The following is a 139,116-nucleotide window of genomic DNA, read 5'->3' on the forward strand; positions in this document are numbered from 1 at the left end:
GATTTCCAGCACATTGCCGTGCAATAAACCACACCAATATTCGGTGTCTTCCATCAAGACGCTCACGTGATTGATGCAGCGGTGCTGTTTTGATGTCTCCGGCAGGTGGCCTGCTCCCGAGGAACATTATTATCATCCTCATAAATACTGAATAAATGAAGGTATATATATATATATATATATATATATATATATATATATATATATATATATATATGATTAAGAACACATATATTCGACTTGACTCGCATTTTAACAAGTTAAAAATGTGAATCATTGAGTGAGTACCACTTTCTCTATTTCAATTTATCGATCCAAAACTAATATTGTGATGCTCATTGATGGTGAAACTAAGACTCAAAAATCTCATTAAGGCTCAAATCCACAAATAATTCTTTCCTACTCAAGTCTCTCGCTATATCATAATATTAGGTTGGATATTAATTATCATGATCCGACTTAATGGAATAATTGACCTATTATTAACAAACCTAAATTATCAATTTAGAATTTTTAAACTCAAGTTAATAGTGATATCTATCATATCCTATCCTTATAAAATCAATCTTAATATTTCTCTATTTTCACTAATCGAAATGTTTCAATGTATTATGAAAATAAAATAATGGTATGTTTTTAACCGGAAGAATACAGCGAAGGAGGTGCAAAAATCCTTGTAAGTTTACTTGGGACATGTGGAGGAGCAAAGATGACTGTCACCTGTGGATGTTATTGCAGCATAAGCGGAGTAGAGGTGTTGGGGAGAAGGTAGCCTTCGCCTGGTGTGTGAGGGAACAAAGGAGACAACATGAACTGGGTGCACACTTTTAATATATGAAGATGATGAGCACTGTTTTGGTAGTGAATCTGGGGGACTTGGCAGGCACAGAGGCTAAGCCAAACACTCACAAGTTAAACTTAGGTTTATGCGGAAGTGGGAGTTCCACTATGATCATTGGTTGGAGTGTTAAAAAAGCCTATCTACCTACTTGGATTTCAGCTTTAGTTGTTGCTGTCTCACTTCCTTTTTCCCAGGGAGAGGGTGGTGTGTTGGATGGTGGGGGGCTATTTCCTAAGTGTTTGGCATGATTAGTGTGAGTGGTGTGTTAGTGAAGGTCATCTCAGGCCACCACCTGTTGATGGATGAATGATGGGCATTGTTAAGAGGATTAGTGTGTCCACTGTCCAAAAGAGAAGTGAAATATAGGATGTGATGGTTGTGAGTGCTGCTTCGGCTTTGCTGTGGTTGGCAACTAATTTTTATTTTTATTTTGGTTTTGTTGTCACCATGTGCTGCTTGACTACTCCACATACAGTTCATGATTGCTTTCTTCTGTTCCAGATCCATTAACTTTCCAATCTTTGGTTATATGATGATATAATATTTAAGTGCTTTGATAGAGAATAGGGTAAAGACCTCTCTTATGCATTCCGATCATTCTAAAACTATTTGAGAGATTAAGCATTTTAAAAAATTTAAACTAATGTTCTAAGATTCTTCACGAGGAAGGAATTTTCATGAAAAAAATAAAATCTTAAAATTAAAGTTTGATGAAAAAGAATAAGATATAAGGAATACATAGAATAAAAAATAAGATACAAGGAAAGGATAAGTTTCTAGATAAAAGTAAAAGAAAATATATAAATTATTCGAAATTTATGTGACAGAATATACATAAGAATTATTATACATAAATAAAGATAACTCAAGAATCTTATAATTGATTAATTTATTATTTATTTATTGATCTCCAGATTTTATTTTTTTTGTATTTTCGAGTTCTCCTCTCCTTCCTAATACAAACATTAATACATTTGTTTGCATCTCAAGTGATAACCCTCTGTGTTTCCGGTTTTATGTATAGCCATGCAATATGAAATGGAGTTTAATTACCTTTGCAGGTGAGGACGTGTGCTCCTATCCACCAGTCGACGTTGGACATTCCAACATTTAGCGATCTCAAATGATCGGCAGAAGACGACTCAACTATGTGTCTACCTCAAGTGCTAGCCACCTTGATCAGAAGGAAAACTAAAGTACATGAAGAGAGATCGTACCTAATTAAAGTACATGAGGACAAGTTTTCTGAGATTAAAGAAGAGGAAGCGATGCCATGGCTCTCTAAACTTCGTTCCCTCCCACCTCCATAAGCCTGCCTATAAAAGGCCAGTAGCTGATCCATACGGGATCATCCAAAGCCTCTAGATAGCAGAGATCATATGGAGCAAACAAGGGTCATTTGCGTTGTAATGGCGGTTCTGGTTGTGTCTACAGCCACTGCTGCAGCAGGAACAAGACTGGGAAAAAACAGTAAGAACAAGGACAAGCATCTGCAAGTAGCCGCCGGCGGTGTTGTTGCAGAAGAGAACGATGAGATGCGAGGTCTACTTCCCAAGCAGCGAACGGCTCCCTCAGGCCCAAATGGGATGCAGTCGCCGTATGTTCCTCGAGCTGGACAGATCCAGCGCCTTGATCCTGCCGAACACGATCTTCCTGAGCCACCACCGTCACCCCAGCGGCTGGACTGAAGAAGACAGACAATGCTGAAGAGGAAAACAAACGAGCTGCATGCATCATGTAATTTACTTCTGTCGCCTTTATTCCTATGAATAAATGTAGTACTCAATTGATGGTGTCAACTCTGTCTCCGTCGTTTATCCTTTAGAACTCATCTTCTTCTACTTCATAGTTAATTCTGCAATGTGTTCATCAAAAGTGGCCAATAAGTCCTTGATGATAACAGCAGAAAGTTGTGGGGGATGATTCACAGAACAGTACCTGCGGGAGACAGTTGCATGGGTGGAGAACCCTAATAGTCTGTAGATTACACCACTGATAACAGGGCTTCAGCTCATGTTCTTCGTTGGTATGGTCAAGGTTGCAGGTCCTGATAGGCTCCTCGCTGCAGTATAAATTACTGATCCACCATTGTCATTATAATACAAGAGGATCAAAGAATCAGACGGATCGGGAAGGACCTGTCCTCATCCATCCACCACGAAGACCTGCATTCATGAATGTACCTCTGGAGACCTCAATCATCAAGTTTTAACCCTTCTCTCGATCATCCCAGATGAAGATTAGATTCAAAAACTGCCAATATAGAATTCTATAGGATATGTTAATAACCATTCACTGAATTATTATTCTCACTAACATTATTAATGTTGAGGACAAATAATTGTTGGAGTTACTGAATCTCATTCTCAACCCATGAACAATATGAATCCAAAGCTTTCTTCAATTCTATAGGGGTTTGTTTTGTGATCCCCACAAAACCTATTCCAATTCTAGTTCTCTGGGCTCAAAATTTTCAAACAAGTTTATCGAGAAAGAATTTGATTTGGTTATGCAACTTATGGTTGATAGAAGGGATTTGCAACCCCGACACTGTGATTCATAGCCACATGCTCCAATGCTTTTTGTCAATTGAAATTTCAACATATAGTGACATATATGAGCTTTAGATTTTTGCATGGATATATATATAACCACAAGTCGGATTTAAAACTCTAAAACATGGAAAATGGATCCGAAAAGGTTTAATGTTTCCCATTTGCTGTGATTATAGCATAAGAACAAAGCCCAGGTTCTTAAAATTGGATTCGGATCCTCTCCCATTTTAAGAACTACTGAAAACAGGAAGCTAATATAGGATACTACTGTGAATACACAACCTCCTATGAGAAGCTACTTCCAATGCATGACAATAGACATTGAAGAAATATCACATAAATCAGTCTTCATTCCAGAGTATTACCGACTAGAGTTCTCAAACGTGTTGATTAAGCAACAATATAGATATGTATACCTAATTATCATGTTATGCAGAAAGAACACAGAAGGAAACCACAGTTGTAGCTAAAGAAATGATTTGCATAACTATACTAAACAAAGAATAGAGCAAGAACTAAGTTAATGAAATTTTGATTTTTTAATATTGTACATATGCGATCGGCCTTGTAATCCAGTAATGATACCAAATTACCTTAAAGGGAGGACATTAGGACAATTCCTCAAAGAAATACATAAAACCACAAAATATGGTAAGAAACATAGCAGTCAGAATGCTTCTGACTGACAATCAATAGCTGAAACTATTTTGTTAAAACTGCACTCACCTTTCAGCGCATGGTTTGACGTTCAAGGGTAAGATGGAAATCAGGTTCTAGCAGGAACAAGGTTCGAGAAACTAACTGCTATTTCCAGCAATCTCATATTGGAATAAGAGTTAATGGTTAGATATGCCCAACAATGACTGTAACAGAAGATATGTGAATGGTCACCAACCCTGGCATCCTAGTCCAAGTCATCGAGAAAAAAAAGGATGACGAAATGGAGAATGGAAGCTCCATGAGACTTCATTTGGTGACAAGTCCATTGTTCGATGCCAAAGGTTCATCCACTGCCCCTAATAGATTCTGAATCAATTACCTGATTGTTGTTTGTTTATCTCCATCCCCAAATTTTCCTTAACTTTGGTTATAACCTGAAGAAGTTCAACAGGAGTTGCTGCTGGGTCCAATTCAAGGCAACCCTTCAGAGCATTATGAGCTTCTTCGCCTGTGAGCAAATAAGAAGGAACCTGATGTGAGAAACGAAACATTTCTTCTCTTGTGATCCTCTTAACCTCCAATGGATCCATATGTCGATGGAACACTGCTTTGAAACCAGCAACTTTCACCAATGGGATGACAGACACACCATGGTCATCTGTGTAATCATCAAGTACTTCCACCATTTCATACTTGTATATCACATCATCAGGCGTAAGCTCATTCCAGTCTGGAGACCAATTTCTATATAAGGCCCAAATATCACCTTTCTTAGGGACAATTCTAATGACTCCACGTGGACCCTTCTCCCATCTAACTCTATGTGAGAATATATTGACTGTGTCACTAATTTGATATCTACCCACCCTAAAATCCCCGCAGGTTTTGTCAAATCCAGAGGCTACCCAGTTAACTGGTCCCAATTCACTGTTGGACTTTGTATTAAGGAAACTCATGCGGATGTTAAAAGGATTCAAAGATAAAACTTTTTGAACCATGGCATAGAGTCGAGGCATACCATCTTCACTGTCATATGTAGCCCATACCTGGTCACCTTCAAAAGTCATCTCCAAGCGATCCTTGTCAAAGTCATAGAAATCAGGATCAGGTACATCAATGGATACATGTTTAACGACTTTCTTAGCTGTATTGACATCAAGGCCATGGGCTGAAGATTCCCTAATGCTGGAATCATGTTTGCCTGTATTTGCATCTATTGCAGATGCTTCTTGTCCATTTTGCCGCCTTAATTTCTCTTTTTCTTCCAACTTGTTTGCCTGAGCTAAGTTCCATTCTTCTAGCTTTATACCAATCGCTGCCTTAGCCTTCTCCGTAAGCATTTTCCAGATATTGACTTGTGAATACTCCCTGATGTAGTTGTTCTGTCTTGCTGTCATTCTAGTTCTAAGAAGATCCTCAACAGCACCATTAGACCTTTCAACTTCAGGATTAATGGTGTCTTCGATGCTTGTAGACATATTCTCTGTCTCATCTGTTCTATAACAATCACCGCTTTGGTCACCATTGTTCCTCCTCTTTGCTGGCCTGCCAGCCTTAGAAATACACTGGTCCTGATCATAACTTGTTAGGGTGTGGCCATCATTGTAATTTCTAGAACCATCATCTGCACTCTTGTATACATGATAATCCGTCCGGAAGGACTCTTCCCTTCGAGCTGCTGCTTGTGCCTCATGCTTTCTTCTCTTTTTTCCAAATTTCTTATGGATTAAGTTTGCAGGCTGAAAAGCAGAATCTGTTGTACTAGACGTCCCAGATGATCCAGTGAAAGAGCTCCATTGGAACTTATGATGGTTATAAAAGTCAAGATTTCCCCCATGCTGTAATTCTGTATGACCTGTTCCAGAAAAAGTGGAGGTACTGAACCCAGAACTATAACCATTCTTTATTGTGTACTTATAGTTTGAATTATGTTCGTGCTGCCTGGCTGACCATGAAATAGAAGAATTTGCTGCATTACCTGGAATTCCTATCTCGATAGCCATGAAGGCCTGATGACAGTTGGGACATAAAAGATTGTGATTAAGGTAAGTCCTAAGGTATTCATACTGCATCCTGCAGCAGTTGCAAGATGTCCAAAACGTGTTCAAATTTATTGGATGAGGTTGAGGAGGGGCAGCAGATGGAGCAGAACCAGTTTTTCTCTTTCGAGCTCTTTTGCCAGATGTTGTGTTGGAAGATGAGTAGAAACCATTGACAGTATTATGAACAGAACAATCTCTATGTGGTTGTGAAGCTCTGTTTTCTAAACCATCGACATTTCTCATCTGGTCATATGCCATTTTCCTATTCTTATCAGAAAATACATTCCAAGCCTCAGAGATGAGTTTGAAAGCACCTTCTGCTCCTACGGATTTGTTCTTGTCAGGGTGCAGCTGGAGGGCTAACTGCCTATAATGTTTCTTCAGTGTCTCTTCATCTGCAGTGGCATCCACGGAGAGAATTGCATACCAGTCACTCTCCCCATTAATCTTCTTTCCTGCCGCAAGATAAACATCCAGTGTTGTGATCATTTGGCTTATGCCTTCAAGCGACGGGAAGAGATTTTGAGCCTTCAGAGCCAACTTTTTGGCACCCTTCACGTCCTTATTGTTGAATTTCCTTTCGGCAGTTTCTTTGGCCTTAAGGGCCTCCTCCCTATCACAATCCATTCACTGCTCTTTTCTCTTCTGGTCTGCAAATGGTCTTGTATATGAACTTAGAACAGACAAAGAAAATTTCTTCCAACACTTCTACGAACAGCAACACAGAGATCCAGTTCATCCACCAAATGGCCAGATATCCTCAGCTGAAAACAACAAAACCAAACAACGAACTTTGTCACACTGAAGCGAAATCTGACTCAAAGCAAGACGAACAATTAGTCATTCAGCTTCAACAAACTATTGCATCAACTCTGTAATGCAAACTGTAATGTGAAATGAAAGCACATCAAATCAGCATAAGCATTCTTCTGTGGCAAAAAATACTAGAGAATGTAACAAAGACAAGCACATCGGAGCCCAAAAACCAGCCTTTTTCCTTAAAGAATAGGGAAACAGAAGAAAAATCCATATCTTCTAACTCTCAGAAGCTAAAGACTAAAAACTTTCCCAAGATCTTGAGGCTTCCCGCGAAAAAAAGTAGAAGGCAACTAAATACTAAAAAACAGAAAGATCTGCAGGGCTTATACCGATCATGGACTGACGAACAGTGCAAACAAATTTCCAAATTTTCTTGATGAGTTCGAAACCTAGAAACCCTAACCCTATATCTCCGCCATCAGACAGGAGCTGACAGTAAAAAAAGCTGAAAAAGAAATCAACCGGAGAACAAGGAAGGAAGAGATCACCAGTTTCAGGAAATCCGCAAAAATGACTGAATTATTAGATCCGAAATGGCCACCATGAGAGGCTCTCAATCGCCCAAATTTCCCCCCCAAATTCTTCGAAAATTTTAGGAGCGGAGTTGAGCTCCTGTAGTCAAACCCTCTTCCGACCCAAACCAATAAATCAGAAATACCAAAATGTATATATATATATATATATATATATATATATATATATATATATATATATATATATTGTTAACCCTCACCATTTATTATTCCATTCTCCACACTCTAACAAGGGTGTGTTTTTGACCCAAGGTGTGATTTGTCATTTTGGTTAATTGCAGCATTGAAATTTCTGTAACTAAGGAAAAGAAATTGAAATGCAATTTTAATGATGACCTAAATATAAATCAGAGGGAGCATAGGTGGAGCATTTTTAGGCTAACAATGGATTACCCACCTAAGGCTTTGGATTATGGAGACTTCTTCTTACCCTCACTGATCTGGAGAACTCACAGGAACCACTCAAAACATGAGGATTCCTCACCGGTTGCTGTTTCTGAGCCCTAAACATCATTTTCCAGCGTCAGAAACTATTTCACGGAATCAGTAACATCATTGGAGCTTATCTTTTTGTCAAATGGGGCAAGACATGACCATGCCAGGTCCAAGATGGAGTCCATCTTGTCGCTGAGAGAGGAGAGGAGTACTGCTCTGGGGTGTCACATCAGCTTCACATTGTTGCTGAGAGAGGAGAGGACTACTGCTCTGGGGTGTGTCACATCATCTTTTTGTTTGCAGCACTCAGTAGACAACACTAAATACCAGGAGACTTTCAACCATGTCCAGTCTGCTCACTCGAAACTCTTCTCCTTGAAACATGGCATTGGGAGTACAGACCACTTTTCATCCCAACATGAGTGGAGCTTCTCCAACCCAATGCAAGCTTCTAACACTGCTTTAGTTGCTTTTGGATCATAAAGTTTCTGATTGAAGTGATCTTTTTCTGGATGCCGAGTCTCAGGTAGGTAATCACAATACTAAGCTCAGGTAGCAGTAGCTTCAAGTTCATGCTTGCAAGTCTCTATTCTGCTAGCAATGCAGATTACTATTTCATTTGTAATGAAAGACCATCTGCGTAATAAGGATACAATAGACGAGCCAGATTCGACAATCACAAATGATGCGTGCAACTGAAACATCATCCAGTTACTTGTTGACCTGAGCGTCGTTTCCTGAAACAGACATCATCATCAATGGAAAGACAAACAATGCAACAGGATTTGGATGAGGTTTGACTTCTCCTTGCGTTAGGACACTAAGAAGTGACGCTTCACTATTGAGTTGGATTATATCATCTTTGCTTGTTCAGAAGATAAATGAATGAAAGCCACAAGGACTCCATCTCAAGCTTTTCATGAGCACACGCTTCACTTGCAGCTCTAAACCTGAGATAACAACTACACACGCATGCACACACAAAAGAGAAGGTCAAATTTCAAGATAAAAGAAGAAAATGTCAAGTTAAGCTTGAAGATATAACTTCCTATAATCCAATACCTCTGTACCAATAACAGCCGCAGGTTGACAAGAAACAATAACCTCAATGTCCTCCGTTGATTCTCTTATGCTTCATCTCCATAAGCTATCCTTTAGGTAGACCCATCTTTTAATAAGCAGCATCTCCCACAGCAAGGGTGTCAAATAATCTCAGCAATTCCAGCAAGTAAAACCTTACCCTGCCAATATCCAAGTTAGAACAATCATGAAATCACAACACGTCTCTTAGTTGGCATAAAAAAGAAGACTGGCCACTGCTTTTCTGAGACAGAGAGGCTATACAAATAGCAAATTATTAGGTCACAAGATCATCATGTAGCCTAGTCTTTAAACTTTGTATCATTTCAACATCTATGAGAATTCAAGAAGATAAGGCTGCCTGCCATCAATTTTGGCAGCACCAACAGATGAAAGCAACAGTTTCGCCAAGGTCTTGAATGTCAGTGGTAATCAATGCCACACAAGCGAGCATGTAAAAATCAGATACAATTTATCTTTTCTTAAATCCATATTTTTTACGTTCATAGAAGAGATCGGTCTTGGCACTTCCCAAATTAACAATCTTGGGGCAGCCATCGCGGTCCTTTTCCTGTTGCGTACATTCTTTGCAGTAGTAGGCATCAGATATCCCAACTCCCCCACAGATTACACACCTTCCCTGGAAGGATCCATAGTTGCACTCATCGCAGACACGAACTAGAGTACATGGGCGAACATATGAATCACAGATGACACACTTCCCATCACATTTCTCACACAGGCGCCCAATGGCTATCCCTGGCTGCTTCCGGCACATGATGAGATCAGGATGGTGCTTGGCCATGATGCTCTAATCAACCAAAGTTCCTGGACAAACATAAAAGATTATGAAAATTGAAAAGTGCATCAAAGTGATCACTTCTAGAAGTCCATTGTCTACTTCTAGTTGACAAAATAGAAAAGATTAATTGATGCCAAAGGAAACATCAACATATAGCTAAGATACATGGGAAACATGATTAATTTTCTTATTTATGATTCCAAGAGCATAAAGCTGATCAAGATGAAAATATGGTGCTTTTGCTACAATGTGCACTTGCATGCAAGCTAATTTCCACTAAAATTTTAGGGTAAATATATGGTCAAGAGAATTGTCCACCAAACAATATGATGTTGAAGTCATATTTTGAACAGAAACCAAACATAAAAATTCAACAGCTATGAGTAGGAATAAATCTTAATTTTGCTAAAGAAATTTGAAACCTTGACAAAGGTTGCACTAAATGAGAAATGAGAGAACTACTGGAACACCTAATAAATTGCACAGATCTGAAAGACGATAAAAGATTCATGCCAGTGACCTCAAAGAAATCGAGACCCCTGCCATAAAATCAGAATGAAAATTTGCAAGCAACAATACCTACCTTATCAGTTGCCATTTAAGATCCTGCAACCATCCCAATTCCTCTTAGACATGAACCAGACAAGAAGAGAAAGTTGTTGATTTCCTTTGGGGAAAACACTCATCTTACAGACAGAATAAACGAAAGAACATGTCAACAAAATATTTGGAATGAAGAACCTCTTACCTTTGACCCTAACCAAATAGCCCTCAACAAAATCCTCTCAACATGACCTTCTTTCTCTCATAATGTTAGGGACTCAACCCAACTGACCAAACCCCAAACTGGCACAGTTGAATGATATAATCACCATTCTCTTTTTCTACATAAAGTTTTACTCATCTCAATGGCTCTTCATTTATTAGTCTGACAATAACTGGCTTATAATGTGCATATTCTCTGCACCACATATAGAGTATCTATCACTTTAATCTACACCTCCTTCAAAGTTTATGTTAGTGTTGCTTTGCATCCCATGGTCATTAGCATTCACATGTAAAGTTAATTGCCCGTTATACACTTATACTAGATATGAGTATTGGCTCTGCTGAACATGAAGACTACACTATGTATCCATGCTACATCTTCGTTAAGGTAACCAACAAACCAGAGTTTTTAATTTACGTGCAGATGAAAACAGGGTGACAAAAATTGATACAATTAATGCTACATAGAATTTATTTTGCAATTAAGATGAATTTATCTTGAATTTATTAAATGTGGTAAAGTGGACAACACCTTTGCAGTATAAGTTTTATAATCCTTCATAAGCAAGAACATGGTAAATTCATATGTTCCGGAAAGGCTACAACTCCTCTAAAAGGTGACGATTCAAGTAGTTATGACCTCCTAAGCTCCAAAAGGTGACTAGTCTAAAGGTTCCAGAAGCTCTAGGTGCCTAGTCGGCAGTGGCAGCCCGTATGCCTAGGTGGCATGGTTGCTGCTGAGACAATATTGGATAAAATCAAAATTTCGTCATAACTATTATCATGGTATCGAGGTCTGTTTATATAAGCATGAGGATAATCCTATTTAAAAAACTGTGGCTTTTATAACATCCCCTCTCCCTCGTGCTCCATACTTAATTCTAGTTTTATCTCCGTTGATATGCAGCTCATAGTAATTTCGTAACCCATCTTGCCCACCTGACATATATGGTCAGGTGAGACATTTTTCAGCTTGATGTCGTCTTGTCTGATTTAATCGAAATCTTAGGAACAATCTTCTTTAAATATTTGTACAATTTCAAAGACTGACACCGATGTTTTTCCTAAGAATAATCCATTTGTTTCTATCCATCGAAACAAAACAAGAACGGCAGACAAGAACGAAAAGCGTATAACTCCACGATGAAATCCATGAAAAGAGAATATAAAGCATATCTAAAAACCGATTTTTTTGGGGGGAGAAAAAGAAACTATGGCGTAACCCTAATCCAGAGATAATTCACTGATACTATTCGCAGAGCGGAAGATCCAACCTTAAAACCACATTTCTAGATTCGATGTTGCACAACCCTATGCTAGAACTTGAAAAGGTACCGATCATAAGACCAGTCATAAAATCTGAGACATTATAAAACACGAGGAAAAAACATTAGAGAGTGATCAGAAAACCTACTATGATAAGAATAATATGTACCTCGATGGCGGAAACCCTCAGGAGAAACTCCAGCAAAATCGGCTCCGCAAAGCTCTGGATCTTTCTCGATTGATGAAAACCCTATTTGTGGTCCGCTACGCTTCCGAAAGCGCGTATTCTACTTCACCCGACGGACGTGGCTTTCTTCGTTACAGTTTATTTCTTGCGGGCCGCTAAAGACAGCGGCGCGGCAGTTGCAAACATAGTTTATGTTATACTTCCCCGCGGCACAGAGCACCATCTTCCCGCTCTGTTTGGTATTAAGGTGGAATTTGATTAAGAAATTGAAAAGCGCAACATATATATACATATATATATATATACATATATATATGTATATATATATATATACATGTATATATATGTATATATACATATATATACATATATATATATATATACATAGATATATATATGTATATATATATATATATATATATTTGAAATTATAACTGTATGAGGAAATGGGTGTCATCAGAAGTTAGTGAATTTTGTATTTATACTTTTAATTTTGAAGTTATAGCACGTAATTGCATTGCACAACATAAAGATACATATACTATCATTTGATGTTCTTTGAAACTATGATAGATATTAATAACCGTTTCAGAACTCCTTTAGACATCTTATAAGATGTTGTACACTAATTACACTGAAATCTGCAACGAGGCAGGCTTGTGCGTTCCAATTTTGCCCCTCGACCAATAGCCAAATGATAGCACAACAACTATATAATAAAATGATTAGATTTCATACTAAAATATGAAATGCATGAACATATAAGCAATTAACAGACTCGAACTGGTGACATCAATGCGCGAAACTAATCATTTCAATCCTACAATTCATGGATACATCATATATATATATATATATATTCATTCTTTAAGGTTAAAGGGACCCGTCCACCATCACTACTCCACCCTAAATAGGAACTGGAAGTAGATGCTTTCGAACAAACGGCTCCCGGACCACAGAATTACACAGCTAAAAAGGACAAAATACGAAAGATTAATTTCAAGTACTGCAGCAGTATAGACATACTACGAAAGATCAATATACAGCAGTAGTGTTTCTTAGGAGACAATCCGACAGAAAATATACAGCAGCAGTGATCTACTTAGTAACTTCAACACACATCAGCAGACTCCGTCAAAACAGTATCAGCAGCAGGACCTCATTTGTAGAAATCAAAATCCGTCTCTGGCTTCTTTACATTAGTCCGGTAGCCCTTCTCAAAATCCTTGGGAAGAATGACATAGCGGTTCTTCCGGACAGCATGCATCCCTGCTTCTTGGCAGATAGCAGCAATCTGCAAAACAGATGCTTGTTGCTGTCAGGCAAGACAAGTGGAATCTTTCTAAATCAAGAAGTGAAAATACTGAGAAAATATATATAAAAAAAAAGCACCGAGTCCCAATAAACAAACTGTATCAAACACTTCCTCAAACATTTAACTCTACTTGAAAACTGCATGAACACTGAACGCTATTATTATGAAACAGTTAACTATTAGAATTCTGGAAACTTGGGTATTCAAGCCAGTTCCATTTACATTATGGTTACAGGCACCTGAAAGCTTTTCTAATTGACCTGCTAAACACAACCTTTCTTTTCTTGTTTGGAATGATGGCAGGGTGTTTATGGGAGCAAGTCTTGGGGGAACCAGCACCCAAGGTTTAGGGCTGGTATCCTACAATAAGATTTAATCTGACTCAAAATATGCAAGACAGACCTTGAGACCAAGTTAAATGATCTCATCAATCATTCAAGACTGAATGGGTTTTGACAGAAAACCAAAGAATAAATTCTTCACATTTCTCCTTTTACCAAAGCGTCCAAGGATATATATTCCATGATTCTGTACCAAGGAAGCACGCTACCTAGTAAATAACAAATTATCTGAATTAATCTCATGATACTTAAACTTTTTCCCCCCAAGTTTGCATGTCTGGTTTCCTTTGATTATAAGAGAGAAGAGAGAAAGAGAGATGAAGCAGATAAAGTCAGTCTTAAACTACACAGAATAGAGCAAAATAATGTTACACACAACAATGCTCAAGCAATAGTGACAAATCTTACCGAAGAAAACAAATTTCTCTATGATTTTTTTGTTTTTCTCAAAAGGATAAGTAGTGAAAGCGGACTTTGATCCCAAGACCTTACAATCGTTTTTACCGGTCAAGCTACCTAGCACGTTCAAAAAACTTATTGCTGGATGAGGTTTTGACTCTTAACCTTTGATATCTGGGTCCGTTATAGCAGACCCACTTATACCACTACCAGACCAGTGTTTTAAGCATCTAAATGTTGGATAAGATTTTGAACCCTCAACCTTTACTAAGTGGATAACCAATGTTTTAATGTTTTAAATGTAAAAATATACTAGATGTTTCAAAACCACAACCTTTGTTAATGTTTTAAATGTAAATAGTAATATTAATTTAATGTGTTTGCCGGGAGAACATCTTTTATGCAAATTGTATGCAAAAAGCCTATTCTGAAAGCGAAAAAATGAGCAAGAACATATTTAATTAGCATAATACAGCAATGAACAGAACATCTTTAATTCCCAAATGCAAATTAATGATAAAAAATATATATTGCTAACCTCAGCAGCACTAATTTTATCAGGTCGAGAAACATAATCTTCCAAGTCGACCTCATCACTAAGATTCATTTTAGCAGTGCAGACCTGAATGAAAACAATCCAAAAGCATTAAAGGCTCCTTATAATCAGGAAATCCTTTCAAATCAAGTTCAACTATAAAGAATGACACTTAAACCTGGCAAATGTGCTAGCTACAGCCTTCAATGCAAAATTTGCATGATCAATAAGCAGTTTAAGAAATAATGTATAGTTTATATCTAGACTAGTCATGAATTATGAAGAATAAGAAGATATGTGATCGTCAGGCTTTGATCAGCTTACTTGCTTACTTCTGGCAGGCCTTACCAAAATTTCTCTAATGATTAACTAACTTGGGACCAGAATTTTTCAGACATGACTTACCTCTAGAAGAGTGTAGATTGACACAAAGAAAATCACTTCCAATAATGATTAAAAAGAAATAACAAATTTCTAAGGAGTTTCACTTCCAATAATGTTTTTCATATCATGCTGCTTTAATTTTTAAAGAATCCAGAACAAATCTGTATTAAGCTTTAATCATTAGGAAAACAAGCAAGGAAAAACTATCTCGATCAATAAACATAATTGTAAAATGTCATTTAAAGCATATTGATGCCCAGTATACTTTATAATTGGATCAAAATTAGGGCAAGAAAAAATTTACTTGAAAAACTAATCTCTTTTGTCGCCTATCAGGCAATGGAAATTCAATTTTCCGATCAAGTCTTCCTGGACGGAGAAGTGCAGGATCTAGAGTATCAGCTCGATTGGTTGCCATTATGACCTTCACATTGACTGTTTGATCGAATCCATCCATCTGCAGTAGAATTTTAAACATCAAACCGCTGAAGGCACAAAAATGTAATTGGGCAAAGAAAATAAGTTAAACATGAAGGACTAACGCATGATCAAGAAATAAGCATGACAGGTAACTTGAATTGTTCCAAATGTATGCTTTTCTAGCACAATAGAAACACCACCCAAAATCTTTAGCAATTAAAGACTAACCTGCCAACGATATAAGGTCAAACTTAGAGTTTGATGATTTATCAGAAATGAAACATGATTTGAGATTTCAATAATGTTTATTTTGTTTAGCAATATGGTAGTACCATAGGGAGTACCCAAAAAAAAAAAGAGTGATAGTATCAATGGTTAGAGGAGGATTAGTGAGATGAAATAGAGAGAAGAATACTCTGTTCACAGCATTAAAATTCAACTTGTAGTGTTATAATTTTTCTTGACTTAAAAAAAAAACCCTAACAATGATATCAATCATCTTTCTTCTTCAAATGGCTAAAACTTTCAACTGCTGTTACTAGTTAATTCCAGTAATATCATTCTGCTTGACTTAAAAAAAAATCCCTTACGGTGATATCAATCAACTTTCTTCAAAGTTCAAACAACTAACTTCTAGCCCAGAGAATTGATAAAAATTTACATCTTGCACCTGAAAAATTACCTGATTCAATAGTTCCATAAGTATTCGCTGAACTTCCCTGTCAGCTCCAGTTTGTGCATCAAAACGTGCTGTAGCAATAGCATCAACCTCATCAATGAATATAATTGCTGGAGCATTTTCTTTTGCGAGGCGGAAGACATCCCTAACCATTCTTGGACCCTAAACAAGTAAAGAGATATCTATCTCATGAAAACAGGCATAAGCAAACTCCAGCATAAAAAATCATAGAACAAGAAAAGTCAAAATCATTGTCGAGGTTTCTTTTGGAATTGCACGATGTACAGAACTAAAACATACCTCACCCAAATACTTCTGAACAAACTCAGACCCAACAACTCTAATAAAAGCAGCAGTTGTATGATGGGCTACAGCCTTGGCAAGCATGGTTTTACCCGTCCCTGGAGGGCCATACAAAAGCACACCTCTTGGAGGATCTATACCGATCTGCTTGTATAACTCATGATGTGTCAAAGGTAACTCAACAGCTTCCCGAATTTCCTGCTTCTGAGTATCATAGCCTCCAATATCCTGGATAAGAAAAGAGAAAATCACGAAGCAGAAAATAATATATTCTGGAAGTAGACAGGCAATGCTAATTGAACAAAACAATGGAATAACATTTATAGTTTACATGTATGCATGTGCATATATCACAATGATTTCCCATCAAACAAATCAAACCTTCAAGAGAGTAAACATCTTGTGACCTAAATAAACTCCCATACTATAAATTCAGGCTAAAATAGGGAAAAAATATTTTCAGAACCTATTCAAAAACTGCTGAACATAAGGCCTGATTCTATTCAGCGATCACGAAAGCGCATCATCAGAACCAAAGTAAATAATTAAACCCTAATATTCCCTCAAGTCCTATTAAGAAGCAACTAGCAAAGATGAACATTCAAGCTGAAAGGGGAAATAATATCTTCTCCAAACCCTAATCAAAAAGTGCTGAAAAAGGACCCTACTTCGATCAAGACGACAAAAGCTCATTCTCAGAACCAAAGCTAACGTTACCTCAACTCCTGACCTAATACACCCGACGAGAAGAATATCACGCTCAAAACCAAAGGTTTATCTAATCTTTTATCAAACCATAGTCAAGAATCGTCGAGCAACTTGTGACCTGATTCTTGCCCACGAAAATGAGAAGTTCCAAGAAACCCTACAGTGTCTCCAATCCAGCAAAGAAGAAGCGAGACGGCGTTCCGATTTCAAGAAAAAAGGAATCTTCGTGGTGCAGAAGTTAGGGGTGAAGGGACGAGTCTAGGGTTTCTTGATAACAGACGTTGTAGGTGACGTCGGGCTTCTCAGACTGGCTGAGGAGGGAGATGCTACTGTCGGCCTCGGGTGGGAGGACGTCGACGAGGGCGTTGGAGTGGCGGTGGAGGGCGACAGAGGCCGAGGGCTTGAGGAGCTCGCGGTTGATGGTGCTGAGGATCCGGACATAGTAGTTGGAGCCGGTGGTGGAGCCGACGATGGCGTTGTTCTGGTCGACCATCTCCATGAACTGTCCGATGACGAGCGGCACCGACTGGATCCGCTTCACCTCCTCCTGGGCGCGGAGGTGCTCGCGCTTCAGGTTCTTGAGCTCGTCCTTCACGTACTCCTCCTGGATCTCGATGAACTCCAGCTGCCGCTGCAGGGACTTGAGGCGCCCATAGAGGTCGTCATCCTCGTCGCCAGGGAGGGAGGATGAGGGACTCGCGGAGGCGGCGATGCTCGCTGGAGGGGCGGCCGGTGAGGGCTTCGCGTCCACAGCCATGGCCGCCATCAGAGACAGCTTCGACGAGAGGCTCTTCCGATGGAACCGAAACGAAAGAAAGGGCCCTCCGAGATAAGGATCGAGTTCGGCATCAATTAATAAAAGCGGGACCGAGTTAGTGACTCAACTCACTCGCCGAACCGATTCTCGTCGGCAACCCGGACAGTTAATCAACTACGCTCGTGCAAAGCACGTGATTTGATAGGAAACTTTGTCGCGATCCACGCAAGGCAGATGCACTCGACATTCTTATCGTAGATTAAGGCGGATTTCGGATTCGAGCGAGCAATTGCTCCAAAATCCGCATCGCACGATCATAATTCGTATGGTTAGCTTCTACTTGAAACATCTGAACACCGGTAGTCGAGAGAAGCCACGAGGAAGTCGATCAAAGAGAGCAGATTATTATGCCGATACAGAGAACTGAAACCAGATGGGTCTGCAATCTAATACATAATGACGGGACAGAGAGAAAGCAAACAGTCCTCCATTACAGAAACAAAACTAAGCACCACACAAGCCAAGCCAAGACTTGGTCCTAAGTTATCAGTCGGCTTTCTTGCTCTCTGGGCCTTTGGGTTCGGTTGGCTGCTCCGCCGCTACTCTGGCTCGCTTGTCCTCCGCCATTTTCGCGGAGATTTCATCCCTCTCCTTGAAGTAATTCTCGAATGCACTAGGAAGGAACTTTGGGACCAAGAAGACGAAGAGGTTGATGGAGAAGTACAACATATTAGCTATCGCCAGCGACCTGCCGAACCACATCCAAGCCACGTCCTGAAGACAAGATAAACAGTCGAACATATTCTATTAGCTTCGCTACCTTTAGGTGAGATCGCAGTAGAAAGGATAACAGATGTCTTACGTTGACCGACGCGGTGGCCTGAAGCCGCTTGTTGAACCAGACGTCGTAAACCCAGTCGACGAGCACAAAAACCCTCCTCACCGTGTACAGCAGCGTAACCACTGCTCGAACGGGCGGGGAGAAGATGGCCATACCGTTGATTATGTTCTCCGTCAAGATCTGGCAGGAGAGAAGGAAGAGGTGCGGCGTGGCCGACCTCACCGAATGGTCGTCCCCGCGGGCGAAACCCCCGAGCACGAACGCCAGCGGCAGGAACAGCCCCACCGTCGTCCCCACCACCACGTAGGCCCGGAACGCTCGGCTGCCCCGGAACAGCTCCCGCCCCCCGCCGCCGCTTGCCCCAGAGCCGATGGAGGGGAAGGCGAAGCGCGAGAGGGCGATGACGTAGAAGGTGGAGAAAGCGGGGAAGACGAGGTCGAGCAGGGGGACGAGGCCGCTGGCGGAGAAAACCATGATGAAGGCCACCAGCTGGAGCTCGATCACCCTCAGGGAGCCCATCACCCCGCCCATGACCGTGGGATCCTGGCGCTTGCTGGTGGTGACCAGCGGCGCAAGCGCCACATCGTGATCGGAGCGCTGTCCGACGGCAAGCGAGAGGCCGGACATCGTTGCTTTGGGTTCCTTCTCGGCTGGTGTTCCGATGATTGATGGGAGCAGGGAAGAGACGACATGTTCCCTTTCCCTGCATGCTTTGCATGGTCATGCATTGCCTCGCTGCTTGCCACGTTCGGAGGGCGATTAGGAGAGCGACGGCAGTTGCGACACATGGCAATGACATGGGATGAGGCAGCAGACTGCACTCCGACCGTGTCAACGTTATACCGAGGAAAGAGAGAGAACGTTGGATTGCGGTGTACGTGGGCGCATTTTAGCCGCAGTGCAGTTCATCGTTGTAAGTTGTTTTGCAGCAAATCCTGCCTCAGTGCAGCTTTTTTTCAGTGCCCGGCCCAATTGGGGAGGAAATTAAGCCCAATTTAGGGTCATGAGCAGCCCACGACAAGTCGATCACTGGTGCACTACAAAGAACATCGATCTCAATTAGGTTCCCTGAAGGGGGGAGCGATTCCCACATGGTCTGAAGCCCGATGTCCTTGTTCGTGATACGGATCGCATGATCGAGAGGTGGTACTCATGGGAGTTCTTATGCAGTAGAATTTGGTCTCTTCCAAGGGAAATTTGTGGCATTTTTGGATGGCAGCTACCTCCAGTTCTGATACGTTTTGCTCCAGGCAGCAGATGAGATTCTGTGGGTGAGATCATCTGAACCATATCGCATTCCTTATCAATGATTTCCTTTGCACTTCCAAGGGAGAAATCCAGAGAGGATTTCCGGGGTTTTTGCGAGGTATCATCATCTATTAAGAAGGTGTCGATTTCAATTATGCTTGTGGATGATTATTTTCTGAAAATAATGCTAGTTTTTCAATGTCTCAGTGTAGTTGGTTAAGATTCAAGAAATTGACATGGTTGTTGCTTGTGTGGTCTGTGACCTTCAGGATCAAAGAGAGATCGTTGCGTAGAACCCTTTTGGTGCTGTAAAAAGGGGACCTAAAATAACAAAACTAGAAGGCAGATGATCTTTTATTCATCATTTGCTATGATTGCACAATAATAAGGTTTGCGATAACAGCCAAAGATCAAAGAAATAAAGGACCTGAATTCTGAATATTTATGCCCAAGGGAAGAAGTTAAAGCTTTTAGTTGATCCAACTATAGGTCTGCAATAGAGATGGTACAACATGCGGATTCTAATGGAGCTATCAGATAGGGCAATTTCCAAAATCCATGTCAGTTGTGCCCTGACTTCAACTTGTCAACTTGCACCAGGATAACCCACTGTCAATTTGAAAAACAATCAAATTGTAAGATTAGTTTCCATTTTTGGGAATTCATCATATCTTGAATTTTGCAATTTGTTCTATTTTATGTTTAGGGTTCTCTTTTGCAGTCCATGAGTACTAGGAACTCTAGGGTTATATATGTGAGAAATCTTATTGTTTTCATCTATTCTCCATGGTCCATATCAAGGTTTAGCATACTGAAGCATACCACTCGGTACGAGTGATACATACCGATCTAACAGAAGATTGGTACAAGCGGTACATCAGTACACTCTAGTGTATCATGTGTTGGTACGCTCGATATAGCTCAGTACGTACCGTACTGACAGTTGGTTGGTACATTGGTATGGACTGGTAATGCAAACCATGGCCCATACCATAACTCATCCCATTCTTTACTTGTGCATGTAGCTTAGGTGTATTCCGTATTTATAATCCATAGACTTGGATTACTAATCCTAAGTTCATGAAAAAGTTTAGTTGTTCTTGACAGTCATACAAGAGCTGCAAGTAAAAGCCCAAGGAAAATGGACACAATGGACATAACACCCAACAAATAGTTTCAAATAGCATTGGAATGCAGATCTGTCTTGAGCTTATCATATTATTTAAGAACAACGAATCCATCTGTCCTATATTACCAAATCACTAAATGGAAAATTTCTCGGAAACTCCTTATTAATCTGGAGAACTGCTGCCAGAAGTAGTGAAGGAAGAAGCAACAGTTGTTGTAGTCCTACTTGCAGTCGAAGTGAAGCACTAATAGACACATTGTCGACCAGGGGACCACATATCATGTGATCACTAGTTTCACCTCCCTGTATGTTCATAAAACCGATAGAAGTAAGATTGGTTTCTGCCCTGAAACCCAGTGAGAACTTCTTACTGTATCCTGTGCCATTGCTTGGTAAAGTGAAGTTTTGGCTTGTTGGACCTGCTTGGACTCCCAAAATAAGTTCTCCAGTGCATGAATCAATAGGAACTCCCATGACAAACTCCAAACGGTATGAAGATCCTTCTTTTAGCAAAAGAATGGTTCGGATCGCTCCAATAGTGGAGACGATTTCCACCGCAGCATTACCTTCTGGGACCAGGTAATGCTTCGAGTCGACATACTTTACTGCCCCAAATACAGCCCATTCAAATAGAGGGGTATTCGTAAGATCTTCAGTTGGTTCTAGTAAAATTCCTTCAGATGAGTTCTTTATGAAAATTGGTCCGTCCTCAAAGCCCCCATTTACAAACTCATCGGCTGCAATTTCCATCACAAGAACCGAGTAAGGAAAATTTGAAGTGATACAGTTTCTGCCACAAAAAATAGATTACCAAAATAAATAGCCTTTTACATCATAGAATTAGGGTATCTTAATATTTTTCTTAGAAATGGGTCAAACTTGGTTCAAGATCAGGTAGCAAGGCTATTCATGAGTTTGATCTGAGCTCATGAGTTCATTTAGCTTGCCAATTTTGATGTGTTGCACCAATTCAATACCTCCAGGATAAAAACAGTGCTTAGATATAGCAGATGCCTCTGCACTCAATGGAGATAGGAAGAAATGGTAGATATGGGACATTGAGAACAAATTTATCGTGCCGAATAACAGTGGAGGTAGCTAGAAAACTAGTGTAGTTTCTTTGTGAGCTTTTAGTGTCATTTACGTTTGCTCAAATATATATATATATATATATATTTGAAATGTCTCCTTTTATGTGTGTTAAAATTGGTCTCTTTTTTTTATGCCAAGCTATGTGTCCTTTCATATCCAACCAGAAGAATCATGTATTTATAAGGATGCTTTACTATTAGACCCTTTTGAGTTTCACAAGTATTTGTACTTTCCTTCCAGCATTTAAAATTGTCTTAAAGAGACTTCTATTCTCTACAGATATATCTACTTAATTGCACCATAATAACTTGACATGATTAGCTCTCTTGGTTTCTGAAAGAATGTTACAGGTTGGTAGAAATCACATACCATATCCACCCATGGGATTGAACCTTTTAAGGATGGCTGTATCCACCACAGGTCCACAAGTGACATTGTGATCAGCCTCTACAGATTGGCTCCGAAGCTCCAGAACAACTGGGTCTCCCTCACCTGCCATACGCCCTAGACTGCAAGCATGACTCTCCCAGGATTTTCTCCCATATTTTCCTTCAACTAAGAACACTGAGGATTTATAAAACCAGCTGTCAACAAAAGACACATTGAGCACAGCAGCAGGAGCTTTGCAGCTTCCGTTGACTGAAGTTATCGAAAACGTAAGGATGTACTGCGCATAAATTGAGGTAAGTCTGATTGTTTGGCGTATGACTCCATTAAGACCCAGCTGAATAGCATGTCCATTATCAGGCAGCGATATGCTGGGGCCTGCAGTCACATAGTACACGGTGCCGTCGAAGGACCAGCCGGGGATAGTGTTGTTCTTGGATAGAGGCAGGAGGGGAGTGCTGGAGTTTGGCTTGATATTTGATGGAGGGAATTCAAAGTTTCCATTCTGCAGCAAAGCTGTTTGTGGAATGAAAATGGCAGCTTACCGTCCAAGCATTTGGTTAGTAACCATGAGAAGTTTAGGGAGGATTAGAACTGCACCTGCAGATGCTGCCGCCACCGCAGCTAATAGGATCAAGAAAATTTTTTCAAGCAGTCTCATTGTTGAGGATGAAGCAGTGGAGGTTACGATGGTTTTCACGAGATGAATCTGATTCAATAACGGGTTGCTGAGCTTTGCTGGTCTTCTTTCTTTCTTTGATCAGATTCAACCAAACAATGCTCCTCCAGTATTCCCCAATGAAACAACAACGGCTTTGACTGGAATGAAGAACTTGGTGTGTGCGCTTTGATCTTTGGGGTCGAGTCCTTTTTGCTGATGTCTAAAAGAGTACGTTGACATCGTTGGAGATACAGAAACTTGATCCATATCCTTCGTCATAGTCAACGTCTGAGACAAAACGAGGCAGCAATAATTGACCGTTGACTTTTTTTTTTTTTGGGGTGAGATACGTAACGTATCTCATCTCAGCATCTCTCGTTCCTATCTTAAAGGTCTTCTTACTGGAATCTTTTGGCAAGTTGAACTAATGAGGTCACCGGGTCGCTTAGTTCGATCACAAAACAACGCAAGCGTAGCTGTATCTCCAACTTGACTATATACAAACTGCTTAATTTTTCTGACTATGCGAGTCAACTATATGAATTTTTGTTTCTTTTCGTTCTTTTCAGGATAATATTTATGATTAAATTAAGAATTATTCATATCTTTTTTAATTTTTTTAGTAATTTTCAAAGATATCCTTTCATCTCTCTAAACCATAATGTCGATTGTTCCTATCTCGTTTAGTGTTTATATGCATCTATCTCATTATTATTCTCTAAAATCAATCTGGTGAACATTAATGTCCGAGAATGCTCACCTTAATCAACAGTATTCCCATTTGGAAGAACATAAAAACTTGGGAAGCACGAGTCTACAAGAGTGCATTTCTATGCTGTATCCACATGAAAGTTGAAGTGAAAGAAAAGCTAGCTTCAGAATTTTCTCTTTGGGTCTTTTGTATAACCCATGCAGAGATGTTCACTTGCTTCTCCCTCGTCTAATTCTGCTTTTCATATTATAATACTGCTAAGTTAATAAACTTGCATGAACAGACCTTTCATTGCTCAAGTTCAAAAATAATGCATCACCATATAAAAATGCATATATCCTGATACAGAAAATGAGGTATCTCACCCTCTTATCATTCTAGTTAGCTGATAAGAAATGGGGCTTCAATCGTTGTATGGAAGATGAACAGATTGCTTCCGACACCACCTGAATGCTAGGCCAACTGTTTTTGTCTTTCAAGCGCGCTACCGACTCACGATATACCAAAAATTTCACCGTTGTAAGCTAGGATAAGCTTCTGTCATCATCAAAAGAACAAGCGCAGTCCAACCGGTAAATGGTCGTGCACCTTTACCCTTGCCTTTATTCTTTTGATCATACTGCTCCCATAAGAACCCAGTCGCATAGTAGTTACGAACAATATTACTGTACAATGGAAGCAGCAAATTGTGGTAAGAAATCAACTTTTCTATAAGGACCTAATTTGATCGGGTTCAGCAACAAGAAATATTACCGTATCAAGTTTGACCTTAGCTCTTGATATAGTGTCTCAGCCGTAGTTCTGTATGGTCCATCCTCTGTAGAATATTGGCATCAAAGTAGCCGGTCATCATCAGATAAATAATGTAAGGTTACCTGTTCTTTGCTACCAAAACATTCCTATTTGTACCTTGTGAGTAGTGGTGGAGTGCTGAGAGAATCATGTAATTCATATTTATCCAAATCGGACCTCTCCAATAAGGTGGGTCATGCTCTGTGTTCCTTTTCATGTACAAGGAGCTACACAAAATAACAAATCTCAGCAACCAGTCCTTACATTCACAAGTCAATCATCTTAATAAAACAAGCTGCTTACCATGCACCTAAAACAAACACCACGAAATTTAAAACAGTCGCAGCTTGCATCAATTACATTCATAAAGAGAAATCTAGATGCTGTAAGTAGCAAAATTGAACCACAAAAGTAAATGAAGTTCTCACACTGACCTCAGAATCATGTTTGCTAAAGCAATTAGGTTCACCCGCTTTAAATGGCAGACCCTAAACCCATGAAACTTTATGCTTCTTGGTAACCTAGCTGACCATCACGCCACTTATACAGAACCTGGAACACTGGCGAAATGACAAACTTCGTGTCATACTATTCTATCGCCTAAAGGATGTTTCAATTGTTAACTAGATGGATCACCTGATGTCATCAGGAAGTCAATGGAACTTCTTCATTTTAAATAATATTTGGTTGGTTCACCAGGTGTCTAGGTAGTAGGTATTCACTTCATTTAAAAAAATTATTTGGTCCTTTTTTTTCCACTTCTTTGGTAGAAGGAGCTAATTACTGTTAGGATCTCACATGACTTCAAAATGAATATGGAAGTTATAAATTATCCTGGTACTTGTTCTTAAAGAAGCAAAAAATTGGAATATGCCGAGGAGACTAATTTGTTGTCATAAAAAGAACATCAAGGCATAAAGAGAAAAGTGTGTGATATTTAGTCATTCAGTTACCTCATTTTAGAGAGTGAACGCACTCCATAATCTGTCCACAAGGTTGAGCGGTTAGATATAAGCCTCAACTGCTTCTCAAGGATTGGTGATTCCTGAACAGACAATGTGGTCATAAACAAATTATTGGCCATTAAAACACTAATACAGAAAACAGGATAGATCTTCCAGAGGTACAATATCTTCTGAAAGCACTACAGGGTTGATCCATGACTAACAGATGGAATGATCCCCATCATGAATGGGAAAAGGCTGACATAACCAAGATGGGGAACTAGTTTCAGCTGGGGCTCCTCCAATGTTTCGCGAACAAGTTCCCTTTGCACAGTATCCAGAACTTTCACCTCATGCCACCTCAAACGAACCTACGCATTAGGATTTGCAGTTTCATGCAAAAGAAACTTCAATAAACAAAGAAAAACAAATGAACAATCATGTGTTGATCAAAAAATTAAAACTATTAAATCAAAGTAGATAGTAAAGCAGGACTAATGTTAGTAGAAGAGAAAACCGGCAACACATATCCGAAGAAGTAACAATCTAGGACAAAGTCACGATTTCGTTACGAATAATTATATTTGACAATAAAAGCAAACCAATGGGCTTGTATGTAAGTACATTATCATCAGAGATGAATCTTCATATTAAAAAACACTTGTTCAAGACTAAATTGAATGATGTGATAAACCTTGACATGTAGAGAATTAAAACAAAAGAGGATAATACATGATGCCTACGAATGGCCAAATAGGTCATAGCTGATCTTATAACCAAGACAACATGAAAAAAATAATCTAATGGTATCTTTTAAGTGTAACTTGTGTTTCAATAGAACATTTTTCAGGAGAAGATTGTCCGAGGACAATTACCATAGATATTTCATGAGAACATTCTTCATCAGACAAGCTACAGAAACAAACTCCAGAAGGAAAAGCCAAATAAACATGCGAAGAGAGAACTGGCACAACTCTTGGGCAGATGAAGCATTCTACATTTCAAGCAATGAAAGGGGATATTACATTTATTATTCCGGCAGATATTACTGCTGTTTTCTGTCTTAGTCGACTGATATACCCATTTAAAACTCAATCTTTTAGTTTTCAAGCTGTTTTCTGTCTTAGTCGACTGATATACCCATTTAAAACTCAATCTTTTAGTATTTTCTTGAAATATTTTTCTTTACATTTTCTATTCAATATATTTTTGCTCCAAAACACCAGGCAATGTCAGCATGGCTTGGTATTCCTACATGTATTATTCTGGCAGCCAATCGGCACAGCTAGTGTTAAACTTAAATCTTCGTATTAGTAAACAAAAAAATGATCAAGTAGACATTACAATAAACAATTTAGGCTTAAATCCAAAGAGTTCACAAGATAAATTAGCATACCTTCTCAGTATGATATCCAAAGTCAAAATATGCTCCAGAGGCATGATCCAAATGCATCTGATATAAAAAAGGTATTCAACAAACAGTAAAGCAAATTGAAATTTGATTGACATAATAATTTACTTTAGTGTGTGCACCTTCTCAGAAAGGGGATACTTAAACAGCATTTAGACATTGCAGAATAGTTAGTTTACCATGAAATCATATAAAATGTGGAGAAGACAATAATTCAAAATGGATTTATTTTTTTTTAATATTGTGAAGATTCTAGCAAGCCATTAAAATGCAGACAAGCAAAACTTAAGTTTCATAGTCTTCACCAACAAATATCAACGAAAAAAACAAATATTTGCTTATCAGACAGCCATTTGATCATAGATCCAGCATCAATCAGTTGAAAAGGCAGCAAAAAGAAGCAAGCAAATTCCTCCAGTCTAATTTTGATCATGGTCAATATGTCATACAGAAAGGGTTTAACAATAACATTGATTTAGGATAATATTGTTACAAATTTACAATTATATGATATTTTCTGGCATCAGGTGCATATATACCTTATTTATCCTAAATGACAAACAGAAAAATGTCCAGAGCTATTTTAAACTATAATGTAATGCTTACCAAAAATTAAGTAATCATTAGTAAACAAAGAGAGATTTAATTTACAGAATTATGAGATTCAAAATAATCTTCCAAGTAACTAGTAGATTCTTGTATAAGCAGAAAACAAGCACCTGATTAAGTTTCTCAAAGTCTGAAAGCTGCTTTGACATGTGGTGATAATCCTGCAAAGTTTCCAAGAATAATTTAGTCTAGAGTCTACACCAACATTAAATCCCAATCTAACACATCAAACAAAACCATCGCTGAAGCATTTTCCATCTTCAGAAGCTCTGCAATTGAATGCATGCAATCTGCAGCAAGTAGCATCCAGCATCTTAGATCCAAGTGTTGTTCTTCATCATTTGGATGTGATGCACGTGGATAATCATCCAATCCAGATGTCAGTGTCTGAAAAGTAAATAATGATATTGACAACTAATCATGCTAAAATTGCTGAAAGATAAGGACTATTCATGCCGCGTGCTACCCATACTAGGCATGGTGTGGTTCTGAGTCACGAACAAAACAAAATCTAGCACATTGTGACTGGCATTGGCAGAAGAACATGGTGCCTGAGCTAGAAAATATGTTGGGCGAATGGAACATGCCAATCACCACAACGAGCAAGCAGCATGTCCACCATAATGAAATCCTGTGTATTAGAGGAGATAACAATCCACGATTTTTAAATGTGATATAAAAGAAATTACTTGTTTAGCTGCTTTATGATGTGTAACCAATCACATATTTGCTTCCCACTCTTTACTATGATTCTAGATCTGTATCTCAACAAGAAACCTGATCCTCATGACCAAGTCTAGGATGCAATTTCCCCTTTCACTTAATTCATGGCATACATCCAATAACTTCTCTCTTCTACCATATAATGCATTGCTTCCAGGCACACATCCAACATCTGGACCAGCACGTGCCATGTAAGCAATACTGTAAAAGTGTTGTACAGAATGACATCTCTTTGCTGAACGAAAGCCCATTCATGAAAACCCTCCTGTTAGAATTCTGCAATCATTTATTGCAAATCCAATTATATATTTATCTATACTAGATGAGTCTCCAAGTTTCAAAAAATACCTTTGAATTGTATAGAAGTGGATAGGGACATAATGGTATGGTGTACAATGATCACCTTGCCAATGATGCCTTTTACTAGTGAATGTCTAGAGACTCCAGATCAAGGTTTAAAATATCAGTCTGGTACCAATATAGGTCGGCAGCTGGACAGGTAAGTTAGTACCACCTAGCCCAGAGGGAAAGAGGAAGAGAAGGGAGGAGAAAAGGAAAAGAGCAGTAGGAGAAGACAAAAAAGGAAGAGGAGGTGAAGGTCGAGTTAGAGGCATACCAGTAGAAGACAGATATGGCGGCAACCTATACGAGAAGGAGCCAGCGATAACAATGACACCACAGGGAGAAGAAGAGATGGAAGAGGGGGAAAAAAGACAGAACATGACAAAAGAGAGAACTCATGAAAGGAGAGAAAGAACGAAAAAAAAAAAAGACAACTGCAGAAAACTGCAAAAAAATAAAAACTATGCCGCCTGACACACTCGGTTTCAGCCATTGGATGATATGTCAAAGACGGCACTCATAACAGTCATGAAGCCCATTATAACCCTAATAGGCGAAAGATGATGGTCTAGGTACCAATCCTATCAAGGCATGTAGAACCTTTTCATTAATAGTGAACAATGAAGCCTGGTTGAGATAGGCATTAATAACTCAACATCTAATAAGCAAACAATGTTAGATGAGAAGTAAAAAAATATAATCAAACCTTTGGATTTAGTTCTTTGGTTGTTGTATTGTCTCTTCCATGCCAATAAAATGTACCAACATCCTTCCCTGAAAAATAATTATTAAGGAAACAATATGTCAGATATTAGAACTTCCATATTTCCATAGTGTTGGTTCCATAATGTCCATAATATTTGTTAAATGTTTTAAAGCGTGAACATGAAATGCAAAAGGAACAGTGGATATCATTGCATACTACACAAAAACTGCAGAACTAAATGCCAATTTATCACAATGATGGATCTCAATTAGCATACCAAAGACATCTATCAAACATAAGAAAATGAACTTCTGATAAGAGACTACTTATCACTAAACATATGATATGCTAAAAATTTTGAGAAAATAAGTTGCATAGCATACCACCACTAAAACCAACTATATACATACATCATACTGAATTACTGATTACAGCTATTCATGAATGAAAAGAAAGATATAAATCAAAGCATCCCATCATGAAATGTTTTCAGACAACACAAACAATTTACATTACCAAAGATGAAAGAGATTATGTAAGACATCCATGCACATCATAGTTCTCATGAAAACTGACTCACCAGATTGTGTAGTATTGAACCACTGGAACCATGCATTTAAGCGAATGTAGGCTCTACTAAGAAAATCAGTAATCTCGTTGGTTTCTTGAGATGAAAATTTTCCCATCCGTATGCCATTTAACAAGTCTGGAAAAAACAAAGTTCCACAATAAATCCAATCCTCCACATGCAGATTTGATTTCCAATATAAACAATGACAGACATATAAAATCTACTTCCTATATAGATATTCAACAACAATGACCATAGTTACAGAAGCTTTTTTTTTTTCTTTATCTAATTCAATTCAATAGAACTAAATTGTCTTAGAATTACAAAATTTCAAAATGTAAAAATGTTTACCACAGTCAGGTTCAAAGGCAAATCACCACAGTTAACTGCAATTGTAAAAAGGATGATCTGAGCATACAAATGAAGAAAGAAAAGCAATTTGTGATTCTTAATGCATATGTCAACAAGGATATGAGTTCCATTAAGTTCATGGAAGTATTAAACCACCGGCATAATAGGTATAATACACTAGTTTTATCATGTAGCGAATGAGAAGTCTCTTCATTTATTGGTGTGAACTGTTGACATGGAAGTTAGGTGGCAACGACTTAATGTTAGGTGACAATGGTGTGGCAATGTTTCATGATGAGCAAGGTACACAGCACATACCATTAATCAATTTGGCCATAAATTCATACCAGATGCTATATGCACATCTAGTAAAGATCTTTTACATGTTTTCAATTCCTATCATTGTTAGGCCCAACAACACAATGGCAAGTAAAGTTATCACACCTCGTAGAACAAGAAATAAAGTTGGTGGATTCCCATTTGTTGGATATTGAAGAACAAATTCCTCAGGGACCTTACTGCAAATATTAAAAGAGAGGAATAAATAATTGGAATTATATTCCATTTACTGCAAAGATAGTTGTACCAGTAAAGACCAGATTACCTCAAAGCTTCAGCTCCTAAAATCTGCTCACGAGGAATCCATCCATCAATATTGATGAGATCCAACCAATGTCCAATAATATCCATGGATAATTTAGCATCCCAACGCCTAAAATTGACATGATACATAATTTAAAGAAGAGATACATTACATCAGCAAATGCCTAACAAAGGAATCCAGATATTTGTGTAATAAATGTCTAATCAATCTACCAAAAAATTCTGCATAATGATTAGATTTGTGGCATACAACAAACCCGATGATCATCTGATGGAAGCCTTCATCCCACAAAAAACCTCTTGGAAAGAATGATCGGCTAGGAACAGCTGTGAAAAGTGCAGCTGGCCAATATGAAATAAACTTTTCACCATTCTCTTGCTGCTAAAGAGAACAAGTGTTACATGCCTATCGTGCCTTCCTCTCAAGGCTAAATAAGAACATAACTAGCAACTTTAAAGATCATGAAGACTAATTCAAGTAGCATAAATGTCAAAGCTTCTTCACACTACCAATTTCAGAGAATGTCAATCTGTATCAGATAAGCTCAGTGAAATCAGTAGTCAGTACAACATAACGATGGCTTGAAAAAACCAAATATTTAGACAACAGTAGATATTATGTCCATGTGCTTCCCATGATCTAATTAGCGACAGCTTTAGTGATGTAAAGCACGAAAGGAATATCATGTGTCTTGTAAATTTGGGAGATCATTTGATTTGTTTTACAAAACATAAACAAACAAAAGGAAACAAAAGATAGCCAGATCATATTGATGAAATGTAGTTGGTTTCAAACTTCAAATATGACACAAATACGCTTTTAACAATATGTTTCCAAAGATGTAGTCCCACTGGCAAACAATGAGCTAGGTTTCTACCTTAAGATCATTGGATTCTAATGGTTTACCAACGAAAAAAGGAATGTGGAACAAGAGAAAATATATGCAACCCACTGTTGAACCACAGATGAAAATTTAAGTCCAGTTAATTTCTCTAACTTACAGTGAAACCTTTGGGTAAGGCAATCCTTGATTGGCCATAGAAGTAACCGATCCCCCCCAGCAGATTTCCAATGGCTGCCCTACCAACGATCATTGATTCAGAATCAACCTGAATCATATCGAAATGTTAGAGCAAAACCGATGCAAGCCAAATGAAATACAAGCCAATCTCAAAATAAAGAGGTCAATAATAGAATGCACAATTCACTTTTCATATTAACAATGCACAAGGCCTATGCTTCCATCAAATATGGTGTGTACCACAACATATGTCTGCAATTGTATATGTGCAATTCTCAACCACGAAAATGATAATAATGTATGCAGCTGCTTATGCAGTCATACAACTGTATGTAAGCAATCCTCAAGCACAAAACTAATAATGGCATATGTTTAAGCATTTATTCTTTAAATATATCTTGTATATGCATGATCTTTTAATATTTGAATATGAGCCACATATGCTCCACATAGAGGGGGTGTAAAAGCTCAACAAGACATGCAAACTTGACACAGTGGATTTTGGCTTTGACCTAATATGGTTTGTGGCATAAATGGGTCTAATTGCTCAACCCATTTCAAACAAGGGTCACCACTTGCATCAATCGCTTAACCTGTATGAACCTAACTGACACAATAATGATGCATGTGACCCACATGACCTGATTAACTTATGATCACTAAATATTTTATTTGAAATTTAAGAAATCTTCTTCCAAGGAAAATTGTAGGTTAATAAAATAAATTGCCATTGACAAGAGTGTAAGTTTATCATCTAATCAACCAGGTATTCTGATTTAAGTTGGTTTGGGTCAAAGTAGTAAGACTAAGCCAGTCAGATCCAGGTCAGCTTCGGATTGTAAGGTCTTAACCCGTCAGGTCTAATATTATATTTCTTACTTGAGCCTTCATTTGGTAAAGCTCTTTAAATATATATGCATCAACTTGATTTTATTAAGTCCAAAAAAATCCACAAATACCACCCTAAATATCACATCAACATGCAGACCCTCTCTCCCTTTTCTCTTCCATGTTAAGGCAACCTAAAAAGGAAAAAGATAGTCATCCATCTTCCATGCCCCCTCTACTCCCTACATTCCATGTTAAGGTTACCCAACGAAGAGTAAGAAAAATGTAAGAGAGGAGAGGATAGAAGCCACTAACTAGAGAAGGAAAACTACACTATTCCACAAATACATCACTTTCTCGTAGAAAGGCAAGTTGGTTTCAAATATCACTATGGTCCTTATTCACCAAAACTTACTATTAAACTTTAAATGGAGACCACCACCGACTTGCCGACTCAACCATCTTTGCTACTGTTGCCACCCTATGATATGTGCAATTAGGCTTACGTTCAATTTGTTGTTAGCACAGAAATTAGCTGATAATAGACTGGCGAGAGGGAGAGGGTCTCCTCCCTTTCTTTTGTTTTCACTGTTGCCAAGCCCATGGCCAACAGCCCAACACCTCTCTGGCAGTGGCCCAAATCACAGGCTAGTAATGGAGGCTAACAAATGAAGTGGGGCAAGCCGTAGGCAAGAGAGAGACTGTGGTGAATGGAGAGACGAGACCAGCCAATCAGGATGACAAGATAACTGAACAAGCATAATATAGATTAAGCACTTATGACCCTTTAGTTGGTTTTGTTTGCACCACTACTGTGTACCGTTAAGTAATGTCCTTATCAAACCCAATCTGGCTAGAACCTAGGTCTACGACAAATAAACCCCTAGCCATTCAAGTTAAGGTTTACGAAGTGAATTTTTTCTGATTACTGCTTTAAACTTAGCCAAGAATGGGCAGGAAGCTATAAATTTGCAAAGCAACAACTTACTAAGCTACACATACTTAGAAGCGATACTAGTTGAGGTACTGTTTACTTGCTAACCAATATATCAAGGACTTGGTATATACTGAATATGTTCAACAATGTCATATAGTGCAACAAAGCAAACAAGAATACTTTAAAAAATGTGTGTGACATTAAAAATCAGAGCGAGATTAAGAAATCTAGCAAACCAAGAAAATGAATGAATACCATTGAAAACCTTTTACTTCAATGTTTCAATACTCCAAACAAATTTCTAGCAACAAATGAGTATCATGAATTCATAGAATGAAAAGCTTTTCAAATAAAAAAAGTTGTGTTTGCAACACCAAAATCATGTCCCAAGGATATACATAATCAATAGGCTAAGTAATTGTACCTCATCCTTTATATTGAAAATGCTGACATACTTGTCCTCAACTTCCCCTTGTTTCTCTTCTAGTCGAGTGGACAACATGGCTCCTGATATATGTTTTTTAAAAATAAGGGAAATTTTCAAATTAAATAAAAAATAAAAGTCAGATAAGCAGAAAAGGCTGCTTAAGTGGGGCATGGCATCAAATAGTTTCTTTCCATTTAGGAGATGGAATTTCTCATACAATTTCTTTTCATTTCCTTTCCAGTTCTATCTTTTGCACTCCCCCTTTCACTTCTGTCATTTTTGTATTTCTTTATCGCTGGTAGTAAATTTTGTTATGGGTCAAGGAAGTATAGCCATGTTCATTTCACTCGATCACAATAACACCATGAGATACCATCATTTTCAACTAAACTATCTTAAATTGATGGAATATTTTTTTCTTATTTAGTTGTCTAAATTTGTCATGGCTCAGAAAATTTACCTGATGAAGTTTACACCATATTGTCACGAACAGTCGTCGCGAACCCGCAACAACTTCGTTCAACGAACCGTTCGTCGCTTTTGCATATATGTACAGATGCTTGGCAGCATGTTTTGCCTTGGTTTTGTGTGTTTTTGCTTGTAAAAATGCATGTTCGAACAGGTTGCAGCGCTACAGTGCAACCGCTCGCTGCACCGGGCAAAACTATCCCAAAATGGCTCTGTTTTCGCATGCCACGGGCTGTTTTCTACAACCTGTTGCAGCACCCAAAATGTCAACCATCTTAGCACCCTGGAACCCCCCGAGTGCCACCAGGGGGATGGGGTTTCGGGGTAGTGTCGGGCATTGAACAATCTTCACAAGTTTGCACGTTAACTTGATGGGAACTTGCCTTCGCGCCCGACACCCGGTTAGCAGTTGTTTGTAGACTTGCAACTGTTCGTTCTACCTTCTAAAGTCCTTGCTTTTCTCCTTCCTCTCTTTTCTCTCATGCACGCAAGGTGCTCACTGAATTGCTTGTAAAGCTTCCCTTTTTGCGAGATGTCGAGACTTATGTGTCATTCCTTTTTTAACTAATCAACTTTCTCTTTTACAGGTCCTTCGGGACCTGAGTGACGTTGCAAATTGGCTGACCCTTTGCGGACGCATATCGAAAAGGCACGTCATGCCTTATCTTGAGTTGCCTAAGTTGTAAAGCACCATTGCGCCAACTTCTCGGATTTAGCTGGGATTGCCTAAGGATGCCTCACGGCTTAAACAATTCTAGCTAAGTTCGTGACAATATGACTCGACTAGTGATAAGTCATAATGTTTAGACCAAGGTATACAATTTCGTACGGTACCGGAGTTTCGACGTTCGCTTGGCATGGTACGACACTGTATACCGAGCGGTATACCGTTCGTTATACCGCTCGGTATATATATATATATATAAGGCGACGCGACGTCATCGAATATAAAAATATTTATATATGAATATTTATATATATTAATATTTTTTTTTCGTTCCGTCCGGTAACGGGCGGTCCGTGTACCGGTCAGCTAACGGACCGATACATACCGCCCGTACCGGAAGATATTATTCGAAATTACATACCTTGGTTTAGACACGACTACCATATATACTATCAAACTAAGCTAAACAAATCATAAACTAGTACCATCTAGGGAGAAACGTTTCACCTATTATTGTTTTAAGCTAAAGAAATAATAAACCAGTAGAATCTAGAAAGGACCATTGCACCTAAGATTGTTTCAAACATCTCGTGCAATGCTTGAGTGCTAATATATTTAGTAAACAGGTAGCATAACTACCTGTAAGGCTGTTGATGCGTTCATCGATGCTTGAACCTTCCACATTGGTTCCAGATACAAAAGCTATATCTATTTTGGCAGGAACAGTTGCGGAAATCTGGAAGAAAATGGCAGGAACCCATTACATTAGACCTTATAATTCAGAAGAACAGTAATTAACAAAAAACTTAAAGAAAATAAAAGGAGTTAATGTTCTTCAATAAAACAATGGAACTCCACAAACTTCCTCACAAGACGGTATTTCTAGTACACAAGTTGAACATGGCAAAAGACTTATGTATCAAAAGTGTCATACATGGATATCATAAATACAGTTTCAAATTCGATCCAATACCAGGTTTGACAAACTGCCAGACCAGCATAATACAAATATAGCATATGGTACACTAGCTTATAATACCCAATGTCAACAAGAAACAAATAATAAAAGAAAATGAAAGAATGGTCTAAACAGTATGTTCCATTAGTAGTGCTTGGTTGGACCGGTAAAAGCCGGTCAGAACATCTTGGTCCAATAAAATTTAAAACATTACAGAAATATGCTTCACAACTGTGAAGTATTGACATGGATAAAAAAACCAACAAGACATGGCACAACACACTGACATGATAGATCTTAAATAAAGTAGGTAACAACATAGTGTGAACACGGGAATTGATAATTACATATATGTATATGTGTTGCAAAAAACCTAATGTATTAAGATATTTTATGTACAATTTAAACCAATGCAAGCATTTTCAAGTGTCTGTGCTTCATGATTAACAAGGTTTATGGTGCAATCCAAAAATTATTAAAACCTGAACAACAATTATATTTGAAGAATCTTCAATTGCATCAGGTAACCGAAGTTGCCCAGTTCTCCTTGCCTAGAGTACATGCAACAAAGCAACAAAAACTTAAACTGTCAGTTTAGTATAACATACAGCATCTAAACAAGAAGAGGGAGGAAAGAAGGGGAAAAAATGAGCATCTGGATACCTGCCAACCACTGCAAAAGTGTTAAAACAGATCCAACTTACATGAAATGCAAGAGTGCCCTGAACAAGTTCCGACAAATTGTGCATATGAAGAGTTCTGAACCCAGAAAAGTGAGCATCCAAATTTTCCTGCAAAACAGAGGAAAATAATCATCTAATCATAATAAACTTCATGGCATAGAATCATCCAGCTTATACTCTATGGACATAGAATCATCATCCAACTATATTAGCTGAACACTCAATTATTCTCTTAGTGTTGCTAATATTGTATTTCATATATTTAGTACAACTCCTACTTGATCAAAAACCATTAGTTTTTATGTTGTCATCATAACACAAGTTTAAAATGAATATCAATTGAACTCTCATTACTTTAAATAACATCAACAAAAAACAATATACCCCATGAATTTATTCTGTATATGACTGGGAAATTTATTTCATCCATCGAAAATGTGAAAATGGATATATCATGAACTAGAAACTAAGAAAATGCAAAGAGCAAAAGTGTACCTGTCAAACTTCAAATTTCCCAACAAAATAAGGTACTAAACTCAATTACTAATACATAAAGGGCCAGAATAGCTGAAAGCACATCAGGAATATCTTCCTAAGTTAACTAAAAGACGATACCTGTGAATCTAAATGTAGTTCCCAACCACCTACATCATTGCGTTCTCCAAATGCCAAAAGAGTGGAATCACGGGATTCAAATTTCTGCCTTTGCACACCTAAGGAATTTCCTTCTTCGTCAGCAACATAAAAGAAAAGATGTGCAGTGCTATCTTCAGCATCATGTACCTTAGACCTGTGAATCAAACAAATGGACCATGTAAAAGGCAAGCCACAATCTACCAGGTTCTAGAAAGTAGAAACTGACACTTGTAGTAATAATAAATAGTCATGTAAATTAACAGCTAAAATCCATGTAAAGCTACTCCACATGATACCATAGTACAAATTAAAATATTTAATCCTAGTTCTGATGATGATGAAATTCACCTCTCAGTAAACATTAAACTGAAAATACAACTTACTTAGTGTTCTGCAAATCCAATCTAACAGCCCAGTCACCACCATAGCCACTGCCTTTCCTTTTTTCTTTCAAGAAACTAGTCATGAATGATAATCCATGATCGACGATTTCTTGACGTCCATAGTCCCTACCATTGTGATCTCTCCATCCGTATGTGCTTAGATCATCAGAATCCTGGCAAATATGACGAAGAAAGTACTGTCCGTCCTTTATGCCGATCCACATTAATCCAGCAATTAGTGATCGTGGAGTCCTGCAGATTACAACAGCAAATCACCACCGAACAAGTGCTTCCCATAAGTGATATACGTGTATATCAACAAAACATCTTTTGAGGAAGCTTGCAGTTTAGACAAATCTAAACATCAACAGACAGACTTTAACAAAGAATAGTTAATGTAAACTTCAGGTTGGACATCCACAATCGCAAATCAAAAGAAAATCGGAAAACATACTAAGTGGTCCATAGGTCTCTATCCTTGACCACAGTCAATATTTTAGTAAATACATGAAGAGCAAGATTTTTATTATTGATAACTAACTTAACATAGTCCAAACACAAACGTGATCAACCCCGTTTTATCGGTTCCACAAAAGTTTCAATCTCTCCAACAAGTATTGTAGTTAATCATCACATCGAATCCATAGATGGAGCGAACGATAACAAAAGAACCAAATCATCGCAAAATCCAGTACCTGGCTCGGATTCCAAGGTACACGTGAGGTCGGTAGGTGCCCCAGTACAAGCTCTCCTGGTGCTCTCCTTGAAACTGTAACCAAGCCATACAGCTAAAAATGGTATCCACCTTATATTAATCATAAGTAACTGTACAGGGCTTCCGAACTCTTTCTCGGATTGCAAGAAATACCTACCTGGGGAAGATCCATCATCCTGGGGGCCGGCAGCGGCGTGACGGCCCTCCTCAAACTCCGAACTGCCGCATCCTCCCTCAAGGAGCCCCATTGATAATTATTAACCAAGAAAAACACAAACAGCGAGGCCAAGAACCCTAACCCTAGCAGCGTCTTGAGGCTGACGTCCCTCAACCGGATCGGGCCGTGGTCGCGGCTCCGTCCCTTTCCGATTCCCTCGACAGGGCGGCGCGGGCCGCGGGCTGATTCGCCGGCGTCGGCCTCTCCAGGCGAGGACCTTCCCCGGCTACGCGCCGTCCGTCGACTGCCTCCGCTCATCGCGGCCTCGGTCGTCGGGAAGTGTACCGAAGCCTTCTTCTCGCTATATTTACCGAAACAGAGACCGGGAGGGCTTAGGGTTGTTGATTTCCACGCCGTTTCAAATGACGGCCGTTTGACCGTTACGACGGCCGTTATAAGATATCATTACGCGAAATGATATAAAAGGCCGTTATATGTCCTACGGCCGTTACAGTAACAAAACAGTGTTACTTCCAAATCACACCTCACACTCATTCAAAATCGAGATCACTGGATATTTATTCGAAGTGAAGTATGTCTCCACTTGAACAAAGCTTAGTTAATAACAGTCATTTTTAGGAATATTATTACTATTAAGGAACCAAAAAAAGGCCAAATTAATCTCCTTAATTTCTAAAATTAATTAATATAAACTACTCGATAATCGACTCCTAATTCGTCGAACCAAAATAAATTCGCCCTTATTTTTTATTTTTTATTTTTTTTCAGAAGCTGAAAATCCCTCAAAGTATGCATCAAAATGTATTCGACAAAAATCTTATCATATGCTAAATTCAAACTACTTCGAAATCGATGCTCGATAGAATAATCGAGAGACTCCTCGAGTATTATATTCCTTTTTATAATCGTAAAAATTATATTTCTGCTTTTATCACACATAATAATAATCTATTACATCAAGTTCATGAGATTATACCAGCAACATCAAATTCATGAGAATTATTATAAAGCTGAACAATATCAGGCAAGAACAATACAAGTAATATACAACCTCTAAACGATATATCAGTTTTCTCACCCTTCCCCACTGAGAACAAGGAATTCTTTCAGCTTCTCACAGAAAACTAGGTTCCTTATGCAGACGAGTTCTTTATTGATTGCTGGGATCAACAATAACTAACAGGAACACTGCTTCAGGAAAACAGGGTTCATTCACTGTGGCTTCCTCTTCCTTCTCTCTCTAAAGCTAAGGCTGTGTGCCAAGCTTGGCAGGCAACACTGCTGGGTCTTCACCATTTTATCTTTCTGGTCACTGTAATCTTTACTTGGAAGCCCATCTTTTGTGCAGGGAGAATTAGTGCCAGGCATTTCAGTAGCATCTTCAGCAGAGACTTGTGGAAGATGATGTTCTGCATCAAGCTTACAGATACCTGATCTTCCATTGATCTTTACCTTGCTATTGGAATCATCTTGTTTGATGCCGAGTTCTTCCTCGAGTCGGTTCTCCTGAAGAAGTTGAGCAAGTCTCTTCTTCTCAGCAGTTGGAGGAGGCTCAGATTTGGTCTGAGGAGAAGTGTCAGCAGAGAAGACGAGTGGCTCATTGTTACTCATCTCATAGTTAGGAGTACTGCCTCTGGAAGGAACAAAATCTGCAAACAAGAAAAATCCATCCAAATATTAGTTAGGAAGTAGAAACATAAATCAAAAGAACAAATCATGCTTTCTCTTCCTCATTTTGATGAGAATACCTCCATTAACACTGACAAAGTCATCTTCACAATCAGAATCTAACCATGCCTGTGAGTCAAAGAATGCCTCCTCTTTATTATCTGCAAGTCACAGGCCTTCAAGTGACTGACTACAATTCAGCAAAGGAACAAGCAACATTTTATGCAGATGAAAAACCAGACTACATTGGATTTCTTATTAACCATACTTATTCAGTATATTTGTTTTTCTTCCTTTTTTTTTTTTTCTCCCTTATGGTGCAGCATAGTATTTTCTTTCCTTTTATTGACTTTTTTTTTATTTGTATTTGTAACATTCCTCAGTTTAATCCTTATAAAAAATTGTCTGCTTCATAACTCTCCTCCATCTCAATTCATTTCCACCAAAAAAGCACAACATGATTCCCATAAAAAAATATATATATTTAGATGATAAAAGTAATCCTTCTCAGATAACCTACCAATACTAATGAATTGGTAGTAAATCTAGATGAGTTCCATCCAGCACAGTAATCCTTCTCAGTCTTTATTTAAATGAGTTCCATCCATGACTAGTAAATCTAAAGCACAAAATAACAGAAAACAAGATGCACCAGTACATGCATCAGATAATAAACAGGAGCTCATCAAAAAATCATTACATTAAATAAAAAGCTAGATCTAGATTGGAGACTAAGAAGCTTCATTGACCTGCCACATTTCTTGGGAAAGTAATGGCACACCTTTATAGGAGAAAAAGTATATAACTTTAATAGAGTATTCTTAAATTTAAAGATTTCAATTCATCCACAAGAACAGAAACAAGATACACATCCAACTTGTCAGTGATAAATAGAAGAAGAAAGTGGATTTCTTCTCAACTTTATTGTCAAACACACACACACACACACACACACATATATATATATATATATATATATATATTACAATGAACATTATGAACCACCAATTATTGCAATAGTATAAATCACATAAAAACAGTTACATTCTTGTCAAGCATCCAGAAAGCAAACTAGAAAGAAGGCCAGTGATGAACTCAAAAAGACAATGGAGCAACCAAAACAGGAAAACATCAGACACACAACAATAAGAAACCAAAGGATCATACCGATATCAGTGATCTTAGCATCACAACCATCATCCACGTTCTCTCCCTTGGACTCCAATTGCCCAGCTGAACCTTCCCCATTGAGAACATTTTCCTTCACTGAGGATGTAGCCAAGAACTTCCTGGCCTTGGACCCAATTCCCAACACCAGCCTCATGGTGGAATTTGGATGCCCAGGGGCTTGCAGAAAGATTTCAGAACCTTGAAACTTGTGAAGCCTATTGTCAGAGGAAGAGAGGGAGGAAGAGCATGGAAGCACCAACATCAATGTGCAAAGAAACAAAAGAAAGTGGGAAAGTGGAGAGGACTGATAGTGAAGTTATGGTGATTGGTGCCTTGACCACCAATTCTATTATGATTAGATGGGTCCAACTGAAGAATAGAGAGCTGGTGATGCCATTTGCATGTGCCCTGGAGGAAATGGATCCTTTTTCTACTGTTCAGCTCACATGTCTTCATACTTGTGATGCTTAAAAAAAAAATTCAGAAGATACTGAATTCCCAGTTGCCAGTGTTTGCATAGATGTTCATTTTGTTTGTCTTGAAGTGAGTGCAGATGGTTTAATTGAACAACAATGAGAGAGATTTATTATTTGGTGCTGATCTCAAAATTCAAGAGAAGAAAAATTCCATGTAGTTTCATATTTCAGCTCTGACATCAGTATTTTCTTTCTTTTTACTGTAAAAAGAAAATATCAGATATTACAATAAGATTATACCTTGGAGATATAGGTGAACAGGATTCTTCTTAAGTTCTATTGCATGAGGACTGTCCACACATATCTCCACACCTCCTTTTCCTCTCACACAATTATTGGAAAGGAAATTTTGATTCTTAGTACGATCTCTCAACGAAAGACCAAAATATATCACCCGGTCAAGTTTAGGTACCACGTTTCTCAAGGATCATTGGTGAGCTACACCATTAACAAGTCATGTTGCTGACAACTAAATTTACCTTCCACCTTTTCTGAAGAGAAGTGAAAAACCTTGGTATTAGTTTTCTTGCCTACCCTTTGATACTGTGGTGTCTCAGCTGCTTGATGTAGCACAATCATAGGGGTACCTTTCTATTGCAATGATAGTGGAGAACTCAGATGATTGATCTTTTAAATGGCTGTCATTTTGCCACATCAATCATACATGAAATCCTCAATGGCCAGAACATCTGTTGAGAATTTGGTCAGATTCATCAACATCAGATTGGTTGGTTGGTTTACATTCCTTCAAACCCAAATTTAGGGTCAAAAAGTGTCAATAAACAAGTCAAAGGCTTGCAGATGAACTATTAAAGAATGTGGATAAGAGAAAAACATCTCAGAGCAACACTTTGAAAATGATGATGGCTCATGTTGAATGGATGCAGATCACATGAAGTATTTAAGTAGGTAAACTATCTTTAATGCAACAACAGTTAATTCTCCGATATACATATTGATGTGTGTGTACATATATATTCTGAAAATATAATGTTTATACACATCTAAAAAAATAAAATCATGTCAGACTAATCTTTCACAAAAAGTCTGCAAGAAGAATATTTTCCTTTATTTGCTGATGTTCTTGATAGGCTCAGGGTATGGATCAATCCAGCACTCATCCTTAGCCACTGCTCTTTTCCATCTTCTTTGGAAAATCATTAGTTCAGCATAAGACTGGCGCCGTATCTAGCAAAAAATGTCGGCCAATGAATAATGCAGTTAAGAAGAGTGACAAGATTCATAGTAGAGACAACAAGTTCGTATTTAGGGGGAAATAGAAGTAAAAAGTTCAGGACTATATCAGAGAAAAAAGGGAAAGAATGTTAGGGATTTTGTACATATACAAGCTATCCAAAAACATTAAAACATGCTGAAATTTTAAAATCTTCGCAGAGAAATTTGCAATTGTGAGTCAAGGTTTTTAAATCAGTTTATGTCTCAAGAAAATAAAGACATATCAAGTAATGTAGCAACAAGCACATATCACATTATTATTACCAATAACAAAAGAGAAACAATTTCTCAGCAACTTGTTAGTTTTGAAGGATTGGAACATGTGAGAAAATTGATCATTTAGCACCCTACTGGAAAATCTCATGATGAAAACTTTCAAAACTGCAGCTTTGGTACTCTGGGCATTTTTGACTGCAATCCAAAGTCCAAATGGAAAATTATCTCGTCTCCAAAAAACAGCAGCTGTATTCAAATCATTACAAAAAGAATTTTTTTCAGATTTAATAACTATTATCAGCAAGATCTTAAGATGCATCAAGAGTTCATGAATGGTAGCTAGCCCAAAAATTCAGAGCAACAAAACAAACAACTTAATCTATAGAAAAAGCTGGGCACTGAATGAATAAATCAGAGATAGGAAACACTTACAGCGGATCTATCATTGTAGCTGGATGATCCAGAAGGCACCTGCAAAATTATGTGCAATTAGTTACTCTAGTAGTCAGAATGTGAACTAAAGGGATAAAAATCTACCATTGTTCCTAAGTAAGGCTGCTCTGACTCAGAGGGTGGGCTACTTGTTTCTGCATTTGGCTGAGAAAGACAATAATGCCGATTAGGTGCAAACTGAAATGTGGACTTACGAGAGCATGTGCGTGCTGCGAATTAGAGGATACTTTGGTTGCAAAATGAACATTAATAGACATTTTAGTCACACTGATCAAAGAACAAATTTCAAAAAGATCTTAAAGTCCATATATGACACATGCAACCTGCTTACCATGTCTCTAGCACTAAGGAAATGATCAGTGCATATGATTAAGAAAAAGAGACCAACATCTGAACTGTAAGAATTAATTAAATAAAGAGACTAATGTATGCATGTTTATATAGAAATCAATTATTCATGACTATCAAGTGGCAAGAAGGTAGCACCATAAGCCTTAATAGACAATATTTGCAAGTTAGGATGAACACCTAGTTTATGTTCTCCATGTCAAAAAATAGTCTGACAGACATGAAAAAACTACTGCATAATCAATTTAAATTGGATGGAGAGTGTGATATCAATATTAAACTTCATGCATGCTAAAACTTTCTCAAAAGTATGCACAACCAGAGAAAATGTATCACCATACCTTGTTCTCATCAGAACCCCCAAGTGTTGGGATTCCCATATGAACTATATATTCGCTATCAACCACCCCAATGTTCTTACTCCTATCACCCTGTATAATAATGTTAGATATTAAAAAAATTACAAAAGCTATCGCTATGGATGATGAGTACCTGAACACAGTATCCAAGTTTCATGTCTAATCCCCATGCATGAATCAAATCATTCTGCCAAAGGAGCACACTAAAATAAGGGCTCAATTTGATCATCTTGTGACATCAGGGATACTAGTATATTGATAGCATGTCATTGAAGCAGACCTGGATCATATTCCACACACAGCGCCATGAAGTTCTTGAGAACACAGGAGCCATCATTTCTACCCACCTGTAAAGATTTTCCGATTATCAATTATTGCAGACAGAAAACTTGAATCTGAATTTGAAAAGTATGACAAAAAGATAAAACAGTAAACTCAAGTATTATAGTTCATACAGGTAAACAAGAACAACAGGAACCAAAAAGCCAGAAGCATTTAATAAAAAAGTAGTGAAACAATGCACGTTTAGGAGAGTCCTATCCAATCAATTAGTAAAGGGTTAAAAATTCTCACCCTGTGCATGGAGGTGCAGTACTATTCTCATAACATCCTCCGCTACTTTTTACCTTGTAAACTCTTCTGTTAATGACAAGTAGAAATGTCTTTGATAGATTAGTAAATTTGCCCACCCCCCATCCCCGAAAAAGGTGTCAATGACAAAGGCACCATTTTATTCAAACTATGCATAAGTTAATCAGGGACATTTCAAGATGCTGCTAACAAAATTACACATACGAGACCTGTGTACATCTCCTTTCCTCCCACGTGCAGTTATTTGATGATGAACTTCTGATTTACTGGTGTCCAATGCAGGTTGTGATACCTCCAGCCCTTCCTTATCAATAATGGATATATAACTGCATAAGTTTAATAAATATTTTTTTAAAAGCTCATATTTAAGTGAAAAATTTGACAAAGACATTATGTCATTCAGCTTCGCAGAATATAAAAAAGGACAAAAATATTGTTTCTTTTTTGGCTTAAAAGATATAAAAAATAGATGAAAGTTCCGATGAACAATCTCATAAATTTGGTGGAAAGTTCATGAAATTATCGCTAATAAGCGACTAGCAAATTTAAGTAGTATTTACAAGAAATATGTACAACATTCTTATGAAAAGAAGTACTGAATTACAGAGTTAAAACCATAGTACAGCTACATGACAAATTAGATAGTTTAGCTCTTAATCATCTAGCAATTCTCAGTCCGCATTGTCACGGACAAACTTCTAAACAAGATGTTTGATGTAATGCTCATGTATGTCCGTGTCTTTTGACATGTTCATGCCTTGTACAGCATGTAGAGGGGCGACCGAAGGCTTAATAATCTCATTTTAGTTAGTTTGGTGGCCTCTTTAGGCTTGTAAATAAAGGTTGTGTCATGTGGACACGTGTGAGAGATTTTCGGTCTGTAATGGACCATTTTACCCTTTGTTGTGCAACTATTCAGAGCTTGTAAAATCTGTTTGTAATTTGCATTGTCTATGAAGTGTTTTTCAGAGATGTTTGCTTGTCGATCCCGATTGAGGTGTTCTCTCTATCCCATTCTCTCTTTTGTTGGTCCTAAGGGATAATGAGAGGCTTCGGGGAGGCTGACCTTTACGGACGGACACGCAAGGGTGCTGCACGACTTAGGCAAAATCAGCTAAGTCCGTGACAGATGGTATCAGAGCGGGACAAGCACTCATAGAAACATTTAGCATGCAAACGTGGGGGACCTAGCGGGGCTGCGTTGAGGGCAGTCAGCACACGTGCGACCGTTTAGGGGAAAACAGGCATGGAGATGTAGGGAAAAGGAGTCGCTCGGAGGAGCGGGCATCTGACATTGGCATTCAGAGGAATGGCCAACCCTTCGCGCAATATGCACCATGAGAACAAGCAAGCTTGGAAGAATGCGGAGCGCACAAAGGTTGGGATGGTTGAGTTTGAGCTACGGCTCAACATTGACAACTATACTTGATGGTGCTCAAAACAAGCGAGGCGCTTGGTAAAGGATGAGACCATGCAAGGTGGAATGAGTTGCTCAGCGATCGAAAGAGTTATGCAAAGCTCACAAAGGTGAGGGGAATTGCTAACTCAAAGAATTCGGTACTCATGCATGGGCTTGTATGCGGACGATGGAATATTCGTGGCCATCCCAAGGCGATCGAAACTCGGCGTCATGGAGCATTGAAACTTTCTCTTTGACATGTGAAGGATACGTCCGTAGAAGGCTGAAGTGTGCAACAAGTTCAGCATGTTGCTAGGCCTTGAGTGGTGCAGCGGGGGCTGTATTAACGTGGAGTCGCAATCTAGCAAGTGCGTTTGCAGGAGGCAGAACAATGCACAATTTATTCAGCAGATCGGAGTAGTCTAAGGGGATGGTGGTCTCCGAAACAAAGAGAGATGTTGCTCCAACGGGACAGTTATCCAGGAGGGATAAGTCTTGGCTCTCCAGAGGGAGAATCATGTGGGACGGACCTCACATGTTGAGGAGGAGTACCTCGACAAACAACAACTCCACGAAGCTCAATGGACTGAGCAAGCGGCGAGGAGTTGTCGCATGATCTCGCTCGAGAGAATGCATTGGTGGATGCATTGCGAGATCAAGTGGAGGAGTGACCCAAAACAACCTAAATGAAGGCACACTTGGAGTCGATATAGAGATCGGACTCAAGGGAGGGCTGACCCGTTGAATAGTGGGCGCGAGGGCCACCATCGACTCAATGCAAAAACGAGGAGCGGTGCAACTTGGGTGTAACTTGGCGAAGTACCCAAGCCGCATGAAGGGAGCCAGCATAGAAGTTGGAACATGGAGCGGAGGCACAGTGCTTTCCTTAGACAGAGGTCAAAGACATGAACTCTTGCAGAAGCAAGAGTAGAATCATGTTGTTCCATGAGTCCTTCATTCTGACGGAGTGGACTCATCTTGCATGGTGCCAAAGACCGAAGGAGCTTCTGGGCACATGCATCTTATCTCGGAGAAGCATTTGATGGAGGAACTAAGGCGACTCAATTTGCGGAGGCGAAATTGGGTTCAGAAGGCCTTAGCACGGGGCAAGAGGACTCAGAGGTGGGTACTCTTGAAGAATATACCATAGTGTTGTCATTCAAGTTGCCATGAAGGAAGCGGTGCGTAGCAGAGATTGTGCTGGTAAGGGCAGAGGCTCAGGATCCAGACAATGGTGCACAAACTACAGTGAAGTCGGTGGACTTCAGGAGCTACTAGGCGACGGACTGTCCTAGAGCGGTGCTTCATCTAGGTGTGACCCAAGAGTGGGTGGATGAAGGTCGATTGCCAAAAGAACGAACAAAATCGAAGGTGGAAGTGACCCTGCGATGTATTGGCAGAGGCCACACATGGAGGGACCACAATTCGAGTTTATTCCATAAGGATCAGAATGCAATAGAGATGTCACCAGGAGGCGACATGGTGCAGCAGATCGTGGTGGAACAGTTCGTGGCAAATGCGATACACACGGACTAGATCGTATGGAGGTATGATCGGGAGCTATTGGAAGCTCCACTTCGGTGAACAACACGACGGCAAGAAGGGCTATGGATTCAAGGAGTGAAGGCCATGGTACTGCAGAGGCGGGTCTTCCGTGTGTGCATCGAATTTTGCATCGGATGAAAATCTTGGTCATCAGTATATGGGGGTTGTGTTCCACCAAGGAAAAAGTTCGAATGCAAGTACTAGTGAGTTCCATGGGAGGGACTTGATCATGCAGAGGTATGATCGAAGCAACTGGAGAGATGGACTGCTCCAGAGCTTATATTCGCTTAAGGGAGCCCGGCAAGTCAAAGGACAAGGTTAAGTAAGCGAACGTTGCTATCAAGGAAGCTAAGGAGAACAGAATCGGTGCAAACCCTACAACGTGATGGCAGAGGCCATGCATGGGAGTTGCAGTATGTCTTTCTATCGACCAAACGGACTGCTTGGAGAACATAGAGGTGTTGAAGCAGGGGGTTGAAAGGGGCGAGGAAGCGACGACGAGTCCAGAGGGACTTAGCTACCTAAAATCAAGCATCAGTTAGAATGTAGGTGGCTCAGAGGAGTGCCACGGAGACATATCTACTGATTGTGAAGAAAAGGGATGCAGATACGAGGCGACGGATAGTAGGGCCATGGGCATGGCAGTGCCATGGTACCGCAGAGGCAGGACTTCCGTGAAAATCATTGATCCCTTGCTCTCATGGAGGGAGAGCGCTTGGTCGTGAAAGGGGCCGAGGAGGTGGAGCATGCAGAGGCAATCTCCAAGTACCGAGACAAGGCTGAAGGGCAGAGGCCAAGAAACTTCGTAAGACCAGTGTCAACAAGTTTCTCATCAAGATAGCCGAAAGTGAAGGACTTCGGGTCATGCAAGAGTGCACGACCAAGGAACGAAGCAAGCAGTACGTGGTACTGTACCTTCGCTACTCGGGGGAGTAGGCGGCAAGGTTGATGGAGAAGACGGTACAATCCCAGAGGCGACCTCATCTATTAGAGAATTACTCCAAGTTGGGGTGAAAACTTCCCACATTCCAGAAGTTCGATGGCATTGAGAAGGTGAATCACAGTAGCTAACTCAACGCAAGGAGTGCAAACACTTCAAGTGCTTCAGAAGTGTGAGCAAAGAGCAGGCGAAGGCCAGTAAACAACCTCGAGGAGGCGGGCGAAGTCAAGTAAGTTTTGTCTTCTCAACTCTTAAGAGAATGGGCGAAACCAAGTACCCTAATTCTCTTATCTATCCAGCAGAGGAGCTCTGCACAAGTTCAAAGACCCTTCGAAGATAATAAAAGACAATAGTTGTCAAATCCTCACCAACGGTGATCAGTGTTACTGAGAGTAGATTGTCCGCTTCATTTCCCAACGAAATGCCAATCGAAAGCGGAAGTGATGCGAACCTACTTGGATGTGACAACTAAGTGAAAGAAGAGTCAATGAGCAAATTTTGTGGAGGAAGGACCCAAAACTTTAGAAGTTTGCGAGACGATGCTCATTAAAGCTCCAACAAGCATCCACCCAGTTCAAGCAGCATGAGGAATTTTGAGAGACTAGCGCAGTAAGGATGGTCTTTTCCTTCATTTGGGGGATCCGCAGGAATCAACAAGGATAAACACAACTCAGCCAACCCCACACCAGAGTCAGAGTCATTGGTGAGTTGAAGCAGCATGGCGGATTAAAGTTTCGATTACTCAAAAACAGTAGCGGAGAGCAGCTGGGAGCCAAGAAGCGCATTGTAGCAGGAGCAGAAGATTGAAGACTCAACAAAGGCGAGGAGTTGCAGTGTCGACAAAGGCTTCAACGAGGACGTCGAAGGAATAAGTGGGGGAGAATGTCACGGACAAACTTCTAAACAAGATGTTTGATGTAATGCTCATGTATGTCCGTGTCTTTTGGCATGTTCATGCCTTGTACAGCATGTAGAGGGGCAACCGAAGGCTTAATAATCTCATTTTAGTTAGTTTGGTGGCCTCTTTAGGCTTGTAAATAAAGGTTGTGTCATGTGGATACGTGTGAGAGATTTTCGATCTGTAATGGATCATTTTACCCTTTGTTGTGTAACTATTCAGAGCTTGCAAAGTATGTTTGTAATTTGCATTGTCTATTAAGTGTTTTTCAGAGATGTTTGCTTGTGGATCCCGATTGAGGCGTTCTCTCTAACCCGTTCTCTCTTTTGTTGGTCCTAAGGGATAATGGGAGGCTTCGGGGAGGGTGACCTTTGCGGACGGACACGCAAGGGTTCCGCACGACTTAGGCAAAACCAGCTAAGTCCGTGATAGCATTGAGAAGTTGAATTAAAAAGGCAACTTAAGGTCCTTCGAACAAATATTGGTGATACATCAACAAGATAAATGCTCATACCGTTGAGGATGAAAATGTTCGACTCCAAGATCCTCATCCCAAAGAAATATATAATCATACTCTGCAACAATATCTGGATGTAAGAAGCGCTTGGCAAACCACCTGTTGCACATATGTTAGTCTAACATGGTCTAGATCATTGTACAGCTGCCTAAACAATAAAGACCTGATTAATACTTGCAAGCAACTGAATTCATCAGCAGTACCATTTAGTCTGATTGATTGCAGATACATGTATGGTGCTGTCACTCCATCGTAAGTCTCTCCATTCATCAACAACACCATCATAATGAAAAAGCATTACTGTAAATTTACTGGAAGAGAACTGACAAAAAAACCAAAAATCAGACAAAATAAGCTGTTGAGCTAGCAGTAGCTAGATAATAACATGAGTGAACAGTTCACCTCTACCTTCTCAACAATTTGATTCACAACTTCTTTTTGCTTTATTCCAACAGCCATGGCTAATAAACTACTGGATGATCGTTTAGTTTCCTGGTTCAGCACAGGTGCACATTCTTTTCAGTATAATGTATAATGCTATCCAGGGTCAAATTACAATTACTGAAAGTAGATTGACCATAAAATGACATACAATACAAGAATTACAACGTTGAAAACACAAAGAAAGTGCTAGAGTTTAACTCCGGAGAAACAAAGCACGGTTTAACATTGGAAACACAAAGAAAATGCTAGACATTTAACAAGAAATAAAAGGCTACTATCACCTCATCCAGATGTTTCTTCTCCTATTCATTCTGATAAAATTAGAAATCAATGAAAAGGAAAGTCAGCCTAATTAACTTTAAAATGTAGAGCCCTGAGGTTAGCAATACAATTAAATAGGAGGGTAAGTCCACGGAGTTGTTAACATTTTTTGATACTGTTCCAGTTAAAATAATACTGGTGCTCCTGAAATTGATTGATTTTGCTCCATAAATAACAGGTCACAAGGACATACTACTGATAGACCTCAATTCAAAACGAGAAGTAAAGATGTGGTAAAAATTAAATGCACTACTCAAGTTTCTTAAGCAGCATCAATATTAGCATATTGTATCCTTCGTTTGTCTTGAAATAAAGGCCAAACGACTACTATGCGATTCGTTTATGAAGTCCAACAACTAGCTTTAAGATTTAAGAAAATAGCAGTTGAAATTTGAACAAACTTACATTGGATGTGTGTCAATCAAGAGCTTACTTAAATAATATAAAGTCATGCCAACAATACAAACAGTATAAGATGAAGCACATTGTGGTGACTTCAAGCCATCAACTTCCAGCACACAGTTGCATGTGTAATTTATGACACCATCCTGCACTTTGGAGTTACAAATTCAGCAAAAGTGAACCCCATGAAAACTTCGAAAGCTCCAAAATTCAGTCAGCCACATGTGATCCACTCTGCCTTGTCCAACACATTAAAACTACAGAAGTCATTATATGATTTCGATTTCAATCAATTATGTTGATAGTTTTCAATAAAAATGCACAAAACCATCAAACACTTAACGTCTGTAAATTAACACCATGTTGAAGCTGACTGAGACTAGTTGCTAACCAAAGTACACAATCCATGTAAGTTGAATGTTTCAGTCCGTATTTAGTAACTATGGGACAAGTTCATTTACCTTTGTCTTTGAAGATTGTGATAAGCCGCAAATTGGCCGCATTTCTAGGTTTGATGTTCTTCTGATTATACCTTCCGGCAATGGTTCACTTCCAGATGGTTTGCATTGGATCTGTAGTTGTAACATGAAATACACAGTTAATCAACACAACTGCTAAAAGATAACCAAAAAGAATGGCATATGATAGATTTATAAAGCAAGCAATATGCGAAAAAAATATAACCTTGCAGGATATCATTTTTGCATCGTGCAGAGATGCTGTCGTTCTCCATCCTGATGATACTCTCTGCATATATATACAATGTATCCACATGTATTACTTTTATACATTAATGCTACAACAGTTCCAAGACAAACGGGTACCATGTGACTGTTGTTATTGGGAAAAAATGAGTAATAAAATCGAAAAAGAGATGAACATTAGAGGCTGCATGTGAAGAAGAAAATACAATTGTACCCAATTTATATCAAGACGGACACTTAACTGACAGGTAAACTACTGTAGTTACTAATAATACCAGGTAAAAGTGTGAAAAAAGAAACATACGTGCTTATAATGATTAATCAACGATGGACTTCCAACAAGTAGAGCTATGCAGAAAAAAGAAGCCACAAGAGATAATCTGCATATGTATGCTCTCTTAATTGCAGGATCTGTCAGCAGCGGTCTCTGTGAGAAAAGATTAGACAGCTTCAGGCTAAAGCAATCTTTTCTTACTTTTAAAATCTTTTGTTGCTAAAGCAATAAATAACGCAAAAAATATCAAATAAAACCCTATGCTTTTACTTCGCAATCAAATAATAGTCGTTTTCCACTAACCATTGGGTAAACATTATAAAAAACAAAGATCAGAGATCCACTGACAAACAAATAAAATAAAATAAAAATAAAATAAAATAAAACCTAAGCACATCCTCTTCAAATTGGAGTAATCATTTGCCAAATCCAAAAAGTTCGCCCTACATTGCCAGAGAAAATATATTACGGACACCAGGCTGAGAGATAAACATGATTTAACAGCTACCCCAGTCTCTCAAAATGCCAATGGAAATATTCTTGGAACGAAGAAGGCTACAAGAACAAAAAAACTTCAAACCACCGGAGACTTACGAAACTGGGAAGCTTCATCCTCGCCAACCAAGATCCAACAGATACCTGAACAACAAACAAAACCCTCCTACACAAGATGAAATGGAGAGACATTTAACCCCAACAACAACAGAATCGTTCGCTTAAACAGTAAAAGGGCTCGGAGAAGAAGAAAGCTTACAGTCAAGACCTTCCTCACGGAAATGGGAATCCCCGAGTAGGAAACGAAGGGGAACAGCTGCTCCTCGGACGTGCAAGGCGGTGGTGACGTTGGCCAATCGCTTGTTGTTTGCGGGTATCGAGGACGTACTCGTTGGACTGACCAGTTGTCCGATCAGAGGCCCGAGGGGTAAAGCCGGGCACCTAAGCAATTAATTCTCGCCAAATCCGGAATTTTGAAAAAGCGGGAGCTTCAATTACGGATATACCCTTTCTATCATCAGTCAAATTACTCGGTCTTCTCACCTCTGTTTCCGTCTTGCCCGCATCTTTTTCCCTGTGCGGCTCGAACTTGGACTGAATGTTTGCCGTGCCGAGAGACCGCTCCCCGAAAGTTACTCACTTGCCGCGTGGACGCCACATGGCATGTGAGAGGCCCCGATCGCACGTACATAACTCCCACGCAAACATGGCCCCAGCCACGTCAGTCAGGACGGGGACAAGACGAGAAGTCTAGGGAGGAATAGGACACGGGAGCATTTCCGATGATTTGGTCATTTCAAGAGCCCACATCACTTTGTACGCGTGAAAGCATTGAATGACACTGACTGCTCCAGCCCCATCATTGTGCCTTTGATCACAAAACATGTAGCCCGAAATGGATGGAAAAAGACATGGCCTTTCATGGCTTTCAGAACCGGTGCTGTGATAGGAAAGTTAGAAGAGCCCACACGCAAAGTGATCCGGCCGGCTATCATGTTTGTTTAAGGTGTTTTATGCAAACATGTCCCAGATTCCGTGAGTGCACAAGATTAAAAACCTACATCGACCGATTATCCTTCAAATATCAAGTAGGAACGCTAAACGCTGTCGCGACTGGGAAGAAAGAAAAAGAAACTGGCCACACGCTATCTATCTATCTGACTGCAAACTAAAGCTTGGACGGTGTAGAGCAGAACGAATCACAGAGATGATGAGTTATACCAAATACAGATGTCCAACAAATAAATAAAAAGGGAACGAATGAGATTGTCATGTAAACCTTGTACTGGTAAACACCTTAGCAACGTTGCCATACAACACCTGCCCAAAAGTATTCGAGTGAAGAAGTTGGGATAATTTCAAGTACAAAGCTGTGTGCTAAAACAATTGGGGAGAAAGAAAATGAAATTGGCCTCGCATATATGACACCCACAACTTTCGCTCGCCAACACTCTGCTCTGAAAGTATACCTCATCCCCAACCTGCAAACTAAAACTTGGAGATTGAGAATAACAGGGCCTTCTCTCCTCCTAACTCATCATCACGGTTGACCTCTGATTAAAACCCTTAGCTTCTACGCACGGTGGAGAATGTTTAAGAAACCACATTTCGGATCGGGTGAGCTGGCTTCGAAAATCATGTTCGATACAGAATCTGTACATCATGGGGAAGAGGTTCCATCACGATCAACCAAAGCCGAACCCTTCATTAGCTTCATGGATAGCTAGAAGTAGCCTCTCCTCCAGCTGTTCTTTGGAGGTATACTCAGGCAGGTCTAATTGGTTAAAGCTGCAACAAGTATAATGTGGAAACAAAATCATGTCATGTTAACAATGATCAGATAACTGATCACAGCACTACTGCTACATGGTAGAAGACCACACCTAAGATTGTCGCTGATTAAGTTCTTGAAAAACAAACAGCAGGAACAAGCAATTCGTCGAGGGAGATAATGATTACTCCATAACCAAAGGGGACTTAAAAGTTAAAACAAACCTGAACCACATCATTCGGATTGAACAAGACAGTTCACATCAGGGCAGTCTCAGCTGGTGAAAGGATGTTTCCCCAGTCTAGTTAATTTCAGTCCAACCACAGTCACTGATAAACTATCCCTGATCCACCATTTAGGAGTCGGCAAATTGCTACTACTACCTGCCAACTTATCCCAACTTTGACTCGAATGAAATGTGCACGGGTGAGAGACTTCCATAACTGGATTGGATACACACACCCACCCAACAAAATTGTAAAATGGTATTAATCGTTTTCTACTTGGTACAAAAATAAATGTCCCATATTTTAAATGAAGTCAGGAGATGATACTCATTAGTAGCTTTAAAAAAATCATGTAATTGGTTTTTTTAGACTGAAGAAAAGAAAATATTTAAGACCTAAAATTGCTTAAACTCTGGCTCAGTTTCAGTCTGCTTACTTTTTAAAGTTACTTTATACAGAAGATAGAAAAGGCTTACCAAGTATGAGCTGAAGGCAGATGGTGGGGGGTGCCGTATGCCTTGTGAATCTGAAACCTCTGTGAGCCTGAGATTCCTTGAAGAGCACTAAAACCTTCCAATGGGACCTGGTAGAAAATAAATAGCAAGATATAAATAAAAAGGTAAACAAGTTGAGAATATCTTAACTATCTAAATGTTTGTTAGACAGCTGCTAACCAAATATAAGATGAACTATATAAAATGAAAAAGCAGCTAAGCTATTAAAATAAAAAGAACCAAATGGGAAGGACAAAAGTAAGTTGACGAATCTCATGAACTGATGACATCACAGTATACAGATATTACCAATCACCTGGTACTTCTAACCATAGAAAATAATAATTTCAAATAATAAAATTAAATAATAATCACCTGGTACTTATAAATAATATTTATACTTAGACATATGCAAGGTCTAATCTATACGAGATTCTGATAAGAGTGCAATACATGTTCAACCTTGATATGCCAATAATATATATAGAAGCATGGCTCAAATTTTGGTTAAGAGGACCATACCAATAGTTAGCTAGATAGGTACGAGTCCCGATACATACAATATTAAGAGCAAAAGGATGAGGAGGAAGAAGGGGGGAGCAGGAGGAAGACGTGCCACCAACCAGAAAGGCTGGAAAAGCAGTACCATTACGCTTGGAAAGGTATGGCATAACCAATATACCATAGTAATTCAAACCATGGAACAATGTCAAAACTAAAATGGTGGAGAATCATATTCTCTTGTTTATCATTTTGAACCCTAAGAAGTTATAAATACCTATAATCTGATTAGATATACAAAAATACAGGCTTATGCTACAAGGAACGGCACATGGAGGAGGCTAATGCCCCATGAACTAGCAACAAGGGGACGTTGCAATGCCCCAGCTCTGGGGTTGGCTACCATGAGCCAGCAATTTAAGCAACTTACCCAAACAAGCTACCCTATGCATTTGTCCGCTATTGCTTTTAAGTGAATTGTTATTTCATAGAATGTATAGATAAGATGTTCAGGGAAAGAAAACCACCTTGGAGGTGCCTGTGACAAATTGCAAGAATCGAGCTTTATCCTCCTTGCTGAAGCCCTGAACGACTTCCCAGAACCATTGAATTACAGGGGACGCATTACTGTATCCAGAGTACTCAGTATTTGCCCTCAAGTCATCCACTGTCAGGAGTTAAACAAAGTCTATAAATGAGAAATAAAATAACAGATAGAATGTAATTATCATACAAGATGCTGGCTCGAACACTGCAAAAACATATCTATTAGCAACTCACAATCAATATCTGGAAGTCCACTGATTAATAATTCCAGCTCTTTATCATTGAAGATAGATATTAAATCCCTAGGTATCAATTCAGTAAAACCTTCCATAAATGCATTGATTTGAGGCCTAATCGCAGTTGTTAGCAAATGTTCTGCTACACGATCAACATATTCATGTTTGTTTTCTTCAGTGACCCTGATATTTCGCCCACCAGGAATCAACTCACAATCAGTCACCTACATAACCAAAATGTCAGAACACATATACTATATAGTACTAAATGAAAAATAATAAAGCATAATTTATTTGGGATACTAGGAGATTGTGAGACATGAGTTCAAATTGCAAAAAAGATGGAGTATAAGATAGATTGAAAGAAAATCCATTATCTAACCACAAGCCTAACAGATTTAGAAAAGTGCGAACACCTACAGCTTCTCAATGAGACAATGAACGCATTAACATATGCAAGCACACAATAAACACAGAATAAGCTGGAAGAATAAATATTCACAAGGGACATTATTACCAAGTCCTTTACAAGGCATCTTGAGCTATCTTTTGTTGCAAGCATGTGAATATAATTTAGGGATCATTACATAAAAAAGAAGCATATACAAGTCAAATTTCAAATTACATGTAATGGAAACAAAATCTAATAAGGAAAAGAATGAAGATAATGGATGATCACCTTTTAATTCACAGCAAGAAATCACATATTTTATCCATTGAACTTCTAATATGCACATCACTAGTTTATGTAATATGTATTCAAGATAAGATCCCAAGAACAATCAACCATTTCATGCATTTTGTTAATTGTCTAGTGACTTAATTTAGTAGTTTAAGCAGACAGGTTTCTGAAACGAACTGCTTAGAAAATATATATGCTACACCATCTTATATGTGTGCCTCTGTTAAGATCACGCAGGAAGAAACCACAAGCAAACACATACCTCTGCCCTTTCATACAATATCAGCTTTTCTTCATCAGCATCCATGCTGAAAGTAACGTCTAAAACATCACTTATATCATTCTGCAACAGAAAATTAACAGAGAGAAAAACAAGTATTGAAATACTCATGAAACAACAAATATGAGCAAAGATTTGCAGACAATAAAAGAATCAAGAGCTTCAAAATTCATATCAAGTATAGCATACCTCAAGCATCCACTTCAGGTTCTTATAGTAATCAGGATCAACAGCCTCAATGTCATGATAAGTAACCTTTACACCAAGGATGTGTTTGTAGAACGATCGGGTGAAATGGACATCCAGGAGCTGACTATCAAAGAGTGCTTTACCAACCTGGAGAAAATTTGGGAATGTTTATAAACCACAGACAAACAAAGTGGTATGGGAATATATGCTAAAAACGAAGAAACAACCCACCACTCGTCCAACAAACTTGAAATACGAAAGATGTTCTGTCTGGTACACAGAATTGGGATTTGGCTGGAATGTCGATTCATTGCCGACCGTTGTGAAAAGCAGAGCACCCTTATCGAAGATTACACGGGAAAGCAACTGATACCATTCCCGAGTGAGCCCACCAGCATCAATGCCTTCTTCTCCTTGAAAATGCACAGTCAGTTTTCCCTTCAAATCGTGTGGTGACCGCATTCGCAATTGATTATATGAGTCCTCCAGTATGTAGGCTCTTCTCACCGAAATTCTAACTGGACTGTGATGATGATCATGTTGATGTTTTATTTTTGAACGAAAATGAGCACGTTTGTTGTCAAAATCAATGAAGCGGGGAACTTTGAGCATGAGAGAAAATGACTTCTCAAGCAAACCAGGATTCTGCCGAATAAATGAATTTAACAACTTCCTGTGTTTCTCTAAAAACCTAACAGAAACAACATGCTTTTCATCAGTGCTTGAAGATGCCCCAGATGACTTCTGCCCACCAGTTGGTGTTGTAGTTTCTTCAATGTCAGTTGTTGTGGTAGCAAAATCTTGAACTGCTTCATATTGACCAGGACGAAGTTTCTCACATGTTACAAAGAATGATTCTATGTATGGCAAGATGTTCTGGGCGCCAGCAGGTAGTGGTGGCACTACACCTGTACTTGTGGATGCAAGATTTCCAGGAGAAGTCAAATCTGATGGGGTTTCTGAAGAAATCTCAATTTTGCTTATACAGTTGCTCAGCTCTAGCCACAATGGTTCCAGTGCAGCATTTATATCCCACACGTGAGAAAGAGCATCAGTATGGTCTTTCTCAGGGTCCTTTTCATGTAATGCAGCAACAAGAGAGCTCAAGGCCTGCAAAACTCGCAAGATCGCAGTCCCATTTGTAGAAGATGAGCTGAGAAGAGCTTTTTCAGCATCCTCATATGAGTTCAGTTCATTCATTGCACAGACACTCAAACTTCGCACTGAACTGACAAGCTCTGTAGTAAACAAACGGCAATATGTTGGAGCACTAGCTACCATCTTTTTTAATACCTCAGCCACAAGCATGTATGCATTATCTGACAATCTGCAAATTAAAAAAAGTTGTAAAAAACAAACAAGAATAGAGACAGCTTAACAAAAAGAGAAGTAAAATCCTTGGGCAGGGGAAAGATAAAGGTTGGTGTAGCAAAAAATTTGGATGTTATTCCATAAATTTGTATGTCATGTCAGAGAAGCATACGTGAAACCTGGCAGCACACAGTGCAAAAAAAGAACATAGCAGATAAGGTATATAAGGAGTAAAATAAGGGTGCTGGGAACAAAGACAAAGATAGATGCCATAATGGCCTGCTGGCAACCACAGCAGATCCCCAAAGCATACAATTTGGTGGACAAATAGTCCTCAGTACTCCAGATAGCACATCAGCAGAAGTTGACTGGATAACAAAATATTTTACCACTGAGAGAAACTTCTTGTTAAGAATATAAATCAGAACATGTCTCATCTGCAGGCTTAGATGAAATGAATTGACTAAAGATATAGTACGGTATCAAAGCAAAAGGTTCTGTCTTCAAAACTTATCCATGCAACACACACACGCATAAAAACCAATCAATTCAAATTCCGCATATGTTGGGTCTGGACCAGTCTGCCACCTACACTTGAGTGTAGTGTCAAGAATATAAATTGTACAATATCTCACATATGAGCTTAAGCTTTTAGATGAAATGAAATTATCAAAAATTTAAGGCTTTTTTACAGCATAGTTAATGCAAGAACTTCATAAAATGGCCAATATTCATAAGAGTCAAGCCACAATTATGTTGGTTAAATTTTGGTTAGTGAAAACATCAGATTGTCAAAAAATAAAACAAAACTTGCTAGAAAAAAAGAAAAAAAAATAAGACTGAAAAGCTGATGATGAAACATATGGAATACCATCCAAGCAGGTACCTACACTTGATCAAAGTAAGATCTTAAACTGGCAAAAATTAAACAGAAAATTAAAATCTTAAAAAAGAGAAACAATTAATAACTACTTGAAGACCAATATACAGTGAAAGACAAAATAGTTTAGTAGTCCAAATCTTTGCTCTGATCTGTTTTAAAATCCACATAGGGCACCCATTCATGCAACACATTATTAAAGATCACAAAATATAAGAGACAAGATTGGAGGAAAAGGCATGGACATAAAAGACTATCCTAAAACATGAGAAAACTAGATGTTCGAAGAAACAGTAACCAGAGAAGGAATTATCAATAAGTCATCATATCTTTCATAAACATAAGACCATTATTTCCTGTCTAGATCATAAGACTGCCAGAAGAGCCTTACAGGAGCACACGAAAAAAAGAATAGCTACATATGATCTTTTAGTTCACTGTTGTCCACCTTGTAGACTAGGACTGACATATTTAGGGGGACACCAATTGGTGGTCTTTTGTCTAGGAAGGATAAACATGTAAATTCAATTGTCCAGCTACAGGGTACCAATAATTAGACCCTTTCTGTCATCAAATAACAAAGACAGTGAAATTCATTGCTCAAAATAGTTTGGAATATCACATACAGATCCAGCCATGGTTTGTCTCCATCATTAACTCAGAAGACTACCTAGTTAAGACTTAAGACAGACTCCAATCTAACCAAATTACACTGCATATTCATATATTTGAAGGAACACCCACAATCACCATCAGCAAACTACAGGCAAACTCTGACGCACAAAAGAACAAAATATGGACTCAACTCAACCAAACACTTGTGAAGTTTAAGAGCAATTTAAGAAAAAGCATACAAGTAAATCAATGGCCCAATCACTCTTTATTAACTCATATAAGTGGACATTAATTACCGTTTCTTTAGAAAGCACCTTCCAGCTAAAAGCATGTTGTGAGAAAAAAACAGGCTTTTTAAAGTATGGCCACAGTAATTAATCGTTAAATGCATCATTTAAAAGTGAATAAAACAAGAAGAAAAAGGGAAGGACTAAGTCATACCCTTCACGTGCAAGCAATGAGCATAGAAGTTGCAGTTCTCCTTCTGGGATGCTCAATAAAATGTCACTTATATTGTTCATGATGTTTGCACCTGATGTAGAAGGCCTTTTGGAATCCTTGTCTGTAGTAGATTTGACATCCGCTTCAGCAGAAGACCGGACAGCATCAGCAGTAACATGTGTGTCTTGCATGGTGTTTTCAGGACCAGATGATTGCTCAAGAGAAGCTCCAGGTTTGATGGATAGATCAGTGTCATTTTCACCATTTACAATAATGACTTCAACAAGGTTTAGCAACTGAAAAGATAAAGGTACAGTCATAGGTGTGGATTTTTGAAACAGCAATAAGTTCGCAGCAGTTGTTAGTTGTACCTGTTCGAGATGTGCAACACTTCTCATGTACAATGGCTGACTCAAGAGACTTAAAAGCAACACAATGGCAAATGCTCGTCTCTCATCTTCAGGTTTATCTTCTTCCATGAGAACACCTTTTCCACGTGCCTGATCCGATGCTTCCAGAACACATGTAGATCGACAGGGCAATTCAAGATGGAGTAAAAGTTTAGACACGTTCAGATGGTTTCGTGCCAAGTAAGTCAGAGTTTCCAAAATACGCCGAGACACCAGTGGGGGTACTCCTGCATATTTACAGATATTTGATGAACATGAAGAACAATTATAAATCAAAAAAATAATTTTATGCTTAGCAAAACATGACATAATTAATCAACTAGTTAGTGTGAGGGGAGATTTTGTTGTACTAAATGAAACAACATGTAGTGTAAACTACATGAGAATCACCAAGTCTACAAAAAGTCCCTGACCACATTATCACAATCAGTCCAATATACTGCTGAAGCTAAAACATTACCTCCATTAAATTGAGGACGGGAGTATGCAACATAACTCTGGCATCCATACAACCGAAATGGCGATTCAGCAGAATCAATTGAATTGTTAACAGATCCTCCTAGATCAAGCATTAGCATGTCCATTAAAATTTTCACCAAAGAAGTTCTCGTTTCATGATGGGTACACAGATTCAAGAGAAGCCTCTGTAATTGACCTTTGTACAATGGCTGCAACTCACAAGTCAAATCGTCAATCAAATAAACATTGTATAAAACACCAAGACAAACAAGCAATTACCTGAACAATACGCAATAGTCTGATCATTGCTTTTAGATCATCTGTATCAACTAGAGGCACACCAGCAGTTTCAATCAGTTTGCCAACTGCAGATCTACGAACAGCAGCCTCGACATTTCGGCCTAGAGTGGACCCAATTGCTTCACCATGCCTAGAAGACTCACCCCGACGATTTCTAGAACTCATGCCAAAGAGTGTGCCTCTATGGGCAAATCTTTCACGCAACATGTTTGCTTCGGCAACAAGTGCAGGAGTTAGTGTGGCCAAGAGAGTATCTGGTGATGTGAGAAGCACCTGAAATGACAACGTTTTGGGCATCACATGGATGAAATATGACATTTAAAGAACATGATTACAGATAACAACAAATAAATCAACAGCTAAATTTTGTAATAAAAGCTTGAATTTCTAACGACAGGGCTGCACTAAGCTTACCTCCTCCCGAATTTCTGAAGGAAGTGTAGCAATTATTGAAACAGCATCCATCTCAACTGGTTGACCTTCCAATTGTTGTGATTGCTGTCGTCTTTGAGCACGTTGTTGTGCTAGGACCTCTTCCCTAATATCAGGAGGAAGTGCAGCAAGAAATTCAGGATCAATATCTCCATCAGCTTGAGGTTGCTCATTTAAAGTCTGCGCCACCTGATTCTGTCGTGAGGAAAGAACTTCAGCTCGTAATTCCTCCGGAAGAGCCTCCAAAAATGTAGGGTCTATTGTGTCAGTGTTGACATTTTCATTTGGTTGCGGCTCCACATTTAGAGCATTCTGATCAGTTTCTTGGTTTTGATGTTGTGGAACCTCACTAACACTTTCTAGAGATGTATCACGGGCACTTCCTGGCATTGCATTTCCAGAAGACCTTCTCGGCCTAGCTGGTGGCTGCAAATCACCCAGAGGCAGCCTATCCACAGGACCTTGCCTATCTCCATCATCATGTCCATCAACACTTCCTATTTCTACTTCCAAACTGCGAAGGCTTTCCCCCAAAGTTGCCCCACTACCACTGCTTGCTTGGCTCACAGCTTCTACATCTCGTACAACTGCATCACTCCGTTCGTACTGCATCTCAGTCCCTTGCTCACCTCCACCAGCAATGCCTGTGTCTTGAAGTGGATCACCATTGGTTGATCCAACACCACCATTTCCAGAACCATCTATCACTTGTGAAGGAATAATAATATTTTCATTATTCTCAGAACCTCTTGCTTCAGCTTCTTCCCTAACTTCCACTTCTGACATCTGCAACTGGTTGGGTTCATGTTTTTCTTGTGGACTGTTAGTCGGCATATTTCTGTCAGATACTTGGACAGGAGTAGGCTGCCTTAATTGGGAAACAAGTAGTTCTTCAATGCCTTGCGGCACTGCAGGAGCACTAGAGGTACCACGTTGATGGTTATCGTCTGACCACATACTAAAACGATGTCCATGTCGTCCGTTTCTCAATGATCGGAAGATAGCATCCATTCTGTAAGAAGTATTTTCATGATTTCTATCTGAGAAAGCTATATCCACGGCATTCTCTGAAAAGCAAAATCTGAAAATGTAAGCATGTGATGCCTGAAGTACTTTTGACAGATTGGTAACTATTGGTATTACTGTCTGCTAAAGTAGGAAACCAGCAATGGATGAGAAAATTCATGTAGAGATGAAAAGGTTAAACAACAAACAAATGAGGAAATGGATATGTCACCCGATTGTCTCTAATTAAGAGAACTATGTAGAACAAAAAGAATAAATATAAAACCAACAATAAAGCAACACAAGAATCGGATATATCACCTGTCTGTCTTTGGTGAACAAGATGTCTAAAAGAAGAAGGCTCTTCCAATAGTGGATGTTCAAGATGAAGAGCAGAATGATCACCAGTTCTTCCAAGAAGATTGTAAATGGATGTTGTACGCCCTTGACGTCTAGAACCAAATATGTCGGGCATTGCAGCAAAATTGTCACTACCAAGAACTTCAATGTGATCGAAAACATTTATCCCACTTATACCCTCTTCCAATCTGAGTATCACACCATCATCTTCCTCATCATCATCATCCTCTTCTTCCAAGACATCTTCATCAAATTCTTCATCATCAATCTCATGGTCATCATGATCGGTGTCAGGATGAGACATCTGATGGACTTCATCTTCCTCCAAGTCATTATTTTCCTCGTCATCCTCATCATCTTCCTCATCAACTTCACCTTCATCCCCTGACATATCTTCATCATCATCTTCATCACCCATACCATCTTCCGCATTTTGGGGTATATCAAATCTAATTTCCACAGTTGAAACACCATTCTCCAAGCCAATGCCATCTTCAGAAGCTTCACGCATGAAATCATCTTCGGCTTCACGAGCAAAACCTCCATCCAATTCCCGGTCACGGTCCATGTCATCTATAACAGAATCAGAATTTCCTGAAGTTTGGACAGCATTAAAAGCTTCCCTTTGGTCAGCCACCACTTCTGCATGATCTGGCTGGGATGTTGTTTCCAGGGCCTCAAACCTATCACCATGATAATTAGATGAACCTACTTGTTGCTCATTAGAAGCAAGCCTCACGGGGTTGTCCTCCTTTGCAGAATTAATGTATGCAGAATGAACATGTTCCTTGGTCACCAACTCCAACACCTTGATAATTCCTGTAATGAGCTTTGGTGAATCAGAATGGTCCAAGTCTAGCACTTTAAGAGTCCGACTTAGAGAGCGAACAAGCCCAACATCAATAAAAGTAACTGAAGCTTCTGCTGAGATATATGAACCAGTTGGCGAACGAGCAGCAAGGATATCATTAAGTAGATCAACAAAGGGATGCATACGGTAATCAGCTGCCCTACATTGACTAGATGAGTCAGCAAAGTCATTGAACACATAAGTAATTTCAGAAAAAATCCTTCTACGTCCTTCTGTAGAGCGAACGGAGGATGCCACCAAAAGTTGATTAGCTCTAGTAGCTAACTTATGCCTCCAATCTCCATCAGTTTTCTTATCCTTCTTGCAGATTCCTGGGTACAGGAGAAAATTATGAAGAATGTGATGAAAGATCCCCCCACTGCTATTCCCACATAAACCCCTTGAAGGAGCACGGAAGCCACTGAGTTCAGCATCTCTTCGAAGCAACACATGGATTGATGAAGCATAAGTCAGAAGAATCTCTGTCAACAACTTCACAATAAAAGCACTTTTGGCAAGAGAGGCTAAAGCCTCCTGTGTAGTAACTTTGCTATCTTCAGATGAAACAGCAGTGATTTTTCCTTTTCCTTTAGCTGACGTGGAGTCAATATCCATGTCTGATAGTGATGGAACACCAGGAACAGAATCAGTTTGGTGATCAGCTTCTGAAGGAGGGACAAATTTCACAATCAAATCCAAGAGATATTCAATTACACTTGTAAAACTCTGAGGAGATTTTCGATGAGCTTTAGGGTTCTTTGTGTTCAAATCTGGTGATTTACCATGTCCACTTCCCGGGGCCACTGGGACCACTTCTACTCCAGTAGTCTTGTCATCACTAGCTGGTACTTTGTCTTTCTCGGCTATTTTCTCCCTGTCTATTGCCTTGGATTTTTCCTTCTCACGATCTTTCAACAGCACAATATTAGGCCTGTCACCTATCATCTCAATCCGGCATACAGCTTGTGCAGCTTTCAGAAACACCACAGGGTCCCTGGAAATAACAATAGCTAAGTTTTGAACAAAAGTTCGTGGTGAAACTCTTGCATTTGAGTGTCTATTTGCTGCCGCAATGAGGCTGTGGCGTATTTCCAATTCCATGGCTTGCTGAAGAGTATGAGGGTCTTCCAAAATGTGACGGATAATGGCAGCTGCTACATTATTGAATCCAGGGAACAAGCTGCTGGTAGGCAAACTAAGCAAAGCATGCAAACCTCCAGCATCAAGAAAACTAACAGCAACTGAATGTACTTTAGTTAATGTAGAACAGAGCTGCAGCACCACATGCATTGTCTCAGAAGGTAATCGATTCTGTATACATCTGCAGCATATTTCCAAAAGCCTCCTCTGGTCCTGCATATCCAAAAATCCAACAGTTGATCCAAAAGAAGACTGTAAATCCTTTGTTTTATTCTCATCAATCACAATGGAATTAGGGTTATTAAGATTGTCTTTTTTCAGTTGTTCCAAATTAACTATTCCCGGAGTCATCTTAGGATCCAACTGAAGCAGCTGATCAACAGAAAGCAAGCATGCAGTCACCCACTTTGAAACTTGCAGTTTTCCATCATCAGAAGTGCCCGGATTCCAACCAGAAAGCAGGTCCAAAGCAATCTTTATTAGGCCAGCCTGGGAGGCAACTTCCCGTGCCATAACATCTTCATGGAGAATCAAAGCAAGGACATGAAAAAGTGCAGACAACATACTTTCACTTAATGGAGTTGATGCTGTACAACAATGTTTGACATGATCAATGATATGGGAGAGAACCTTCTGCCGGTGCTGACCATCATTTTGTGAACAAATCATAACAAGCAGATTCCTGACAGGGAATGCTAATTGTTCATTCACCTGTAGGAGTCTAATGCATGCTGATAAAATGTCATCAACGGAAGGCAATTGAACAGCTTCCTCCTCCTGGTCAGCATTACTAGTGTTTACTGTTTCATCTTCCTTTAAAGATGTAGCTGAGTTTCCTAAGGACATGGCAACAGCTCGAGCAAGTTCATCATCCTCTTGTGGTTCTTCTGGATGTGAAAACAGCCAATCAGTTGCAATCTCCACACTATTTGTCCCAACCTGTCTCAGTGCTTCTTCTGCCCTGGCACGAGAAAAGCCCATCTCTACAATCAATGCTATAGCTGATTCATCAGGTGGAGGACCAGATAAGTGAGCTTCTGTGTTGCCACTGGCATTTCGAACCTCGACCCCAATGTAAATATGCCTCATAATAGAGATCATTGAAGTAATAAACTCCAAGTTGCATTCAGCAAAGTGAGGATGGGTCCAAATAGGAAGTACTGCCTTAAGTACCTTAGATTGAAGCACCCTTACAAATGCCTCTGCATCTTGAGGAAATGAAATGACATCGTTTGTGATAGGTTGCTCAAGCAACTGCTTCGTCGAGGAAGACAAGATGAAAGATGATGTGGCTAAGTGGTCCAGTAGTGTGCCATAACTAGCTAAAGGACCACATATCCATGAATTATCTGATTCTTCTTTCTCTTCTTTGTGGCATTTATCATCCATATCCATTGGTGAAGCTGGCACCCTGTTGACTGTGAAAAGCAACTGGCTTGTAGCTTCAAAAGTGGTTAAAATGACCTGAATAACCCCATGTCCAAAAAAGAACTTTACCATGATGGGGTTGGAAGATTCTGGCCTGTCTAATAGAACTCCATTAATAAATTCAATCACTTTGCCAAGATATCGACATTTTGTGGAGACAGAGACCTCACTCTCCATATTAGAATTCCCCCCAAAATTCAAGTGTCCCAACACAATGGAGGCAACTGTATTGATAACAGACACAATAGAAGGAGAAACATTTACAGAATTGTTCTCGCGGCGCAAAGTAAGCAGCACGGCTTTTCCCAGCTCCATAAACAGATGGTTAATATGATAAGAGAGTGACCTCATCATCTCATGACATAAAGAATGATAAGATTTACGTTTGTCCTCTTCTGTTTTGCTTGCAGCACTTGAGTCTAAAGAATTAGAAGGCCAGGATCGGGAACTGGAAGCAACTCGTAACGCTGAATAGCCATCTACACCATATCTATGTGACCCAGTAGCAGCTCGGCCAAGGTCACGATATATACTAATGAGGTCAGAAACTTGAGACTCTATGCTCCACCCAGAAACTCTTCGTCTAAGTAATGGATCAAGATACTGCCTAAAAGAATTGATCCTTTGCTCGTCTGAGTCGACCACCCCAGGGTCTACATTTACCTCATTTGAAGAGGAATCATAATCTCTTTCGATCTTTGAATCTTCGAGAAAGGCAATCTGCCACAGGACTTCACGATGCACACACCCGATATCTTCTAGTACATCCCTGCTAGAATCTCCAAATTCAGTGAGCAATGCACTCATCCAGCGGTTATCTTTAGAGGAAGCAAGGAAAAGGAGAAACTCAACAACAAAAAGAGAAGAGAAGATTTCACTATCCTGTGTAAACTTAGTATCCTGCAAAGACAAACCAGAAACTGAACTAAATCCATTCAGAGCTTTCTTTAAATGCTCCCTGAGAGAGGCAGAAAATGCACGTGCAAGGGGTGCAGAATGATGCTGAGTAAAGCCCTTGAAGACCACAGTGCTATGCAAAGCAATCGGCATCCCATCTGATGACTGTGTGATGCTAGGTCGTTGAAGAAGTCTCAACAAATTTTCTATACCTCCCTTCTCCACAAACATTCTACAAGTTTCAGAATTTTCCATTGTTCGATGAACTAATACCATCACATGGAAGATGCATAACTGCTCAAACTGCTCATCACTGATGCCGTCTGTAGCTAATTCCATAGCTCTCACCAAATCATGCCCTTCATTTGCCTTTTCTTCAATATCAGTTTCCATGGCAGTGTTCTCATCCATAACCACTGTAGTTTCTTTGCATTTCTCTTCTCCCATGGAGGCAAGATTGTTAATAATTTCAATTATTATCTCAATGCCAATACCTCTTAGTGAAGATACATGCCGAAGAAGCTCCTCAACAGCATTTGCTAAAAGAAGAACACCTTCATTCATTGCTAACAAATATTTCCTTGTTGTGAAGGTCTCCACCAAAAATCGCAGTGCACCAGTCTCTTTAACTGCCTCCAATCCTTTAGCATTAAGGCAGATGGCACCAAGACCATTGGGAACACATATAAGTGCTTTTGAGGAAGGAAGGATCCCAGAAATCACTGATGATAAAAATGATTCCGGGAGACCAAATTCATTCAGAACAGGAAAACAAGTTGGATCCTTGTGAATGGTCTCACTCATAACAGTTACTGCAGAAAAATAAATGTCCCCTCCAAACATGCTTACATTGTTAAATATCAAGGATAAAGAAGCAAGCAAGGAGTTATGGTGAGAATTCTGAGTCCTTGTCGCATTTGCTGGAGAATATGTGGCAGAACCCAGTGTCTTAAGCAAAAACTTGATAAGGCGCTTCTGTGAATACAGATGATCTTCATCAGATTTTAACAGATCAGGTGATATAAGTGTGTTACTATTAGCTTCACCTGAGCCAATAATTCTATGAACTTCAATCTGCAGCCTCTGAGCCAAAAGTTCAATGCCACCTAAATCTTTAAATAGAGATACAGCTGGGCTACTATACTCCATCAGCTTCTGCAAGGTTTTGACCGCAGAAGAGACAAGATGAATATGTGCTGGATCAGAGTCTTGTAAAAGAGGTAGAAGTGGGGGAACCATTCCTGACCCCCTTAGAGCACTACCAGAGCTTGAAGACGATAAAACATGAAGTAAGAAAAACTGTAGAAGAGCATCAACAAACACTGGCGTAGAATGATCATTGGGGTTGCTAAGTGACACAATAGCTTTCTGAAGCACATTTAGCAACATCATACGATTTCCACCAGCAGATATAATACTTGAACCACTCAAAATTCTAGCCCGTTCATGCGATGACGCATATGCTGCTAACTGTGCTCCTAAGGCAAGCATAGCAAGTGCCCTTATAGTTCCAGGAACTGATTCTTCAGAACGAACAAGCCTGATCAACTCATTTGTGTACTCGGGTTCATTTGCAAAGAAAGACATAAGTTCATCATGAGCATCATTTGATTGTACCAGAACAATGAAAGCAAGAATGCTGATCCTGCTATACAGTCTGCATGTTCTGGGAGAGCGGAAGGCATGTGCATACCTAATTCTTGTAAGCAATGAAAATCTGTGTGCTAGAGGTACGTCATATTGGTCAACACACTGCTTCAAAATGCTCAGATCATCCTCCTTTCTTGTATGCAGATCTGGAATCTTTATGACACATAAAATGGATGACTTGCTCTCTTCAATAGTAGAAACCATATTGTATTCATAATGGAGAGTAGAACCCAAACGATGCTGGGTACCATCACAATTATCACCAATATCTGAAGGGAACAAGCACAATCCTTCATGCTGATTCCTCTCGTTTGCCACAACACATGAATGTAAACCCAGGCCTTCTTCTTTGCTTCCCCAGCCCTGTGCTAGAGACAGAAGACGACTATTCAGAGAGCCACAACCAATCAGTTTCCCACCCAGATGCATCTTGGATGGATTTATCTTCACCAAAGCCGATAGAGTCTCCAACGTAGCTATAATAATATCTGGATCTACGGATGCAAGTAGAAGCTTGAAGTGCTGATTCAGGAACATGATTAATATGTCAGTAAGCAAAGTGCAAATGGATTTGCTAAAATTGTGGATATAACTTATCCTCTAAATAATTTGGAGCTTCAGATTTACCTCTAGACCTCCAAACGAACTTTTGTTCTGGCAATTTTCAAAAATAATTTGCATGACTCTTAAGATCTGCATCACTGAATGTTTGGGAAATGGATCTTCGTCTGACATATGGTCCAACAAAAGGAGGTCTTTCCTACAAGAAAGGTATGTCTTGAAATATGTATCAAAATGCACAAAAAGCGGCCTCCAGTGGTTGAAATTTCCCTGAAATGAAATAAAAAACTAAGATTGGAACAAGCAAAGCATCCATGAAACATCTACTGGATATTAAAAACACCACTGCACCTTTTTGAACTCCCAACGGAAGCCTGAAAGAGGTATAGCTATATCATGTAATGGGCTCTTAATCACCCTATCGATGAAAGCTTTAACCTTCGGAGGCTGCAAATACCAAATAATAACATATTTAAGACAAATGATAATCTAAAAAAGGTTCAGAAAAACATACAGTTAAAAGTTGATGTATCGAAAGAAAACTCAAATTCGTCATTTACATGTCCTATAGACACATCAAATCAAATATGTTCCAGTTTATGGCACAATGCAGAAGACTTGACTCTATGAATGCTACTTCTCAATTACAAACCAGTGACCAGTTGAAACAGAACTACAAGCAGGAATATGTAATTAACATCAGAAACATGACAACTTGTGTCCAAATGAGACCAAGAAAACTGAAAGCACCAAAAATGTATTGATTTCACATAATAGTCCAAAATTTCCTGTTTCTGATAAAAAAAATATCACAAAACTGTGATGAAACAATAAAAATATCCTAGAATATATTACAAAGAAATAGACTGACACCACCCGTACCATTTCGGCCCAAGGTTATGAATATCAATACCAGTAACCGTACAAGAATTATTATCAAACCAATATGTATCAACTAGTATGGTACACCACTTCAGCAATGCCAACAATAACATATTCAAACAATTGCTTAGTATGTTGGTACAATATACTATTGGTACACCAGAAGGTCCAATTGCTTAGTATGTTGGTACAATATACTATTGGTACACCAGAAGGTCTAGAACAACTATTATGCAATCAGAAAGGTACAACAAATATGACATTAGAAAACCCAACTAGCTTCACAGAATCCATGCAGAAGAGATTCTTTGGTGCTTTAAAATTGATGTTGGGGGACATTTGAATATTACATACAACTTATTATAAGACCATCAACCACCAAGTATATATTGCATTATTCATTCAACCTGTTAGCTTATATTATTCTCATCTGACAATTTCTTTGTAAGTTTGTTTTGTTTAATATTCCTCTAACATTTTTTACACTGAAATTTACTACATCTCTGAGTTGAAAAGCCAACCCAACAAGCAAGTGAAACATCCCCGACAAACAACTCCAGGAATGATACCAAAAAGTATTATGAATTTCCAATATGAATATGTTCTCTAGCAATTAGAAATGATTAAAAATGTACCTGATGCAATATAACTATCAGATAATTTACAAGAGCAGAGATAACTAAAAGCAACACTAATGCAACTCAACCCCATTACTCAAACTAAACCCAAACAATACACATTGGCTATACTTTTTCGTTATGTGAAAAAAATTAAACTACAATACAGATTAACACATAGCATCAGAAGAATCAAGAAGAATGGCAGTAACTAGCACAAGGAAATCCTAACATTATAACTATTTATGAACAAACATATCATAACGTCACTTGGCCAGCGTATCCTTAAATATGTATTTCTACAATAGTACAGCACATTGAGAACCATGAAATTGTGCAAAAGAAATACAATAGTATTTATAAGTTGCTGTTGGGATATACAGTCAAAAAGAAATGGTGAACCAGTGACATAAACCAATATAAAATATAAATGCATGAAACAAATACAGTTTCTACAGGGAGAAGACGGGGAAGATGAAAGAGTGCAGTAAAATAATAATAAGAGTTATTATCACTCATAACTTGCCAGCCAGGAAGTTATACATGACAGCAAATCATATTTTGAACATCAAGTAAACCAAGTCTGCTGTATAGTAGCTCATATAGTTACTGATAGATATTAGTTTGGAACCTATCACTTAAATTGTTTGTGGAAAGGATATTAATCATTTGTCCAACACAGGGTTCAGAGAGATGAATATCTTGAGGATTATTTACAAGCTTAACAATAGAGGAGCTAGTTTAACAGCAAAATCCTAGAAGGATTTCAGGCTTGGTTGCACCGTTTTCTTGGACATCATGATGAAAGCAATTAAGTTAAATGATTGGCATGCATCAGAAGCATACTATAAACTAAGAGAATGCATAAACCAAAAGTGTAATCAAATACAAATAAACTTCCTATAAAAATTTCAATGTTTATAACCACGAAAAACTGTCTTAGGATGACAAAGTAGCTAGAATTAAACCTCAAACAATGTAGCAAAGCTAAAAACAATAAAATGATCATTCAGTATGGAGATAGTTTTTCATGTAAAAGTTTGTGGCAGAAACCAATAAACATATAATGAAAAACAAAAGAAATCATCTGGAGCATTATAAACATTTCCCCATCTAACAGATTAATAATGTGATTATTAGAGTTTGGGATGGATGGCCAAAAAACATGCAGGCTTGACCATGGTTGATAAAAAATTGATACCCTTGGATTTTCTATTGAAGTTGACCTAAAAAATTTGAATATTTCAGAAAACAAACCATGTTTTTTTTACTCAAATACTTGAAAATAACTATAAAATGTTGTACGCTAAGTATCTTATGCATTAAACATAAGTATAAACACTTGTAACTTTTTTTTTCCTAAAAAGGATATTCAACCATAAAATTTAAAATAGAACCCCATGGTTTCCATCAGACCATCTTTCACCAGGAACTCACATAACAAGATCCTATTTTTCTAAATACCCAATATAATAGATGATGTGCTTCCTCTGAAAATTCCTTCCTTACTATACAATATACATTAGCTAGCATGGAAATATATATGACACGAGCTTCCATCTGATAGCACCATTTACCATATTTCAGGTAAATAGTTGAGTTATTCCACAATTTACTAGCATCTAACACACACACACATAATGCTTTGGTTCAAGTAGCACAAATGGATGTATGTTTCCTACTCCTTTGACTGAAGTAATAATTGTTAATCACCATGGCTCCCCCTGTTCAGTTTTTGTTCAATTCTGAAATACTATAACTACTTGATCTTCTTCTATCACAAAAAAAGGGTAGATGAACTAGGTCTGCTAGGTCTGTATCCTATAAAAGAAATTCCTAATGAAGCACACAACTCAAATACATATCATAACTTGCATTTTCCTTCCAGTTCCTTATGCACTATGTATGTTGTAATAACTAATAAGTACCAAGCGAGTAAGCTAGGTAAGAGCTGGGTGGAAGCATAGATAAAGAGGTCATTGCTTGAGCACCACGATTTTACAAACCCAGAACAAGGTTCTCACTTGTCTTCTATCTTTTTTCCCTCCATCTTATCATCTTAATCGATCCTAAGACCAACATGATAACTCAAGTCATTTCTTCTTCTCTCTTTTCTTCTTATGCCAAAGAAGACATAGATAATGAATGATATAGCTTCAACTCTGATACATACGTGAAATGGTCCATCCAACACATCTAATTACAAAGGTGGAAGCCAGAAGAATAACAGAGTTTAAACGACGGAGTTACTTCGTTATTTTGCAGTACCAAATCACAAAAGTGGAACACCAAAAATAGTACCAATTTTTGTTACTTTGCAGTTAAGCAAATCCATTTTTGACTCGTACTAAAATCATTCACCACAAAATAGCTACGACAGCAAAAAACACAACCAAGAAAAGGGCAAGCACAAGATACGCCATCGCGATCGACAAAACAGGAAAACAACTTAAGAGACGAGTCCATCGTGTATCCCCATCTAAACGACTTCAAGCACTGATCGCACTCCACGATCGACAACTAAGAATCAAACATCGAGAAAAACAAAAAGATACCCCATCTGATGACGGAAATTAAATTGGAACACCAAGAACGAAAGATAAGAAGGGGTTTAATCCAGGGAGAACTCACGGGCTCGGACTCCAATTTAAGCACCGGCGAGACGGACCTCCCGCCGGATAAGATCTGCTGCAGTCGCAAGGGCAGATTCGACCGGTTCCCTGCCATCTCGATTCCAGCCTCTCCCCTGTTTCAGGAACCTGGATCCCCCACAAGCACCCAAAAATCAACCTAAAAATCCAGGATAAACGGCGACACAGATCGAAACCCTATCCATCTAAACAGATTATACAAAAGATCAAAGTCCACGAACCTGTGATTAGGTCGATGAGCAAGGAGGAAGAAAGAGAATCAACGAGGGTGTCAAAGAGATAAGAAGCAGGGCGATGAAGCATACACATCGAATGAAAGACTTGGAAAAAGAGAGCAGAGAGCGATGGAAAGAAGGAGAGAGAGAGTGGAGCCGAAGGAGAGGAAAGGAGACGCCACCGATAAAAGCCCAATAGGCGGAATATATATAAACTGATATATGTGTGTGTGTGTGAGAGAGAGAGAGAGAGAGAGGTAGGTCGGCGCAACAGGGAAGGGATGAGAGGGTCCTCATAGGTGTAACTATCACGTGATATCCACGTGACATTCCCGTCGGATGATTCAATTAGACCCAACCCAACAGAAATCACCCTAAATCATAGTCGATGTAGAATAAATGCGATCAGCAAAATTACACATGGTAAAAAATACACGTGCATACAACGAGTTACAATTTTACGTATACCAACCAAGAGTAGTCATTGTTCGATACAAAGCCACCAATTAGATGAGTAAAGTGTGATTAATAATTAAATTAAAATTGTCCCGTGGGGAACAATCAAATTATATATACTCGTATAGATAACATCATTGATTTTATTTATTATTCTAAATCGAACTTTACCATTAAATTGGAGTGATTAAGTTTCAAATAATAATAATAAAATTAACATGTAATGGTTTGGCATCATGTTTTATTTCTTTAGATACAACCATGAATTGTTGATAAAATCTATACCGATTGATCTTTGGCGTGATTAATTTAATAAAAAATAAAAAGTTATATGTATAATATGATAAATAAATTTAATTAGTGTTAGGAAAAAAATTTATCGATGTTTGAGTCAACCCGACATGATTCAAATCGGAATGCGTAGGAGTATTCGAAATTGATTCAATGTGATTCTTTGAGTGGCTCCGAGATGACTTGGAGATAGCTCTAAGGCAGGTGATTGAGCTTTCAAGGCATCACCTACACTAAGATCGTTGTCAAGAGAAAATTTTTCGATCTGATAGTTTTGATGTCTAAGTTAGTCTGATGTCCTTTATGAGGTATGAGGTTTTCTCGAAAAAAGAATCCCTCAGCATAACATCGGGAGTTAGTTTTTATTCTTTGTCTATAAAAGGGACAACATGTAATTATCTTAATGTCCTCATTTAATGTTTTATCCATATGGGCGACATGGGGGAGATGAGCCCAAACCGCCTCCTTTTAACTATTGTCCACGAGCAGACAAATGTAGAGTGATTATGACCTTTTCTTTTCCATTCCAACCTCTATGTGGCGATAAGTGTTGGATAGTGATTAACTGCCAACAAGTTTCCTACTATTTGCCTCATCCTCCTAAGGCATGCTTTAAGGCTCATGTTAGAGGGTCCAAAGCACGACATTCAATTCACATAATAGGCTTGTTACTAATATGTGCATCAGTAGCGTGAAGGAGGCACCCATAGGCAGAGGTTGATTTTCCCTAACTCATACATCGCGGGCATATTTCACCATATGATTTTCTCATAATAGGTTTACCTTGGTGTGGGTTAGGTTTTCTGACTCACATGCCTTAAGCATGTTTGGCCCTACATCATCGTAGTGGATTTATTTTGATGCAAGTTAGGTTTCCCAACTCGCACACCTCAAGCATACTTGACCTTACACCTCGGGCATGGCAAATTTGTCTTAACGCGGGTTAAGTTTTTCGACTCATGCACCTCGAGCATATTTGGCCCTATGCCTTTACCACAATGGATTTCCAAGTCCTTCCTCGACTATAGCGGATTTCGAAGTCTTTCCCAATCACGATAGATTTTGGGTCCTCCCTTCATTGTGACAGATTTTGAATCCTTTTACTATTAGTGTCTCTCGTGGATTTTCCTCAAAGGGACACTTATCTTGATTGCAAAAGGAGTTTTTTTATAAATCTCATTTCCATACAGGATATGACTTATTCCTCTATTTGAGCCTCCAAAGTTTAAAGTCTTCAGAGCCTCAAGAGCTCTCAACTTCGCCCTTATAGCCTCCTTAGAAGCGTCTCCCACCTTGCCTTAGTTCTCGACAACATGAGTAAGTCTTTGAGTCCTTCATCTCGATGTCATTTCTATTCTTGTCTCTGGTTTGGATATCTCTCCTCTCTCATATAAGTTCTTCTCAATCCTCTAGTCATCAGTAGGTCGAGGTTTGTACTTCATCTTATGATAGCCCGAGGGCGGAGAAGGTCAGGTCATCTTCATTGGAAGGAGCCTCTCCCATGAACCTAAGAGTTCTTGGGGACTTGGAACCCATGAGAAGTTCTTGATTGTGATTGGGAAGAACATACCTCTTTTAGATCACCTACAAACTAGGTATTGTATCTCAGTTGAATTCAATTTATAATTTTCTCGATCCATTTAGTGCCCTTATGATCTTGTTCCTTAGTCTATCTACTCGTCTTGTAATGCCTTTAAGGTGAGATTTTATCTTCCTTTCCATACAATAATAGTGTCCTGCATTCAATGATGGGAGATATAACATTTCCAAATGGCGCCCAACTCATGACACTATCATATGGTGTTCATTTGGGAATGTTGATGTTTCGACATTACTTCGACCCACACCCTCTTTGTCTCTTGTTTTCGATCATGCAAGAGAAGAAATAGCTATTGTGTAGCCACTTAGGGGGGCTTCAAGGTTAGTAGTGCCCCTTCCAACAATAAGGGTTGGAAGGAGTACTTCTTCCTTATGAGCTTATGTTAAGACTAAGAGTTTAACTTTACATGGTCGGTATATTACATTGATAATTACCCTCCTTTCCCATCAAATGAGGAGGCGGATTAAGTACTTCAACTAAGGAAATACTTTCTTCCTCCAAAATAATTTAAAAGATGGATGAGGAGTGGTTGATTAGTGCAAGTCTTAGCCCAACACCTCGAGGTATGACTTGAACCTCCCTCGCACTACTTGACTTTTCTTTTTAATCTTTAACTTTGTGATTTAGGCCCTATATAGGCATGAACCTGCATACTTTGAAAAGGAAGAATCCCGACTCTTCATCGGGTGCAGCAAAGCCTTTCTCTGTCCCAACAGTTGCCCACGAGCCATTAATATAGGCATTGGATCTACATTGGTCTGGTCGTCATGGCAGCAATGATCGACCAAAAAATAAATATAAGGTTATACCAAAGACAAACCTGCATCCTTAAAGAAGTGACATGCCTAAGAAGTCAATTAAAAAAATGTAGCCTCCCTTGACTATAGCACCAATGCCCTAAGAAGGTCCAAGCTATGCTCGATTAGGAAGATGAGAGGCCTCAGTTGATATTGGACCCATGAAAGAGGAAGCCTTTACCCTTTACAGCTTTGGAGATGGTCGACCTATTGGACTTGATGCCATGCTTGATGAAACGTGACCCTCTAAGCCATTACAAGGTTAGTAATGAGTGTCATATCTCTCTTATAGTGTAAGATCTCATCGATCTAGCTTGGTTCCCCTTGATCGTAGCCACATCGTGCCTTCCGATGGTTCAAGTTAGCAAAGTCTTTATTATTAACTGGCCTTCATTCATAGATTCGATGGAGGCTAGCACATTAGCTTCGGTATTTTTTGCAGGAGGGACCCACAACATGTTGAGTCAAGAGAATCTTTAAACTAACTATTGCATCTCGACAAGGTACTTGGTCATGGTCTTATCTCAAGTTTCATAGCTCCCGTCTACTTGGTTCACGACCAATTATTAATGACTAAATACTATCAAATTATGCTAGTCATATGTGTCTTGTAAGCCAATCACATGAGTGATGACACGTGTGATATAATATATACTCTTTTTTCTTATTATTTATTTGATATTTTTGCTCATTTTATATTACCTATTGCACGTATTATGATATCAATACGTCACGATCCCGATACGATATAGGAGAATCCAATCCTTTAGACGTATTTTCCTTTAATTACCATGTACATATGATCACTCATCTATCTAATATCTCAGAGATTGTATATCGGGCATGGTGCTGTCAGGCCCATACGGTTTCCCTTCGAGTCTCTCTAATCGGATTCTCCCAAAGAACTCTTTCTCTCTTAATCTAAATGACCCTGGCCAAAGATTTATTTAAGCAAAAATACATAAGCTATTCTTCTTGTGATATCGAGAGCGGATGATCATCTATCGATACTCAATAGCCATCGTAAGGTTGATTGTCACTCCCGATGATATGTTGTACTAGGTATAAAATTTTTAAACCTATAAGTCTGGTATCAAATAGTGGAGTACTTATATAGGATATCCTTGGTATATCAATCCTAAGGATCAAGTAACCACTCGAAAAATGAAATCGTTGTATGATAATAAGATATCATCAATAATCCAACATTCCGTAAACAGAACAATCAGTGAACTCATTCTCCAATGAGCACCTACACTGTATCCCTAGCATCCCCACCGAACAACTATAAAACCAGCCGTCTCCATTATATAGATGGGTATATAGTACATCAATTTATCCGATTATCTCAATATTCCTCTCAAGTAACATATGAACAGAATTATTTAGAGTCTGTGTTTAAAGGTGAATCGATCTCATTATCGTGATCTCATCACGATCTAATTCCAATTGCATAAATCCATTGACATAACAATATTTTCATATAACAAGCAATATAAAGTGAGAAAATACTATAATAATAATAAGCAAAAAAGACTATGTGTCATGTCACACATATCATCACTCACGTAATTGGCTTGTAGGACACCTATGACTAGCAATCTTCTACTTGACCTAAGGTCAATCACATACGTGTCTGGTCCTCATCAGACCCCTTGTGACGCTCAAATATAATTTGAGATAACAACTTTGTCAGTGGATTTGCAATGTTATCTTTGGATGAACCTATTTCCATTAGTATATCTCCTTAGGCCACGATCTCTCTAATAAGCTCAAACCTCCTCATAATACTTCTAATAAGACCTAGGTTCCCTCATTTGAGTAATCGCCTCATAGTTATCGCAAGATAAGAGAATCGACTTCTTGCTACCTAGTACGACTCTCTGATCTATTATGAATTTCTTCATCCAAACTCCCTTCTTTGCTACCTCTATCACAGCAATGTATTCCGCCTTTGTGGTTGAGTCAACAGTAGTATATTGCTTGGAACTCTTCCAATATATTGCTCGAAGTCCAGATCCACTTGATACCTGCTCGTGACACTTAAAGCATGTGTTATATCAGACCTGGTACATAACATTATATACATGATAGAACTTATCGTTGAGGCATAGGGTATCATATCCATATTTACCCTTTCTTTAATAGTCTTTAGGGATATACTTCTATAAAGTAATATCTCATGTCTCATCAGTATGAGACATCTCTTGAAATTTATAATGTCAAACCTTTTGACAATGATGTCTTTGTATCTGGACTAGAATAAGTCAATATCCTCTTAGACCTATCTCTATAGATATGAATCATCAAGATGTAGGATACTTTCCTTAAGTCCTTAATGGAGAAGTGTCTAGATAACCGAGTATTTACTATGGATAGCATTCCTATATTATTCCTAATGATAGGATGTTATCCACATATAATACTAAAAAGGTGATAGCGCTCCCACTTATCTTTCTTGTATACATAAGGCTCATTTTTGTTCTTAACGATGTCATAAGATCTTATCGTCTCATCAAATCTTATGTACCAACTTTATGAAGTTTACTTCAGTCCATAGATGGATCTAAGCAATCTATACACTTTATCTGGACTATTCTTGGACACGAATCCCTCAGATTATATCATATACACCTCCTCCTCAAGATTGTCATTAAAGAACACGATTTTCATGTCTATTTGCTAGATCTTATAATAATAGTGTGCTGTAATGACCAATAGAATTCAGATGTATTTTAGCATAGCTACAAGTGAAAAGTTTTTGTTATAGTCAACATATTGCCTTTGATGATACCCTTTAGCTACTAACTTTGCTTTATAGCTCTCCACCTTTATATTTACTCTGATCTTCTTCTTGAATATTCATTTATAACTAATTAGTATAATATATTCGGGTGTATCAACTATATTCCAAACCTTATTGGAGTACATGAAATCGATATCAGAATTCATGGCTTATTGCCACTTCCGGAGTCGATACTCGTAATAGTCTCCTAATAGGTTTGATGATCAATATCCTCTCCTCTAGTATGTCTCACATATCTCTCGGGAGGATGAGATACTCTGTCGGACCTATGTAAAGTTGAAACTTGTTTGCTAGGTACCTGAACAAACTCGGGTTGTGGAGTGGTGCTTGGGCTAGGTTATCAAACCTCGCTAAACTCTATCACTCTGATTATCTCCGCCAAGAATGTGTTCCTTCTCAATAAACACCACTCTCTTGACTACAAAGACATTTTGTTCTTTTTTTTTTAATGATGTTTTCAACAATTGAGGGTTCTTTAAGAACTCTTTTTCCTTTATCGATAATAAGATCTCAATTCTTATAATGTTAACGAGGGTCAACTCATGCCTTGGGTGTGGCAGCATAGATTAATCTTGTTTTCTTCATCGAGGTGACCTCGGGATTAGAGCTAATAGTGGTCGCTCCTACTGTAACCTCTTGCACATCTCCTCACATTTACTTAAGAACATCACCTCCATAGATATGCGTTAATTAGCCTTCTCTAAGACCTTAGGTATGGTCATCGATGGCCTCTCCACTAATGATTAAAAAAGTTAAGAGCGCCTAAGTTTCATTATGAAGACTTGAATCATGAACGATGGAAGAGCTTTTTGTATGTCTTAAATTTTATTGGTGAATCTATAATATCTCCTATTTTTGAAAATTTTGTAAATGCTTGTTTGTAAATATGAGGATTGGCTAATAATTATTTTATATTAAATAATTTTATATTAGAAGTTTATAGATAGAGACATAAATGTGAATCTTAAAAAATTGATATGATTTGTCAAAGATTCATATTAAGTTAAAAAAAATATGGAGGACATGTATCACTAGCTAATATAAGTATGGTGCCACTTGTGTTTATTCTATGGATGACACATAAGCCCTTTCATGCATGCTTGCCACCTTGCTTGCCAAACCCAAGTAATTAGGTGACAGATTAAAGGAAAACTTAAGGATACTCACTGTAGTGTGGGTTTGAAAAAAGAAGGGAAGAGGAATTGAAGAAGAAGAAGAAGAAGAAGAAGCAACAGCAGCTTGGCTTAAGGTTTTGTATTAATTTCCCCACATTTGAGAATCAAAATTTTCTAAGACAAGTGTTCTAACCCTATCCCATAGAAATCCTAATATCTATTTTCATTTTAATTCTATATAATTTAAAATATTTCAGCTTAACACCAGACATTTCTTTCATTTTGATACAAAACCATGAATCTATAATTTTTCGGTAATCTAACCTCTATGCATTGTTTTGGACCTAACTTTTAGTACTAAACTCTGATTTAGACAAAGCCTAATACATTTGAAATTAGACTCAAAGACCTTTATTCTGATATCTAGATTGAATGATTTGGAGTTTAAATGTCTAACTGTAATTTTTGACCTTTTGTTGCTTAATTGCTTATAAATTTCTACTACAGATTTATGTAAAGTATGATTTATTGGAAACTAGACTCTTTCTATGCTTACATGATTTGAAATTTTTGGAATACAAATGTAAACTAAAAACATCTATTTTCTTTGACCTTGTGGATTCGGTAAAACAAAGCTAATGTTTTTAGACCTTTTACTGCGAAATTATTTGTAACTCCCTATTGTAACCTCCTATTCATGCAAAACTTAATTTACTAAAACTAGATTGACACATCTTTCGAATGACACATATTTTGTATAAATTAGAGCAGAATTGGTTATCTAAATAATTCATACAATGTGCCTCTCATATTATACCAGAATCGAGCTTTGGTCGATTTTGCCTCTTCTTGTTTCTTCGCTTTGGAAATTGATTTCAATAAAAATCAGTTGAGCTTTATATTATTATCTTAAATTTCTATATACTCTTGTTCTTTAATTATTTGTATACCTGATTTTATTACGTAAAGTTCATGTTTGTATCGCAATGTTTCATATAGGCACATGCATTCCGTTGTTTTGCATGTGTTTACAATATGTCCCAATTTTATTGTTCACTATCCTTTTGTACTTCGGTGTTTGCAGGTTAAATATGAACATTTGTCAGAAATAGTAAAAGGAGTTATGTTTAGAGCCGCGATGTTCTACCGGCCCCCTATGACTTCACTCATACATGGGTGGATGGAGCTCCCAAACGTGGAAGACTTATGTTTGGTAGTCATTTAGAAATGGATGAATCATATTATATTATAATCCTATTTCATTTTTTGACATGATATCCAAAGCTTTGGTTATATGTATTCTATGCATGCTTTGGATAAGAATGAAATGAATGCGACATCGTATATGTCATTTGAGCTTCTATTTCATATTTGTTCTTTGATATGCTTCAAAATATTTATACATCTTTGATATGCTTTGAAATATTCTTTATGTCATGGATATGCTCCTTATGCTAATGATATGCTCCAATTAGCCTTACTCTATTGTTATAAACAAAATATGCTTCGAATGATACGATATTATAATTTTATATTCGACGAGTGGCTATCTTTGAACTCTTGTATCATTGCCTTATATTTTGAAACCATATTTGTTTGAAAATGTTCACTTTGTCATCGATAGGTTACTTACTTGCTGAGCCTTATATGCTCACTACGTTGCTATATAATTTTTTTATGATAGCTTGTTGCTCGCTAAAATGTTTAAATTGGGTTAAGGCAGTGAAAAACTAGAAGATTTTTCGGCCAAATCTTTCGTAGTTGAAAGGTGGTTGATCTATAAATACATTTTGTATGTAATGAAATATTAATGACATATCTAGATTGATGTATCTTGTAAATGTTTGAAAAGTACCTCTCATATCGAGATTATTGAGAATGTTAAGTTTAAATTGTGTAATGATATAAACATGTGGTGTATGTTGGTTTTGTGATTGTATGGATTCCCACAACTATAGATTTATGATGTGATTATGGTTTAGTCGAGCTGATTTTTTATTTTATGAATCATTAAGTGATATGATGTATTATTATAAACATGGGTTTTATGAATTGTGGATTGTAGAGGTAAATTTTGACTTAGAATATTTTTTTAGTGGCCTCAAATTTATGTTTGGATCCTGGATTGTTTGTTGAATTATAAGATTATCAATTTTGAGTTAGGTTCATGAATAAAAATTAAATTTAGGCGCACGATAGAATCAAGCAACAAAGGGCAACATCAATGCTAATGGTCTCGGGTGTATATTCTAGAGAAATTTTAAGTTAGTTTACCACTCCGTGCTAAGCCCTCAATGTTGTCATGAATGCATATCACATCATAATATTTAAATTATCGTAAAAAGACATCCAAATATAGAAATCAGTAGTATGTTCAATTGAGTCTGTATTGTTATCAAAAGCTTCCAAGGAGGCGAGCGTTAGTTAAGCGGATGGAACCAATGCGCGAATTTGGACCGAGATCAGATTTTAAGCCCGACTCGCACCCGTTAGTGCTCTTTCTATATAAAGCACAGTCCGGCGTCGCACCCGTTAGTCAAGAACCCTAACCGTCAGCCCTCCCGTCGTCCGGCATCTGTGTTTCTTTATGCCGCTGGTTAAGGGGCGCCGTCGTCCGGCATCTGTGTTTCTTTATGCCGCTGGTTAAGGGGCGCCGAGCGAGCGTAGATCGCCCTGGCCGGACGCCTCCTGAGACCAGCCAAATCTAGTTGTTGATCTCTGACCGAGCGGACTCCTACGTTCTCCCCTCGAGTTCGGCTCTTCGTCAAGATCCGGTACCAGATCCCTCCCAAAGATCGGTATGGTCGCCGGCGATATAGATCTTTTGTCTTTTTTTTTCTCCTTCCCATAAGTATGTTTGAAACTTGCAATCTTTGGGACATTGATTGATCTTTTTCTACCTACCTCTCTTTGGAGATTCCACAGCACAAGATTTTGCAGCCCCTACACCTTAATTGCTTTGTTATTCTTGTGTGTTCTATTGATCGGTTAATTGTTTTGCTTTTACTTACTGGTGAAATTTATAATTTCGGTGAAGTTTTGAGGCGCCAAAAGGTTTCAAGAAGATGCCACGGACAAGTGCATTGGAGTGCCCTGGATGCCCACCTTTGAGAGCCTTGACGACTGACGTGCTCGGTCTTGTAAAAGGTGGTCGTTGTTGCTTAAACATTACTCTTTCTTGAATGGCCTACATTTCTTAATTACAACTCATGATGTGATATTGCAATGAGTTTTCAGTTGTTGAAGCTCATGGAAAGACTGGAATTCCAAAGGTGGTAGAAACATGGGGGCAGCCAGATGCTTCATCTTGTGTTCTTGCTGCTTCTTATTCTGATCGCAAAACTGATCCGGTTTGTTATCACATTCTTTGTTGGATATGAGTTATTATACATAAATGAATGCTATGACAATCTTAACTACTTAATGGGAGGTAAACAACCAAATCAAAGCTTATGTTAGTCTCCTTTTGGATCTTCATGGCTTCTTGGTAGTTTTGAAGTAAACCAGAAATCAATCTTATTAGTTTCTCTTGAATATTAATGAAAGCTTCACTAGTTTGAAGCTAATATTCATGTTATGTTCTTCTTTCTTAAATAAGCAGAAACCTATTTTGTGCCTTCACTTTCCAGCTTGAAAGTTTAATTTGGATGATTAATGGAGATATGGTGGTTTAACATTACAAAAGAAAAGTGTATGTTCAAAGATTTTAGAGTTTGATTACGGTGGACAAGCATTCCTAAGTATTATACGAACTTTAATGTGATTATTCACGATTAGTTTGAGATCTAGGATCAATTCCTATAAGGAAGTTTTGTAATTCATTGGAACCCTGTTGTGGATTTGCGAATTCTGTTGACTATAATGTCACATTCTATTTCACATTCTTGGATTGGCATGTAATCACTAAAGATGTGTTTCCACCTTTCTTTCATTTGTTTGGAAATTCTTATATGTTACTCTAGTATAATTATATCTTTTATCTCATAACAGTTCGACATGTAAAATATTCTTCTACCTTCTATAGATGACACTTGTAAATTGTTTGCTGTTCTTTGCAGCTTTTGGCTGTTGCTCGCAAGAATGGTTTGGTAAGTTATCATATATGAAACAAGAGAAAACCCTCTTTTTCTAGGTTGTTGAAACATGGGAAATTTTATGAATTCCAGGTTGAGTGTCTAAATCCTATTAATGGAGAGGCTTTGGGCATCACTAAGATCGATCAACCCTTATCACTGGATGGCTCTCTTAATGATGATCGTGTTGTTGGATTGCATCTCTTCAAAACTAAAGGAATTGATGTTCCATCAAGGTAACATAAATAAATGCCATAGTTCATAGCTCATAGCAGATGTAGCAGTTTTTTTGAACTTGTATCCGAACATTTTACCAATTTGCTGTACCTAAGATATATTCTGTAGAAACTTGTTCATGTGAAAGAGTATCACAGATGGTTGAATTAAAATTTTAGCACCTGCCCAATTGGCATTTAGAGGGTCAAACCTATGATACTATCATGTTTAAAAGACTGCTGCAGGCATATGTATCTGCAGGATATTGAATAAAAAAGTTCAGATAGATTATTCTTGCTTTCAGCACATACTCCTATCTTTGACATCCTGAGGTTCCAATGTATATAGATAGTGAAACTTAATACGAAGGTTTATCTAGTGATTCAAGAGCAAAGCTTTGTGGACAAAGAAAGTTATATTAGAACTAGAACAGAGGAGAACTAGCTGACGTATATTCACAATTATTTTGCATATGCATGCATCGGTATGCAAGAATGGAAATTCTGTACATCTATCGAGTAAAATTTAGTTCATGGTGGTACTGTTACTTATAAACTTTAGTTGTGATCTCGAATTGCATGCACATTCTTATATTCATTCAATCCTTATGTTTTTCAGGTCAGTTTCATTACTTACCTGTCTGGAAAAGGGTAATGCTTGCTTGAGGTCCATTCCCGTCAGTGATGCGCCAGAAAACTCAACTACTGCTTCTCATATTACATGGAATGTATGCTCTTCTGGTAAAATAATATGTTCTTCAGTGGATAAAAGTGAGAATTATGCCTTATTTGGAGGGTAAGTTTCCGTAAGCTGTTAAAGAAACGTATATGAGTTTGTTGCAATTATATTCATGGGTGACAGCCTCTTTAATAAAAATTTGAAAGGTTGTTATATTGCCTAATTTTGGCCTAGTACTTTAATTTGTGTTTTCTTTTCTCTCAGGAAGGGCATTGAATTGAACATGTGGGATCTTGGAAAATGCAGTAAGATCTGGAGTGCAAAATCTGTGAGTCACTTCATTCTTGTTAGTGCAATTTAATGAGAGTTTCTGGTCTATTTGTATTTTGATTATGAAGATTCTATCGGTTTGCTCTTTGTCTTTTGTAGCCTCCTTCTAATAGACTTGGTATATTCTCTCCAACTTGGTTTACTGCTGCAACTTTTCTGAGTGAAGATGACCATAGAAAAGTTGTGGCTGGCACGAACAATCATCAGGTATGGCACTATGAAATATGTTTACTAGTTGTAGCTTACAAGCTAGAAAATGCTAATAGTTGGGAGTATAACTTTTATTGTAAGTCTTTCGACAACTTTTGCAATTGTTGCCATGAGATCAAGGATACATTTGAAAGTCTTAAGTTTGATTTTATGATAACAGTGCCTGACCAAACTTTTTTACAAATACTGCTTGCACATTTGGAGTGTTAACCAACTTGTAGTTAATAAATAGTTTTCTTCTGCTTATTGATTAATGTTGAAATATTCTTGACCATATGGTCTATCCTGGTTAATGAATCTTTTGTATATGGTTAATAGTTCTTGACCCATTGCTTTAGAAGTTGAGAAAATGATGTAAACTAATTACTCAGTCCGCATGAGATTCTAATGACCAGTATGCTGTTATTCTCTTATTTGTTAAAAATTATATCTTGTGATAGGTTCGTCTTTATGATACTTCAGCACAGAGGAGACCTGTAATTTCAGTCGACTTTAGAGATTCTCCAATTAAAGCAGTTTGTGAAGATCTAGATGGCTATACAGTCTATGTAGGCAATGGTTCTGGGGATCTTGCTTCATTTGATATGAGAACAGGTAAAAGTCATAGTTCTACATGTACACCACGCGGCTATGCTTTAATTTATTTACCTGATTCATTCATCCTCTTTTGTTTGTTGTTTTTTATGATCATAATTTCATGATTTTGAACTTTCATGTATGTGAACCGGTGAAAGTCATAGTTCTACAAGGTCACTGTGCAACTACATTGTTAATTATATTTAGCTTTTTTGTTTATTTCTCTTTTGTTTTCTTTTTTTGTGGATATAATTTCTTGATCAGATCCTTTCTCTGATTGCTGTTTAGTTATCATCTCATATCTAAGACTCTTTGATTCTTATAGACATTTATCATATGTCTAGCTACTTGTTCCTACTCCCATAATAAACTAAGTCCTATTACCATAATGGACAAAATTATCTCGGTTTCTTATTTTATTTCATCGATAAAACCTTTTTAGTTTTTGGGCTGTCCGATGAACCTCAACTTGTTATTCCTTTATGGTCAAATTGTTGGAGTTAAACTTTCAGTAGAACAGAAAATTCTTTCAACCAGTTTTATGTCAGACAATATATGTGGCTACATCATAAGCAATTTTAGAAGCAATCAGCTGATGTTGAAGGCCTTTATGAAATCGTAAAAAAAGTTTGACTCAACATGAATTAAGAATATAGAACCAGGAATAGTCAGTTCCAACAAGGAAACTAAAGGTTTGAATGTGACATGTGTTGCAGGTATGGTATGCATAAAGGAAATTATGCTAACTTCTATATTACATAGTTTTCTCAGTTGATTACATGATCTTCTAATTTCTTTTCATTGTCAATGAACTGGCTCAACTATTCTTAACTATGTGCGGTAAGTAGTCATCCTCCTGTTTTTTGTGCAGTAATGCTTTCTGTCATTTCTGAGAAGTTCATGCTTTATGTTTACATTTTTGGTGACCTGTGCTCTTGGATTAAGGATTTGGTCCAAAGAATGTGAATGAAGTGAGCTCATTATCAGAGACGGAACTAGCTTGACTCACCTGGAACTTATATTTTCTGTTATTAAATCAGTTCAAGTAATAATATTTCATCTAATTAACTGAGTAGATTTTTCCAATGTGAGCTTGAAGCTAGGACATGCTTATAGCTGAAAAATCTCATTTAACAATTCAAATTCCTAGTGTTGTTAAAGTATTGGGTAGTACCATTCATTTTAGTTTTTTGAATTGTAGTATTTACCGTTATTCTGATGCTTTTGATTTTGAAATATCTGAGTTTTCTTGTAATGGTTTAACATTTGTATCACCTGTTAGACAATTAATAATTAGCTTCTATCAATGATGAATTGGCCCCTGGTGATTCAAGTGATTCAGGGTTACTAATATTTAGAACTAACTCCTGATGTTGACTAGATGGCAGTTGATTTCCTTCTTTTCAGGAAAATTGATGGGATGCTTTATTGGTAAGTGCTCTGGAAGCATCAGATCTATAGCGAGACATCCAGAATTTCCTGTGATAGCATCTTGTGGTAAGAAGTTGTATACTGTTAATTCAACATATTCAGTCAACTTTACTTCTACCATGGCACAAAATAGTGTTTTGTTTCCTCGAAAAAAAGGAAAAAGAATAGTGTTCGACATTGGAAGTTTTTAGTTTATAACTCAGATATACCAAATTTAATATATTTGCTGGTTTTCATTTAATGTAACTTTTCAAGCTTTCTATTGTTCTTTGATTTATTGAGTAACGATCCTCCATTTCAAGAGAAATCATTGGGTGCATACTGTTTCATCTTGAAGGTCAATGTTTGACACACTTTTCATGGTTTGTTGGAAGTTATTTTACAATCAACTTTGTTAAAGATAAACATCCTTCTGTTTGTGTTTCTAATGAAAACCAGAGTGTTATGTCTAACATACGGCCCTCATCCTGCTCATCTTCGACTCGGGTTTATAAATTTATTACCATCCCTGACCCACACAAAAAATTAATGGTACTAGCTGTCTTACCACTGCATGAATTTCCTATGAGAATACATGTATTATTATTGGCATATGCTTCAGTTATATTTGCAAGATAGTAGGGGGTTCATTTTTTCCATTGGGGTGAGATGGGATGGTGCAGGCAGGCTTGTGGTTGGGTTAGGTGATATCTGTTCTTGTCTTGGACTTAAATCGGTTTTGGAAAATTGTACCCCAATTCAACCGTGATTATGTCTGTTTCCCTGTCAAATCTGTTCAAACCCGACCCAGTTGAATTGGATTGAGCCATGTCCCCTGACCCTGCCTCATCTTTGACTCGGGTTCATAAACTTAGTACCATCTCTGACCCAACAAAGATTGATGTAGCTGTTATCTCATAACTTATGAATACATTTTTTACTATTGATATATTCTTTAATTATATTAACAAGATAGTAGGGAAATTACTTATATGAAGTTGCTGGGGTTTTTTTTCTGGTGCGGTCGGATACGTGGAGAAGGATGGGGGAGGCTTGAGATGGGGATGAGGATAGGTAATATTGTTCTTGTCCTGATTAGTTTTGAACAATTATAACCCAGGGTTGGGTCCGACATCGACCTTGACCCAATCCCCAATCTGATTGGATTAACCATTGGGGCTGTACGCCACAGACCTAATGTGAAATTCTCATTTCTAGCTATGTCATGTTGACAGATTTTATTGAAGAAAATATATCAATGGTAGCAGTAAGCATCATCAAGTTTTTTAGGTAGTTCCCACCTCAATAGACTCATCAGATGGACATCATTTGTAATATTTGAATGTGTTGTTTTGGAAATTCTCTTGTTGGTAATTTAAAAAGATGATATATTCTGAAAAGTGTACTGCCATACTTTGGGATACTTGTTTGTGGTGACTTGTACCTTGCAAATTCAAGTTTACTTTTTACTAAATGTTAACTATAATTTTGAACGTGGAAGACGTAAGAGAATCTTTTTCTCTTATTTTGCTGGTCCTAGAGCTTTGACTGAAATTTCTTGTCATGTTTGAAACTGTAATATATATTCTTGCTATGAGTTTTTTTTGGTAAAACTATAGTTAAGCATGAAATATTTTTAATTTCATATGTCATGTCTTCACAAGCAATATGCCAAACTATGCTTTTGTGGAAGCCTTAGTTCTTTACTCGCCACATTATACATTAGTGTTTTGGTCATAGGTTTATATGGTCACGCTTAATGATGATATTGGTTTATAGGATTGGACAGCTATTTGCGTGTGTGGGATGCAAAGACGAGACAACTTCTATCTGCGGTATGCTATAACTACTATCAGTTCATGAATGGATCTTGCTTCAACAAAATTTTCAGTATCCATTGGCTTACATATAATAGAACATTTTTAAAGAAGGGAATTTAAGTTTGGTAGTGCTTTGCAAGTTAGTTCTTCCTCTTGGTTTAGATTCATGTTTCATGTAAAGCCCATTAATTTATAGGTTATACTGGGGTAACTGGATGCATACTGTAGAGGAATGCATAGGTTCAAGAACTTGTGCTTGCAAACAGTTCACCTTTTCTTTTTGGTTTGTATAAACCTATCATTGAGTATATTTCTTTTTTTAATAGGTTTTCCTCAAGCAACATCTAACAAATGTGGTGATCGATTCACATTTCTCAGACGAAGGTATTACTTATTTAACAATTTGGATTTGACGCTCCAAATTCACATTTACATGCTCTATGGCTCTATACAACTTGATACTTCGGTAGATCCACATTGGAAATGAATGTGATATTAGTACATATAACTTGATTGACCTATTTCAAATTTTTGATAACGTCTCAAAATTCTTGTTAAACAGGTTCCGAAGGCAATACTTATGATCAACAAGCTAATCTACAAGTATGGGATGATACTGAAACTGTAGATAATGATGAATTGCCAATCTCTAGCGGTGAGAAAGCATCTAAAAGGAAGAGAGTTGGCAAAGTCAAGAAGAAAAGGAAGACTATCGACCAATACGATGATGAAACAAGTGGAGCCCATGTATTAAGTCAAGCTGAATCTGAAGTCAATAGTGTCTTGCCTCCTCTCAAACAGGAAAAATCATCAGATGAGCACAGCAAGAGGCTCAAGCAGAAAAAGAGCAAGAAGTTTTTGCCATGAAGGAGGCATGGCCATCAAGAAAGTTGCGGTGAAGGATGGGTGAGTCGGTGATAATTCCATAATTTGTGACGACCAGGACTGAGCCCACCACCACCACCGGGGAAAAACCAAACTTACTCGAGATGTCCAACACTCTAATGAAAAGGAGGGAAACTAGATTTGAGTGTTGAATTTTTTAAAAGAGTGTTTTAGAATTTGAAGAGCTAATCAGATAAAGGCTTATGGATTCTTTGAGAATTTGTTTGTGCTATTGCATCGCACAAAGATGTTAGAATAGTGGTTTCGAAGGTAAAATTAATGTTAAAATAGTTATATGCAATTAGAATTTTGATAGTTATATGCAATTAGAATTTTGATAGTTATACTGGAAGACTACCAAGAAAATTGTAATAGTTATATGCAATTAGAATTTTGATTTGCATATGGGTTACAGAGGATTCCCCATGAGTCATTTGTAGGCAAAACTGATTGCTTGTGCACAAAATCTGATTCACAAAATACCGAATTATAACTTGCAGTCCACATGTCACCAATATTTACCCATAACGATAACAAAGATCTGACCCACCGGGTAGAGAAAATGATACCATCATAACAAAGTCGGAAAAGATACAACATACTTACAGCTGCTACACACCGGGTAGAGAAAATGATACCATCATCAAAACAACCAACAACAACAGTGAAATCGCATGTAAATTAGACTACATCACACAATTCAAGCTCGAATTAGAAACCCTTACATTTCAGTTGCTTAAGTTAGTCACCATCGCATCGCAAACAAATGTATGATGTTGGCCCTCTGACCAAGACGGCTGCATCTAACCTTTCTCTTCAGCTGCATATAATACCACCACCATGGTGGATATGGAACTCTAGTGTTCCATGAGAGCAGCATCAGTTTCAGATAATGGTGCTGCAGAAGAAAAGAAAAAGGTTGCCACAGTTAGCGGTGTAGTAATCAGGAACAAGAACTATGAGCAATGCACTCAGCCAACGGAGTGGACAGTGAAGACTAAAATCAACACCCACACTAGGCAGTTTGAAAAAATATACCAACACATGCCTGGAAATATTAACCATACCGAGCAAGTCCTCGTATGCATCATGAAAGAATGATGATTCCAGTAACAATGGAGGTGAGAAAACTTGATCCAGAGTGTCGTTAACTTCAGGATGCGTTCTTTGTATTTTTTCAGTGGATGGTTGGAACAGCCTGGCCAGGTTTTTGTTCTCCTTCAGTCCATTCAATTTATTTAACATATCTGGAATGAAGCTTTGCTGGCTATTGGCATTACAGGAAAGATCTGTCATGTTCATCGGGGCCTGAACTTCTGGTGGCGAGGAGAAAACCAGTTGTTGATTTCTCCAGTTAGGAACATAGTCGATTTCTTTCTGAGAAGCAGCATCTGTTGTTGATAGAGGTATAAAGAAGTGTTCAGAACCATCATCACTGCTTCTTTCCTGCAACAATTCTGAGTTGCTTGATGAGCTTGATAGTGCAGCTTCACGAACAGAACGACGAATGTTGTGAGCATAATAATCATCAGTCTCTGAAAAATTAAACCACATGGAATAGTGAATAGACAAGTAAAATTTGCTCATCTCTATTTATTATGTAAACAAAGTAGAAACTGGATAATAGCTGTTGGTTTTCAACATCTGAAGATCGCCTCAAGTGGGTAATGGCTGAAGGCGCTGACCTTGTGCTTCACCATCTTCATCAATTGTAACTGGAGGTGAAACTGTTTTTGGGGCTGGCAAAGTTTCCTGATTGGTTTGACTACCTACAGGATGCTGCTTTGGTGCTTGGTTGCCTTTCCCCAATGAATTTGGAGTCAGATTGAATAAATGAGGGAGTTTCAAAGTTGGACTACCGGAGACTTTCTCAATCTGAGCAGAGGAGAATTTAGAAGTCATCTCAGCAACTTCATCAGTCAACCTTTCCTGTTAATAAAATTTCAATTTCATTAGAAGTACATAGAGGCAAAAAAATTATATAAAGTTCAAATGTATGAAAGCATTAAAACAACTGGAGTTCCTACCAACTGTCTTCCAGCACTTTGGTACTGAACAGTTGTGCTTGATTGCACACTAAACCCATCTACCATGGTTGAAGAAATATTGTTTACTTCATCAGTGAGATCTGAAATTGACATCTGCATTGCTGGAATGACTTCCTTTAGTTGATCAACAAGTCCCTGAATAGCAGGATAAGTTAATGTAAGACATGCGCAAAATAAAAAACCAGAACACCAGGAGAAAAGGAAAAAAAAAAAGCACGATTTTACACAAAAGGAAATGCCCACAATGTGATTAGAACTATTGATATGTTTCCTAATCACAGCTGAGGCATACACCACATACAAGAAAACGTGTCACATGGCCGAGAACCCAATGTAGATGAAATTGAAGGATTAATGTGAAGTTATGATTGAAAATATGGCAAAATACAGTTTTTTGAACAAAATTCAATTATGCTTTAAATAAATCCAACCAGATTGCTCACTTAAAATTCAGATAAGAACAGATCAATAATTATAAGAATCAAAATGCAAAAGGATTATCATAAAAGTAAAGGGATAAAGGTCTGAAATTTTACAGGGAGGACTAGCCCCTAAATGATTAGTGTTATCCCGGTATCACTAGACCTGTATGCTAACTAAATGTTGGCGATGTTCTGCAAGAGCTGCAGCCAGTGACTCCGCATGCCCACTGCTACTGCTGTCAGATGCACTACGAAGCAGTTCCGGGCCCTCCCCTTCATTAGCTTTCACCTTTAGCAGCAAAGGTTGAAAAGCAATCAGCAAAATAAACAAACAGGAAAAAAATCACAAATAAAGAATTAAGTCGCTCTCTTAATAAACACATGTTATCAGACACCCAAAAAAACAGCAGCATTAAATAACATTTGAGACATTGACAGGAACAATACTATGGTGATAAGGTAACTATTTATAGAATATGTCAACTTTCAAAGAGAAATCTGCATTAATTGTCAAGATATTCATTAGAAGTTGAATGAATAGAAAATCATTGATAAATTTTGCTGCCTACAAAATAAATATATAATTTTCTTACAGTTTCCACTTCACTATATAAAAAACTTACTTTTGGTCCTTGCAACCATTAATTAGCTTGCAAATGCTAAAACATTATTTTAATTGATACATAAAAAATTTATCAAACTGTGGTATTGAGACGAGTCAAGCTGGGAAAACTGATACAGTCACAAACGGCAACCGTGATCATGAACATACCGTTACGTGGGTGTGCAGCAAGTTATTTGCCTGTTGAAATGTGGTTTAAATTTCTGCAAAGAAACTTGACACAAAATTGCCTAATTTTTTGTTTCTTTTCTGTAACAAAACACTGCTTGCCTCTCCTTGAGAAAATGCAACCACAAGAATCCACAAGTTTATATTTAACAGAAGCCTTAGGGTGTCTTCATGCCACACATAACTAATAGTTCCAGCAGCATCTGATTCTAACTAATCCACAACTTGATTACTCCCATAGAGGTAATGATGCTCTAAAGAAATGTGTTCATCAGGTATATCCAACTCCAAGATGCCCATCAAATAGGCAAACTAGAATTATAGAAATGCTACTGTATCTACTCAAGAAACATCGGAGGATGAATTTCCCTATATCCATATGCAACATAATATGCAGCATGACTACCACATTTTACAATTTTCATCACTAAAGCATTAAACATTACTTAACAAGTATAATCTGTGTGAACTAAAGTAATGAGCACTTATGTGCCACAGCAACCATGGACTAATTATATAAGGTTCCACACCAGGCATCCCGGTGGTCACCAATATAGCCAGTGTGGATTTGCTGAAGTATATGCTGCTGGCTAACAGAATTCTATAACTTCAAAGGAGAATGACTGTATATCAAGTTACTTTTCAAGATGCAGTTATTTGGAAAAGCAGGGTTGCTCTGTATCCAGATTTATGATATATCTTAACTAAATGTAACGGAACATAGATCTACAGCACAGAACAGCTGCTTTAAGTAGAGGCATCAATTTCTAATCACATGCACCAACTTGTCATGAACATAGTTCAGAGCCTGGTCGAGAACTCTTGACCTGTTGGCTGGTTGGCTATGTTAAGGTCAAGCATACATTTTGCTTATAGCAATGTTTTAATTATATCTTCTTGAATCCCCTTCTGACATGCAAAACCAAATATGATCAACCACTCTGACCATATAGCTATATAGTTTGGGTCCTCAATCCTCATTTAGAAATCTAAACCCACTAGAAAATTGGCTCGATTCACATCAGCCTTACATGTCCCTACTATAACCCATCTCAGCGTGACTGACCCAACTCGTCATCACCTCTAGTTCAAGAATTTGTCATCTCTAAGTTTTGTCTCTTTTGCACAAGTTCATTTCTACATATACTCAACAAATATTATGTATGACCAGTGTGAATATAATTGTATTTATTCTTTGTATACAAAGAGATAATTCTCAAGAAAATTTATTTATGTTTATTCAAATCTCATGGGATGATATTTGATGACACAATGTCCAAGATACATGATACATTAAATGACATAACCGAAATAATAAGAAAAAGATCGAAATGATAAAATACATAAATGTCAAAATAGATAACATGATGTGATTAGTAGTTGGTTCATAATGAAAAGAAAGCAGAACAAAGATTCAGGATCCAGAAAAATTACTTGACACATGTCAAACAAACTTGTAATCATTTAGAAATTTCAAAAGACCATGCCAACTAGTGGATAACTTTGACTGTCAGAACCATACTGCAACTCAGTGTCTACAACAAATATAAACCTACCAAATTAAGCGACTGCTTATGTATACGTTGTAAAGCATGAGTCCACCGTCTAAGAATTTCAGCTACATCAACAGTAGGATAAACTCCTCCACCTTGATCATCCATCCTAGAAACATCATCACTTTGCTCTTGGAACTGAGATGAGTCTCTTTTTTCCCGAGTATCTAACCCAGGAGAAGAGGTATGTGAATTTAGATCCATGGCTGCAAGCAAAGACGACCCAGAAATGCGGTACCTGGTTCAACATAACAAATTCTAAAGCAATGTTAAACAAAGAACAATGACTAGAAAGGATTTGTAGAGCTTCACCTATGCTCTCGATGAGCTATGAGATCCTCAATTGGGCCAGAAGCTAGAACTTCATGTTGGCCTGTACATTAGAAAAATATTTACAATCTCTAGCAAAGAAAAGAATTATATATGTGAAAACAAATAAAATAAGAGTCTTCCATGAAGACAACCAGAGAATTATATTCAGAATGGCAATGACCAACTAACAAAGTGAAAAAAAAGGCAAAACCACCAACATTAGGATCACATGTGAGGTGGTCGTATCAGGACAAAATTAAAAGAAACAAAGAACATTGATGCAATAACAGATTAGTTTCATATAGCATATAAAACTGTCCAATACTCGACAAGTTCTAAAAAAGTTAATGATGGATGTATTGCCCATGGTTAATAAATGATGATGCTAGGGTTCTCTGATTTGAAAAGCAAGCATTAAATATCCCAATAAACAACACCATATTTGAGCACATGGAGAAGTCGGCAGAAAGCACTGCATCTGCCAATGAAATTGCTCCCAAGGGCATGAGAATGAACTATCCAACACAAACAAAAATCTGAATCTCAATTTGGTTTCGGATATTAGCTAGTATAGTCAAAAGCGTTAGGCGCCAAAAAGCACCATAGTCCCAAAATACCCAAGGTGCTAGGCATTTGCCCAAGCGAAACGTGACGCTCCCAAATATTATAATTTAAATTTTATATATCATAATTAATAAAAATAAACTAAAACTAAAATAACACATCAAACAACAGCAATAGAAATAATAATCGACATTTTACTACTGATTCACAAAGCAATGAAGGTAGCGGCTGCGCTCTCAAACATAGACAAACAACAAAGCAGGCAGCTGATCAAAGTTTAAATTGACAAACAACAATGAACTAGCAGCGGTAAACAGGGAAGAAGGTAGCAGGAAAAGGCGAAGAGTGAGGAGCAGAGGGAAGAGCGATTAGGGAAGAGGGAGGGCTACGATGAGGGCAGGAGGGAGACGGGGGGCTGCGGTGAATGGGGTAGAGGTAGGAGAGAGGAGAAGAAAAGGAGAGATAACTGGTGCAATTAAACCAATTGTCTCGTGTTTGGTTCAAATCAAGCTCGACTTGGCCTGAGCTGAACCAGGTAGGTGCCTGACCTACCAAGCGCCTAGGCCATGCCTGAGTGAAGACACCTGCCGAGACCAATAGGCATAGACGAGCACTCGGGCCTCGCCTTGCCTCGCTTAGGCGCCTAGCCGAGCACTCGGGCGCCTAGTGACTTCACCGGAATTAGCAAATGAAAAAGGTTTGGGTATCACAAAAGTGGTAAAGCTAATACATGAAACTCTACCGTTCATGTCTGATATGGCATTCTATGCTGCAGGTTATCTAATATATATTTAGAAATTTAATGGTCCTATATTCAATAAATATATGCTGCAAGTTGTCTGATATATCTTTAGAAATTTAATGGTTCTATATTCAATAAATACAATCCAATACCACAACAGAAAAAATGTGATTTATATTTCAGCAAACAAATGTTTGAAATTTAAGCTAGAAGAAGGTTACAAAACTGAAAAATCTTCAGCTAATGTATGAATTTTAAAAAATTATTCTAACTTTATTCCAGAAAATCATTAAAGGACATCAGTAAGAGCAGCACCCATTCAACATTGTGTTAAACCAAAGAGAATCAATATATTACAATGTTAACAGAGAAAAACTTCCTTTGCAAAAATAACCAAAAGAAATCTATCATGCTTAAATCTAAGGTATAAGCACCAAATGGGAGATAGTGATTAGAAATTACTCTGCCGAGCTAATAGTGACTCCCAAAGGCGAGTAGCCTTGGAAACCAAGTGGGAGTTCTGATTGGAAGAACTGGAGATACGATCATCCCACATGTCCCCTTCCAACTTAGCTTTGTTTTTCATATCCTGGAGCTTTTCTAACTCTTGCTGCAAGTAGGCCTGGACGAAGCAAATTTGACACATCAAAAAGGAAAGTCAACAATATTTCTTAGAAAACAGAAAAATGGAAGATAGAAGAGCAAATTGGAGAACATATGCACATTTAAAGAACACATAGAAGGCATCTTCTACCTCTTCAGCACATAGACCACGGAACTCAGCTGTCATCTCATGAGCTAAGTTTGACCATGCAGCTTGCCTATGAACAGCAATGTTAGCATTTTTTAGGAATCTCCTTCGCTCAAGAGCTATTCTAGCCTGCTTAGCATAAAAAAATCATCAACAAAATAAGAGAAATTACGGTGAGGAAATATATTATACTGTTAGACAAACTTAAGTATAAAGGATATAGCAATCCATAGCCACCGATATAGGACTAGAGACATCAAGTCTTGTAGGACCAAACCAAGTTTTTCAAAGCATGCATGGGCACAGGGCACCCTACAGCGAAAAGTTATGACCGAGTAGAAAGTAGCCCAAACCTGTCATTCAAGAGAAGACACGTTGGAGCATACCTGCCATTCAAGAGAAGACACATTGAGACATGGTCTTAGTGGCTAATATGAGGTGCACAGAAGTAATCATCCTTGACAAATTGGTTAGAAGTCAGGACAACAATGAACAACTCAGTCTGTCTAAGAATGACAAGTACATGCACAAAATTACGAACATGAAATCACAACAAAACAGCTCGGTAGGAGGACAAAGGATGGGTATGAAGTAAAGCATATAGATTTAAAAAGAGAGAGAAGACCTATTATCTAACAAGAGCACAGAAAAAAGGGAAAAAATAGTATGCAAGTTAAGAAGGTATATCAAGATAAAAGGAATTAACTTTAGTATTAGCACATATCACTTGGGTGAACAAAAGATATGGAAACCATTGGAGCCAAGTAATTGTTTCAAAATTTCATATATATTTTCTCTCCATTTAGAGAAATGGTCGCCAACTTCCACCTTTAGTGTGGTTCCTTGAGAAAGATAATATGATAAGAAAATGCAAAAAACAATGGTCAGGGACTTTATCATTTCATCAACTCATATGCCATCCTCCTAATGTTTATTTACTAGAGCTCTTCTGATCCCTACTAAGTCTGACAACAGACATTATGCGAAGCAGACGACAATAATTGATCCACAACAGGAGGCAGCCTGATACAATTACCGTCAAGAGATAAGTGTTAAGTTCTTCTAGAATTTCAGCAGTCACGAATGAAAAAAACTTCAGATTTGCTTTGCGATCCATTTTCAATTATTATTTTCTTTATTTTCATGTTGCCGCATGCCAAGTTTTAGCACAATTAATGACGACTGCATGTTGCGTTCTAATAATTGGCTGACTTGGATAGTAGTTTAAAAACAAAAGTTCTAAATAGTAAGGTAAACCTACTGAACCAGATATTATGGAGCAGCAGAAGACATGAAATTGCTTGATCACCTTAGTCACAGGAAGTAATGCAGCAGCATGTAGGTATGAAACGTCCGTCAGTGAAGCTGGCAATGGGTTAGAAGCCACATCAGCAGCAAATGTTCGCTTATGAACCTCCCGTAAGGCATGCACAGAAAGTTGCCACAAAAGCTCAACAAATCTGCACTCAAGTTCAGAAATATTTCAGATGTTTTTCACATACCATTCACGCTTGCTGCAGAACTACATTTCATTTTACTGAAAATAGATGTTTGCATACAAAATATATAGCTAGATAGGCAGTTATAACAGTAAGCAGTAAGTCAGAAGTATTTCAAAAAATATCAGCAAACAAGAAAATAGCAATTGCAAGAAGAAATTAAAATAGCTAACATTGTGCTAAAGTGACAAGTAAAAACTATGATTAGAGACAACAAATAATGTTTTTCATATTATCAGAACCATCCTTGTAAGGCATTCCATGTGAGTGAACAACACTATTTATTGTTTTTACAGGGTAAATCAATACATAAATTGATAAGAATAAGTTTGCAATTTAAGCATGAGAGCATCCTGCAAGCAAACTTCCTTATGATATATTATGAAGCAGATCTGAGTTAACTCGGACCCAAATCAGGCTCATGTTAATGTCGACCAAGATTTGACTGTAACTTGCCAAGAAAAGGTTCCATTTGAACCAGAAACAGGGACAAAGAACCCTGTTTGGAGCAGTAGTGGATCATCCTGTTCCAGGCTCTTCTAGCTCAAGCACAGGACCTCAAAAGACGCTGATGCCATGTCATCTCGAGATGCATGTATATAGCTTGAGTATCGGTTCTTTATGTAGTTCTTTATATTAGGTCTTTTGAATTGGAGAAATGGTTATCACAGTTGTCACTACTAACATTTTGGTGTCAGATCAACACTGATCCATAACGACTTACAACATTTTAACATGTTCCATAATTCCATTGTAACTAGAAACCCCGCGATGGTCGTTCTGCACCATTGCATCGGAAGCTAACATACCAGGAACTTTTCTTGTCCTGATAAACTTGCTGGCAAGTGGCATCCCACGGTGGAGTTTCTTTTTGTTTGTGTATCACGATAACACCAACGAATGGTGCACCTAATAATGTCTACAACTGTGTCATACCAAAGAAGTTCCTACAGTCTATACGGGTTTGCAAGATATCTGAAGGAAACAGGGCATAACTTGGGCATCCCCTGCAACAACACCGCGGCTGGTAGCTACAACAAGAATCATGTCCAATGAATCAACCACCAAGTCACATGTATCAAAGAAGTTCACCCCCTATGACAATTCAAAAGAATTTCAAACACACCTCACTAGACTAATTAGGGTCAAATCTTACCTCCAGTCTTTTCACAGAGACAAATAGGCAAAACCTTATAAAGGGAGAAGAACACTGACCTCGGTCCACAACAAGTTGCGAGGGAGGAAACCCTAGAATTACTCCTCGGTAGAGCCCCTTGCGACTCTAGCTCGCTTATTATCCCTTGTACAATCTTCAACACCAGGGCAAGAAACAAAATCATCCGCAAAATTAGTACAACAGCGAGACATTATAAAGATCCGCACGAAATAGACATCAACAACCGACCTTTCGGAATTCTCGGGACTGTGCGGAATCGAAGATCGGCCAGACCTTATCGAAATCCTGAGAAATCAAGAAAGTCACAATTAGCACAAACCCGCCAGAGCAGATTTGTCCATAATCAAGAACCAGCGCGACGAGGGAGAGGGCGATTTGGTTGCCTTAGCGGACTGGGCGGGGCCACGGAGGGCGGAGAGGAGGAAGTAGAGCAGCTGCTCGCCCAAGCGCGGGTTGGAGTGGCGGAAATGACCCACCCTCGGGCTCCCACCGCCGCCGATGATGGCCGGGTCGAGACCCAGGAGGAGGCAGTTGGTGTACATTGCGCTCTCGAGCTCCGCCTCCCTCTCCTTCTCTCGTTCCGTCGCCATTGCATCTTCGATGGCCTCGCTCCAAGATCTTGAGGGGCTTTTGTTTTTGGTGTAGGTGAAGTGAAAGCCCTCAACCCATGAAATTACGTATTTACCCTAGCGAAAAGTGGACATTCCATCAAAATAAAGTATTCATGTATTTAACTACGGTAATAATAAGAAACATGAGGGGGTAAATGAGAACTTCCGCAGCGTCCGCAGAGGTGAAAATGACAAATACGGAAAAGTTCAAGCAGTACTCGACAAACGTAGCAGAGCGCAAAAGGGCGGAGTGATGGGAAGGAAATAAGCAAACCTCAGGTTACCTCGCTCATGCGGGACCCACGGCAAGGGAAGGAGCGGATTGGTCGGTTCGAATTTTAAGAGCATGACACCGCGACCAACGGTGCGGTCACCGCCGGCTGCGGGCCCTTCGCTGACACTGACCGCAGCATTTTTATTTCATATAATCCAAATAAATTTTCTTTTATTTGGGCATAATTCCAGTTCTCTTCAGGTCATAACAAACGACAATAATGACTGAGAAATTGTAATGTAATCCTTTTGTCAGGAGTGATTACGATTTTTTACTTGCATACCTACCCAACATTTATGGAATCAACAATAAGATCACAAACGAAATGAGTATAGTAGTTATGTATTTTATATGTAACTCTCAACAAGAACGTTAAATAGAGCAGAGGAGATCCAATCCAATAAATGTACAAACTGCTTTCTAAATTGAGCAGAAAGAGAAAATGGGAGGCCAGATTTACCAGGAACCTTGAATGGCCAGACGGAGAAGATTTGCGGGTGCGAATCTTTATCACACTTTTTTCACTAGTCGTCTCTTACAGATCCATGATCGACTACTGATCAAAATTAGTTTCCTACAAAATCTTGATGCACAAATAATTGCCTTTTGGGAGCTTTACCCTATTTTATGTACCTCATTCTATAATTCCATAACATACAAGGAAAGGTGGGATTAAGTTCCATACAGGCCTAATTCCCTAGTCCTGTGTCTGAATCCCCACCTGACCTGGGTAAACACCATACTCTATGCACATTTTGTGGAAGTCCTGCTCACCAATATATTTATAGGAGGTGCGGCCTCACTTGCTGTCAGTAAAATCTGCATCAATCACATCACCGTTGTCGGGACCCTTGCCAGGTGATTCTGCAGAAGATCCAGCACCATCCGCAGAAGCAGGTCCAGCTCCAGCAGCACCTGGTTGGTTGTAAAGTGACTGCCCAAGCTGCATCACCTCCTGGTTCAGGGTAGCCATGGCATCCTTCATGCTCTGGGTCGATCCACCGGCAACAGCATCTTTAAGCTCCTTGAGCTTTGCCTCCACCTTTTCCTTGACAGAAGCAGGCACTTTATCTCCAAGCTCCTTCAGTTGTTTTTCGGTCTGGTAGATCACAGATTCAGATTGGTTCTTAGTATCGATGGCTTCCCTTTTCTCCTTGTCCTCTTTGGCATACTTCTCAGCTTCCTTGACCATTCTCTCCACCTGATCGATACAAGGTACATCAGATCCATACAGACAGAATAGAATAAACTTGCATTTAAGTTTCAGAATGATTTCTATAAAACAATGAAACGGTTCCAAGACACGAAGGCAGAGAACAAATTTCCTATCTTAAATATGCAGTTGGTGGATTAGATATTGTCACCATGCAGTAAAAGCTAATTTCTGCCTGAAGCGGTGACAATGAGCATACCTCATCACTGGGCAAAGTACTAGCCCCGGTAATCGTGATGTCTTGTTTCTTCCCAGTGCCCTTGTCCACAGCAGTAACAGAAAGAATGCCATTGGCATCAATGTCAAACTTGACTTCGATCTGTGGGACCCCACGTGGGGCAGGTGGGATACCATCAAGACGGAAGCTGCCAAGTGATTTGTTGTCCCTCACAAACTCTCTTTCGCCCTGAAGAACATTTATCTCGACACTGGTCTGTCCATCAGCTGCTGTAGAAAAGACTTCTGATTTGGCTGTTGGCAATGTTGTGTTCCTGGGAATGATCTTTGTCATCACCCCACCCAATGTCTCCAGACCAAGAGACAGCGGTGTAACATCTAGAAGAACAATATCACTGACATCGCCAGCCAATACCCCTGCCTGCAGTAAGCAAACAATACAAAGTTGAACATAGCCTTCTCCAAATAAAGATCTGTAGTTGGTGTGACGTCCTACTTCACACATGTATATTTTCCTTCAGAGTCAATGCTAAACATAGCCTTTGACATTAGCAGATTAAAAAGATGAATTTCTTGAACAGTCAAAATTATATACCTAATGGAGCATATCAGACATCAAAGTGAATGACAAGTCTCTTCAGTCTTAGGACAGTAATCCTCACTAACATTTCTTACATTAACTCTTTTTCTTATTCAACCAGCATTATTTATGCCGACTTCAAGTAGAGTAACATTGTCAACAGAGCCTGTCTCTCTCAATATGGCGTCAATGATATAGTACGAATCAAGCTGAGAAGGCTTCATGGGAACACAGATCTGTATGCCAACCTAGGTGTTGAATTCTTAGAAAAGGTGAATCGAGGGGCAGAAAAGAGTTACACTCGAAGGAACATCTCTAAAGATTTCAAGTCGAGTACAAAACATAATAGCTAATCTATTAGGCACATTTCTCTTTAAATAAAGATGAATTGCAGAAGTTAAATGGCCAAAGTATGAAGGACAAACCTGGACAGCAGCACCAAGAGCGACAACCTCATCTGGATTGACTGTAACATTAGGTTCTTTTCCTGTCATCTTCCTAACAAGTTCCTGAACTGCTGGCATTCGAGTTGATCCACCAACAAGAATTACTTCATCTAAGTCCTTGAATGAAAGCTTTGCATCTTTCAGGGCATTGTCCACAGGAGTCCTAAGCCTGATAATTCCAAGTAGCAATTTGGAAAGGGGGAAATAAGAAAATATAAGTACAAAATCACACCATAGAGCATGCTGAAAAAGACCAAGTACAACATTTATGCTGATGACACTTATAAATTGTGACCTGGAAAGTAATTACTGTCAAGCAAAATCAGTTTAAAACAATAGAACAATTATATTAATAAATTAGTATTAGGAGAAAATAAAGGCACGAGGGGAATGACAACCGGCATGTTATAATATTGGTTTGAAATTAAATATCTCAATCAGTTAACCTCATCCAAACATGGAAATGTAGATGATACCTATCAAGAAGGTCGGAACACAATTCCTCAAATTTTGCTCTTGAAAGTGTACCCTCTATATGTTTGGGGCCATCAGCAGTTGCTGTAATAAATGGTAAACTGTAAGAAAAGCAAATATGTGAGTCATACAAAACCTCAAGTAAAAAGGAAAGAGATACTCAGAAGAATGATATTGCAAATGCAAACTTGATAGTAGAAGAACCTAACCTGATATTTGTCTGAGTCAAGGTAGACAATTCCATCTTGGCCTTCTCTGCTGTTTCAGTGAGTCTTTGAAGGGCCTGTTTGTCTTTCAAAAGATCAATACCTTCATCTCTCTTAAAGTTTGCAGCAAGCCAGTCAACAATTCTCTGTTCAAAACATAAGTATGTTGTATAAAACTCAATTGCAGAGAGTACGAGACTATCGAGAAAACATATGCACTGACTAGGAAAGAGAACACATGTAACACAGAGCAAGAAAACATTTGCATAGAGTAGAAGATAGACGCATCAACTTGTTTGAAACTCTTCCATTGATGAAAAGAGATTGAAGAAAAAGGCCTTAATAGAGGCTGCACTTTGTGTAAAAGAAAACAATCAGTAAAGAAATATTTTCAATAAACTTTAATGGGTTAAGGTCCATCTTAGCCCCTGTCGTTTTGGTTTTGGACCACTTAAGCTCTTGTAGTTTACTCATGTCTAAAATAACTCATACATTTTCAAAAACGAAACATATAAGCTCTTCCCATCAAGTTTGAGTTAACAGACTTTAGAGTCTATTTATATGACATGCTGACTCACAATAAACCATTAATATAATGACATATATAATTTAAATTTAAAAAATGATTAAGGTCCATTTTAGCCCCTATGATTTTGGCTATGGACCATTTAAACCCTTATGGTTTATTTATGTCTAAAATAACCCTTATATTTTCAAAAATGTAACATATAAGCCCCTCTCGTCAAGTCTAAGTTAACAAACGTTAGAGCATGCTTACGTGACATACTAACTCAACAAAAAACCATTAATATAATGACAAATGTAATTTAAGTTTATAAAAAAAACTGAGACCATCATCAATGGCGAAAGAATGCGTCGTCGTGGAAGCGACCATTAGCAATAGCATCGAGCCGTTGCTGCCTAGCAGGGCGATGTATGCATGTAACCTCTCCTGCGATGACGACGAGCTCAGGAGTTTCCGGTCTCGCCTCAGATGGATGAGCATTGAACAATTCGACGCTAGGCACGCAATGATTTCCTGGTCCCTCTTCGTCCTTCTAAACATCTTTGTCCCCACCGCCTCCCACTTTGTCCTCTCCTTCGTCCCTATCCGTCGTGCCTATAACGTTGTGGTCCAGCTCTCCCTCACCTCCACCTCTGGCCTCTACTACTTCTGTCTCTTCGCCTTCGTCTATCGTTACAGTCTCCATCGCTTCCTCTTCCTCGAAAAGATGGACTTTAATCATTTTTTAAACTTAAATTACACATGATATTATATTAATGATTTATTATGAGTCAACATGTCACGTAAGCAAGCTCTAATGTCTGTTAACTCAGACTTGACGGGAGGGGTTTATATGCTACGTTTTTTAAAATATAATGATTATTTTAGATACGAATAAACCATAAGGGCTTAAGTGCTCCATGGCCAAAACCACAAGGGCTAAAATGAACCTTAATATTTTTTTAAACTTAAATTATACATGTCATTATATTAATTTTTTTATTGTGAGTCAACACGTTACGTAAGCAGACTCTAACGTCTTGTCACGACCTTAGCTGGAATTGCCTAAGGCGTGAGGCACCCTTGCGGCCAAAGACTCGAAGCTAGCGTGCGTTGCCAAAGTCGCGGGTCACCCGTGCGGCAAAGACGCGAACTTAGCTTGCGTTGCCTAAGTCGCGCTTCGCCCTTGCGATCTTGCTCCGCAAGGATCAGCCACTTTGTAACCTCTCGCAGGTCCCGAAGGACCTGTAAAAGAGAAAGAAAGTTAGATCGAAAGAACGAGCAACGGACAAGTCCCGAAGTCTCGCGAAAAGGGAAGCTTTACAAGCAAATCGTCGAACACCTTGTGTGCACAAGAGAAAAGAGGGAGAGGGAGGAAAACAAGGCTTTCAAGGATGAACGAACAGCTGCAAGCCCACAAACAGCCGCTCACCTGGTCCCGGGCGCAAAACCAAGTTCCCGTAAAGGTCACGTGCGAACTTGCGAAAGAGTGTTCAACGCCCGGTATATAACCGAAGCCCCATCCAGCCATGTGCCACCCGGGGGGTTCCTGGGTGCTGAGATGGCTGACATTTTGGTGAGCGGAGGCAGCACTCCGCTCACCTCCCGCGGCACGCGAAAACGGAGCCGTTTTGGGCTGTTTTGGGACTGTTTTGCTCGGTTCGGTGAGCGATCGCTTTTGTAACGCTGCAGCTTGTTCGAACTTACATATTTACAGCAAAATGACCCAAAACCATGAGAAAACATGCTGTCAAGCAGCTGTACATGCGGGTGTGAGCGACGAACGGTTCGTTGAACGGAGTTGTTACGGGTGCGCGACGACCGTTCGTGACAGTCTGTTAACTCAAACTTGACGGGAGGGACTTATATGTTACGTTTTTTAAAACGTACGGATTATTTTAGACACGAGTAAACCATAGGAGCTTAAACGATCCATGGTCAAAACCACAAGGACTAAAATTGAACCTTAACCCAGCTTTAATTAGTACATCATTCAAAGTATCCTTCTTCCCCCAACCTTTTTTTCTTATGTTGTTTTCGTCTTTAAAATGAATTATTTGCTTCACAATTTTGATTTAAACGGCCACTTGAATGGGAAGCTTAATGGATAATTGCATAAATAATGAGAAAGTATCAACGTTGTTTTTTTTTTTCTGCTCGATCAATGCAATTTCAATATAATGAACAAACATTTTTCAATCCACGACATTCTGCGTGATAAGTAGTTTGTGAATCTAGTGAAACAGATTAGATAAAAACCATCCATCTAGTAAGTGAGACCGAGTAGTTATATGTGATAAATCAAGCTCATAAAAAGGCTTCCTACACAGATAATTGAGGTTCTTTAGAAAGAAATATGGCATACCTTGTCAAAGTCATCACCACCGAGATGGGTATCTCCGGATGTAGAGAGCACCTCAAACACACCATCACCAACCTCAAGAACTGTAAGATGATATTATAGAGATCACTAACTGATATGAGCTAACTTATCTGCACATTACAAAAAAGAGAACCAAAATCATTTAGACCAGTAGTAAACCAAAGAAAAAAAATACCTGAAACATCAAAAGTTCCACCTCCCAAGTCGAACACAAGAATTGTTTCATTATTTTTCTTCTCAAATCCATATGCCAATGATGCAGCAGTTGGCTCATTGATGATACGAAGGACATCCAGACCAGCAATACGCCCAGCATCTTTTGTTGCTGTCCTTTGAGAGTCGTTAAAGTATGCAGGCACTGTAATCACGGCTTTGGTAACCTTGTCATTTAAAAATTTAGATGCATCATCCACAAGCTTTCTCAAGACCTGAAAAGCACAAAATTGCTTTCAACATCGGACCATTAAAGCAACGCATACGTAGCACTGTCATTAGGCCATACAAACTAGCAAAACTAAGATTGCCAACTTGAATGAGAAAGAACTAAGGCTAGTTTCTGATAGAAAAAAAGTGTAAATGCATACACAGTAGACAACTATTTTTTATAATGCCAAGGTTTCTGACATCAAAATGAGACGTATATGCTATTTGTTATAATTCCCACTTCTTTCCAATAAGAAAGCTTTACATTACGAATTTAAATGTGACTGTTCTGTCTCCAAAGACCATAAGTAACAATACTGTCAATTTGATAGAGTAGTAAACGTGTAACAATAGACAACTTTATGCAACAAAACTAGAAACAAAAATACAGATAAGACGCTTCAGGAGTGCATGTAGCAATGAAACAATGCTACGCGCTCCAATCATAACAACAAAGAGAATAAAACTCCAATCTATCAGTTGGAGTTCAAAGGAAAGGATACGTAGGACAGGAACTTACCTAGAAGCCAATCACTGGACTGGAGCAAGTTCATAATAGATAGTATGAGACGAAGCAAAACCAACGGCAAATCGATCAATACAAAGAAAGAGTAAAACTCATGCCAATTACAGGATCCAGCAATGGATCAACCGAGTTGTATATCTTAATGCGAATGTAGACTAATGGCTTAACAGAAGCCAGAGGAGGAATAAGACTAACAAAATATACCTGAGCTGATATCTCTTCAGCTGCGAACTGTTTGCCGATGGCAGGGCAATCAAGCTTTACATTCCCGTTCTCATCCCTCACCACGCGATAGGAGACTTGCTTCGACTCCTCATCCACCTCTGACATCTTCCGCCCGATGAATCGCTTCACCGAGAAGAAGGTGTTCTCCGGGTTCACGACCGCCTGACGCTTGGCGATCTGACCCACAAGCCGGTCCCCGTTCTTGGTGTACGCCACCACGGATGGCGTCGTCCGCTGGCCCTCGGCATTAGTCACGATCGTGGGCTTCCCGCCCTCCATCGCGGCCACGGCCGAGTTGGTGGTTCCCAGGTCGATCCCCACCACCTTTTCGCAAACCACGCGGAGAGGAGCGTGGCCGCCGCGGCGACGGCTGCTCCTCCGCATGATGAGGCGGGCTTCTTTGATGTCGTTCGGACCGAAGAAGAGGAAAGCAGAGGAGGAGAAGGGCTTCTTAGTGGAAGGAAAGGTGGCGGCGGCGGTGGGGGAGCCGAGAGCGTGTATTTGGGCGGAAAACGCCATCGACGATCGACGGAAGAAACCGTAGCCCAAATTAGACGACGAAGACGGAGGCAGAGCTCTGTTCTGGTTTTCGACTTCGGCCAGGGGATAAGGCGAGCAGAGGTAGAGTCGAGGGGTTTCATGGGCGGTTGGTGGAGGCACGTGGCAGGTTCTGGAATGTCCTGGGAAGGTCGAAAAGGTTCATTGTGGTAGGAAGGCGACAACGGAAATCTCGAGGTCGCAACAAATACTGGCCAGTGTAGCTTGAGCGCATGAAATGTTATTGCAGACACGACTGGCTTCGATCACATGAATACCCCAAACAAACAAATACTCACAACATGTCCCTTTTATTTTGTTAATATGAAGAAATTTAATTGCCAACAGCTGATGAAGGTAGAGTTTGTGATTTGTTTGTACAACCACCATGCATCTTTTGCGTGGCATATTCGCAGTACAGAGTCTCCCAGTTGTTTCTCTGTTGGGGGCAAAATTAAAAAGAGATAACTAAAAGTATCGCTTTTATGAATCTAAGATAATAGAATTATGAACTTCATGTAAAAGGCTGTCGATTCTAGTAAAAGCGAATTTCATTGAACAATAATCTACAAGGTGATTGAATTCAATAATTCATAGAAACAAATAGCAGAATATATATATATATATATATATATATATATATATATATATATATATTAACATCAATGTGTGTATACATTTTACATACACGTGATAATCTAACCTGACTTTCCGGGTTGCTATCATCTTCATCATCGCATGGCATGGGATGGACTGGCTAGTGGCGATCACTGAAAGAGGAGTACAAAGTTGAGATGCTCATTGCAAGAAGACACCAAAAATAAAAAAATCAAAATATATGAGTGTCTTACACCTACCTACGATTAATAGAGCTGTAAATCACACATTCTATGTGTGGTTTCAGGTGACAGACTTTGATTGATTACAAGCAGAAAGCAGGTGCAAAACAATGTTGAAATGATATGGGACCGATCACCTTAATGGGTGGTGGTGGCAGAATCACTAGTGGCACTACCCAGCTATGCATGCGATCTGAACAGGTGTAGATAATGTCATGGTGCTCGTCATCGAAATAATTGCCGGTCCTACACAGCAAGGAGATCAGGGACTGAGGTGCTTGGCACTGAATCAGGGACGTCAGGATCCTTGGGATCGAAGTCATCAGAAGACAGCATCGGAGCGTTCACATGTTCGTCCAGTCTCCCATCAACGTACACCACGTGAATTTGCACGCCTAGTGGATCCGACAAAGCCTTGATATATTTGTGGAAGCGATTATTCCCGTCACTCGTGGGCCAAATAGTCTGACGACGAATTCCTTATGCCTCAAGTTGTCTAACACGATGCACCTTAAAGAGGGGCAGAACTGCCCAGCAACAGCAGGCTATATTAGAGAACACGGAACGAAGAGAAGCAGCACATGGAATTCAGTAATGCTTATGCTTTAATGTTCCTCACTTGAAGTCAATTGTGTCTGATCACTTGAAGGCTATATTGAACAGCTCAACAAATAGCAAAAGAAAAACTATTCTGGATTGGTTAGCTAAACGATCAGAGGCCGTCGATCTCTTCTGTGTTAAAATGTTTTCTTTTGAAATGGTTAATTTCTTAAAGTGCCACTGAAGGCACTAGTATGCAGGGAGAATATGTTGATAACTTAATATAAAATCATAAAGAAAATTATCTAACAATATACTATTTGCATTTCAGAAGGGAAATTAAGATATTACTCACTGATATCATGCTTACCAAGTAAATTTCATTGAAGTTGGTCCGATCCTCACCAAACTGAGAGTTTCTAGTCTTACATTGCTCGAGACTTGCAAAGATAAGGTCTATTTCATCTTTGTCTAGCTTTTCCCAGATATGCTGCTGCTTTGAACAACACAATTAAGCATGACACTTTCCTTGATGTTAGCTGAAAAACAAATATAATTTAGGACTACTTAATCATTAACGTTGTAGAAAAAGCATATGAAAAAAAATCATTATGTGATCAGATAGGCAAACAGAAATCTCCTATAGAATTTTATCTCATCTTTTTGAACACGTCTGAAGGTAGCATAATCAGTGTCAAGAATCTGCAAAAGTCTATCACTAGAAAACAAGATATAGTAAAACAGCATCCATTGAATTAATTGACGCTTATAGTCTGTTTCCAATGCTGAAAGGTTCTCCTGTGAAAATGACAATGGGTGACAACAACGATTCCGAGTTTGTAACTAAATTTGACTACACATTACCCTCAACAATTCAAATATATATAAGATGAGCCAGAATACATCAATCAGCTGGACCAACTATGAATTTTCATACTACAAACCCCATTCTCAAAGGTCTCAAGAATCACATGCAAGAAATAACTCAAAAAGGTTACAATTTTTTCAGATGGGCTTGAAGGAATGTAAAGAAGATTAGTGGAAGCATCCAACATGTGGAACAAGGGCACCAGTATAAAACATTTGTACAAGCAAATCTACATGAATTGAAATTAAGTTGAATCCTTCTCTCAACAGACGAAATTGAAGAAACAGGGTAGGAGAATACAGAGTGAAGAATCTAAAAGAGATGTTCTCAGTGCCAGATAACTGAAACCATCAGAAGTCAAGGTTATTAGTTTATGACAATGAATCAAAGTTATCACAGGAGGTAACATAAGATGCAGGAATCAGGATCAGAATAACCATAACTTCCAAGGATCAATTCTAGCTATAGCATTTAACTGTCATGTTGAAGATTTATATACAAGAAAGAAAAACTTGAATAAAATGTTCGACGAAATTATAAACCAAATTGACTTATAGCTCGAAGATGCAGGCAAAAACTGTTATGAAATAAAGATCCAGGAAAACAAAGACAGATAAAATGGTACAATTTTATTGTTCAATTCTATTGTAAGAGAAATAATGGCACAAATTTTCCTACAAGGAAAGCATGACGTTGAACTAACCGGATAGCAGACGAGAGAGGGGAAAGAACCAAGGCCAAAGAAATAAGTATGTCAATCAAGTGAGAGGCAACCTCCAACGAGCCAAAGATACCAGCACAAATAACGTATAAAGGCGGGAATAAAAGATCATTCTAGCTAACAACTCGCTGCAAATCTTGTGGGTTCCGACTTCCGATATCCTCATGCTAGAATGACCTTCACGAAAAATATTCCGTAAAATTATGACTAGAATATCTGTTATCTTGGTGCTGGTGAAGAATTCTAAGAGACTCAGCAAGAAAGACTCAAAACGTTAAAGGAATATTAGGACCCACAGAAACCAAAGATAGTCGAAATGGTATAAATACAGCTTGTAATGGCACAAGTTCTACTGCAAGAGAAGCGCAGTGATACATCGTCTACATGGCAGTCAATAGAGGGGAACCAAGGCCAAAGAAATAAGATGTTATTTAAGCGAGAAACAACCATCCAGAATCCATCATAACATCAATAAACCAAGTTAAGCTGAAACACAAGATAGAAAGAATCAAGAAAACGTAATGCAAGGGACAATGACAGATCACAGACAACCAGAGGAATCAGGAAGCGAACTATGATAGCTGCAATGCAACTCCAATGCCTCGTCACAGCACCAAGATCTTGACAAAGCAGGACCAAAAGAATCACCATTCAAGATCCACTTACAATAACTCCAGCATCGAGCCAAGAGACGAGCGCATCACCTTATCTCCGTACTCCAGATCCCGCGGCACGTTCTGCTCGTTCCTCTTGGGTTCCACGATCTATTGTTTCGCGGCAACAATAGATGCAAACTCATCAGAGAAAAGCATTCGAGAAACCGTCTCAAGAACCAGATGAAACTCAAGAGAAGAGAAGAAGTACGAGATTGAACGCAATGATTGAATTCAGAAGTCGCTTCCAGAACTCGAAGCAAGTGAAGAGAAAAGACGATGTATAAGATCAAGAGCATTACCTTAGCTACGTCTTCGAGTTCCTTCTGCCCGTTCTCCTCATCTCTCCCGGGAACCTCGATCTTTGGTTTCAGGCCAACAAGTAATTGAAACAAGTAAGCCCATAAGGAAGAATCGTTCAAGAACACAAAGAAGGCTGAGAGAAGAGGCGAAGTATGAGATCAAGAACATTACCTTGCCTCCAGATTGCAGCTCCTTCCGCTCCTTCTCCTCTTTCCTCTCGGACTCCTTCTTTCGTATCCAGAAGCAAACCCAGAGGAGAGGAACATTCAAGAATCCGCTTCAAGAAAGGGAAGCAAATCAAGAGAAGAGGCTACAGGATCGAGCGCATTACTATCGCTCCATGATGGAGCTCCTCTTGCTTCTCTTCGTCCCTCTCGCGCTCGTCGCTCTCCGGGTTCGCGGAACCTTGGAGGGGACTCGACGTCGCTGCTGCCTCACTCCGCTCTTCGGGGATGAAAAGGAAGACTTGTATAAGCGGGGCAGGGGGGCAAAGGAGAGGCAAGGTCGAGCGATAACCAGCTTACCCTCGTGGTTGGGCTCGGAACCGCAGCACGTGGCTCGACCAATTTCACACGACCGATTTCTAAATATAGCGTGACCGTTTCTCGACTCCATCACAGTCTCACTAGCTATATCAAATATCCGGAGCACAACAGAGTGCCAAGTGTAGTTGCACGAATATTAAAGCATCCTTGTCTACGGCAACCTAGTGCTAAGCGCATTTGCACGAGTCATGAAGCATTTTTAATTACAACTTTGGTTGGGCCAGTATCGCACCAAGTGTACTTGCACGAATCTTAAAGCATGGCAAGATCAGCGAAACATGCCTCGACCGTTTCACACGACCGACTTCTAAAAATAGCGTCACCGTTTCTCGACCCTTGCTAACTATATCAAGCATCCGGAGCACGGTAGAGCGCCAAGCGTCGTTACACGACTATTAAAGCATCGGTGTCGACGGCAACCGAGTTCTAAATGCATTCGCACGAATCTTGAAGCATTTCAGGATCAACTTTCGTTGGGCTCGGATCAGCAACACATGGCTCGACCAACTCCGCACGACGGACTGGTAAGCATGGCGTGACCGTTTTCGACTCTTTCACCAGCTGCATCAAATATCTGGAGCGCCGTAGGACGCCACGTGTATATGCACGAATCTTAGAGCGTCCTTGCCTTGCACTAGGTTCCAAGCGCACCTGCACGAATTGCGAAGTGGATTCGCACGGATCTTAAAGCGATCTAAGATCACGTGATCGCAAAACGGATCTTAAAGCATTCCAGGAATGTAACTTGAGTCGAAGAACTCCGCCCTCCATCTCCACGCCGTGGACGGTGTCTTTTCCGGTGATCATCATCATCATCCGTCACCGTACCGATTCTTGTCGTCGTACGGACGGAGTACGTGATGAATTGTCCAATCCGATACCCTTATACGCCAGCGAAAACCGTACACAACAACGGCAACTCGTGATGCATGAGGTAGATATTACCTATCCTTCCTCCGCTGTGACCACACGCGGAAGACAAAGGAATGTCTTACACAGATAAGACACAGTGCTCCTCCGTTTCACAAAGGAATAGCCTTCTTTGTTCGTGGCAGACGAAGAAACAGTTTTGCTTTCACCTCCAACGTAAGCCTTTCCCATCTCCATCAACCTTTTCTTCTGCTGATGTGACTCTTAAATGGAGTATCCCATGTTTTCCGATTTCCTCTCTGGATTATTCTGTCTCGTTGCAAGTGTTGCTGAAGGAAAGAAAGATGCTAGATCTGTTTCCACATTAAATGCCAGTCCTCATGCCTCAAATATTCCTCTTTTGTTCCTATGCCAACAAGTCAAATTCTAAAAGTTAGAATTCACTATTCTCTCTTGAGTCTTTTGCTATCCTCCAAAGTCTCCATGCTTGGGCTTTGGTGTGTGCTCCTTTATTGGTTATTTAAATGGACTTTTATCATAATATTATTTAAGACTAAGAATGTGATTTCATGACCTTTAGAATATAGGTTACTTAAGTGTTTAGACATTCGATAGTTAGTGTTAGTCCAAAAAGAATAAATTGTTAATTTAAATTACAAAGTCAATTCATTCGTGTTGGATTTTGAATTTTGGTCTTACGATATAAATCTTAAAAAGGTGATTATCAAAAATCGTTAATCGTCCAAGGATTTTTTATTCATAAATCAACACTTGTAGTAGGAGAAATATTTTTTGAATTGAAAATGATATGAAGAATATTTTTTATTTTTAATTTGTGTTGGCATGATAGATTTATTCGATCTATTTTATCGTTTTGGATAAAAATATAATTTTATTTTTTATAGGGTTATAGAGAAACCTATTTTTTATACAAGTGGGGTGGGAATAAGAATAAATTACAGGAGTAGGAATCATCACCTCACCTCATTGACTCTAATATGCATATAAATTTTCTGCCTCCATGATTGTGTTAATGATGTCATATTCAACTTAAATAGGCAGATGTTTCAAGTTAACTAAGGACTGAGGTGTTGATGGTTTAATTAATCAATTTTTTTTTTTGTTCCCATCCACTTAGACTCAAACTTGTGTTGTTCAACATGTTCATGATTGGAGTTGGAGCTGTCTAACTTTGCTTACTCAAATATCAGAATCATTAGTTGCCATGTCTGCTCAAATCATGCAACATAACATGGTTGGAAGGTCTGCTAGACTCCAACTAGCCTTGCTCTTTGTTACCTCTACAAATTACTCCACTAAATATGCAAGCTTGTGATGTTACCAATCAACCATGATAATTTGCATTTTGTGGTGGCATAATTACCAAAATGAAAACAGATGAAAGTGACCTAATCCTAGGGCCATATATGACAAAAGACTGGTTGTCATATGCATGCATGTCAAAGAAGTCAATATTAGTACTTTTAATACAAGGTTCTCTCCAATAATTAAATGAGTTGCAGATCCATCTGTCTTGTACACTTATTCTCTTTCAAGGAATGATGATAGCACAAGATTATCTTATCATGGTGGCTTGATAAGAGAAGAATATAGTAAGAAATCAGTGGAGGATGCTTATGGTGTTGACTAAGGAATTAGTTAGCAGTGTCTTCTCACTTTTGTGGGATCTTCAAAGCTTCAATGGAGACCTTCCACGATAATATATATAATACATATATATATTTTCTGGTGATGGGGTCTTCAGTTGAGTGTGTTCTAATCAAGTCTTAAGCCACTCTTTATTCTACAACAAGCTTGATTTATCTTTTTTTTTTTTTGTGTTTTTTGGGTTCATATTAGACTATTTTTTATTACTTTTAATATGTATAATAAGTACTTTAAGAGTAGTTCTATGCATTAGATCTTCTACTCCCACTGTGCTTAGATCATATGAAGTGGTTTTGAATGATTAAACTGTAACATATTAACCTCAAGCCACAATATGATCATCCATTGAATGAATAGAATATTCACTCTTTAGATTGAAGTCTAATCTTCAAACAAACTAAATCCAACTTAAATTTAAAGAAAAGTAAGTTTAACAACAAAGGAAAAGTAGAAAACATTGATTAGTCAGAACTAATTTCCTTCACATGATATTAATTTCCTATTAATTCACTTTATATTTTTTGACCTCATCTTCTTATAATTATAATTACGTGAAAAATTATGATATTAAATATTTGGTCCGAGTTTGAATCATAAAAAACTAATTTTTCCATACCAATATTTTTTTTAAATATGTAAAAAAGAGACTATAATATGAAGTTATTTTTTTTTCACATATTATAATTATATTTTTCTCAAGCCCGATAGGGGTATTTTAGTAATTTAAATATTATTAATTAAAAAATAAAGAAAAAGAGGAAAAATAGAGAGAGGTGGTGGAAGTAGTAAGCGGCGGTGAACAGAGAGCGAAAGCGTGCTTCAGAGGAAACACAGCTACTTGGTGGGGGAAAGAACCAAAAAGCTAAAAAGAAAGATCGAAACCCTACGAGATCGGTGAGCTCTCGTCTTCTCCCCCCCCCCCACCCCCCGGGCGTTCCACCCCTTGGATTCCCTTCCACATCTCCCCAATTTCCTCCTCCCCCGACCCTTAAGTCGTGGGAAAGCTGCTCGCTTGCCTCCGCGATCAGCACCGCCGCTCGATCCCGGCGCCGGTCGCTGAATGCGGCCCGTTCATGGCTCGAATTCGTACCGAACGGAGGCGGTAATCGGAAAAGTAGCCGGCTTTTGCGGGTGGCGTCGCCGTTGATGGAGAAACCCTAGGAGGAGGAGGGCTGAGCCGGGAGGAGATCGGAAGCAGTCGGTGTCTTTGGAGGTGAGAAACGATGACCTGTGGGGTTCTCGGTGAGGTGATTCCGTAGCTCGAGTGAGCTTCTCTGTGCTTTCGATAGAAGTTCGCCTGAATTGTTTGTTTTGTCGTGGCTTTGTGCTGAGCTCGAACCAATCATTTCTATTCGACGTATAATTTCTGCGGGCTTCGATCTGAAGTGTGAAAATGTTGATGTGCACTAGCTTGCATAATCTTGCCTTTTATTGCTATGTGGCATTACGCATTTAATGGTAGAAAGCAGTTAACATCGCAGCTGAATCTGCCGATGGCTTCAATTTGGTTCTTTAGCGCAACAACAAAAATTGTCTCTTGTATTGCTCGTTTCGAACGTTGTAATTCTCAAGCTTGGTCTACCAGTCTATGTCATTAACGCCACAATTTTGGGTTTTCTTTTTTGGCATATGGCAACTAGCATTAGCGTGTGAGGAGCCGAAAGCAAGCCTGTTTGTAAGACGGGGACTGGGTAGCTGAAAGATGCCTCCTTCACCCTCGTTGAGGCCCTCTCCTGTGAGGGAGCTCAGGATGGAAAGTTCCCACAAGAGGGGGCACAGTTTTGAGAATAGATTTCCTCTCAAAGCCAAGGACGATGATCTGGTCCTGTTCAATGAGATGCAGAACCGTGAGAGAGATAACTTCTTGCTGCACCCATCCGATGATTTTGATGATTCCATATGTAATGTCCTTATTACCCCCTTGATTTTTGTTCTTTAGCTTTTCTTGTGCTTGGATTTTTATTCATTCTCCTATTGCTGGACCATCAACTGTTTCTTCTCCACATCATCAGCAAAGTTGAGATATATTTCGGATTTCAAGCTCAACATACCAGCTCATGGAGAGAGCAGTGATCTACTTAATGCAGATGGTGAGAAAAATGACTATGACTGGTAAGTGCCCCCATGTAAGAGACTTTGCATATCATCACAAATTCTTAGCCTTTTCATTGTGTCAGTATGAGGCAGTTATTCTCACACAATGTCGAATGGGCTATTGCTATGTTTTTGCTGAACTTTAAGCATGTAACTAAAGCTAAGTGCTGGTTGTTATGTAGACAATTATTATAGCCCCCATTCGTCTGATCTTCCTTTTTGAGTCAATTTTGGTATATTCATGCTGCAGTTAGCTAACAAAGTCGTACCACCTGTTGTTGGTAGTTTAGCCATGCGAAGTCATGACAGGTTAATTGTTTGTCACCAAGCAGGCTGCTGACTCCTCCTGATACACCCCTATTCCCTTCATTGGATGATGATGAGCCTCGACCTGTTAATGTGTCCAGAGGTAGAGCAAGAAGTCAACCCATTTCAATTTCAAGAACATCTATGGTAAGATCCTGTTTCGTGATATAAATCTTGTATGGGATACTTTTTTTTTTAATCATTTCATCTTTTCTTCTCTTTTGCTGGCACTGTATTTGACATTCTTCTGTGGTTATAGTGTGAAAAGACTCCAAGAACAAACAGAAGCAGTGCGAGTCCACGTCGATCAAGTCCATCTCCAGGATCTAGTTATAATGTTGTTCATTCAAGAACTAGGCCGTCTTCAGCTCCTCGCTCAAGCCCACCTCATGTTCTTCGACCAACAACACCCTCACGAAGACCTTCCACTCCTCCAGCCAAGCCTTCATCACCTGCTCAAAGATCTTTGACTCCCACGTTACGTAGGATGAGCACTGGTTCCAGTGGGCAGGCATTTGCTGGTAAAAGGGGAACATCCCCCATAAAGGTGAACCGAGGAAGTTCTGCCTCCCCAAAGTTGCGAGGATGGCAATCAAGTCTTCATGATTTCTCCACAGATGCACCACCAAACCTTCGAACTTCTCTGACTGATCGGCCAGCATCACATGTGCGGGGTTCGCCTCCAGCATCTGGAAATGGAAGGAATTGTGTGTCAAAATTCGGAAGGCAGTCAATATCACCATCTTCTTCTAGAAGTGCCAGATCGTCACATAATAGTGAAGGAGATCACTTTACCTCTATTTGTAAGCCATCTGCAGCATCTTCCTGCGAAGATGATGTTGAATCACATGCATCCATGGGAGTTTCTCCTAATGCTGCTACAAGAAAATATAGAGATTTTGCAAACACTAGAGCTATGGGATTCTCCAAAAAAAATTCCAGATCTCCTTCTTCATGTTCTGCACCAAAAAGATCTTTTGATTCAGCACTTAGACAGATGGTAAGGTGTCATTTATTGCTTTTATCTGCTGTTCTGGTCATATCTTCGTTATGTTTGGTGCAAGCATTACTTTTCCATGTTGCATTAGCAGCATGTATGATCTCCCTATACTCAATTTCTTTTTTCGGGGACTTCTGTTGGCCCTTGAACTACAGCATTATTTTAAATTTCATTTCGTGCTGCAATCAACTTGCCAGAATTCATCTCAACATTCTCATTTATCTATGTCAACTTTTAAAATACATCCTATTTCTGATCATTCTAATGCTTTTTTTGGTCTCGTAGAACACCCCTTGAATTTAAGGCTTGTCCAGCTATTGTGTACGTGGTCACCTTGCATGGATATAATGTTCTTGTCATTGTAATATATAATATATAAACATGAAGGTAAAAAGTCTTATGCATGTTATCACTGTTAAGAAATGGGAAATTCTCACGTGTTTTAAATTGCTTATGAATTTCTTTAAAACTTGTTAGATATTTTTGTGTGTCTTCTGATGGTTTGTTTACTTTGCTGAGGAGTACAACTACTTGTGTGTGTGCACTTGGTATTGATCTGTACATTTTTCAAGTTTCTCTGTCCACTGTAGGAGTTTTCTCCATTTCTTAGTCTATTTATTATGCACATCTTTGCTGTTTGATTCAAAGCTTTGGTTATTATGCAACTTCTTGTGTTCTATTCATGCTGCCTCTGTTGTATATGAATGGAGTAAGTGAGAAATGTGCTTGTCTTTGCACTTACTGAATTTCTATATTCTATTTATGCGTAGGATCACCATAAAACTCCTCAAAACATGTTCAGGCCATTGTTATCGAGTGTACCTGCCACCACATTTTATGTTGGAAAAGCAAACAGTACGCATCGGCCCATGTTTTCTAGGAATTCTTCTCATACAAATAGTAGTTATGCGAGTTCTGAGCTTGGCGCTAGTGTTGCTCCTTATTTGGAGGATGGTGACCATGATCAGAGTGAATGGGAGAAGAAAAAGGATGCTGGTTTCCAGGATGAAGTCTTTATGTTTGATAAGTTAGATGAGATAGGCGAAGATACTGGTAATGACACTCGTGCTGCAAATCTTCAAAGTAGTAATGAGTTCTTTGATGGGTGTGTGACCAACAAAGATGGCTCTATTTTGAAGTGTTCTACAGGTGATGGTAATGCAGTAAATACAACAATTGCTTGTCCAGGTTCTTCATGTGCTGCTGAATGTTCTGAGATTGTTTCTGCGGAAAAAATGAGTATTTGCTCAAAATGTGGAAGAAAATTCATGGTCATTTATAAGGATATGGATGTGGATGTTTGTCAAGAATGTTCTGATGCATATGAGTTAATAGAGTCGGAGGAACCTGGGACTATTCAAGTCCCAATGCGAGATGAAGGAAATTACAAAATGGGCCATAAGGTGCAAAGCCAAATGGGAATGTCTGCACACTCTGAGAGTAAAAACGAACTCAGGCCTAGGCAACATGAACGAAGCAGTGAACAAGCAGTAACTAATTTCCCTGCAGATAGTGGATTATATTTGCTGGTGAGCAATAAAAGAGAAGAAATCCCATCTAAAGGAGAAGTATTCGTACCAGGTGAATTAAGTGCTTCAAGATCTAGTGATAAACATGAATATCAACAAAACCTTCCTAAACAGGAAGTATTTGTACCAGGTCAATTAAATGCTCCAGAATCTAGCGATAACTGTGAATCTCTGCAGGCACAGCCAACTCCCAGTATAAGCGACAAGGTTGACAACTCTGAGGGCACAGGCATTGCGGTACTTCTAGCGCATAGGTCAAGCAGCAGAAAGTGGCCTGTCATGCAAGGAAAAAATTTTTCTGCTGCAAATATACCTTTTTCCGAGCCATCTTATAAAAGAGATAATATGACTGCCATGAAGCGCTGTTTTGGAAGGGATAGTTCTTCTGCTTCTTCCTCAATTGATCTGGGATCGTCTGGACAATTGGATGGCCGCATTGGGCGCCAATTAAGCAGCAGGAAGGGTGAGATGGAAAACGTGAGAGGTGAAAGTCATACTAGCGCCTGGGGTTGTGGTTCACATTCAGATACTAATAGTACGGTCACAGAAACACTGGTTCACCCTCAAAATGAATCAAAAGAAGTGTCTTGTAGTTTTGTCAAAGTCATTGAGAATGATGCTGTGGTAGAGATATTAGTAGATGCTCGAGAGCCTAGTAATTCCTTTGGAGATGCAGATTTGAATGCATTAGAGCATATATCTACGGAGCAAGCTGTTACAGATGTATGTTCAAATGCATTAGATCACACATCTATCGAGCAAACTGTTGTAGACATAGATGTATCCAACTATACTGGTGCATCTTTGGCATCAAATGACTTGTTACTGCAATCAAAAGAAGAACCTGGTCTTCAATTGCATGATACTACTGTATCAAATAATTTAGGTGAGAGCTGTGACTTGTGTGAAGACACTACCCAAGTACTTTTTAACAACAGCGAAAGCAACATTGAAGACATAGAGGCACCGGTTGCTACAACAGATTCATGTTCTATCGAAGACAATTATATGCTGAATGATACTGGCCATCAAAATGGTTTCTCTGGTGTTGCAACAGATAGCCCTTCTGCCATGATCTCAGAACAGCAAAATGATAAAGTCACTTTGCAGGATGAACAAGATGATTGTACACCTGCTCAAGTGCCAAATACTGTCGAGAATTTTCAAGAAGGTTGCATTTCCACAACATCTGACAAAGATGTGTTGCTTTCTGAATTAGAATTTATTTCCAAGGATCTTTCTAATGGTACGTAGCTTTACTTGTTATTTCACATCTTGTGATGAGCTTTTCTAGTCAAATTGTGATTGCTTTTTGTGTTTATAAGTCAATATTTTTACTCTCACTATCCTGGAATGTAAAACAAATTTAATGTTTACTCTGTGCTTGATGAATTCTTGTCAGATTCCAGCTGTTGTAGATATGTGTTGTTTTTGCTTTTCCATCTTTTTTTCTATGCAGCTTCTTGGGATTTGTTGAACCTAGGAAATTAATTCTCTCTATATGGTGTTTTTACAGTATGTGCTTTGTCTAGTACACAGGACGAATATCTGATATCATTGTTTTCTTTTGTTACTGACACTTGCTTCTCACAGAACAAGTCATGACGGTCGAAGTTCCAAGGAAACAGATGCAAAGAAGTTTTACCCTGGAAGAAGCAACAGATACAATACTCTTCTGCAGTTCTATCATCCATGATATGGCCTACAAAGCTGCAACAATTGCGATCGAGAAGGAGCTGGCTCTATATGAGTCTTCTCATCAAGCAGTTACATTTGTGGGAAGTTCTGTTTCCAATTGGAAGGATTTGCGAAATATATCCAACAAATATATTCAGAACTCACAAAAGGTTAGACGAAAAAAACCAGAAACTGCTGAAAAGATGCCACTTACGGAGGTGGGAAACAATGTCAGAAACTCAGAGATTCCATCGTGCAATGCTGAAGCTCCGCAAGTGGTTGACAGTGTGAAGCCCCCAAAGCTGGAGTCGAAGTGCAACTGCACAGTGATGTAGGGAGTTTCTACTGCCTTTGGTTGATACGATCAACAATCAACGGGCAAATGCATTATTTGTTGGATTTCCTTCAGTATAGCATTAGCACCGGTTTCTATATTCTTCGGACGAGGAGGTGTTTATAATTCACGAGTAGCAGCACATGAGCTTCCATCTTGATTCATTCTCGGGAATATGCCACACAAACCTGTAAAGGGAATACCCCTGGCATCAGCTCAAGAGGGATCAGAGGTTTGTGGCATGCTTCCACATCTTTCTTGCTAGATCGCTTGTATACTCTGATGCTGTTCTCCTGTCTCTTCAGGAGGAATGCGCCTACGGTATTCTTTTGTAAATTTTGTTCTTGGTGTGCTTCTTTATGGCTTTGAATCAGTCAAAAAGATCACGAGTTGAAGTGGCTGTAATGGTTAATGAACATTGAACACCTCTTTCATACCTTGTCTTTGTTCTTCGGAGAGGATTGTGATAGATTTTAGTTTTATCCTCTTATCTAATCGCGTCTTGAACAGCAACAAAACGAAATACAGGAAAAGCTTGCTGGCCAGTTTTTCGGTATCTTGATCCAATAAATTTTTGTTTTTCGGGGAGGAAAATTTTCATATTTGTTCGTCAGGGGGATTAAATGTGAGTAACAATTTCTTTGCAAATTGAACTCAACAGCTGGATTGATTTGGTGATTTGAGGCAAATGGTTGATGAGAGGCAAATGTGTTTGTATATCTAAATATTTAAAGGGAGATACATGTTATATTAAAATTTCAGGATAATCCCTTATATTTTTGAACATGACCTTAGTTTGCTATTTATAATTTTTATTAATTCTTTAAAAAAAATATTATTTTATCATCGACAATCATAATATTATTGATTTTATTTTATTTTATTCTCGCAATCTCTTATTTCATCTTGCTTTTTACCTGTCAACATCATCGAGAATAGTATATTTATGTCGATATAAATATAAAAAAGTTTTAAAATTAAATTATAAATAATAAAAAAAGGGATGATAAATAATAGTAATATCTTAGCGTGACTCGTCCGCTGCAGCCGATTGTGAACTTTATTACCGGTTTTACCCCTCACTACAGCGACGATCGAGATGATTACCGAGACAACGCGGGCCGTCTGATGCGGTAATATATAGCTTATAGCATGGCAAACCAAACCAAAACGAGCCGAACGAGTTCAAGCCATGACCGGCCGTAATCAAACATCAAACCCCGAACCAAACGGCGTTCGGGATTGTAATCTCTGTTCCCTCCGCGAGGTGGTCTCCGAAGGCGGACGGCGAGCGGCCGCGAATGGTAGGTTCCTCCTCCTCCTATGACTCTCGGTCGCCCCTTTTCTCATCGATAGTGCCCGCCATGCTAATGGCGAGGCCCTCGGCCTTCGTCCCTCGTCCCATGAGTTTATGGCTGGCTCGTGATGCTGAATCTGCAGCCATTCCGCATGAAAGGCATGCTGGAATTATCATCTTATATTATGTGGTTTTGATAGTATTCCAGAAAAAGAATGCTAATTGCTCACTCGAAAAAGATACGGAGACGGAGTTAGCAAGAATATCTCTTAAACATGGAGACCGGAATGCTGATTGTTTACCCTAGAAAGAATTATGGAGAAGGCTCACTCTATCTCCTTGCAAACTCGCTCTTTACTGGAGAAAGAATTTTGGAGAAGGCCGATGCGGTTTACTTGCAAGGTCATTCCTTTATCACGACCCATTTATTGGTTTTTAAATATTCACCTTTAAAGTCGTATGCCAGCAAGAAGGCTAATTATTCCTCCTGCGGGAGGCCAAAAGGAGGAAACGTTGTTCACCTTTTTCTAACTAACATCAAGAAGCGTAGTGCTGCGACTTTGGTGTTAGTTTGATCTTGGCCCTCAGTTTTCTGAGATTTTAAGGACTTGCTTAGGATGAAAATTGTTCTATTTAAGGCAGGTCAACTTTTGGTCGTTGATCTTGTGGCTTGTTGGATTTTTATTTGCTTGTACTTCTTTAGTGTATTTTACTTTATTTAATATAAGAATGTTCTGCATGAAAATTACATTAGGGTTGAACACATGGTTGTAAGGATGCTTGCAGAATTAGAATGTGTACCTGTTTAGGTCCAAGTTTGATCAGAGAAGGGTTTTTAATTATTTTTTATCAGATTTTGTTAAAGATGGATTAATGGCAACCATCAGTAATTGTGACAAGGATTTAAGTCGTAGAGCACACTCTACACCGCCTCTTTGTCTGCAAGGGCACAACTGTATTCATTGAGTCTCTCCCGATCCCATATTGGCATGAGATCAATTCATTGGAATGCCCTTTTATGGTTATATGAATTCTTTTGACTAGAATATCACGTTGTATTTGTTGAATCTTGGATTATCATGTAAATTGCAAAAGATGTGTTGCCATTCTTTCTCCTGTGTTTGGAGATTCTTACATGTTACTGTAGTATAATTGTATGTTATATCTCGTAACAGTTTGACACATGTAATATACTTCTACCCTCCCTGGAGAGCAGCTATAACTTGTTTGCTGTGCTTTGCAGCTTTTGGCTGTCGCTCGCAAGAATGGTTTGGTAAGCTATCACTTATCAAATGGCATGACTTTTTTCCTCTTTGCCTCAGCTGTTGAAATATGAGAGAGACTACAAATTCCAGGTTGAATTTCTGAATCCTCTAAATGGAGAGGCTTTGGACATCACAAAAATTGATCAATTCAGATCATTAGATAGCTCTCTTCAAGATGATCATGTTGTTCAGTTGTTGGTTTGCACCTCTTGAAAACCAAGGAATTGATGTTTCTTCAATGTAAATATAAAATAAATGTCAGTTTGTAGCTTGTAGCAAATGTAATACTTTCTATGAACTTGCACCCTGTCATTTCACCAATCTGCGGTACCTCTTGCTAAGATAAATTCTGTACAAACTTGTTTATGCACGAGATAAGAAATAAAGGCCTGATTGTACATAATAAAGAAATTAACTCAGCTTTTTCTCTTGTACTTTTGTTGTATTTCACAACAAAAGGCAATTTGAAGAACATTGTCATCAAAGAATTAAAATGAGGTAGCTATGCAAACCAAAAAAGAGAGAGAATTTTTAATCTTAAATGATCGTCAAGTATTCTTAGATCACAAAAAAAAATTCTTTTTATGTCAGTATTAAAAATTGTTGAATTAATAGCCTTAGCACCTGCCCAATTTCCATTTAGAGGGTCAAACATGTGATGCTCGTGTCAAATACTGTTTTCTAGCCATATGATCTGCAGGACAATGACTAAAGTGTTCAGATGGTAGATCATTCTTGCCTTAAGAACTTTTGTCTTTTTCATCCCAATGCTCCAGTATATAGACTGCTGCAACTTTAACCAAATGGTTTATTTTTGAGATCCAAGAACAATGCTGGTGCGCAGTTTATTTTTGGACAATGGAAGTTGTATGAGAACCAGAAAAGAGCAGAATTTAGCTGGTGCATAGTCACAATTGTTTTGCATATGCATGCATCTATTGAGTAAAATTCAGTTCAGTGGAGGTAGTGCTACTTCTAGATTTTCGTTGCGATCTCAAATTGCATGCATATTTATATTTATTCAATTCTTTATATTTTCCAGGTCGGTTGCATTACTTGTCTTGAAAAGGGGAATGCTTGCTTGAGGTCTATTTCCTTCGGAGATGCAACACAAAATTTGAGTATGTTTTCACATACTACATGGAACATGTGCTCTGCTGGTAAAATACTATGTACTTCAGTAGATAGACGCAAGAATTATGCCTTATTTGGAGGGTAAGCTTTCTTGAGCTGTTAGCAAAAATTTGGTTTGTCTTTTTGTTGGTTATATTTATGGATGACAACCCTTCAATAAATGCTTGCAAGGGTGGCATATGGCCAAACTGTTCTAGTAGTTCAATTTTGTTTTCTTTTGTCTCAGGAAGGGTGTTGAATTGAACTTGTGGGATCTTGAAAACTGTAGCAAGATCTGGACTGCAAAGCCTGTGAGTCATTACATTCTTTTTTATGCAACTTAAGAAGTATTTCTGGTCTATCTTTTTTTTATTAATAAGGTTCTATCATTTTTCTCTTGGTTCCTGTGAAGCCTCCCTCCAACAGCCTTGGTATATTCTATCCAACTTGGTTTACTACTGCAACTTTTCTGAGTGAAGACATCGAAAAATTGTGGCTGGGACGAACAATTATCAGGTATGGCATTAGAGGATCTTTTTCCAAGTTGTAGCTTACAAGCAAAAAAAAAAAGCAGATATGTGGAGTCAATCATTTTTACAGGTCTCTTAACATTTTTTCAATTATTGTATGAGATTGAGAAAAATTTTGAAAGCCTTAAGTTCGATTATATACTAAGGATGACTGGCCAATTTTTATTATCAACACTGCATGCATATTTTGCTCGTTAACCAACTTACAGTTACTGGAAAGTTTCCATATGCTTATTGGTTTTTCCTCTTTTTATTGGTTAGTGTTGAATATTTTGTCACCATATGTTCTATCTTTTGTATATGGTTAATACCTCTTACCTCTCTTTGCTCCAGAACTCAAGAAAGCGATGTAATTAATTGCTTATGCACTTAATTCTCTCTGATAATTAGTTTGACATTACTCTTATTTGTTAAAATTTATATTTTGTGATAGGATTGTCTTTATGATACTTCAGCACAAAGGAGACCTGTAATTTCAGTTGACTTTCGAGAGACACCAATTAAGTCAGTTTGTGATGATCCAGATGGCTATACAGTCGATGTAGGAAATGGTTCTGGCTTCTGGGGACCTTGCTTCATTTAATATGAGGACAGGTAAAGTCATAGTTCTACATGTTCGCTGTGTAGCTATGCTGTTAATTACAGTCAGCTGATTTGTTCATTCTCTTTTCTTTGTTGTTTCTGACGGTCATAATTTATGATTATGAAATTTCATGATATAAGAAAGTTTGCTAATTCTATTAAGCTGGGTTCATTTATTTCTCGTGGTTGGCAAGAGCAATGGCTCACGGTTACATGTCGAGAAGGGAGGGGGAACAGGGCTTGTGAACTTGAGCCCTAAATCTGTCAATTATTTTTTCCTTTTTTTATTGGTCAGACTGGACCACCTGAAACTTGGGGCAGTCTGTGTCCTGATGTACACTCAGAGCGATATGTACGGCCCATTCGTACCGGTTTAGGCGTCTGCCTTGTTGATATCGAACAATATTTTATGACTGTAACGTAAGCAATTATCTGATAGTGAGGGCTTTTATGAAGTTCAAGAAAATTTTGAGATTCATCATGCATTAAGAACATAGAACCAGAACTATACAGTTTGAACACCTGTTATGGCATCTAAGGTTCAGATATGATTTTTAAGCATGTGCAATGTGTTGCACAAGCAAGGGAATTCTGCTAACTTCTTATGATATTAGCTTGTTTCTTAATATTAATGAATTGAGTGGATTAATTTCAATGTGAGCTTGAGGTTAGGACTTGCTTATTGCTGAAAATAAATTCTGAAGACTTAAAAAATTAACTGTGCTTTAGGTAAATCATATTCATAGTGTCGTTACATTATTCGAGAGTACCAGTCATTTTAGTTTATTGAAATTTAGTAGCAAGCATTACTCTGATGCTTATGATTTTGAAATATCTGACTTTTGTTATGGTTTCTCATTTATATCCCGTACTGACTGAGTAGATTCTTAATTTCAGGAAAATTGCTGGGATGCTTTATTGGTAAGTGCTCTGGAAGCATCAGATCAATAGCGAGGCATCCAGAATTTCCCATGATAGCATCTTGTGGAAAGACTTGTATCCTATTAATTCAATATATTCAGTTAATTTTACATACTTCTACCATTTTATTAAGTGCTGTTCTGAGTTTCCTCAAAAAATAGTGGTCCATATTGAAGCATTTAGTTCAGTTCAGTTCAGATGTTGATACAAGCAATATGATTGATCACAAACTATCCACATACAAGAAAATCTAGAGTTGATATAAAAGCAAGGTTTTAAAATAACTGGATAGACCAACCAAGCACCAATTATAAAGGGCTGGGAATATGAGAGTTGGTTTCAGCCTGGGTACCTTGATAGACTTGGCATCTGATGGACATGATATGTAACATTTGGATGTATGGCTTTAGTTGCTTTTCATTGATCAATCAAAGAATGGTAGTTATTCTATAATGTTTGTTCCATAATGGTAGTTATTCTATGAACAGTGTTTTTTAAATGTACATATAATGGTTTTCCATTTCCCTTTTCTGCCTTATGCCTATCAGTCAAAAGTTGATATCCTTTCACAAGAACATGAAATTCTCACATCCACTTGATCAAAGCACTCTTTTCAATGGTATTAGCTTTATCAGGATGTTTTAACTCCTTTTTTATACACCCACCTAGACTGCTTTCATCTTCTGTCGTTGTTGTTTACTTAGATGCATCAAATATTGCTTCATATCACTAAAACAGAATTTTTATTTGATCCAGCATGCGGGTACACCAAGATAGTTTCTTGGCAAAACATAAGCTACTCATGAACCACCATCAAATATTGCTCAATATCACTAACACAGACCTTTTATTTGATCCAGCATGCAGGTACACCAAGATAGTTTCTTGGCAAAACATAAGCTACTCATGAACCACCATCAAATATTGCTTCATATCACTAAGACAGACTTTTTATTTGATCCAGCATGCGGGTAAACCAAGATAGTTTCTTGGCAAAACATAAGCTACTCATGAACCACCACCAAACCAACAGTTCATGTTGTCAGGAACCTGCTGAACCATTTGGTTGATGTTTTGAGATGGCGATCGAAGCCATTGTCGTAGTCGATGTATGCCAGCCCGAACCGCTCGGTGTAGCCTTTGTCCCACTCGAAGTTATCAGTCAGAGACCATGTGAAGTGGCCCTTCACCCGAACTCCCTCTCTGCAATGATCCAAGTTTGAAAAGGTTAGAGTTTATCTAACTCGGTTTAGTGTTCTGCATGCATGATTTATTTGCAATTTAAACATGAGCTAAATTTAGATATATTGTGCAACGAATTCCACCATGGGATATTTATATTGTAAGAATCAAATCGGCCCAGGCATCTAAATCCAAACCAGTTTAATCCACTTGTGCATGTGCATAAACCATGATAGTGCTACCAATATGAGTCATCAGTACCGGTCCAATAAATCACCAAAATCAGTATATTTGTATTTATATGATGACATAAATGCAAAACATATGTCAACTTGGTCAGCCTAAGAACCAAGTTATTAAATAGTCAATTCCGGTTCTTTTTTATTTCTTATTAATGTGGGACTAATCTTCAGCACATTTTTTATTTCAATGGTATCGACATACCGAATGGCCTCCTGTACTTGAGCAAAATGGACCGCAAGGTAGTCTTGTCGATGTGGATCCTCACGAGCTTGCTCCAATGGCAAATCCTTGTCTATTTCAGCAGTTCCTAAAAAATACATCCACATTCAAATTATTAGTATCATCAGAATCGGTCTCATCTACTGGCAACTATCTGCACAGCTTCATTCTCTGATTATTACTTGATTTCAAGCTTAAGTTCAACATATCTCAATCGACACTTACCATTCTCAGTGATGTAGATCTTTGGGTTGTTGTATCTCTTCTTTGTGTACAGTAGAAGTTCCTTCATTCCAGGAGGATAAACGTTTACCCAAGAACCATGCTGCATTGAAATCAGTAACAAATAAAATGCAAGGACTATAAACATGTAGGTGAGTATAATTCCTTCAGCTTTCTCATATTTTAAGCATGAGCCAAGAAAAGTAAGTAGTACAAATTTTACTCTTTATCGACCAGTATTTATCCATCTGATAAGATATCAATATTCGGATCAGTTGATTTTGCTCAGCACAATTCAAGATGTTTTGTTTCTTTTTTGGAAGTTTCTGATATCTCCCCACTTCTCAACCTTCTCTCTTTTTATCCTCCCCTCCTCTTCTTTCTCTCTGGCTCGGTTGACCCATACTAGTCCGACCAAGGATCGTTATGGATCCGAGATCAAGACTTAAAACCATGATATGAACAACAAAGAAATAAAGGAGATTTTAAATTTAAGTAATCTACAAAGGAAAAGACGAGAAAAGAAATATATTATTTGCTCTTGTGATAATCAAAGGAGACCAATGTATTCATTGGATCACCAAGTTGATCACAAAGTGTCAGAATGAACTGGTTGCAGGCTATCACTTTGGAAATCTCATCTTATTATGAGACATGTTAGTGAGAGAGCAGGATGTGTACCAGTGGACCGATAGGGATGCCATTCTTTGAATCTGCAAGAAGCAAAATAATTCATGATGTTGGGAGGAGTCAACAAGTACATTGCAAGCAAATATAAGACCCTAAGCATCTACATTTGAAGAAGACTATGCTAAAAATTGACTGATTAAAGAATATTTTTGTCAGTTGAACCATATGAGTCATTAGCATACATGGCTAATGCACGTATTCGTTTTGTCCGATACATCTCTCAATCTTCAAAAAATGCAAGTGATTTACCGAGTTATATGAAGAAAAGTAAACCCTAACGAAGAAGAAGAAGAAACAAGAAGAAATTATTTAGAAAAAACATGATGAAATTTTATTGGCATACCAAATTGTCGGACGTATTGATCTTCATAGCTACTACCAGGAGAGTGATCTTGAACGATCGGATCATGTTGTGCATATCTTGAAGTATAGTAATTGATCCCAATGAAATCATAAGACCCTTTGATCATTTCGGACTGTGTGTGTGTGAAGTGTGGAAGTCTCTCCCTGACTAATGCTCTCATGATGAATGGGTAGTCACCATAAACCAACGGATCCATGTACCTGAACACAAATCATCTATGCATTTAGTGTATACATATATATGTATATACACACACACATACATTATGTTCATAGTGAAAGACAAAATAGGTTTTCACCAACCATCCAAACATGAATTCTATGGCTCTATTGGCTGCCTCTTTGTCATGATGCGACTTGGAATAGGGTTCATACCACATGCTGTTCAAGGTAATGCCTATTTCACCCTTTTGTGTCGCCTGCAATGGAGAATTCATGATTAGTTCTCATCTCTTTCACATCCTAACTTCACGAAGTTTGATATCTTCTGGTCGAACCAGAGAGAACCATTTGTAATCTCCTTGATTCTGATTATTATTTTCCCATAAATATATTGTCTTATGGTTTGTAGTCTTTACCTTATTATCTTGTTGCTTACTTGGTTGACCCTAATGTTATATAGTTTCTTACCTCTCTTTAGACTTGGTGTTAATATGATGTGAGAATTTATGATGTCAAAGAAGTTATATATGACTAGTAAAATAAGAGAGATTTTTGTTTTAGATTACCTGAAACTTCTCCTTGTATAGTTTGACAACTTCTGCATGAGCCAGAATTTGATTGTGAGTGACAGTGTAGGGTTCTGTGGAGGAATCACCTACGGTGCACCCATACCAACTGGAGCATCTCCCAGGTGCATGACGGCCAAAAGTATACCCCATGCTGCTAAAGCTCCATGGCTCGTTCAGTGTGATCCAGTGCTTGACTCTGTCTCCGAATTCTTCAAAGCATATGCTTGCAAAATCCTTGAAATCATTCCTGTATGACGATAACAAGAAGAAGATGGAACATGAAGGATATCCTTTTTTGGGGTAAGATAATTATGTCTTTCATGTATTCTGAGAGAACCATCATTAACATATGCTTGCAAATTCCTTCAAATCTATTAGACAATAACCAAGAGATTATGCTTACACAATCTCATAATCCCGGAAACCTCCGTATGCATCCTCTAATGCTTGTGGCACGTCCCAGTGAAACAAAGTGACAAAGGGTCTTATGCCTACACAACAATCATATGATAAAAACATGATCTAAAAAATACTGAAGTTAGTTATCGAATGGTCATCGGAGACTCGTACCATTTTTAAGTAACTCATTGATTAGATTATTGTAATAGTTGATTCCTTCCGGGTTGACACCACCTAACAATGTGCCCTCTGCAAAACAAGTTTTATAATCTCGATCAAGATATGCAAATTTACTTGGCAAAATAACCTATTCTTGTGTATGGATTTCATGAAGGATAGTAGAACAGATGGAGAAAAGATTACTTGGCAATATCCTTGACCAGGAAATGGAGAACCTGTAGGAGTCCAAGCCCATTTCTTTCGTCAGTTTCACATCTTCCTGCAGTATGCTGTTGTTACTTTTTGTGTGCAAAGTGAAGAGTGCCATGAAGAGAGCTTGGCCTGCTTGGCTTCAGGAATAACTTACCTTGTACTTGTTGTATGAATCAGTTGCCTTGTCTCCATTGCTCCCGTCTTGGATCTTCCCTGGAAGACACAAAGTGTTACCAACAAGGTTCAATCTCTATCAAACCCTATCTGTCTGTACAATCAATCTTCAAGATGCTAATATTTACGTATGAGTGGAAATGATATCTTGGAGTGTCTAGTAATTGTTATATCATCTCGGTTGGTTTTTGAAAATTACATTTTGACTTCTTTTATCAATCAGAGCTATCGAATTTAAAGATGTCAGATAAGTTTGACTATCGATAGATCACTATCGATATATCGAATCTTGTCTTCACTATTTATCATTTTACTTTTCAACTACCCAGTCTCATATCTAGTTGGCCTTTTGGAGACCTCATCACTATTTTATCTTTTTACTAGAAATTATTTTTCAAACTAATATGAGACTAATTATGACTTTACCAATATATGCAAAGGAAATAATATTTTTTAGATTATTTTATCTTTTTACTAGAAAATTGCTTTTCAACTAACCAACTAATATGAGACTAACTTTACTAATATATGCAAAGGAAATAATATTTTTTAGACTATTTTATCTTTTTACTAGAAAATTACTTTTCAAGTAACCAACTAATATGAGACTAACTATGACTTTACTGATATATGCAAAGGAAATAATATTTTTGAGATCTCATCACTATTTTATCTTTTTACTAGAAAATTACTTTTCAAGTAACCAACTAATACGAGACTAACTAACTGTGACTTTACCAATAAATGCAAAAGAAACAATATATTTTTAACCAAGAAAGGACAAACAAAGTGTAGTTATCATATGGCGAAGGTTTAAAGATCCAGTAGCATCAGAGGAATATGATTAGTGTCAATTGGTCCTCTCACATTTACAGACTATTTCAGATAATTTTCAAGACTATTTTAGCTGGCAAAACTAGTATCTTGTTTTCTCTCTTATCATTCAATGTATCTAATCCCATGATCTAAAGCGACTAAATTTAAACTACTTTGCTGGGAAAAACTAGTTTTAAGACCCCTTGGGATCGATGTTGACACAAGAATAAGGTTGCAAGTATCTAAGGTACAGATCTTAAATCCTAATATAAAGCTTTTCGACCAAGTTTGCCGTTCTGGAGTTTGCTAGGCCAACGTTTGTGCGTGGCAGAACTTGAACCGTACGTGGATGCGTACAAACCAAGTCCTATCTTAGTTGGTTTCTTTGGCTTCTTTAGGAGATCTACATGAAAAGGTGAGACACTGAGGAGTAGAGGTGGGATACCAGGTTGGTTATGCGTGAAGGTGTCCCAAATGCTCGGTCCTCTCCCTCCTTCGTTCCATGCTCCTTCCACCTACACCATCAACTCATCAGGGCTGTAAACGAGAGAGAAGAGACGAAGAGGAAAGGAATGGGAGACGAACGAACAAACCTGGTAGGCAGCAGAGGCAGCGCCGAAGACGAAGCCCCGAGGGAAGCTGCTCCTTCCCAGTGCAACCTTGGCCGGAACAGCGGTGGGGATCGTCTCCAGCTTCTCCCCCAGAGCAGTGCCATCCACAGCAGCACGCGGTGGCCTCTTCCTGGTTTGGCGAGGTAGAGGTTGCTTAGCTACTGCAGGAGCTGTACTTCTTAACCTGACGGATTCAGCGATGGTGGCGTGGTAGCAGGAGCTCAGCGGAAGGCCTAGCAGCGCCATGATCTGTATGCGTTCTTGACGAGCAAAAAGGCTAACTTTTTATTTCCCCTCCAAAAAACCCACCCACTCCCCCCCCCCAAACCCCCCAACCAAAGCGAGGGTAATCTGGTTAATTACAGATTACCCCCTTAGCCGATTATTTTTAACATTTCGATCCTAATACTTTTAAAAATTATATTATAATTTTTATATTTATAACAATAAAATATTTAATCCTATTTCTTGTACCGTTGATTTTATTGACGAAAATATATTATATACGTTACTAGAAAATGATACAAACAAAGATAAAAGGATAATTTCATAATACTATTTTTATCGATATTTAATTTTTTCATCTATAACTTCTATGAAATAAATAATCAAGAAATTAATAATTATGTAGTAGTCCACCGATGAGGATGAGACAGAATCACAAGAAAGAGATGAATATTTTACTTTTCAATAAAACCTTCAAAGATATAAAGAGAAAGTGGAGCAATTGAATAACACTGATATATACTAGAAAATGATACGAACAAAGATAAAAGGATAATTTCATAATACTATTTTCATCAATATTAATTTTTTCATCAATAAGTTTTATGAAAGTAACAATCAAGAAATTAATAATTATGCAAGATCACAAGAAAGAGATGAATATTTTTACTTTTCAATAAAATCGATATAAAGAGAAAGCGGAGTAATTGAATAACATATATATATATATATATATATATTGGACTTGTGACGACCTAGTGGACCCAAAAGTGACCTGAGCTTGATGAACAAAAAACTAATTTTATTCCTTACCCCCACACCTCCGGGGTAATCTGATGAATTACAGATTACTCCCTTAAGCGATTATTTTTAATATTTTGATCCTAATATTTTTAAAAATTATATTATAATTTTTATATTTATAAAAAATATTTAATCTTATTTCTACTAATACCATCGATTCTAATGATGAAAATATTATATATGTTATTATAAAATGATACAAACAAAAATACAAGGATAATTTCATAATATTATTTTTATCGATATTAATTTTTTCATCTATAAGTTCTATGAAAGTAACAATCAAGAAATTAATAATTCTACGATAGTTGACGGATGAGGATGAGACAGGATCACATGAGAAATGAATGTTTCACTTTTCAACAAAACCTCCGAGAAAGTGGAGCAATTGAATAGCATAGCTATATAATTTTTTTTCCCAACAAAATCTCTATTATTTTTCTCTTTAAACGATAAAAATAGTTTTATAATATTATTTTTTAATCTTATTTTAATATCATTTATCATATGTGATAATACGCGTGGTACTTTCATCGATAAAATCGACATATAAGAAAAAACAAAATAAAATATTTTATTTTTATAAATATAAAATTTAATATAATTATTAAAAATATAAAAATCGAGATGTAGAAGATAGACAATTATAAAAATAATGTATAATTAGCTGTCTTTGTTAGTTTACATAGGAATGACCTAAGAGTAGCTGAGACTGTAATCATGGTGGGAATGAAGCTAATACTCCGTGAAGCTAATGACGTTATTTCCTGCATTCACGAAGGCTTGCAACGCGTCGCCATGGATGTGGATGACTTCAATTCTTCACTGCGAACACTGCTTCAAATTCGTGACAGTCTTCATTGCAGATCTCTTGAGATAATTACATCCATCGCGATCTGTGCAGTCTTCTGAGATGAGTTCATGAATCCAAGGACATCGAACTAATCGAGTTTTCTCGGGGTAAAAGAAAGTGGCGGACCAACGTGAAACGCGTAGAGCAAAACACGGTCGGCCACAGTAGGTCCTCCGTGACTCCGTTTTGTTCTCTTATCCTTGTCTTCCTTTCCGTCAATAAGTTCATCGCCGTAAGTGCACCTCACGCACTTTTCTGCTGCACACCCCCAGCCCAACACGAGTTGTTTTAGCTGGGGAATTTTGTCGAACACTTGCTGGGCATTCATTGTTGCCATAGGAAGAACAAGATACGTACACTGGGCAAGCTTACTGTATATCAGATTTGGATTAGAACATGTGATGTCTGAAGAGACATGCGATCAAGAACAAGAGAGCGTACCGTCAAGAGTGCCTTGAGCTGCTCAATCGATGCCGACCTTTGAAGAGGGAGGACGGGGACAAGGCATGCTATCCGA

General features: G+C 38.5%; 16 protein-coding genes and 2 long non-coding RNA genes across 32 annotated transcripts in view; 4 read left to right on the plus strand and 14 right to left on the minus strand.

Moving 5' to 3' along the window:
* Nucleotides 1-1,996: 1,996 nt before the first annotated feature.
* Nucleotides 1,997-8,384, minus strand: LOC135583235 (uncharacterized). Of its 5 annotated transcripts, none has more exons than XM_065112405.1 (4): nt 7,406-7,552; nt 4,123-6,862; nt 2,780-3,006; nt 1,997-2,696 (listed from the first exon to the last, which is right to left on the minus strand). In XM_065112405.1, exon 2 carries the CDS (start codon nt 6,723-6,725, stop codon nt 4,428-4,430), a length of 2,298 nt encoding a protein of 765 aa, XP_064968477.1. In that variant the 5' UTR covers nt 6,726-6,862; nt 7,406-7,552; the 3' UTR covers nt 1,997-2,696; nt 2,780-3,006; nt 4,123-4,427. The 5 variants fall into 5 exon arrangements, with proteins under 5 accessions (XP_064968477.1, XP_064968476.1, XP_064968475.1 ...); XM_065112404.1 differs by having other exon boundaries at nt 2,780-3,094; XM_065112403.1 differs by having other exon boundaries at nt 2,780-3,110.
* A 1,034-nt stretch (nt 8,385-9,418) lies between these two features.
* LOC135614731 (PHD finger-like domain-containing protein 5A) lies at nt 9,419-12,109 on the minus strand. Its single transcript, XM_065112407.1, has 2 exons — nt 11,971-12,109; nt 9,419-9,793 (listed from the first exon to the last, which is right to left on the minus strand). The coding sequence occupies exon 2, from the start codon at nt 9,768-9,770 to the stop codon at nt 9,438-9,440; it is 333 nt and encodes a 110-aa protein (XP_064968479.1). The 5' UTR covers nt 9,771-9,793; nt 11,971-12,109; the 3' UTR covers nt 9,419-9,437.
* An 855-nt stretch (nt 12,110-12,964) lies between these two features.
* Nucleotides 12,965-23,454, minus strand: LOC135583242 (26S proteasome regulatory subunit 6B homolog). Of its 2 annotated transcripts, XM_065112409.1 has the most exons (7): nt 23,369-23,454; nt 17,353-17,743; nt 16,362-16,592; nt 16,065-16,223; nt 15,267-15,419; nt 14,582-14,665; nt 12,965-13,282 (listed from the first exon to the last, which is right to left on the minus strand). In XM_065112409.1, the coding sequence occupies exons 1-7, from the start codon at nt 23,452-23,454 to the stop codon at nt 13,148-13,150; spliced, it is 1,239 nt and encodes a 412-aa protein (XP_064968481.1). In that variant the 3' UTR covers nt 12,965-13,147. The 2 variants fall into 2 exon arrangements, with proteins under 2 accessions (XP_064968481.1, XP_064968480.1); XM_065112408.1 differs by lacking the exon at nt 23,369-23,454 and having other exon boundaries at nt 17,353-17,913.
* LOC135613784 (uncharacterized) lies at nt 18,233-19,366 on the minus strand. The gene is made up of 2 exons (XM_065110823.1): nt 18,692-19,366; nt 18,233-18,603 (listed from the first exon to the last, which is right to left on the minus strand). Exons 1-2 carry the CDS (start codon nt 19,295-19,297, stop codon nt 18,376-18,378), a joined length of 834 nt encoding a protein of 277 aa, XP_064966895.1. The 5' UTR covers nt 19,298-19,366; the 3' UTR covers nt 18,233-18,375.
* On the plus strand, nt 19,709-23,708 carry LOC135614733 (uncharacterized). Of its 2 annotated transcripts, none has more exons than XR_010487689.1 (3): nt 19,709-20,036; nt 22,480-22,822; nt 22,887-23,708. It is a non-coding gene; the product is annotated as an uncharacterized LOC135614733 (long non-coding RNA). The 2 variants fall into 2 exon arrangements; XR_010487691.1 differs by having other exon boundaries at nt 22,490-22,822.
* Nucleotides 21,130-23,259, minus strand: LOC135614732 (BIIDXI-like protein At5g11420). The gene is made up of 3 exons (XM_065112410.1): nt 23,127-23,259; nt 22,509-23,042; nt 21,130-21,784 (listed from the first exon to the last, which is right to left on the minus strand). The coding sequence occupies exons 1-3, from the start codon at nt 23,185-23,187 to the stop codon at nt 21,165-21,167; spliced, it is 1,215 nt and encodes a 404-aa protein (XP_064968482.1). The 5' UTR covers nt 23,188-23,259; the 3' UTR covers nt 21,130-21,164.
* Nucleotides 23,709-24,170: 462 nt separating the features above from the next.
* Nucleotides 24,171-39,227, minus strand: LOC103987628 (mannosyl-oligosaccharide glucosidase GCS1). 3 transcript variants are annotated; one of them, XM_018828017.2, is made up of 22 exons: nt 38,833-39,226; nt 38,656-38,729; nt 37,961-38,212; nt 37,557-37,731; nt 36,963-37,049; nt 36,741-36,809; nt 35,940-36,036; nt 34,163-34,245; nt 31,954-32,061; nt 31,209-31,333; nt 30,953-31,060; nt 30,793-30,866; nt 30,007-30,132; nt 29,427-29,494; nt 27,893-28,042; nt 27,766-27,816; nt 27,032-27,088; nt 25,860-26,006; nt 25,645-25,736; nt 24,809-24,918; nt 24,653-24,716; nt 24,171-24,564 (listed from the first exon to the last, which is right to left on the minus strand). In XM_018828017.2, the coding sequence occupies exons 1-22, from the start codon at nt 39,148-39,150 to the stop codon at nt 24,411-24,413; spliced, it is 2,589 nt and encodes an 862-aa protein (XP_018683562.2). In that variant the 5' UTR covers nt 39,151-39,226; the 3' UTR covers nt 24,171-24,410. The 3 variants fall into 3 exon arrangements, 2 of the variants coding, with proteins under 2 accessions (XP_018683562.2, XP_009404254.2); XM_009405979.3 differs by having other exon boundaries at nt 31,209-31,330; nt 38,833-39,223; XR_001978763.2 differs by lacking the exon at nt 24,171-24,564 and adding an exon at nt 25,126-25,251 and having other exon boundaries at nt 24,688-24,716; nt 38,833-39,227.
* Nucleotides 39,228-39,804: 577 nt separating this feature from the next.
* Nucleotides 39,805-42,008, minus strand: LOC135613477 (uncharacterized protein At3g27210-like). The gene is made up of 3 exons (XM_065110509.1): nt 41,689-42,008; nt 40,602-40,682; nt 39,805-40,502 (listed from the first exon to the last, which is right to left on the minus strand). Exons 1-3 carry the CDS (start codon nt 41,951-41,953, stop codon nt 40,066-40,068), a joined length of 783 nt encoding a protein of 260 aa, XP_064966581.1. The 5' UTR covers nt 41,954-42,008; the 3' UTR covers nt 39,805-40,065.
* A 1,108-nt stretch (nt 42,009-43,116) lies between these two features.
* LOC103987631 (uncharacterized) lies at nt 43,117-53,749 on the minus strand. Of its 3 annotated transcripts, none has more exons than XM_009405981.3 (16): nt 53,569-53,745; nt 53,409-53,475; nt 52,845-52,967; nt 52,521-52,583; nt 52,298-52,408; nt 51,078-51,161; nt 50,873-50,991; nt 50,667-50,768; nt 45,580-45,696; nt 45,353-45,418; nt 45,060-45,126; nt 44,913-44,966; nt 44,762-44,851; nt 44,157-44,216; nt 44,052-44,090; nt 43,117-43,355 (listed from the first exon to the last, which is right to left on the minus strand). In XM_009405981.3, exons 2-16 carry the CDS (start codon nt 53,424-53,426, stop codon nt 43,236-43,238), a joined length of 1,233 nt encoding a protein of 410 aa, XP_009404256.2. In that variant the 5' UTR covers nt 53,427-53,475; nt 53,569-53,745; the 3' UTR covers nt 43,117-43,235. The 3 variants fall into 3 exon arrangements, with proteins under 3 accessions (XP_009404256.2, XP_009404257.2, XP_064968483.1); XM_065112411.1 differs by lacking the exon at nt 43,117-43,355 and adding an exon at nt 43,376-43,865 and having other exon boundaries at nt 53,569-53,749; XM_009405982.3 differs by lacking the exon at nt 52,845-52,967 and having other exon boundaries at nt 53,569-53,749.
* An 802-nt stretch (nt 53,750-54,551) lies between these two features.
* Nucleotides 54,552-75,526, minus strand: LOC103987632 (E3 ubiquitin-protein ligase UPL1). Its single transcript, XM_009405983.3, has 17 exons — nt 75,346-75,526; nt 75,105-75,232; nt 71,326-71,421; nt 71,041-71,244; nt 64,410-70,935; nt 63,066-64,150; nt 62,631-62,924; nt 62,353-62,560; nt 61,854-62,119; nt 61,483-61,778; nt 58,467-59,562; nt 58,236-58,382; nt 58,029-58,109; nt 57,083-57,308; nt 56,830-56,969; nt 55,784-55,890; nt 54,552-55,097 (listed from the first exon to the last, which is right to left on the minus strand). Exons 2-17 carry the CDS (start codon nt 75,198-75,200, stop codon nt 54,995-54,997), a joined length of 10,971 nt encoding a protein of 3,656 aa, XP_009404258.2. The 5' UTR covers nt 75,201-75,232; nt 75,346-75,526; the 3' UTR covers nt 54,552-54,994.
* A 9,404-nt stretch (nt 75,527-84,930) lies between these two features.
* On the plus strand, nt 84,931-92,954 carry LOC103988365 (uncharacterized). The gene is made up of 13 exons (XM_065112414.1): nt 84,931-85,202; nt 85,442-85,551; nt 85,642-85,754; nt 86,463-86,492; nt 86,571-86,713; nt 87,312-87,488; nt 87,636-87,699; nt 87,801-87,908; nt 88,352-88,505; nt 89,895-89,984; nt 91,677-91,732; nt 92,044-92,101; nt 92,280-92,954. The coding sequence occupies exons 2-13, from the start codon at nt 85,470-85,472 to the stop codon at nt 92,582-92,584; spliced, it is 1,380 nt and encodes a 459-aa protein (XP_064968486.1). The 5' UTR covers nt 84,931-85,202; nt 85,442-85,469; the 3' UTR covers nt 92,585-92,954.
* A 202-nt stretch (nt 92,955-93,156) lies between these two features.
* On the minus strand, nt 93,157-103,101 carry LOC135614734 (AUGMIN subunit 6-like). Its single transcript, XM_065112412.1, has 13 exons — nt 102,844-103,101; nt 102,689-102,745; nt 102,499-102,593; nt 101,094-101,244; nt 99,788-99,913; nt 99,496-99,655; nt 97,728-97,788; nt 97,419-97,653; nt 95,236-95,361; nt 94,630-94,785; nt 94,288-94,531; nt 93,670-94,137; nt 93,157-93,500 (listed from the first exon to the last, which is right to left on the minus strand). Exons 1-13 carry the CDS (start codon nt 103,048-103,050, stop codon nt 93,460-93,462), a joined length of 2,127 nt encoding a protein of 708 aa, XP_064968484.1. The 5' UTR covers nt 103,051-103,101; the 3' UTR covers nt 93,157-93,459.
* Nucleotides 103,102-103,933: 832 nt separating this feature from the next.
* On the minus strand, nt 103,934-111,130 carry LOC135614735 (stromal 70 kDa heat shock-related protein, chloroplastic-like). Its single transcript, XM_065112413.1, has 8 exons — nt 110,483-111,130; nt 109,505-109,757; nt 109,312-109,391; nt 106,445-106,587; nt 106,238-106,336; nt 105,741-105,930; nt 104,758-105,156; nt 103,934-104,546 (listed from the first exon to the last, which is right to left on the minus strand). Exons 1-8 carry the CDS (start codon nt 111,020-111,022, stop codon nt 104,145-104,147), a joined length of 2,106 nt encoding a protein of 701 aa, XP_064968485.1. The 5' UTR covers nt 111,023-111,130; the 3' UTR covers nt 103,934-104,144.
* A 577-nt stretch (nt 111,131-111,707) lies between these two features.
* Nucleotides 111,708-115,428, minus strand: LOC108953080 (uncharacterized). Its single transcript, XR_010487316.1, has 6 exons — nt 115,136-115,428; nt 114,964-115,023; nt 114,713-114,772; nt 112,790-112,958; nt 111,898-112,406; nt 111,708-111,810 (listed from the first exon to the last, which is right to left on the minus strand). It is a non-coding gene; the product is annotated as an uncharacterized LOC108953080 (long non-coding RNA).
* Nucleotides 115,429-118,887: 3,459 nt separating this feature from the next.
* LOC135614736 (uncharacterized) lies at nt 118,888-125,423 on the plus strand. Of its 3 annotated transcripts, none has more exons than XM_065112416.1 (7): nt 118,888-119,294; nt 119,688-119,948; nt 120,060-120,159; nt 120,474-120,594; nt 120,707-121,447; nt 122,218-124,222; nt 124,570-125,423. In XM_065112416.1, exons 2-7 carry the CDS (start codon nt 119,750-119,752, stop codon nt 124,986-124,988), a joined length of 3,585 nt encoding a protein of 1,194 aa, XP_064968488.1. In that variant the 5' UTR covers nt 118,888-119,294; nt 119,688-119,749; the 3' UTR covers nt 124,989-125,423. The 3 variants fall into 3 exon arrangements, with proteins under 3 accessions (XP_064968488.1, XP_064968487.1, XP_064968489.1); XM_065112415.1 differs by having other exon boundaries at nt 118,888-119,260; XM_065112417.1 differs by having other exon boundaries at nt 118,888-119,260; nt 119,694-119,948.
* A 749-nt stretch (nt 125,424-126,172) lies between these two features.
* Nucleotides 126,173-131,455, plus strand: LOC103988368 (uncharacterized). 3 transcript variants are annotated; one of them, XM_065112419.1, is made up of 8 exons: nt 126,173-126,291; nt 126,485-126,686; nt 127,528-127,557; nt 128,592-128,764; nt 128,910-128,973; nt 129,075-129,178; nt 129,626-129,786; nt 130,672-131,455. In XM_065112419.1, exons 2-7 carry the CDS (start codon nt 126,600-126,602, stop codon nt 129,663-129,665), a joined length of 498 nt encoding a protein of 165 aa, XP_064968491.1. In that variant the 5' UTR covers nt 126,173-126,291; nt 126,485-126,599; the 3' UTR covers nt 129,666-129,786; nt 130,672-131,455. The 3 variants fall into 3 exon arrangements, with proteins under 3 accessions (XP_064968491.1, XP_064968493.1, XP_064968492.1); XM_065112421.1 differs by having other exon boundaries at nt 129,089-129,178; XM_065112420.1 differs by lacking the exon at nt 126,485-126,686.
* Nucleotides 131,456-131,523: 68 nt separating this feature from the next.
* LOC135614737 (furostanol glycoside 26-O-beta-glucosidase-like) lies at nt 131,524-137,006 on the minus strand. Its single transcript, XM_065112418.1, has 13 exons — nt 136,700-137,006; nt 136,552-136,621; nt 135,271-135,329; nt 135,108-135,183; nt 134,916-134,993; nt 134,749-134,836; nt 134,343-134,592; nt 133,918-134,033; nt 133,595-133,815; nt 133,243-133,274; nt 132,565-132,664; nt 132,322-132,427; nt 131,524-131,898 (listed from the first exon to the last, which is right to left on the minus strand). The coding sequence occupies exons 1-13, from the start codon at nt 136,961-136,963 to the stop codon at nt 131,730-131,732; spliced, it is 1,629 nt and encodes a 542-aa protein (XP_064968490.1). The 5' UTR covers nt 136,964-137,006; the 3' UTR covers nt 131,524-131,729.
* Nucleotides 137,007-138,374: 1,368 nt separating this feature from the next.
* LOC135614738 (BTB/POZ and TAZ domain-containing protein 1-like) overlaps nt 138,375-139,116 on the minus strand; it is a 5,774-nt gene continuing 5,032 nt past the window's right edge. The window contains exons 8-9 of the mRNA XM_065112422.1: nt 139,041-139,116; nt 138,375-138,970 (exon numbers count right to left, since the gene is read on the minus strand). The exon at nt 139,041-139,116 is cut by the window's right edge and continues 704 nt beyond it. The gene's annotated coding sequence lies outside the window, so the exon portion shown is untranslated. The remainder of the gene's footprint in view (nt 138,971-139,040) is intronic.

Source organism: Musa acuminata, chromosome BXJ2-6, assembly GCF_036884655.1.
Source record: "Musa acuminata AAA Group cultivar baxijiao chromosome BXJ2-6, Cavendish_Baxijiao_AAA, whole genome shotgun sequence".
Classification (NCBI taxonomy): domain Eukaryota; kingdom Viridiplantae; phylum Streptophyta; class Magnoliopsida; order Zingiberales; family Musaceae; genus Musa; species Musa acuminata.

Excerpts from the sequence above, each read along its gene's own strand:
- LOC103987632 (XM_009405983.3), bottom strand. The coding sequence starts at position 75,200 with ATGGCAGGGAACCGGTCGAATCTGCCCTTGCGACTGCAGCAGATCTTA. Across the intron at positions 62,561-62,630 it reads GACTATTGCGTATTGTTCAG|CCATTGTACAAAGGTCAATT; the intron begins GTAATTGCTTGT and ends TGTGAGTTGCAG. Across the intron at positions 56,970-57,082 it reads TGGACTTCCAGATATTGATT|TGGATGACTTGAGGGCAAAT; the intron begins GTGAGTTGCTAA and ends AACTCCTGACAG.
- LOC135614735 (XM_065112413.1), bottom strand. The coding sequence starts at position 111,022 with ATGGCGTTTTCCGCCCAAATACACGCTCTCGGCTCCCCCACCGCCGCC. Across the intron at positions 109,392-109,504 it reads TGGAACTTTTGATGTTTCAG|TTCTTGAGGTTGGTGATGGT; the intron begins GTATTTTTTTTC and ends ATCATCTTACAG. Across the intron at positions 106,337-106,444 it reads TTGACTCAGACAAATATCAG|TTTACCATTTATTACAGCAA; the intron begins GTTAGGTTCTTC and ends CTTTTCTTACAG.
- LOC103988365 (XM_065112414.1), top strand. The coding sequence starts at position 85,470 with ATGCCACGGACAAGTGCATTGGAGTGCCCTGGATGCCCACCTTTGAGA. Across the intron at positions 86,714-87,311 it reads GGAATTGATGTTCCATCAAG|GTCAGTTTCATTACTTACCT; the intron begins GTAACATAAATA and ends TATGTTTTTCAG. Across the intron at positions 91,733-92,043 it reads CGAGACAACTTCTATCTGCG|GTTTTCCTCAAGCAACATCT; the intron begins GTATGCTATAAC and ends TTTTTTTAATAG.
- LOC135583242 (XM_065112408.1), bottom strand. The coding sequence starts at position 17,838 with ATGGCGGCCATGGCTGTGGACGCGAAGCCCTCACCGGCCGCCCCTCCA. Across the intron at positions 15,420-16,064 it reads TTATGGAACTATTGAATCAG|ATGGATGGATTCGATCAAAC; the intron begins GTAATTTTTCAG and ends ATTCTACTGCAG. Across the intron at positions 14,666-15,266 it reads AAAAGAGATTAGTTTTTCAA|GTCTGCACTGCTAAAATGAA; the intron begins GTAAATTTTTTC and ends GTTTTCATTCAG.
- LOC135614732 (XM_065112410.1), bottom strand. The coding sequence starts at position 23,187 with ATGAGACTGCTTGAAAAAATTTTCTTGATCCTATTAGCTGCGGTGGCG. Across the intron at positions 23,043-23,126 it reads GGTGGCGGCAGCATCTGCAG|CTTTGCTGCAGAATGGAAAC; the intron begins GTGCAGTTCTAA and ends TTCCACAAACAG. Across the intron at positions 21,785-22,508 it reads CAATCCCATGGGTGGATATG|CCGATGAGTTTGTAAATGGG; the intron begins GTATGTGATTTC and ends TGGAAATTGCAG.
- LOC103987631 (XM_009405981.3), bottom strand. Across the intron at positions 50,769-50,872 it reads GCAATCAATCAGACTAAATG|GTGGTTTGCCAAGCGCTTCT; the intron begins GTACTGCTGATG and ends TATGTGCAACAG. Across the intron at positions 44,852-44,912 it reads AACTTGGATACTGTGTTCAG|GGTGATAGGAGTAAGAACAT; the intron begins GTACTCATCATC and ends ATTATTATACAG.
- LOC135614736 (XM_065112416.1), top strand. The coding sequence starts at position 119,750 with ATGCCTCCTTCACCCTCGTTGAGGCCCTCTCCTGTGAGGGAGCTCAGG. Across the intron at positions 119,949-120,059 it reads TGATTTTGATGATTCCATAT|CAAAGTTGAGATATATTTCG; the intron begins GTAATGTCCTTA and ends CCACATCATCAG. Across the intron at positions 120,595-120,706 it reads CAATTTCAAGAACATCTATG|TGTGAAAAGACTCCAAGAAC; the intron begins GTAAGATCCTGT and ends CTGTGGTTATAG.
- LOC135614737 (XM_065112418.1), bottom strand. The coding sequence starts at position 136,963 with ATGGCGCTGCTAGGCCTTCCGCTGAGCTCCTGCTACCACGCCACCATC. Across the intron at positions 135,184-135,270 it reads ATTCATACAACAAGTACAAG|GAAGATGTGAAACTGACGAA; the intron begins GTAAGTTATTCC and ends AGCATACTGCAG. Across the intron at positions 132,428-132,564 it reads GATCTACATCACTGAGAATG|GAACTGCTGAAATAGACAAG; the intron begins GTAAGTGTCGAT and ends TGTATTTTTTAG.
- LOC135614731 (XM_065112407.1), bottom strand. The coding sequence starts at position 9,770 with ATGGCCAAGCACCATCCTGATCTCATCATGTGCCGGAAGCAGCCAGGG.
- LOC103987628 (XM_018828017.2), bottom strand. The coding sequence starts at position 39,150 with ATGAGCGGAGGCAGTCGACGGACGGCGCGTAGCCGGGGAAGGTCCTCG. Across the intron at positions 37,732-37,960 it reads TTGGATTTGCAGAACACTAA|GTCTAAGGTACATGATGCTG; the intron begins GTAAGTTGTATT and ends TTTGATTCACAG. Across the intron at positions 27,089-27,765 it reads ACTTTGAGAAACTTAATCAG|ATGCATTTGGATCATGCCTC; the intron begins GTGCTTGTTTTC and ends TTTTTATATCAG.
- LOC135613784 (XM_065110823.1), bottom strand. The coding sequence starts at position 19,297 with ATGTCCGGCCTCTCGCTTGCCGTCGGACAGCGCTCCGATCACGATGTG. Across the intron at positions 18,604-18,691 it reads AGGCCACCGCGTCGGTCAAC|GACGTGGCTTGGATGTGGTT; the intron begins GTAAGACATCTG and ends TCTTGTCTTCAG.
- LOC135583235 (XM_065112406.1), bottom strand. The coding sequence starts at position 6,725 with ATGGATTGTGATAGGGAGGAGGCCCTTAAGGCCAAAGAAACTGCCGAA.
- LOC103988368 (XM_065112419.1), top strand. The coding sequence starts at position 126,600 with ATGGAGAAGGCTCACTCTATCTCCTTGCAAACTCGCTCTTTACTGGAG. Across the intron at positions 126,687-127,527 it reads CGATGCGGTTTACTTGCAAG|CTTTTGGCTGTCGCTCGCAA; the intron begins GTCATTCCTTTA and ends TGTGCTTTGCAG. Across the intron at positions 128,765-128,909 it reads AATTATGCCTTATTTGGAGG|GAAGGGTGTTGAATTGAACT; the intron begins GTAAGCTTTCTT and ends CTTTTGTCTCAG.
- LOC135614734 (XM_065112412.1), bottom strand. The coding sequence starts at position 103,050 with ATGGCGACGGAACGAGAGAAGGAGAGGGAGGCGGAGCTCGAGAGCGCA. Across the intron at positions 101,245-102,498 it reads GCAACTTGTTGTGGACCGAG|ATTTGTTGAGCTTTTGTGGC; the intron begins GTCAGTGTTCTT and ends ACTTGAGTGCAG. Across the intron at positions 94,786-95,235 it reads AACATTTAGTTAGCATACAG|GGACTTGTTGATCAACTAAA; the intron begins GTCTAGTGATAC and ends CCTGCTATTCAG.
- LOC135613477 (XM_065110509.1), bottom strand. The coding sequence starts at position 41,953 with ATGTTGGTGCTTCCATGCTCTTCCTCCCTCTCTTCCTCTGACAATAGG. Across the intron at positions 40,683-41,688 it reads TGCTAAGATCACTGATATCG|ATAATAAAGAGGAGGCATTC; the intron begins GTATGATCCTTT and ends TGTGACTTGCAG. Across the intron at positions 40,503-40,601 it reads CTTTGTCAGTGTTAATGGAG|ATTTTGTTCCTTCCAGAGGC; the intron begins GTATTCTCATCA and ends TCTTGTTTGCAG.